Source organism: Echiichthys vipera, assembly GCF_963691815.1.
Source record: "Echiichthys vipera genome assembly, chromosome: 3".
NCBI classification, from domain to species: domain Eukaryota; kingdom Metazoa; phylum Chordata; class Actinopteri; order Perciformes; family Trachinidae; genus Echiichthys; species Echiichthys vipera.
In genome coordinates this window covers 22529315-22673493 of record NC_139828.1, presented here as the reverse complement: position 1 = coordinate 22673493, position 144179 = coordinate 22529315, and the positions used below count along the sequence as shown (strand labels likewise).

General features: G+C 41.1%; 5 protein-coding genes across 12 annotated transcripts in view; 3 read left to right on the top strand and 2 right to left on the bottom strand.

Moving 5' to 3' along the window:
• kank4 (KN motif and ankyrin repeat domains 4) overlaps window positions 1-47008 on the bottom strand; it is an 82676-nt gene extending 35668 nt beyond the window's left edge. Inside the window, exon 1 of the mRNA XM_083940486.1 lies at window positions 46934-47008. The gene's annotated coding sequence lies outside the window, so the exon portion shown is untranslated. The remainder of the gene's footprint in view (window positions 1-46933) is intronic.
• Window positions 47009-52683: 5675 nt separating this feature from the next.
• On the top strand, window positions 52684-62341 carry usp1 (ubiquitin specific peptidase 1). 2 transcript variants are annotated; one of them, XM_083939341.1, is made up of 9 exons: window positions 52684-52809; window positions 53661-53892; window positions 55557-55695; window positions 55939-56040; window positions 56296-56465; window positions 57153-57862; window positions 58174-58332; window positions 58588-58789; window positions 60203-62341. In XM_083939341.1, exons 2-9 carry the CDS (start codon window positions 53723-53725, stop codon window positions 60996-60998), a joined length of 2448 nt encoding a protein of 815 aa, XP_083795467.1. In that variant the 5' UTR covers window positions 52684-52809; window positions 53661-53722; the 3' UTR covers window positions 60999-62341. The 2 variants fall into 2 exon arrangements, with proteins under 2 accessions (XP_083795467.1, XP_083795466.1); XM_083939340.1 differs by having other exon boundaries at window positions 55554-55695.
• A 1487-nt stretch (window positions 62342-63828) lies between these two features.
• Window positions 63829-115275, bottom strand: dock7 (dedicator of cytokinesis 7). 7 transcript variants are annotated; one of them, XM_083940169.1, is made up of 50 exons: window positions 115184-115275; window positions 110630-110729; window positions 108989-109164; window positions 108288-108356; window positions 108031-108160; window positions 107731-107943; window positions 107407-107492; window positions 107243-107309; window positions 106590-106739; window positions 105984-106064; window positions 105640-105802; window positions 104950-105092; window positions 104677-104770; window positions 104283-104445; window positions 94762-94879; window positions 94416-94486; window positions 92671-92809; window positions 92443-92544; window positions 92014-92100; window positions 87633-87864; window positions 87004-87168; window positions 86263-86432; window positions 85108-85200; window positions 83424-83513; window positions 81485-81580; window positions 81240-81380; window positions 80841-80954; window positions 80207-80374; window positions 79813-79952; window positions 79298-79467; window positions 78400-78578; window positions 78093-78275; window positions 77580-77715; window positions 77178-77274; window positions 76505-76522; window positions 75332-75428; window positions 75042-75176; window positions 74800-74952; window positions 74411-74569; window positions 74131-74231; window positions 73782-73974; window positions 73538-73681; window positions 73073-73204; window positions 68387-68521; window positions 68181-68270; window positions 67660-67896; window positions 67334-67477; window positions 67058-67164; window positions 66486-66653; window positions 63829-64577 (listed from the first exon to the last, which is right to left on the bottom strand). In XM_083940169.1, exons 1-50 carry the CDS (start codon window positions 115219-115221, stop codon window positions 64535-64537), a joined length of 6420 nt encoding a protein of 2139 aa, XP_083796295.1. In that variant the 5' UTR covers window positions 115222-115275; the 3' UTR covers window positions 63829-64534. The 7 variants fall into 7 exon arrangements, with proteins under 7 accessions (XP_083796295.1, XP_083796289.1, XP_083796290.1 ...); XM_083940163.1 differs by lacking the exon at window positions 85108-85200 and adding an exon at window positions 71072-71086 and having other exon boundaries at window positions 68387-68512; XM_083940164.1 differs by lacking the exon at window positions 85108-85200.
• angptl3 (angiopoietin-like 3) lies at window positions 98732-101832 on the top strand (the record flags this gene model as incomplete). The annotated part of the gene is made up of 7 exons (XM_083940171.1): window positions 98732-99281; window positions 99612-99722; window positions 99868-99979; window positions 100112-100225; window positions 100534-100629; window positions 101245-101517; window positions 101648-101832. The coding sequence occupies exons 1-7, from the start codon at window positions 98754-98756 to the stop codon at window positions 101830-101832; spliced, it is 1419 nt and encodes a 472-aa protein (XP_083796297.1). The 5' UTR covers window positions 98732-98753.
• A 1419-nt stretch (window positions 115276-116694) lies between the features above and the next one.
• Window positions 116695-127779, top strand: atg4c (autophagy related 4C, cysteine peptidase). Its single transcript, XM_083940761.1, has 11 exons — window positions 116695-116847; window positions 117012-117133; window positions 117838-117921; window positions 118371-118604; window positions 120652-120991; window positions 122393-122463; window positions 123503-123708; window positions 123917-123995; window positions 124770-124846; window positions 125338-125457; window positions 125874-127779. The coding sequence occupies exons 2-11, from the start codon at window positions 117058-117060 to the stop codon at window positions 126039-126041; spliced, it is 1455 nt and encodes a 484-aa protein (XP_083796887.1). The 5' UTR covers window positions 116695-116847; window positions 117012-117057; the 3' UTR covers window positions 126042-127779.
• The last annotated feature ends 16400 nt before the right edge of the window (window positions 127780-144179 follow it).

Below are 144179 nucleotides of genomic sequence, written 5' to 3'. Positions count from 1 at the left end.
CACAGGTCGAACGCAATGTGATCAGCCTTCATCGATTTTGGTGGAAGCACTTTTTAATGGCTGATGGCGAGAGTGGAACTTCAGTATTAGTTTCTTACTGAATAAGATCTGTTTACATTTTTTCAAAAGATGTAAAGATGTAAAAGATGAAAGAGACACACTATAGAATTGAAGAAGAAAAAACAACAACCAAAAAAAGATGCATATGTCTCAGGAAGACGTATTAAAGGTAAGACAGGGCTAGAGTAAAAATAAAAAGAAGGAGGGAGTTGTATCACTAAGTGTGGGTGAAGCATGGCTAAGCAATAACCTGATTGTGGTCTGCTCTCTTCCACAGACAGCCTCTTCCTGTAGGGCTGAACTCTGCTGACCTGTGGGGGCAAGAGAATACAAAGACTACAGCCTGGCTCTAATATCACTTATAATTACTACTGCCAAGAAACCACAGCTAGAGAGCACAGAGGGAGTGGAACAAAGTAGAGAGATAGTGTTTATGTGCCTTCTATTTTATCTATGTTTTACTGTCTTTGTAGAGTTATGGTACATCTCGTATTTCTCTCTTTGTTGGCATATCTTGCTGTGTTTATTCCGGACCATGAATCAACCCTGAAGCCACTGGAGCCTAAACAATGACCAGAGTAGACGGCCAATGTGTCTCTCTGTAGTCTATAAAGGGAGAGTTGAAAGCAATGGAGCAATGTAGTGTATATCAAAACAGTCCTGCTGTAGATAACATCACCACATGATGATACTACAGCTGTAGCTGACTAAATATTGACGGATAATGATTAACTATCCAAAGCAGCTTAAAAGTCTTTCCAAGATTCTTTTCATCAGGTTTTGAGAAAGGGGCAGCTCTAAGCTAGAAAATGAATCTATAAAAATATATGCTTTAACAACAAATAATACTTATATGTTCAACCTATGTGCTATTCTGATTGTTTTCTTTATCCATTATGACCTACCATTTTGCTAAGTACATTGTAATGATAGTATGGTAGTTAGATCAGCCGGCAGAGTGACAGGAAATTGGTTTCACTGCTAAGCAGCTCACTGCTATATCTACATTAATTTCTACGTGTTGACTACTTTGTGTTTTTACTTTTGATCTGACTCACTCATGTTCTTAAGATTTAAATACAAGTCTTTTGTTTCCCAAATCTCTACAACAGAGATAGGATTAAGCCATATATTTGATGATATACGGTATACCATAAGACAAATTTGTCAATTTGTCACATGGACTAATATGCTGGACCAGCTATCAAAACAAACAGAGAGAGTGGGATTATAACACTTACAGAGGGAGAGTGACTTGATTTTCTGCTCAGGAAGTAATTTTTCCAATGTATCTTTACATAGAAAATATTTGTTTGCTGCTATATTAACATTCTGAATGTCAAGTATGAAACCTTACCAATACCTATACCCTTAAAGTGATACAAATACCAATAGAGTACCTTTCTTTCTACTTCATTCTTTACCTATCATGTGAATGGAAGCATCTCAGCCCGCTGAACTGCCAACTCAAATACACCATGCTTGACTTCACTTTAGACTGTATGGGTGGTGTGATAGATGGCAAATCACACCTTGCTTTAAATAGAAGAACACTTGCTGTCATGGCCTTCGAGCAAAACCATACATACAGTATTTGTTTTTTAGATCTGGGTTAAAAAAACATTGACTACAGATATCATTCTACTACATAAGTTTCAATACTATGGTGCTGAGTTATACCTTAAAGGTATTGAGTACCAATACCCAGCCCTCTGTGGTAGCTATCCATATAATATCTGTGGGTGTGTTTGGCAGTTGTGAACCATGTTGTTGATCAATGAGCAGGACATATTTACTTTATGGCATTACTGAATTTGTATATGATTTTCAGTGGCTGGTGATGATCAATGGGATGAAGTTTGTTTTGTCCGGTATTCCATTTGCTTAATGATCTTAAAAAACAAAAACAAAGCAAAAAAAAGTCTGTTTATTTCACCTATAATAGTTTCTTAATTGAACTATCTCACAGTATATTGATATATTATTATATTATAATATTGATATCACAATATAAAATTACAGATACAATAATAAGGATTTTATCCATTTTCCTCACTCCTAAACAGAAGTGATGTAATAGTGGATCAAAAGAACACCCAAGAAATTCACTTTCAAATCATTAAAACAAGGGCAACAAAAACAAAGCTGCTGGAATGATCTCGGATGGGATGTAAAGAATATTCCTACTGATTTCTTTAAATGTGTCCAACTATCTCCAGGCACATCTGAGCTTACTCTGTGCCACACTGTACATGTGGAAAACAGAGGTGTTTGCCAGGAGGCTGCTTCAGCTCGCTCAGCACAGGCAGTTTGTTGAGTCTGACGGAAAGCTACATGGGGTTGCAACCTTGTCTGAGCAATTCCCAGGAATCTCTCCTTACATAAGTGAAAATGGGAGGGGGAGTGGTGTGTTGTGGGTCAGAGGTGTGTGGATGCTAAAAGAGTTAAATCTATTCGGTTTGTCTTCATGCTTTGAGAGTAATGTATTACATGTGGAAAGATTTGAAACATACTACAACAAAATGCTCTAAATGCCAGAAAAGGCCTCACAGAAATGAGATGTGAGGTTTAAAGATAAACATCATTTTATACAACATATACTAATCTCACTCCTACTCTGGACCACTGAGCATTCCTCACACAAAAGCAGAGCCATCGTTATCTGCCCTAAGGGAGTCCTTTGTGTAAGTGTAATGTTTTCCTTTGAGTTAAAATGGGAAAAACCACAAGATAGCATGAACATGAATCTTTATAATTCAAACAGAATGCTGTGAATTTTTAAAAACTGGCTTAGGGATTTGCATAATTGCTGATAACAATGCAAATAATTTATTTGAGTAAATAAACTGCCTTTTGAGGGAATTTGTTCCTGGTCTGTATCCAGTTGCAAGCAAACTAAAAAGACTCAGGCGTTATACTCCTACTCAGTGATTTTTATAATCGAGAGCAGAGGAGACATTTTCAGGAAAGATGAGGAAAACATGAAGGAGGCAGCACTGGTGACTCAGCTGGCTGAGCTTCTACCATGTGCTTGTGAAATCAAGGGTTCAAGTCTAGCTCACAGCCCTTTTCGCATGTCACACCCGCTCTCTTATCTTTCCTGACACTCTCCATGGTTCCCTATCTTAAAAAGCTGGAGTGTCAAACTAATCTGGAAGACGAAGTGCAACCAAAGGGGAGAGGTTTGTTTATTGGCATTGTAGAGCAACAGCTGCCTGCGGCTACAAAGATGAGAGTCGGGGCTGAACCCTTTCATTTCTTCAACCTCCTTCTCTCGCCACCTGTATTTTCTTTCTGTGCTTTTCTTCTCTTTTTCCATTATCTGTCTCGCTACACAAGGAAGCGCACTAAATACAGCAGAGCGCTGCAGGCAAAAGGACTACACAAAGAGCAGCAGCGGGGTATTGGACAGTTGTGAGGAACGGGGCCCCGCTGGGTTTAACACCATAGATGTGACGATGTAGATGTAGACTGGCTGTTCTTTATATAGGGGGATATTCCAGTGGTGCAAATAGAGAAATGGGTGAGGCTGAAGGAGCATCAGAGGTAAGAAAGATGATAAATAGAGTGAGAGGATGATAGGAGGTAAGAGCAATTAGGAAACTTCAATGAGAGAATCCAGTAACATCAAACAGCTGAAATACAGAGAGGAAATGGGAAACACAATGGGCTAACCAAGTAGTAACCTTCAGGGCTTAAAGATGAAACAAATGCACAATTGCCAAGAACTGCAGTTCCTTGAATGACCACTTGAGGCTGTCTCCAACAGCGAGTGAATCTCCATAGACCCCCATGTTAAAATGGCCAACTTTAAAGCAGAAATAAACACGGCTAGAAAACGGCTTCAGCCTTTATAGCTAATTTCCCCATTCATGATTCAACTGTACGAGGGGTGAATTTTTATATGACTCAATTATTAATATTATATTAAGGCTTAAAGTGCTGCATGATTAAGCATGTACAGCTTTAAGCGACAGGTGGGTGCCGTCACAGGTGGCTAGCATAGACTGTAGACTGAATCGGCTCGCCTTTGCTCCATCCATGCTCCACCTGTTTGCTGCCCACTTAATTTTGTTTTTTCCAGAAACCTATTGGTGACGTCACAGGCACCATGTCCGTATTTGATACTGTCTATGGGGCTGTCCGTACAGGAATGGAGAGCTGAAGAGTCCAAAATGGAGAGCTATCACAGCTTATTAACTTGGCAAAAAGAACAACTGCAGTGTCAATAAATCACAGGCAATATGGCTAATGGCTAATGTAACAGAATCCATCCACAAAGAAGCTATTTAGGCTTGCAGTCATCCAAGAATAATAAATAAACACAAGTCGGAATAACAAGTTTATTTTTCCTGTTCTTCCTATTCTGACAGTATTGTGTGGATGAAGCACAAGTATCCCTTTCATCACCAAAACTCTAGCACTGCCTATTTCACAAAGATGTGGAGATGGACTTTGCTGTGCCACTTTACTGATGTAAATGTGTCTTTAATCATAATGAGGGGCAAGCCATTAGGATTTTCTGAGGGAAGAGAATTAAGGGATATCAGTCAGATGAAATAGGAAAACAAGCTTGAAGAAAATTAAAATAAATCCAAGCAAAGAGAGGAGATAAAACCACATAATAAACAAGGACAGGAAATAGAAAATACAGGCAAACAAGATGCTGATGAGGGGGTGTTGATTATTGGACATGACTTCAGTACACAGCTTGGACTCATTTTGACAACAAGGCTTTTAATTTCCCTTCCCTCTTTCTGCCAGACAGGATAAATCATTGCTGGGGTGTCAGCATGGTATTTTTTGTATGTTCTCAAGAAATTTAAGGGGGACTCATTTTTGTGAGGATAGTGCTGCTTCCCCGCACTTTTTCTGTCTTTCATCATGTCCCTGCAACCGTTTTAATTAACCAAAGTTTATTTTAAGTGCTTTTGATCTTGCACTGTAAGCACTTTCATTTGGGTCCTGCTCAATTCTGGCCCAGTCCTGCTGCAAAATGTAGCTATATGTTTTCATATTGTCAGCACTGCAGTTTATTTACCCCAGAGAGATGCTACGACTGCTGCGCATCCATCCGTCTGTCTATCAGCTGCCGTACAAGTGGGTGGATGCAGTCAGAAATGCACACCATGCACAAAGACAAACAAGTAGACACAAATAGCACATACTGTATAACCCACATTTACTGAAGCTTGAAACCAAATGAGCTCACAGATGTTGAGGATCTGGGACATGCTTAGTTGAACAATGGGGACATCATTTCAACCTGCCCGTCTCCCTTTTATGCTGTAGCTGAATCCCAAAATCTTATCAACCCTAAATCTATCAAAACAATGTCTTTTGGGGTGGGGGCTATCTTACCCTGTGTAGTTAAACTCCCACTCAGCTCACCTCATTCTGTCTCACGCTGTCTAAAAGAAGCTATCTCTGCAGTAACCATGGGGTGAGCTGGGAATAAGCCAGTAACTCCAAATTGCTACCAGAGAACAGACCAAAGGCTCTAGACCTTCTTAAGAACAGAGAGAGAGAGAAGGTTGAGACAATTGTTCAATGAACCTCTGCAAGTTCATGTGGAAAACTCCCAGGACTCCCAGTTTCTTAATGCCAAAGAAAATATTTTACAGCAGAGACAAGGGTCGGAGACAATGGCTCAACATTTGTGTACCCATGAACATGCCAGGCTATCTTTTCCAAGCATGCTTGATATGCATATCCTGTTAGATAAAGGTTGAGGGCATACTGAGTGGAATGCTGCTGATAAGACATCTTATGCATTGCAATATGTGATATGATAAAAATCCCATGGATTTACATAATTTCATATATATTTATAATGGATGGAAATGACAGCTGTGGGGTAGTTGAGTCATTGCAGTAGAATAAGAAAGCAAACACTGCTGGTTCCTGGTATTTTTCTTTTAATGATATTCTCAGCATTTCGTAGACAGAGGACTATCCCGGATCATTTCAAGTCCCATATTGTAAAAAGCGAGCAAATTCTCTTTTATTATAAAGCAGGTCAAGGTGCAATATGAGTACTGTAAAGAATCAAAACAATTAAATGAGCAGTCAGAACTTCTCTACTGTTTTGATCTCACAACTATACTGTATATTGGTATAAAGTGCTGTTACAGTCATTATCTGGCTGCAATGACGGTGCAGTGACGCCAAGAGCGCAAATGCGGAAGACCTGGAAATGCTGACCGATCAGAAAAGACTTGGATTTTGGCTAAAATGGAGTGTTTCAGACAGAGGGTGAATACAGACACACAATTAACGAAAAACATAACTGGTGCATAAAAACATCATTATTAAAAGTAATTCATTGTTCCTGAAAAGTTGATAAAGTTGTGCATTTAATAATTGAACTTCAAATTTTTCAAGTGTACGCATGAATTGTTTACATAAAACATTTTTTAATAAAGAATCACGCAACTACCTTACCTCACCTGTAAAAACAGAGATTATATTAATCATCTGGTAGAAAGCTTCAGAAAACAAGGTTATTTGTGGATTTTGGAATATATAAATTCTGACTCTACAGAGACACTCAGCCAATTAGTATTCTCATTTTAGGGGAATTCCATCATTATCTGTTTCTGATATTTTGTAAGCGGTGCTGATCTAATGCTGGGTTGTTTTGCTAATTGCTTGACATTGAGCTCTCCATATACTGACTTAATGGGGCCTGAATGAAATTCATTTAGGGGATTAATTGTATATGTCCACTGAGAGATATGTGTTTGAATATAATTTTGGAAAATGTCAACAGATTTCAGACCAACACCCCTTTTATTATTTAACATCCAGGTAGAAACCCTTACTCTAGTGAAAAGCCCCAAGTGTTAATCCACTCCCCTTATCACTCTCTCTCTTTCCTAATTAGCAGGAAAAAAAAGAAAAACTCTTGCCCAACTCTGTGCCACCAGGCTGTGGCTTTGAAGTACTATTTTCCCCCCTCATTAACCAACTCTCACTTTTTTTAATCATCAGCCCTTTTCTTCTTTGCTGTGAGCGGAATCGAAAATCTGAAAATAAAACATCTCAGTCTGTGTCATGTAGCGTGAAATATGATAATGTATAAAAGAGAAACGTTTTCTCAGGGGAAAATTGATTTTCCACTCGCGCAACTGTGGCGTAATCCATCACTTTTGCATCTTGCTGAACTGAGATGAAGAAAGTGTTGGTCAGAGGATTGTAGCTACATTAGTTGCACCTTGTACTTACTGATAAAATTATTATTTGGCAACTTTATAGACACGCTGGTGCGATTAAATACCTTTTCCCCATAAAAATATATAGTCTATAAAAAGAGATGTGTTCAGTCATCTGTTAGCAATACCTTCTGTCATATACACAGATTTTGGACAATAGGTGATGATGGATGGACAGCAAATGTGTAACTACATTCCCTCATTGCTGAACATAGCCTAAGGGCCAATTGTTAGTGGCAACCTGGAAAAACAACTATTAAACATAGAGCCAATGCCAGAAAGATTTCCATATTACAAGAACAGAGGCAGGATTCAATTCAGGATGATTTATGAGGTTATCAAAACACGGAGGTGGAAACTATCAAACAAGGCTGTAAAGGTGGCTAAACATCAATCCAAATGTGGGTTTGTGAGTCTGTGTGCATCTATGTAAGGCAGATGGTGCCACCACTTTTAGTTGAATAAAAACACAAATGAGTGCAACTTTTTAGAGGTTTCATTGGGATGGACTGTCTCTTAGTCGTTATCCTTTCCGGTACCACATCTCTAGTCAAGTATGGAAGTCAAAATACATACATGCATGCATATATGCATACATACATACATACATACATACTATGTGTTAAATACAAGTATCTCACTTACTGATGGTTGATTAATCAATACTGTATCTTAAAACTGTATAAAATACGCATGGAGTCTCTGTGACGTCACCCATATGTTTCTGGGGAGCTTAAATGAAGCTCAATGTTGGGCAGCTGCCGTTAGCGCCAGCTACTGCCATCTTGGCAGTGTCGTCACTCCACCTGGATAATCCAAAAATGGGAAAAGAGGTGGAGAGCGGTGGAGCAGGCTAAATTAAGTTCCAAGCTAGCGAAGGCTAACAAGCTAGGCTAAGAGGGACAGAGTTACTTAATGGCTATATCAATTACAATTCAGTAGGGGTGGAACGGTTTATTGAAAAAATCTGTCCCGTTCGGTACGCTTGTCACGATTCGGTACACGTGTACCGTTCCGTTTATGAGGTGCAACGTCACGTAAGGCTTTATGACCGCTGTCCTCTCTCGTATCCATCTCGGCGCTACGTCTCAGCGCGTCAAATCCAGGCGCGCTGGTAGACTTGCTCCACACGCTCCCTGTAAGCACACAACCACAACGCTGCGCGTGCTCCGGCTACGCACGCTCTCGCTACACTCCAGCTACGCTCTTCTTCGTGGGTTTCTGAATCCTCTTGGCAACAGCTCGCTAAGCTCCACCCAGTTTGTTCTTTTCTGTTTGGGTAAATCCGTGGTTAAATCACCACATCAATGTCTCTTTTTACTCTGAAAAAAAGAAAGGCTGACACAGAAAACCGCCAAGTAACCAGAGAATGGACAGAGAAGTTTTTGTTTCTGTCACTGTGAAGCCTGTGTTTACTCTGCAGCCATATCTGAGTGTAAAGAGGATAAGTTGAGAAGGCATTTTCAGAAAAATCATGCATTTATGTATTTATTTATGTTCATTTTTGCCTTTACAGTTTTTGATGAATAAACTAATGTTTCATATGTGCTTGTCAGCCTGGTAAAGTAACTAGTTACTGAAGTAATCAGATAAATGTAGTGGAGTAAAAAGTAGAATATTTCCACGGATTTGTAGTAAAGTAAAAGTAAAGTAAAAGAGCCTCAAACTTTTACTTTAGTCCAATAATAAAGTGAAACCTCTGGTTCACAGGTTTGTTCATTTAACAAGGATTGTTTTTTGACAAGCTTGTTGCACTTTGAGGTCATGACTAATATTTACATTGATAAAATAAAGACAATATACTGTATGTACTCCTATGTCGCTGCATTGTTTTACAATATCCATTATTGTGATGGTCATATTTTTACGGCCCCTCATTTTGGATCATTTTCGTCAACCGGCCTCAATTCCAAATGAATTGAATAACCCTGATGTAGCCTATTTCAGTCAGTTCAGTGATTGCTGTTTGTGCGTATTTTAGTGAAAGAAAACCTATTTTCTTCATTTTTTAAAAGATTTGATCATGTATAGTAAGTGTTTATATTCTTACCTAGAAGGCAAACAATTGTTTACCTTTTTGCCAAATAAATATATAAACGCGTAAATGCAGCAATGTCTCAAAATCTCACTTCACTTTCATTTAAGATTGTTACAGTAATCCAAAAACAAGCTGCCTCATTATTTTAGTTTTTGCGTGATTGCATGACATGTCCTTAAGAATATCTGATTAATAATTATTTTTTAATTATGAGGCTACAGATGGTTTTTTTTAGAATCTAAAGGAAATAGAAAAAAAACAAACAACCGAACTGAAAAACCGTGACCCGAAAACCTTGATATGAACCGAACAGTGGATTTTGTGAACCGTTCCACCCCTACAATTCAGGCAGTGCAAACTGCATCACCAGGGATCACAGATGGCTGGAGGCCAACAGCAGGGTCTAGTAACCTGAATCGAGGCAGTCTGGGATGCTGAGTCCGACCTTGGTGCTACTGCGGCTGACTAAAAGGTCTCCCCACGTCAGATGCCACCACAGACAGAATGTAATTCTGTGAGAGACACTGCTCTTAATACATACAGTATCTAACTAGCAACTTGAAGAAAATCAATTGAATTGAATTACATTGATGCATCCACAATGAAAGAATAACATTAATGATAAGAAGCTTAATATTTATGACACTGATATAAAATATGCAAGGACTGAAATTTATTTGCAACATTATTAGTTGGATAGCCAGATGAATAACTCCCCAAAAGGCATCGAGTCAGTTTAGTATCCATGCACCAACATCACAAACACAGCCGAGAGCTGAGGTGTTATGACGGTAGTAGAGCAGACAGGCAGCTAGCAGCTAATGTTAGCCATCTATGAGCATGGCTGATGGCAGCCACCTGCAACTTAAAGCCTTATATAATTTAAATGGGAAAATTACAAAAAAAAATCACCCCCATACAGTTGTCATAAATAGTGAAATTATCTAAAGAGACCAAGACCTTTTTTTTGTACCAGGCTGTGCATTTAATTTCTGCTGTAAAGTTGGGCATTTTAACATAGGACTCATAGGGATTTTCTCTGTTTTGGAACCAGCCTCAAGTGGCCAATCGATGAACTGCAGTTTTTGGCAATTCTGCACTGACTACAATTCTCAGACCTAGAGGTTTTACACACAGCACCCACACGTGTTTTCACTTATTCTTCCTGATTTGGTTGTGCTTGTTTGACATTTTCCCCCTAACTATTAGTTTTGCTGGACCTGATTATGCCTTTATCGTTTTTCATTAGTGCAGTCAGTCAGTCCAGATTGCGCCAGGCTAAATTCACTGGCATAGTGTGGCTTTAAGTAGACGGACAGGGAACAGCGTGGTTAGGGTTGTAGAAATAAACTGTGGGCTGAAGCAGTGATAGCAGGCTCAATAAATTGTGACTTATTCAGTGTCTTGACCATCATTATCTCTGTCACTGTCCTTGCACTTGCTCACATCAATGTGTAATGCAGTTATAGAACCAAGATTATAAACAAGCAATATCTGTCTAACTTCCAGTCTTAATAGAAATGAATGGAGAGCAAAATGTGTGTTTTATTGCAGATTGCAAATGTAAACAATGTATTTTTTTGTGGCAGTTTTCAAGCCTTTTATTAGATAGGACAGACAGGAAATGGGGCGCAAAAGAGGGGGAGACATGCAGCAAAGGGCCACAGGTCGGAGCCGAACCGCGGCCGCTGCCCCGAGGACCCTCAACCTACCCACATGGGGAGACCACTCCAACCACTGAGCCACCGCCATGCAATTGTAAAATATGTATTCTGCCACCTAACTACAGTAACAGAGTGGGTAGATTCATGAAAGCACTTGAATACTGATTGGTAAAAAGAGAAAAAAAAGAAAATAAGTACACCCTTTCTCTTAATCCCATCTCCATAGTAAAGAATAACCCATCAACAACCTTCTGAGTACTTTGGATCCTTGACCTATATTCAGTGGTGCTTTTAACTCCATTCCAGTCCTGCTTCATGAACTGTATCTCTTAGTGTCTCCCTTTCTGAATTATATTTACTACAGTGCACAATAATGTGTTCAACTTCCCTGGGATTTACACCAATGAAAAAGATTTGCAGGACCATTTCCCCATTAAATGTTGAATTAAAACGTAACTGCAGAACGCTTAGCTGAGTAAAGGCTGTATTTTCTCTTCAATAACGATACCCTGCTTTATATTAACTAGACTGTATTGTATAGTCTCACATTATTGTCTGAATCCCATTCCTCTTCCGGACTGCACCTTTAACGCCTTTAAACTTTTTAATTTAGCAATGGTGTTTGGTGACCACACATACCAGTCTTCATCTGCAGTCTCAACCTGAGCAGAGGTCTAATTAGCCAGAATAAATGAAAACACCTGCGTAGGTCTGCAGGGCCTTTAAATGGGTCACACTCATTGGCACAGGTGGTGCTTGTTGGGCTATGTGCTGGTTTAGACTACAAACGCATGAGTGAAGAAAGGGACAAAACAGCAGAATATCTTCTTTTTTTTTTACTCACACTGCAAAACTATTGGCTTCATCTGTAACGCTTGTTCTCTTTTATTTTTATCATGACTCCTCATCTCTTCTTAGGCCTTGATAATGCTCACTGTCTGGTACAGCGTGTCTTTCTTTCTATACATCCACAGCATGGATGAACTGCTCACATCACTCACTTAAAGGTATAATATGTAATTTTACTGCATTGAAATGAGCAGACTTATGTATTCAGCTGAGTTGTGTTCTTACATTATCCTACTGTAGGTTTCTAACAATGTTCAAATTAGGGCTGCAGGGCTGCTGCTGTTGAAGTTAGTTTTAAGTTGGATATTCAACAGACCCACTACGGTCCCAGTCTATCCAAATATCCAACTTCAAACTAACTTCACCCCGGTCTGCTGCTGCAGTTTCTTTACCGTTTTTCATATTGTTTGGCTTTAATAACTTCAGGCACAGCCGAAACAAAAGAATCACAGAATGCAACGTCTGTGTTAAGCTCAGCTACATAAACTATCAACGTTAGCTTTCTAATAATGTTAGCTTGGTGAAAGATTCATTTTTAGATTGGCGTTCATTAAATTACATATTTTTGTGTTTTCTTGCCGGTGCTGCTTCCATTTGCTGGATGGTTTAACGTGGTTAAACGGGATAAATACTCATTAATGATTAATGTCTGCTAAAGGCAAGTTTATGTTACAGGTTTATTGTTGACCACGTAGCATTAATATTACTGCGTTATTAGCTTTACCCATTACACTGCGTTTGAGAGGCTAGAGGATTTTTTGTTTTGTTTCACAGAAAAAGCTCACTGACATTAAACATCTCTTTTTTCAGAGTGCCCTGAGACAGACAGCAGCGCGACTAACGTTTCTGACAAAAATAATATGCAGCCAATACTTTACATTACTATAATACAATAAAATATATCAAATAACAAGTAAAAAAGCAAATATACATCAAAATAATATATGACCATAATCATGAATATATATTATACAGAATATCTACTGCCAGGTGTGTCTGCCTCATAGTTATTTAAATTATCTTTAAAATCCTCCAATGAGTGCAGGACCTGGAGTTTCAGGTGTATCTGTAATTAGTTCCAGGTAAAGGGAGCGGCATACATTCTTTATTTACACTAGATTAATAGCTGTCATTAGTTGGGACTTTGTGTAATTATACAATACGTTTGCACTTCAACTCTATTTTATTATTTATTAAAACCATAAGAGACTTGATTAGGACTTGCTGCTTCCCTCAGAGACTTGACTCGTACTTCCCCTCAGAGACTTGAGACTTGACTTGGACTAGAAAAAATAGAGATTTACCCTCATGGCTGATGTCATCCCATCGCAAGATGGTCGCTATTTTGTTGTTGTTTTTTTAAAGAAAAAGAAAAAATTGTGTTAACTTATAAAAATAATTGTCTGGGTATTTCTCACTCATTTGATGGTACAGAGGTACACAGAAACAGAAGCACATGGTGTTGTCACAGTATACCACTGAGGAGCCTGATCTAGGCTGGCTTAACTTCTAGCCAATTTATCTCCTTGTCACAAGTACAAGAAGAGAGGGGAAAATATTGATCAGTGCTTTCTTAACACCAGTGAATGAGGCAGGCGATAGAAGTTCAGTCATATGTAGATTCTATTAGTATCAAGAAGTTTAGAAGTTGTTGAAAGTCTCCTTGAAACATTTCTGTTAACAAGGAGACTACACAAGTGGAAAGCAGCTCTTAACAGCCTAGAGGGCATTAGGGTTTGTTTTACTTGTATACATCATCATTTGCTGCACTAATCTCATCTTGATTCTGATTTAAGGTTTCCCAGAGGTCAGACAGTCCCATAAAATCCATCCATGATCCCTCAGCAGATCATGTGTAAATTCCATGTTAATGGAGACGAAGATCCAAGTCATTATTTCCAAGGGCAGCTTTTATTCTGCTGTAAACCTAAGACACAGATAGCCGTACTGAGAGGGGAAGGAGGGTGTATTCCCTGAGCAGGGGGGCGATATCAAATGAAATTGTCTCCCACTCCTCTCCTTACCGCCTCCTACTCTTTCCTTCAAGGAGAAATAAGACAGGGGAAAAGAAAGGAATGCCAAGGTCACTTTCGTTCTCCCTTTCTCTCTCCAATACTCATTCACATACGCAACTACAAACACATAAATGAATTCTCAGAGGACAGAGGATAGACATCATTTCCCCTGATAATAGGAGTCCTGCTTAATTAGTCACTGCAGTGGTCATGTGACTTATCTCTGAGTTGCTGCACTCACAGGCATCCTGAAGATGCCCATGAGGATACTATGTTGCTTCAAACAGAGCAACATGAAGGATTTAAAACATTGGTCATGTCAGTGCAAATTAAAATGGATTTATTTCCTGACACTTATTTCCCCATATCACTCTGTATGTATCACAAATTAAGAAAATATATGTGATGGTAGGCTACATATAAAATAATTAAAATAAACTAAATAAAATTACTCTTGTTCAGCAGCAGTTGGTTTCAGTTGAACAACATGAATGATTACGCATTCATCAATCACAAAAACTACCACTCGATAAATGTACTGGTGATTTGTGATGCTAAGCTATCGCTTTTAAACGTGGTGGCCAGGGGGACCAAACAATTCTTTTATATTTCAAAACAGCTCGGCTCCAGCCCCCCACGACCCCGACAGGGACAAGCGGTTGAAGATGAATGAATGAATGAATGAATGTGTTGGAGCGCAGCTGCAGGAAAGCGCACTGCAGAGCCAAAGTCATCTCCTCGGTAAGTGGCTACCCTCGATGAATTGCATTAAAATAAACAAGGTATCAGATGATTAACATCTTGGTATGGTTCTTCTAGGTGACAAAGGTTATCCTCTAACGGAATACCTAATAACCCCACTGGCAAACCCTGCTACAGAGCAGGAGCGCAGGTTCAACAGTGCTCACACACGCACACGGATCACAGTGGAGCGCTGCTTCGGGTTGACTGCCTCTGTTATTCTTTTCCATACAGCGTTTTTATGGGCCCCTTTTATTCCACTCTTAAGACTGCCAAAAAGCACATCTTTATTTTGCTCCATCTCAGATGTCAGGATGCCGATCTGTGTGTCGGAAAAGTTTCTTTTCGTACCAGCGTTTCTCCTCTCCATGTTTGACCTCAGTGGGCGAGACCTCTGAACCAGGAATATTTAAGGGCGTAACATGTTAATGACGATCAAATTCAGCCGGCGCATTTATCAAGGCCCGCTCATTCGTACGCCGAGATTGGTCAGATACGAATGTTTCATAAATCACACGTGTGTCCTGTCATACGACCAATTCTGCGCTCAGATCTGCGCCTGTTTTCAGGCAAGATTGATAAATGAGGGCCAGTGTGTTCGCCAGTTTGTAGTGGTGTACGAATTCTCTGTGGTTAATTTCATTCACTATATAGTCCGCTATAAAATACCCGCAATGCACAGCTAAGTTCAGCTAGTTATCTATCTAGCCTGCTTATTCCACCATACTTTCATGATACACTGGTTACAGAAAATTAGCTGAAGAGCAGGCTGGGGGCCAGCGCCAGTGGTGACTCTAACAGTACCTCCGACTCACTCCACGCTGCTGAGTGAACGGCAGCTACACTTGGCTGGCTGGCTGGCTGGAGTCTGTACGAGATTCAGCATTTCTATAGAAAAAAGCATCTATCTATTTCTATTTTATGCCCATTTCATATCTAAGGTATGTACCTTAAGATATGTAGTTCTTGGGGGAGCTCCCCAGTGTGCAGTTCCTCTCAGGGAGTCCCCAGAACTGTTTGGTCCAAAAACACCTATTGTTACTGGTTGTTTTATCTTCTACCCAAATGTCCTTGTGGAGCGATTTCTGTAGGCACACTGTTATATGATTGTTGATTTGGGATTTAGTATACTTAAGATTCCCTGTTATCAGTTTAGCTAACCAAGCTAGCCATTATGCTAGCTGTCTGGGTTTAATGCATTGATAATTACATGAGGACAAAGGTAAAAGGTTAATGCAAAGGTGGGTGAATATGATGGACCCATAATATAAACTTTATGCACACTCACACATATATTTTAAATGTTTTTAAATGTTGTATTGCATTTGTTACTGCCTTTTTTTAGAGCATCCTAATAATAAAAAAAGCCTTACATTGCTACCGTGGAGCTTCAAGTGTATTAATCTCACAGTGTTCCTCATACACTAATTCTTTCTCCATCTAAGACAGAAGCCTAAATCCTTCAGACCCTCCTCCCTCCTCTCAACTGCACAAAAATCTACATCAGCCAGAGAGAGAAAGAGAGAGAGATACATAGAGACAGAGAGAGAGGGCTGTTTTTTCAGCATTATTTTGTTTCCAAATCTTCCCAAATTACCAGTTTCTTGAAATAGACTTGAACTGCTCTCTGTTGAAATGAAATGGGAGTGCATCTGAGTTCACTGTGGGACGAAGAGGGAAGGTTCAAAAGTGAGAGAGACACACACTCTTTGTGTCTTTGTCTATGTCACACACATATTATATTGTTACACTTGGCAAGACAAAGACACACAGGTGAGCTTCTTCTCTGTCACTTTGTGCTTTGTGAGACTTCACCATATAAAAAACAATCAGTGTTTGGTTTTGCTTTAATTGCAACTTAAATAGTAGTTATGATAAGACTAAAGGCCTTTACACACAAGGGGTGTGACAAATAAATGACACCAAAATGCCAAATCCTGCGATAATTTCACATCAAAACTATACATAACCACAGCCATGCAAATAGACAGTTGATTAATAAAAGGTTTGAATATTCACGCTGGCTCATCTACCATGGTTGCTGAGTGGAGTGATGGCGAATTGGTAAGCTCCCCATTATCGACTCCAGCAGAAAGTGTGTGGATGAAGCATTCAGTTCTTCAATTTTACTCATTTAGCATCTGCTTTTATTCCAACACCTATGTGTGTGACACTATTGGTTACATGTGAGTTGTTTCAGGGAATAGATACATTCACATTCCCGTCAGATGATGGTCACTTCAAACACGAATATGAACAGTCTAGGCAGAGTGATCGGCTCTGAGGAAGAAATCAGAATAGAGCGTTATGTGAATGTAGCTTAATATTCTGCCACTTCTTACATGTTTGCAACACTCCCTCACTGCTACTGAATCCCAAGAGGGAATCCTGCAACACTGACAGTGAAAACATCGAGACAGCCCCTTTGACGTCCCTGAAGGGATGTTTTGAAGCAGGAGTTAGATTTGTCACCAACTGACATCTTGTCTGTTGTTTGGGGGACAAAAGAAATCCAAAATGGGTGAGTGTAATCGACTGGGCCATCTGTGCATCAAGCGAGATATTTCTAAATATTTATTCACTTTGTATTTCTAGAGAGAAGGTGGGTATTTTCCCTTGTGCAGTCTGAGTTTTCTTGAAGCCAGCATTTAGTTGCCATTAGAGGACCTGCAGCTCAGGGACACTTCTGTTTTAGCTTCCATGTTCAGCTGCTGTGACTCAAACTTAAGAGCATTTATGCTCTACTTAAAATATGCACACGGATATGGACGGAGCCTTCTGTCCATAATCTGCGTACATTTCGTCCGTATTTCTGCACGTATCCTGCACGCTTGCAGATGCGTACCGATACAGACCAAGCGTTTCGGTACCACCAGAAATTATGGGGGCAGGGTCGGGCACTGTACACAAAAAAAGTGCCATGAACAGCATGAGCAAGCAAGTCATGGAGGCCCAGACGGATATCCTGAAATACTGAAAGTAATTTGAAATGATTGGATTTCTCCATCCACACTCCTGGATGTATGTAGTGCTCACAAACACCACCGCCGTCTACAACGCTTCCTGCCATTTTGCATTCTTATCAATAGACGTAGGATCGTTATCTCCTCCGTCATCACCATGTTTCTTGTTGTCATAAACTTTTTTTTTTCAAACTTTATTGGAGTAACTTTTGAATATGAGTGACGCCCTATAGATGAAGTTTTGCTCAACGTCCATTTCAACGTATAGAACGCATGAAAGCACGAGGGCAGTGGCGATGAGAATGTTGATAACATAGGTCTCTGTTTACGCATGAAATGGGAGCATAAATGAGCCTTTAGTGGGGGAAAAAAAGACCTTTTGTAAGACTTACATGAAGAAGGCCACAGTCAGACCAGGATGCGGGCACTGGGTCAATTGACTGCCTATTCACGCACAATGACCCCAAGAAAATCAAAATGGAGAGAACACAATATGGGCTGGCCTGAAGGGAGCTAATCTAAAAAAGACAGACTTTGTTTGGGCAGCAGCGAGGACTCTTAAACAAAAGGCTGGCCGGCTGACTCGAGGCAGTTCAAATGTTTCTAAAACATGTACATGAAAGAAGAGGGGAATTGGATGTGAGGAAGAAATTTCATAATTTGATATCCTGGCGTTGAAGTAAACATAGAGCTTATAAAAAATAGAGGTTGAGAGAAAACATTTTGCTGATACCTGACTGTACTTCCAAATCTCAACATAGAGAGGGATACCTGATTTAACTGTGATAGAGTTAACTTCAAATGTAGCTTTTACATGCACAAGGAAACGCCAATTTGTAATTTAAATTAAAGAGTCCTAGCAACCAAGGAGAAAACAGATGAAGTTGTATAGCTTTCCAAAATGTGGCAGTAGCAGAAGGCACACAAATGGGAAAAGAACAGGCCACAGTCTGTGAAAACTTGGCTGTGTTTAAATAACCCTCTGTGCTGGCTCAAAACATTCACTTATGCACATGCCTCCTGATTTGAATGTCTTTTGCTCTGTGATGATTTGTATTACCAGAAATGATGCAACTGAGCAAAAACCCCTTAAATACCCATCGATGTTGATTTCAGTCATTGTAGCACGGATTTAATGTGACTTCATGTGTCCATGAATGCAGGAGAATATATGGAAATATTCAGAAAATCAACGTAAATATCCTAGTTTTTCCATATAGGACAGTCAAACATTCAGTGTGTGTGTGTGTGTGTGTCTGTGTGTACACCTGTGCTGCTTAGTATAACAAGTCTACCATTTTACGTAAGAAAAGTAATGCAATGTTATTTTTATGTAATCCACATATCTATTAATGTAGAAATTATGTACGGTGAAAACAATGAAATGAGGTGATGCAGTATAAAGCCCAGTTCAGACCACAGATTTCCGACGAGACGAAACCGTTTTAGAACATTGTAGATAAAAGTTGCAGCAGTGTGAACCGACCATCTCGTCTGGACTCAAACCGGTTGATGTTGTTGCCAAGCACCTCAGCTTGTCAAATCGCCAGCAGCTGGTTTTAGAACTGTTTCAACAGCAAATCAGCTCATAGCAAAGTCTGCTGGACAAGTCACTTAAAAACAGTCAGCTGGTTGAAATGGCCGTTTTGGACGGAGGCTCAATGAACGTGCAAGAGACAGAGAAACAAAAAGAGATGGAGCGAGAGAGGGTTGAGCGAGCAATACAGTAACTAAGGAGAGGGAGTGCCGTAACCCAGAACAACATCACTGCTAGAAAGGCAGCTAGGCAAGTATCTCACTATAACTATTTTATAATGTGCTCTATATTATATTTCAATATTGATGTTTATCAATTATATCCAGCTACGAAAAAAGCCTAAAAATTTTGAGGTTACATTGGAAGTATAGAGAGGCGTTTCTATGGAGAGGATACACCGTACAGAGTACAGCTCAGCATTATGTTTTAAGAATTAAGGTTTGTACACTATTTTTTACAAGTCCTTTGAACTGCATTATTAATAATGTTAATGACATTAAAAATATTTAACTAAGATTTAACTAAGACAAACATTGATATTAACCTTAATAAAAAAATGTAAACCCGCTATATTGGAGTAAGTTACATTTCTATTGTTATTTAATGTAACACAGTATGGCAGACATCTACCTTTTTTTGTTTTTTATAGTTAAGGCTTTTCCTCTACAGCCTACAATATGATCCACTTCTCACCATTACAGTTTTTTCTGTCCATTCAGCCACTGTGTAGATTATAGGAGACTATGTCCAGTGATGGGCTGACAGAGCAGGGAGAACAGGGAGAACAGCCTTAGCATTGAGTGAGCTGACATGCTGCATTTTGTATTGACTGTATGTATTTTTACATAGATACACTTGAATGTAAATTTTGCACTGAATTGATTATTTATTAAATTTTTCTGTACATATTTAAGTATTATCTTTACGTATTTTAATGTGCAATAAAAAGTTCTTATGAAGGTCTTGCCAAAAGTTTGTTGATGTTTTTTATGGTGCAGATCTGGTATGAATTATAACATTAGCAACATGTAAGGTATTGTAATCAGACAAGAACACATTGATAAAAGTTTTTGCCACAACTTGTAATCAGTTACAATGCTCTTTATACAGTATGTTAGCTGTTATCAACATTATAGAAATGTGTCTTGTGATTACCAAGCAAGGGTATTCTGTAGTTAATGTTAATACACTCAGTACTGTAAAATCACAGCAGGAAAACAGAAAATTAGGATCATCATTTATTACATTTTTCAATTACAATAACTGTGGATATGAATAAAAGTTCAAAATAGGTTGAACCATTGCTATCTACTGTTTGGTCAATGGGAAGCTTCACTGGTGCTGCTGGGAGCTAACTTAGTGGCAGTTCTTGAGGAAGGACAGAACTTTACTTATTTCCTTAACCAATCCTTCTCTCTCCACAAAAGTGTATTTTGGATGGTTGTCTGTGTGTGCTGTAAGATCATGATAATGTGGTACAGGGAACAGGATCACAAACAGGAAACTGGCAGAAAAAGGGATTCTGGGAGTTGGTCACCTCAGTGGGATTCCCCTGCTCTTCAAAGGACCATAACTGTACTGCTCTCTTCAGCAGATGGAATAAATCCATGTTCGTTTTTTGCCATCTTATTTTAGCTCTTGAGCTGAGGACACACTTGCTTTTTTTCTGTAACCTGTCTCTACTTTATGCCTTTGCTCTCTTTTACCTGCTGCTCCTCTCACTCACTACTGTGACAACTTAATATTCCCCCTCTCTCGTTCGCCTTTGGCACTGGACGACTTACATGGATTGGCTGTCAATCTGCTAGAGTTGTAAAAGCCACTTTGAAATTACAGCTATGCAAGCTAGTAAAAGTAAGAACACTATCTACAGCAAGGAGAGCTGGACATAATGCTGAGAGCCTTTTCTGGCCCTTAACACTTCAAACGTCAAATCAAGATGAAGAGTATAAGTGAAGGGAACATGGGAGTCAACAGAAACATGAGGGCTAGCAATAAAAAAACAACAACATTTAAATAAGAAAAAAGGATGAAGATGTAAAATAATCCACTTTCAATTACAACCAAAAATAGCTCATCGTTAATACAAGCTCACAGTGAGACTAGATTTACCAAATATTAATCAAGCTACACAGCAAGGAATTAATTGATTAATCGTTATGCTTCTAAAATGTCATACAATGAAAAGTGCCCATCACAGCTCCCTATAGCCCAGAGTGATGTCTTCCAATTATTCTGTGCAACCATGAAACACCCTAGAGGCGTTTCATTCGCAATATAAGATAATAAGAAGCAGGCAAATCTTAAAAAGTTTGAGAAGCTATGACAAGAAAATGTTCAGCATTTTTACTGTTGAGAACTTACATTGATCTGTAGAACTATTCCACAAGTGAAAGTTAACAACATGCCACCCCCATAAAATGATGGAGAATTGCAAATGAATAGTACTGTAAGCGTGACCTTTCTATTTAATGTTGTGGAACGGACGCAGCAAAGGCAACACAACTACTTGGTGAGGTCACAGACTCACGTCCATAACAAAGTTAGTTAACTTAAAAGTCAATGTTGACTTTAGATTTCACATAGGATACAAGCAGTGGCCTCCGAGTGAAAATCCTGTATTTGTTTGACACGTACACCACCTCGACCTCCCCCCTATATGTGACAGAATTATCCATTTATCTATAGATGGAAGGATCATGCTGTTTAAGGTATTGATGGGAGTGAGGAGAGGACACTCTGGACAAGTTGCCAGTCTATCACAGGGTTGACATTATTTCCCAAAATCAATCAAAATCATGTCTGCAGTGGCCTATATGTTGAATGTAACACAGGATGCAACGGATAAGCATGTTCCAAGAACCTGCACTGTACTTTATTAAAAAATAATTTGAGGGAGGTACCCTTCAAATCCAACTATCCCCTTCGTAACCATCTGTTACTTTATAGTCTGTAACTACCACACTGTGAGTGATGTGGGGGAAAAAAACTATGTCAAAAAGCTTAATCTATGCGCCTCTCCGTTGAAAGCACCATGTAACATTTTGACCACTGTCAAGAGGTTGAGAGAGCAGATGGTCATAGACATACAGTCCAGATGGCTAAAGATGAACTCTATGTGTGAATTTCTATGTGTGAGGCCAGTGTGTCCAAAAGAGGGACAAGGAGAGATTCGGAAACGGATTCAGAGACAGGGAGAAGTCAATTGCAATTATGTAGAAAGTGTCATAGAGGTAGATTTTATGATGATGCACAAAGAAAGAAGAAGCAAACAGCTTCACAGGCCTACTTTATTTTCCTGTATTCATCAAGAATATAACATGTGGGTACATAGTGTCACCAGTAGATTTGCTGACTAGCCTCCATACAGTCTGCTACAATACAAAATATGCCCCAAAAGGGCCAATAGTGGCAGAATCAGGGTCATACCAACATGCATCTTCTCATTACTTGGCTCTATATTATCCTCTCAATATTGATGTCATTGCTGTCACCTGCTTTGTCTGCCAGGATAAGATGTCACCATTAATTACTATGTATATAATGAAATTATTAAGCAAAAGTAATGCAGAACCTGGCCAGGTAAGATGACAAGGGGTGATTGTGTGATTGTTGTGTTAAGCTGAAATAAATAGCCAGAGTGTTGTATTTTGTATTTCCGTATTGCTTCTCTTCTCCTAATTGCCAGTTTGTACTGTACTACAAGTCTTTGTTCTTTGTTATTCTCTCGCTATCCACTTTATTACAATTTCTTCTTTTGCCTCTTTCTTCTACAGCCCACAGTATAAATTCCAGAATAAACAGTTTGGAGAATATGAATAAAAGACCTTATGCTATAGGCTGCTAACTGTGTTCCCATACTGAAAGTTAAACCACACAGTAACCGCAAATCCCAGCGTAATCACTTTTTAATCTCCCTTAGAACATGACGAATACATTACTGAATTTATCCAGACCATGGATGTGGTATATGAATCGAAAATAAATATATTTCTTTCTCTTGGCCTTCAGGCAAGTTCCCATACTCCAGGCTATCTCAAAGACGGAGCTAAGAGCTTTTTTTCCCCATCATAATAATGCCTGAGTAACTACTGGTAGTTGACCTCAGTTCCGCACTGTCAGTGCCCCTCATGCACAATGTTCCCATGAGTCACACATCTGGGAACGAAGCATGGAAAACTGGAAACAATTCTGTTCATGGTTGTTAATATACACCACCTCTGAATAGAGCCATACAATACAGCAAGACTGCTAAAATTAGGCATACTATTGGTCATTTATTGGCATCTAAGGCTGAAACTAAGGATTCTTCTTTATTATCAGTTGATCTCTTGATTTGTTTTTTCAATTTATTTATTGATCATTGAGTCTACAAAAGTTTATAAAATACTGAAAAATGCTCATTAAATTTCCCAAAGGGCTGAATAACTTTGGGTTACTTAACGTAACCTCGGTTCTTTTTCTAACAGAGTGAGGTGTTTCACTATGGGAATCGCCTTCGTGTGACCAACTATGGAAGCTCGAATGACACAGCTGTCTGTGACAGACAGGTCAAACTGTGCAGGGGTCACGCCCTCTCATACTACCACAGATGACCGGCCCTTCCTAAATCATTCAACACTGGTTTCTTTCCGTGTCTATGCAAGGAGTCAAATGATGGTGAAACACCTCACTCTGTTATCAAAGAACCGAGGTTACGTTAAGTAACCCAAAGTTCTTTTTCTAACTTCGTTCGGTGTTTCACTATGGGAGATATAGACGCCTCCCGGATTGCATCCAATCTCCCAAAGCCATAATAAAGCAGAGCTGGAAAGTTACTATCACAGGGACCCTGGTGTGTTAGCCCTTAGCACCGCCTGAACCAAAGAAGGTCCAGTGACATCCAGCCTGTAAAACTTCACAAAAGTGTGAGGCGTAGCCCTGCTTGCCGCAGCACAAATGTCCCCTACAGACACTCCCCTGAATCAGGCCCAGGAAGTGGCCACACCTCCGTTCTCCTGAACCCAGCTGACCTGTTCACATACACATGTAGGGCCCGGACCGGGCATAATGTGTTAAGCCTCTCCTCCTCCCCTGAGGAAAAGGATGAAAAGCCAAAAGCTCTACTGTGGAACATGTGTAGGCAGACTCCACCAACTTAGGCACAAACCCTGGATTGGGCCGCATGCAGGCCCTGGTGAGTCCTGGTGCGAACTGCAGGCAGGACGGGCGGATGGAAAAAGCCTGCAAATCACTCACACGCTTTGCTGTGGTCAAAGCTAAGAGCAACACTGTTTTGAGAGAAACAAACTTCATCTCCACCGTCTCTATGGGCTCAAACACAACTCAACTGACAGGTCCCACAAAGGAACCAGGGGCCTGGAAACTGGAAGCTTGCGGCGCGCACCCTTCATGAAGCGACCAACTAAAGGATGCTGCCCCACCGGCTTATCTCCGAAGCCCACATGACAAGCGGAGATGGCCGCTAGGTATTCTTTAATTGTAGAGAAGGCCTTCTCTTTATTTACTAATTCCTGCAGGAAACATAACAGATCAACCACTGAGCACTGAAAATGAATGGTGTGTTTAGAGACGCACCATTCCTCAAAAAACCCGCCACTTACCACTGTAAAGAGAGCGAATGGACGGGGCCCTTGCACTCTGAATGGTGTCAATGACCTGTGCAGGCAGGCCTGCAGTTTTCAGGTTCCACCTCTCACGAGCCAAGCCCAAAGAGCTATGCGATCTGGGTGAGGGTGGTAGATCTCTCCACGTGCCTGGGACAGAAGGTCCCTGCATACGGGGAGAGGCCATGGCTCGCCCGCTAGTAGCTGAATTATTTCCGCTACCCAATGCCTGGACGACCATCGTAGTGCTATCAGGATTAGCGACAAGCCCTGCTCCCTCATCCTGGCTAGAGTAGGGGAGATCAGGCTGAGGGGGGGAATGCATAGAGCAGCCCTCTCGGCCACGGGTGGGCCAGAGCGTCCACACCCAGAGGTGCATTTAAGTCCGACAGGGAGAAAAACAGTGGACACTGAGCGTTTTCCTGCGAGGCGAAGAGATCTACGGCTGCCTGGCCGTATTTCTGCCAGAGCTGCTCTACCATCTGTGGGTGGAGAGTCCATTCTCCGTACAGGAGGGTTCCCTCGGGACAGAAGATCTGCACCCCTGTTCAAAACGCCCGGAACATGGGTTGCTCGAAGGGACAGGAACCTGGTGCTGCTCCACAGTATGATCTCCCGAGCTAACTTGTGCAGCTTCAGAGAGCGAGTGCCACCCTGACGGTTGATGTATGCCACAACCGCTGCGTTTCACCAAGACGCGGCCTTGGGCAAATTGATGAAAATGCTTCAGTGCAAAAAACACCGCCCAAAGCTCCAGGAGATTTATGTGAGCTCGAGCCAGCCTCGGGCTCCATGTGCCATCCACTGCCCTGCCCAGCATGGTCGCACCCCATCCTGACAGGGACGCGTCCGTCGTCATGGTTACTCTCGACGACACCACCCCCAGCGGAACACCGCCACACATGCCAGCGTCACTTTCACTCTGTGGCTGAGGTGACGGCGTGCGCACAGGCTGCAACCCAGCGCTGAAAATCCCTCATCATCAGAAGCCCCAAATGTACAACAGATATTGTTGAAGCCATGAGGCCGAGCAGGCACAGGCACGTCCTGAACGACACTACTTTGCCCCGCTGAAAGAGGGAGAGACACTGCGCGATAGACGCTAAACTCCCTTCTGACAGCGTGTTTATAGTGAGACCCAAATACTCGGTACATTGCATGGGTTCCACTCGGCTCTTTGCCCAGTTTATATTGAACCCCAGATCCACAAGATGATTTATCACCGTAGCGGAATCTTTGACTGCCTGCTCTTGAGAGTGAGAGCATATTAGACAGTCGTCTATGTACGAAAATATTCTGATGCCGCTGTTCTGTAACAGAGACAGAGCCGCCTCCACACATTGCTGAACACCCTCGGGGCTATTGACAGCCCGAACGGGATTGCTTGGTATTCGTAGGCTTTGACCTGATAAGCAAACCTGAGAAACTTCCTGTGTGCGGGATAAATGGCTATGTGAAAATACGCGTCCGAGAGATCGATCGTTACAAACCAGTCTCCCGGACCAATAGATCGACAAAGCACCCTGTGTGTCAACATCCTGAATGTGTATTTTCGTAGGTGTCTGTTTAACACACGGAGATCTAAAATGGGACGGAGGGATGAGCTCCCCTTCTTCGGAATGAGGAAGTAACGGGAGTGAAACCCTTGCTGAGCCTCTGCCCTCGGGACCGCTCTGATGGCTTGTTTGTGTAACAGGGACGTTATTTCGTCCTCTAGGACACGTGCTGAGTCTCCCCTGGCCACTGAAACTAACACACCGTTGAATCTGGGTGGTTTCATGGCGAACTGAGGCCTGTACCCTTGTGAAATAGTGGACAGGACCCATGGGTGAACTGCGCATGCGCGCCAGCGGTCTGCATGGACAGGAAGTGGGCCCCTGTTGTCGCACTGCAGTGACATCACTCCCGGCAGCCGGAGGGAGATGTCTCCCCCGTGAGGAGCGCGAGCTCCCCCTGCGGGGATTAAAAGGCCATGACAGTCTTTTGTTTTGGTTTTGTTTTGGGGAAAGCAATTCGCCCATAGCTGTGGGCCTGGCTGCGAAAGTGCATGTTTTATTTTGGAACACTGTTGTGCTTGGTGACACTGTGTTACTCGTTACCCCTGAGTCTCTTCCCTATGAACATGAGGGGAGAGAAAATGAGAGACCACACCTAGGGTCCGTTTCACAAAGCAGGTTTAGTGAAAGCTCTGAGTCTGTTAACCCTGAAATGAGGGAAACTCTGAGTTTTCCGTTTCACAAAGGGAGGTAACTCAAACTATTCATTCAGTCAGCGGGAGAGTTTTGGCGTAGTATAGTTCTGTCATCTGTTTTTTCAGAAAATCATTGCAAAAATCAGACATTAGAAGTTATATTAGGTGGTGAATATTTTCACTACCATGGCATGTTCTATTGATAATGATCCCGTGGATGAAGGTGCAGCATTACTGCGCAGAAAATTAAATATTCGTCGGGAGATGATTATCAAACTATTGATTATAGATGTTCTTGCATTTCCAGGCAATTATCTTTTTGAGCGGTACAGTTTCACGTCACAGTCCATCATTTACATACACAACCCCATCCGTCCTTACATTTCCAACATCAACAACCAAAGTCATGCTCTCATATCCAAGCAGATATTGTGTGTTGCGCTGCGTTTTTTTTGCATAAAAATCAGTCAGTAGGCCTACATTAGAAGTTATATTAGGTGGTGACTATTTTCACTACCATGGCATTTCCTTTTGATAACGATCCCGTGGATGAAGGTGCAGCATTACTGCACAGAGAATTAAATATTCGTCGGGAGATGATTATCAGGCCGTGCATAGACGTCCTTGCATTTCCAGCGGTACCGTAGTTGTTGTGCCGTATTCAGCACCCTTGCCCTGAAATGCACCCCCTCGCATTATAGGTGATATTCTGGATCAGAAGGCTGTTGTTTCCACCTATAGGAGTAGTTTATATATATATATATATATATATATATATCCTGGTAACCCGCAACGGCCAGAACACTGGTTACTTACAGTCTTTAAACTATTTTAAAGAGTTTAAAGTCACAAACTTGGATAATAGCGAACACAAAACAACACTTTTTGTATGTTCTGTGGAAATAAACTGCAGCCATAATTACAAAATGAATTCAATGGATCTTTTGAGCAAGTTGAATGTATTTGACTCAGCGTTTCCTAAATATAACGGCAAGTAAACTTTTTACGAAGTACTTACTCAGCAAATCCAGACTTAAGCCAAGAACTGCGTTCGACGACACTATCCTTTACGGTTCGTCTATGAACAGTTGAGCAGATATCCAAGCAAGCCCTAGATAAGCTGAGGGAGCTTACCAAGATTCTTCACAGGAAGAAAGCGAGAATGATTTAGGAAGGGCCGGTCATCTGTGGTAGTATGAGGGGGCGTGACCCCTGCACAGACAGACGTTGTGTCATTGGAGCTTCCATAGTTGGTCACACCAAGGCGATTCCCATAGTGAAACACCGAACGAAGTTAGAAAAAGAACTTGTTTTATCTGGCCAACCCCAAACCCTAAGTTTACAATGTTATAAAAAACAGATTAAACTTAGTTTCAGCACTATCATTGCATTGCTAGCATTCATTATGATTTTACTCTATTTGCTGAGTTATGGTTCTAACAGAGACAATGCTGTTAGTATTTAAGTATTTCATGTATATCAAATCTAGTCTGATAATCAGACCATATTGCCATTTTGTCTCACTATTTGAATCACTGAAAACATTCCGAGTTGAGCATCAGTTCTGACGTCTATAACCAGGCTAATGCCAGTCAGATAACTCCTGTGGACATTGTCAGATAATACAGTTTCCACTATGTCAAGTTGTATAAAGAGAGGCATAGCCTCTTGGACCAACAACTTGCACATATCCTTGCAAATATCCACCAGAGATCATGTTGAAAAGTGATTAACAGAGTAAAAACCATATTGAAAACATAGATAATGTAAGACATTGTCACTCAATATTTGCTACTTACTGCACTGCATTTAATGTAATTTAATTTCATTTGAAAATGCATTAGTTCTTCAAAGCATGTACACCACTTTCTAGTGTTTTTATATATATATATATATATATATAGTATATACGGTATAGTCCTGCAGTGCTTTGCCTTTGCCTTACCTAAATCACAGTTATGCACCTGCCAGTGATGGTGCAAAAATATTGATGATTTTTGACCATCTAGAATAAAATACTGCTACCCACTGCAGAGTAAACTATTCAGTATTCACAATGTGATTTTGAACATAGGATCTCTATGTTTGTTAGGGGGTGACTTACTCTTTTACATGGACATAAACAGGCACGAAAACAATAACATGGAGTGAGGGAGACCTATTGTTCCACTATCTGAGGAATACGCTTGACACGTTCCTTAAACCTCCTGAATAAATCTATGATGAGACACAGATGACTTGACAGCTAGAGTGTTCATTTCCCATCTTTGCCATCTCTTCTCCATTTATTTTGACCTTTCTAAGTGGCTAAAGTCAAGGAATGACATAATGAGAAATGGGAAATAAGATGGAGAGAATAGAGAGGATGTGACAGGCTGTTTGTTTGTGTTTATGTGTGTAAAATAGAAATGGGGCCTGCTGCACGAGGGTGCTGGCCACACATGTCACATCGGGAGGCATGATTATCCACCAGGATTACACTTTAATCAATCTAAAGCACTACTCCCTGTCTGCCCCCGTGCTAATCCCATCAAAAGGAGGGCTCTTTCTGCCTGTCAGTTTACGCTCTTATAATTCACCACCATATTAAACACCCCAGAAAGCTGTATGTCAAGAGTCAACCCTGGCCTCAGCACCAACAATTCATTCAATTTCAACATGCTGCAGAGAGGATTTTTTCATTTTTTTTATTTATATGATCTGTGGCACTTGGTCTAAAGTGAATGGCAAAAGTGTATTTAGGGCGTGCCCAACTCGTCGCCTCTCCGTCGGGCCCGTTCTCTCAACTTAATCCAATCGTACTCGCCTCCGGGAGCCGCCATCTTGTCAGAATTTGACTCCGCATCAATCCCTCTTACCAAAAAGGGCATTGATGTGACATTGGGGGAAGGGAGATACGTCCGTCTGGTTGACGTATATATACCTGACACATACTGAATCAGCCACATTAAGACCATCGCCCAGGAGCTAGGCTAACAGAACAGGTTACTAGATAAACGGAAGTGGGAGAAAATGTTGAGATTTTTTACTGGGACCGGGAAGGAATGGAGTCATTTTTTTTAAATTTTGTAACGGGAACAGGATTTTTTAGAGGGTAGAGACCGTGTCTCTAGTGGAGATTACACTGGCTCAAGTCAAGTACAGGCAGCCAGCATTTCTGATAAAAAATTTTACACCTTTATTTATTCAGGGGGAAAACACTGAGAGCAATGTTCTCTTTTTCAGGAACGCCCTGGTCACATTCACATCTGGAAGTTGCCCAGTACAACCGCAGTCTGCTCTGCTGGACACTGAGCAGCTCCACTGGAGCGGTTTGGGGGATATGGGTCTTGCTTAAGGGAACCTCAGTGGTGGTAATCAGGAAAAGGCTGCTTCTTCACTTCCCCACCCAGATTTAAATCATTGCTTAAACTGATATTCAAAACAGTCACATGCCCATAGACTGTAAAACACCGACCCACACAGCCCAAATCCTCCCAGTGCTCCAGATTAGCATCTAGTGTATGTGCCATCGATAGTAGGCTGTATTGCAAGTCATTGTGCATGTGCGGCTAATTAATTAGCATAACAGAGCAAACATGAATACACCAATCAGAGTGTCATCTACCATTCCATTTAAATACCTGCACCTTGCACACTGCCATATACATGGAGGATTTTGAAAATCGGGAAAAATTGAGCGTTAGTGATGTATTAATTCACCCATGTGCAATTATTCAGAATGATTATTTTATGAGCCCTGACAAGCCAGATCCATGGATTTACTGCAGTCTGCTTAATAATAAAATATCAATAATCTTACTAGCTGAATAATGCGCCCTTTAAATAGCGGGAGAGATAGGGGGTAGACACGCCGCAAAGGTCCGCAGATCGAAGTCGAACCCACCGGTGCTGCCTCGAGGACCTTCAGCCTCTTTACATGGGGTGACCGCTCTAACCACTCAGCTGCCGGCCATCCCCACAACTCATTTTACGATCAATACACCAATGGACACACAGTTGGGTGCAGGAAGACTTGATAATTACACAACGTGGACATGAGAAAATGAGAAATGCATCGATCTAAAACTAGCAATGATAGTAGTTTTGCAACATGTGCCGCGTTGCGCCGTTGCGCCGTGTGCCGCTTTGCACCGATGGAAGATAGAGCCCTGAATGTCTTTGAATTTCCGACTGTTGGCGGACAAAACAAACAATCTGAAGATACCGTTGACTCTGGGAAATTATGATAACAGTTACAGCCTATACAATGAATTCAATTTCTTCCAATGTATGTAACTCCAAGTACATTAAGTACATTAATCCTTCTATTTCCTTCTAATCCATCTATTTTCTAATCCTTTTTCTATTTCCTTCTATTTTCACCTGGAAGAGGAACATGTGCATGTCAGAGTGCAAGAAAAACACACAAGGGCACTGTGCATTCAGTTCAATACCTTACAAACACAAGCTATATTAGGAGAGCTGTGTGTGTCTGCATGTCTATGATGAAACCCCCCCTCTTTCATCTCTTCTCTCTCAGCCTCACTCTCACACAGCCTAGATGAATGGATGGATAGAAAGAGGGTGGAGGGGAGAGAAAGAGAGAGAGAGAAAGAGCTTTGAAAGGGAAAGAGAAGTCACCAAGGGACAGAGGTAGGCCACGTAAAAACATTGCTTATGAGTATTCAGGATACAAAGAACCTTAGAGCCAGGAAGAGATTTTTTTTCCCCACAGACCTCTCTCCATCCATTTGTGCATGCATGTGTGTTTGCATGGTGTTAAAGCTCAGAGGGAGGTTGAGGGAGAGAATCATGTTTTCTGCATCCACGGAGAAGAGGGATTAAAAACACGCATACTGTTCATACACTTACACCATATACCGAATATGTAGACTAACCATACATTTAATGGTAGAGTGACAGCTTGTGCAAATAGCCTACATCTTTTCACAGTAAACAAACAGATGGCCGCCTACGATGATGTGCCAACTAAGTGTCAGGACAGCAAGATGCTCAGATAAAGAGATGACAGAGCTGGACCAAACAGACACACAAAACATGACTCATCTGCTTGATCCTGGTGACAAAAATTGGGTTTGTTACGCAGGCTAATTATTTCTCTCCATGTTAAACCACAGTTGGCACAAATGTTCTAACTGAAATGGCTTAAGACAATCTGGGGCTCTGGGTTGTGGCCAAATTGCTGCATTGCATATAGAGAGCGCGGAAGCGGCTTAGTCAGCTGTAGACAATGCACATTGGTGGCATCATGACACAGAAAAACAAAGCGTCAGTGGGTCACTATTGGTTTGTGTTTGTGCCACAATACTGGCTGGCAAAGCATGTGTTGATTTTAGCTTTCTACTGGGAGAAGGCATGACCACACAGCAGCAACAAGGCCTGATATAACCGGACCTGATGGCACTCATATCCATTTGTCTTTTTTTTTTCTGTTGACATTGTGCATATGTTATCTCTATCGTTTTTTCTATTTTAAGTATTGTTTTTACTATTTAACTTGCACTATGCACATCTTATATATGTAGGCTCAGGTACTGTGTTGTGCTGCATAAATGTTGTGTTTTTGTAGTGTTATTTACAATTACATACACAGAGAAATGCACTCATTCTGACATGCATAGAGATATATGGTAAAATGACGATAAACTTGATTTCATTTGATTTGACTGGGGAAATATACATTGCAATCTGTACTCTGTAGTGTTTGGATGGTGACATTTTTAATCTTTTTGGCTCGCCAATCAATGGATACAAAAGGTAACAATAGCTGATTTGAATGGTGTTTGAGAGAAACCTCTAAAGACCTTTTTATCCACAGCCCCCTCAAATTAAAGCTAAAGTAGTGGTGGAGGGAAAAATCGTTACTTAGATGCATCATCGATTATCCAAATGTTAATTGATAAAATATTGTTCACATAACGCACCAGGTGGAACATGAAAAAGTGGAGCGCCCATACAGTCTTTGGCGTTGACCATAACAGAGACATGGCACAGAAATCGAATGAACTGTTTTTTTTTAATTCACTGGTGACAGAGAGACTAGCAGCACAACGTGGTCTCGTGGCATGATATGGATTAACGTTACTTCAGAAGGCATCGGTACAGAGCATGGTAGGGACACACTCTCGCCAAACAACAGATGATATTTTCGTAATAAAAAAAACAAAAACAGGGCATGCAGATTAAAAAACTTCCTTATATACACCAAAGCAAGGAAAATGTAACATGGCATACAGTTTAAAGATTAAAAAAGGACACACAGTTGTTAAAATAAGTATAATCAATAAAGTCACATACACATAGAGAGACATTGCAAACACACATGACAGATAGCAGCATTACGGAATAGTGCAATCTCCTGTTATGGCCCCTCTAGTGAATAAAGGCTACAAGTGGCGGTGGAGCTAAGTAACGGATGACTTTGTATATCTCAGTATACAAGTTTGTGACAATTCATCATGTAGATGTTGAGATATTTTCTCACACGTCAAAACTTTGACCTGCTGATGGCGCTAGAAGAAATGTCAGTAAGTCATTAAGATACATCCGCTGGGCTCCATGAATGTCTGTATAACATGTCATAGCAATCATTCCAGCAGCTGTTGAGATATTTCAGTCTGGACCATGATGAAGCAGCCAAGGCAAGACACAAATAAGATTTATGTCATATAGTAATGCTGACATGGAATGTAAGTTTTCAGTTCTTCCAATAAGTTTAAACATGTTATAGTAAATCAGACTTTGACTTCTGCATTGCTGTTCCCTTACTTCATTCCCTCCAGGGCTGCAATCAAACTGCTAGATATTGATTATATGTTTGAGTGCGTGTTTTGCACTGACTGCTCCTTCCTGTTGTGCTTCTATTATATACATCAGTATGCACTATGAAACTGCTAGTACGTGTGTACACTTGCCACAGAAATCTGAAACATTTATTAAACTTGACATAATTCATAGTGACAGCTGACCAAGCCAGCTAATTTGAAAAGGAAAGCCTTCTCTGTCAGTTGTAAATGTGCGGTGCAACCAGAAATCATAGCCGTGAGAAAAGTAATTTGCTCTGAGGCTTGACCTGGGCTCAGACGAGAGTTTCATTAAGACGCTAATGTTGCTAAGGAAATATGATTGCGGTGTAATGGAATCTACTCCAAAGCGTGAGCATACCAGTGCTACCGAAACCCTCATTTAAGATGCCAATTATTTCAGGGATGCAGATTGTGCTCTCTCCCTCCCTCCCCTCTCACCCATTGCTGCTGCCTCCTCCTCATCTCGCTTTTTTTCTTCCCTTTTTTATCCTCAATGTTTCTCTCTCCCTCCTTCCATTTCTCCATCTCTCTGCATCTCATGCAAAAACATAGGTCTCTATGGTTTAGGAACCCACTGCTGACTGATGGAAATATCTGATTTGGAAGCAGACATACAGGCAGAAATATAGATAACAGAGGAGACACGGCCTCTGCTGACATTCTCTCTCTCCTCATTCATTCCTTTAATGTCTCTCCACCAGGCCTCCATATAGCTGACATGAGATAGGTTCGCTGAAAGAAGTTTTCTGTCTACCTCCCGTTATCCCTTCTATAGGCCTGCTTTATTCTTTCTTCCTTATATTCTTCACCCTATGTCACAGTTATTCACTCTTACAATCAAGCACAAGATCACTCCTGACTTCCTTCTTTCTCATTATGTTCATTCCTCTGACGCTGCATACAGTAAACACAACACAGGATGCCAGCTGTCTATTAAAATGCTTTCTAGCAGCAAGATGAAAGGCATGCAGCACTGACTGGAAATTAGGGGCTATCTTTTATCTGGTTGGCTGACATGGATAGCTGTCTGTGGATTTTAGTTACTGGGGAGAACAGGGAGATAATGGCACCGTGTCAGCAACTTCTAGAGCTGCAGGGGCCAGAAGAAGATAGAAGTAGATATATGACCCATCATGTAGAGGTATGTTTTGTCACATTTTTTTGTATAGTTGAATTACAGTCTTTATTCATCGTAACCACACTCTATAGGAATAATTTTTCAAACAGTATATCCAGGATCTGCAAACATCACTGTGAGGCGTGGAAAGAAAACACTACTAATGAATGAAAATATGACCACTTACTGTATGGAAACACACACACACATATATATGTACTTTCTCTCCTAAAATGCATCAAAGGGCATCTCAGAGTCTTCCCAAAAAATGAATTGGTAAAACCAACATTATTTAGAAGGTTATGTGCTAAATATGTTGTAGGTGTCACAGAAGAAGAAAGTTACAGGAAAAAGCCACATAAGAAGCCACATGCATGAATGAGTGCATCATCTCAAGGTACATTTAAAAAAAATGGACCATAGTACACACAGATAAAACCCGTGGTCGTGAATGTCCAGCATGGACTAGTTATGTCACATAGTAGTAGTTTAAACTATTTAAATTTTCCATTAATTTCCTTATCATTCATCTGTTGTACTCAACTCATCTTATCACTCATCTCATCTTCAACCGCTTATCCAGGAATATGTCACAGGGGCAGCAACAGCTCTAACAGGGGACCCCAAACTTCCCTTTCCCGGGCCATATTAACTAGCTCACCACCTCAACTGGCTCCTTTCAATGCAAAGGAGCAGCTGCTCTACTGCGAGTTCCTCACGGATTGTGGAACTTCTCACCCTATCTCTAAGGAAGACTCCAACCACCTGAGAAAACCCAGCCGCTTGTGCCCGCGACCTTGTTCTTTTGGTCATGACCCAGCTTTTATGACCATAGGTGAGGGCTCAGCTCTCTTTTCGTCACAACGGTGCGGTAGAGCGACTGCAATACTGCCCCCGCTGCTCTGATTCTTCAGCCAAACTCACGCTCCATCGTCCCCTCACTCGTTAACAAGATCCCGAGGTACTTGAACTTCCTCAATGGGGTAAGGACTCCCTACGTAAGCAATCCAACAGTTTCCTGCTAAGAGCCATGGCCTCAGATTTAGAGGTGCTGATCCTCATCCCAGTCGTCTCACACTCTGCTGTGAACTGATCCAGTGAGTATCCCTTCCCACCACAACTATGCCTAGATATCCTGTCCATGAAAATCACAAACAGGATTGGTGACAAAGCGCAACCCAGGCCACCCCTCCGGGAACGAATCCGACTTACTGCTGAGGATCCGGACAGAGATTGGATGGCCCTCAGAAGTGACCCCCTCACCCCATACTCCCGCAGCACTTCCCACAGTATCTCCCGGGAGACCCGGTCATATGCCTTCTCCAGATCCACAAAGAAGATGTAGACCAGATAGGCATACTCCCAGGCCCCTTCCAGGATCCTTGCCAGTGAAGAGCTGGTCTGTTGTTCCACGTCCAGGACAGAATCCGCATCGTTATATATATAAATAATTTAAATACATTGATACAAATAAAAATATATATATTTAAAGGCAGTTTTACATCATTGATGTTTCAGTTCAGAAAGATTTAAAATGAAAAATGGCTTCAAACGCTGGTCAGAAGAGGCCTCCCTGATGATACAGTCTTGCTGATTGGAGTCATTCATGGTGGATGTGCCATTTAAAGGGCTGCAATCTAGTCTGATTGTGACACCTGCGCCTTCCCTCTCTCCCTCCTGTTATGCCTCCGACTCTCATTTTGGAGTCTCTGTAGTAGCCAGGAGCCTCCTCCTTCAAAATGACGCACAGTGGATTTGGGGATGCTAACAGCTGCACACTAGGAGGAGGGACAGCCTTGTCCACGCACCTTTTGATGTATTAATTCTTGAAACGCACACCTCAAAGGAAGCAGCTCCGGAATTAGGACACAGTTGTAGATTTAGCTTTTCAGTTGTTGTCAGATTGTTGTGACGAGGCAGGTCTCTACTGATTTACTTAGATACTGTTTTTTTGCCTGCATTTTACCTGTTGCCTGCCAGCTGTGTATGTTCTGCCTGCCAAGTCTGATTTGAGTTTGTTTCCCTTATTCTGACTGGCTGTCACTAAGTGTAACCCTCCATAAACTGCCTTTTTACTATTTTGCCTATTGCCTGCTGCCAGCAGAACCCAGTTGTGGGCTAATGTGCCTTTATATCGGAAAGCAGAAAAAAATCAGTATATTTCTTCACAGAAAATGCATTTATGTCACTAACTGTATTTGACAATTTTTTTAATCGATGCACCTGGTATGGAAATATTTTAATGGTCTTATTTTTTGCCAGTTTTTGCTTGTTATGCATTGTTTTTGTTACAAAGTATTGCGTAAAGTTTACCTGCATTACATTTGTTGGCCCCAACATTGGTTTGCTGACCATTCGGTCGGAACGCACTGTGAACTGTGGATATGTGTATGTACATAACGATAGAAAACAGCAGGCAAACACTATGAAATACTTAAGTGTCCCTGGTGGGAAAGGAGTGTTTTAGCAGCTTCGACAGCAATCTGTGAGAACCTGAAATGCACAAATGCAAACTCACAGGTGGAGAAGCAGACAAGGTTTGAACCTCATTAAATCCCGGTCAGGTAGCAGCCCCACTGAGGCCAAACACTCTGCAATTCACAAGACACACACACATGCACACACTTCTGAGAGCTCATAACCCAGTACCTTACAAGCAAGTGTGTGTGTGTGTGTGTGTGTGTGTGTGTGTGTGTGTGTGTGTGTGTGTGTGTGTGTGTTCCAAACTGCATACTTGTGCTGTGTGCTTTCACTCTCGCACCACAAGCACACATACACACACACAGCCGTATGCAGCGGTGAGGCATTCATCTGTTGATCTACATTCCTGAGCTTCATGCAACCCATTAGTGCAAGCCATCTCACCACAGTTAGTTGGAAAGATGGGATGGGAAGGACATCAAACAATCTTTGTGTACAGCACACACACACACACACACACACACACACACACACACACACACACACACACACACACACACACACACAAGAAAGGAAGAAAGGAAAATAGGATGTAAAGGGAGAATCAGTAGAGTAGAGGGAAGAGACTAGATGTCTGTAAGAGACTGCATCTGTGTGTGTGTGTGTGTGTGTGTGTGTGTGTGTGTGTGTGTGTGTGTGTGTGTGTGTGTGTGTGTGTGTGTGTGTGTGTGTGTGTGTGTGTGAGCAAGAGAGAGAGAGAGAGAGAGAGAGAGAGAGAATGAGAGAGAGAGAGAGAGCCATAAAGCAAATTTTCTCTTTGGCTTGCAGATGGGAGGCATAAAACTTTCATAAGAAATAAAGAGTTGTCAGATAGAGAAAGCATGTGTTGAGGTTGTCCTCAGAATGAGGTTTGGGGGTTTGCAGTGCAAGACCAAAATAAAAAAAACATCACTTAGTACAAGCAAATGCACAGAGGCTAACACACAAGCAGAATAGGATGAAACAATACACAACACAATGACTCACTTTTACCATTCATTAATAACATCTTCAACAACAAAACAGAGGGCAAGTCAAGAAGGTGCTGAAAACAATTTAAAGACTGGCACGACAAATACTTTTCACAAAATATCCAGCAGCATCAGAACAAGACATGTTTAGATGTGAAGCAGCTCATGAAAGCATCCTGTGACTAGTTTGCAGGTTCACAGGTTGAAACAGACACACTAAACAAAAACACATATACATAGACATGTTTATATCTGCAGTTCTACACTGCTGCCATTTCACAAGTCTGCCGGCACTGCAGCGCTGCAATTGGGTGATATTGGTTGTGTCTGGTTTAGGGACATAATTCTGTGTTCAGTGTGTTTTCATCAAACATACTGGAACTCATACAGCTGAGAAAAGTATGTCTTAAGACATCTTTGACTTGCTCTACCGACCTCCTTAAGGATGTCACTTGTTCCTCTCACTGGTCTACCCATGAATGCATCATAAACAATGTTCACCACTGGACACTTGTTGGCCAGTTATCTGCCACAAGAAGACATTGGAATACAACAGAAATGGGTCATATGAGAGCGCTGCAACAGTTATTTTCATAATCAATAAATCGATCAAGTTTTTGTCTGTCCAACTGTCCAACACCAAAAGATAAAAAATGATACCAAACAGGGAAAAGCAGCAAATCTTTGCCTTTGAGAGCCCATCAAATATTTGGCATTTTGCCTGAAAAATAACATAGATGATGAATCAATTATCGAATTGGATCTGAATTAATTTTCTGTTCATTGACCAATATATTAATACACTTAAATATATCCTCTACTCTTTTACTTTTAGTCAGTCTGTTGACTAAACATAAGAAACACAGTCTTAACTTTGTGACGGATCTACAGAAAAGGTAGGGGGGGCAGTTAAATCCCTCAGACTTCCCACTATTGTCCAACAGCCACAGCAACAATCACAGTCCTCTATACTCTCACGTAGTTGTGGTTTACCAACAAGCTCTCTTTGCCACTCATGCTGTCAGCAAGATCAGTAGGAGGCAACGCAGATAGTGAGCAACAGTTAGTGAATGTGTGTGTGCATTTCAGTCAGTAAATTGAAGGGCGGATCATGAGATAATGAGCCCCCGGGCACAGACATGCAAAAGGCCCCAACATCTTTTCCCACAGAGGAGCAAGACACACGTACTTAATGGGGGTTGAGCCTCTTTTTGTTGTTGTTTTGCACCTCTTTGTAGTCTTTTCATGGTTTCTTTATTGTCATTTTTTGTATCTTCAAGAGAACTTTGTGTCTCTTTGTGGACATTTAGCATCTCTCCGTGGTCTCTGTGTCTCTTCAAGTGACATTTGATGACAGATGAAGGCCAGGGGGAGCCTGGGCCCCTTGGCCTGTGCCTGTGCAAAGTCAAATGAAACAGACTTATAATGTGGATTCAGAGTATGTACAGTGTAAATATTTGGTTCGGTTCCCCATAAGTATAATAGGGATGCACTGATACCGAAACTATATCCCAGTACTTAACCCAGTCACTTCCAAACAGTGAGGCATACAGCTTATACTAGTATTGGATCAGGACTTGGTAGAGCAGCTATCGAGTCCAAAAAAATCTCATCAGTGCATCCCTAAATCATACATTAAGTGCAGCACGTGGGGAGAGAAGATATTAAACCTCTTGGGAATCCCTGTAATCACACCCTGCAGGTGGATGCTCAGAATGGGACTTTTAAAGAAATGCTGTTATAGTGACCAGCAGCAGAAGAAGGAACAAGCGTGTTTACAAACTGAGCAGTAAGACAGCATGAGAAAAGATGACAAAAAAAGAGTGTACATAAATAGACCACAGTGCAATAAAAGTGCATTAGATGTACAACATATTTCAGTGAGTAAACCACAGCCCTCAAGAAGAACATCGCACTGTAGAGCCAAAGGTTATTTCAGGTTCAAAACACACACACACACACACACACACACACACACACACACACACACACACACACACACACACACACACACACACACACACACACACACACACACACACACACACAAAAAGTCAAAAAAGTCTGACTTTTCGCAGGGAGTGATCAGTTCCAACAACACTCAGAAAGGAAGTTCCTGCCTCCTGCAGCCAGCCATTTACAACACAGCATTCAGTGATGAAGGTTCCATTAGGAAGTCCCATGTTTCCCTGTGCACTCTCAACTCCTCTCACGACAGACTCTGTTTTTTCCTGCCTGTCAATGCCAGGAACCTATTAAGGAGCAGCGGTGGGGATACAACGTGGGGAAACAATGTAAGGATGGTCTTAGCCATTGTTCCTCACCGTTGCTACTTGAGAAATGTCCGGTTGTGGTATTTTATTTCTGGTTGAGCTGCAGTGCTGCGTCTTGTCTAACATTCTACCTGAAGACATGGTTGTATGATATATGCTCCCATCTTAGCTCACTGGAAACAGCATCTGAGTCTTTCCCTTTGAGGGCCAGGGGTGTAGTTACGTTATCATCTCTTGGTAGAAGAAAACAACTTTGCTTGCTTTGGAGAATTATTGCAAGCACAGAGAAATATGCACGTTAAACAGTTAATGACTTAGACATGCAACACCACTGATACAGTCTTTTAAAAAGTGGATCATTTTGAATGTATGGTAATGTATAAAAAGTGAAAACCAGGCTGGTGCCCCCCACCCAGCCAGAAGCACAAGGGAAAGCCTTGCAGCCTGTATTGTTCTTCTGATTTCCATTAAAGTTCGCCCAGTGATGAACTGCAGCCCACCTCTGTGACCGATGTCCTGCTAAACTCCCCCACTCATGCATCCACCATGAAAACACAACAGCAACTTTTGTCAAGCTCAGTTACAATGCAGATTTATGCACAGCATAGCCCACTGTTTGCCCACTGACTGCTTTCTAAAAGGTATATGTCACAAAAACGACAGTACATGCAGACAATCTTTGAGGTGTTCAATGACTGTCTAGTTGCTCCTTTGTTTTAATAAAAGAAAAGTTGGAAACACTTTCAGATATCAGCAAGACACACTGGCATGGTTCAGAGGTGAAAGAAAAATCAGTTGTCACACAAAAAGACTGCCAGAAAGTTGCATAGTGCCTGTTACTGCTCCAGCCTTAAACAATTTCCCTCTGGGATTATTGAAGTATTTCTGATTCTGATTCGGGGAGGGGGGGGGGGGGGGGGGGGGGGATAAATGTAGTGTTAGTCCATGGAAGAAATTCTGGGCTGATTTTGATCGCCAAACATTAATGTTTATTACATAAATGGGACAATAGAAGTACAAGTTACAATAAAATCAAGGTTTTATTCACTGATAGCCCACCTGCAGTGCTCCACTGTGGCTTTTTTAAAGGGATACAACATGGTCTGTTTGATTTTGTATTCTGCTTAAAAGCTAATCGAGTGATTGAAGGGGTGATGGTGATCAATAGCAATATGTATATGTTGTCCTGTAGCCATCACAACTAAGCCTATCTAATGAAAGGCATCATGCAAAACAACAGAGATGACTCATTAACATTTAAAATATACAACAAATGTTGTACTCACTGTATGTGATGAGTTATTGACAGATCAACTGTATTGTTTTTCTTACAAATTTGGCTGCCATTTAAAAATGCCAAGTTAAGAGAGGAAACGGCCATTGTCTTTGTCAGCTACTTTTGTTTTGCTCTTTTTTTGGCAGCTAAATTAAATTAAATGATCAATCTTAACCTACACAGTAGTAGTTAAACACTGTGGACAGATAAGGGGGGATCCCTAAGTTGTGATGTCATCAGCAGTGATGGCTTAGCCTGGTACAGCACATAAAGATGTAAAAACGTTCAATATCAATGTTTCTGTGGTTTGGAGGAATGTACAATTTTTTTGGCCAACTAGGCTGCGTATCCTCTGGACAAAATAACCAACGTGCGCAAGCAATAACGTCACCCACCACTAGAGATGCACCGATCCAATATCTGCTCCGATATTGAATAATTAGCTGGATCGGATATCGGATGAATGAGGCCGATCCAGCATTCCCATTCAGTCATCGGCCGATACGCTCAGCCCAGGTATCGTATCGGTGCATCTCAGTTCATTTGAATGATACTGAACTGTATGACTAAAATAGGGTAAGAGTCAGTAGTAGGACTGTGCCATGTACAGATCTAAGCCAGCTGACATTCCTTTAAACACAAAATATGCTTTCAGGGCAAGAAATTCACCTCCCTTGGCAATGACTTCAATGCTGGCTGGCTACAGTCCAAAAAATGGGCTGGATTAACCTCAGCCACAACAAACACATGATGTCAGGGGCCAGAGTGCTGATGTCTAAAAACTCTTAATGTTGGAAAAGGTAAATTAAGTTTCACACTTACTCCTAATCCACTCATTTCTAACTGTAAGAATTAAGAGTTTATTGGTTATCTTATACTGTATTTTTTTTTTTATACCTCCCTTGTGTTTTTGTAAGCTGTTGGAAGCTCAATTTCCTTGCGGGAGTCATCCCAAAGGATCAATAAAGAGAAGTCTAAGTCTAAGTCTCTCTCTTGTATGCTTTATTTCAGACAGACATGGCACATAGAAAAGACATATCAATTTTGTACAGAAAAAGCCATGAAATAAAGTAAATTAACACTGGATACTTCAAATACGTTTGTTCTGAATGTATTCAACTGTTGAATAATCCAATGAATTTGGTTACTTAGAGAATTTCTCCTCTCACTTCTACCCACCCCTAAAAAACCACATGAAGACCACAGAGCCACTTTATCCAAACTTCTGCAAGCCCCACTGTTTCATAAAGTTGTGCAGCCTGTGGGAAGCTGTGGTTTGCAGTGCAGATGTGCTGCGGGCACAAAGCATACACACACCTTCAACACGGTGTGAACTCACCCTTCTGCTGACAGTGATAGGAAAGAACCCACCTTAGGATACCAACATGGTGAGTGAGACAGAGAGAGAGAGAACTGTGAAAGCGTGGCACAGCTGAGGATGAGTGTGTCAACACAGAATGAGATTAGTAGTGCTATCCCTAGGCGTTCACTCAGCTGGTGTGTGTGAGTGTGAGCCTGCTGACTCCTGGCTCTCATGTATCTTTGTGTGTTCTCAGCAAGGGGTTTTTGGCTTCTTTGACTGACACAGACGGAGAGTTTAGGGAGTCCCTCTCCCTCCCACAGCACATCGAGGAAGCCCTAAAGCTCCTTAGCCCAGGCTCTGCCACTTGTTTGAGAACCTCTTTTTATTTTTTTTTAACTAGAAATACAGTGGAGATAAAACGATGGAAAATCGTACCTAGTGTCGCCCAACATGGCTCAATCTCAATCACACTTGCACGTGTTTTTGAAAGCTCGCACACACCCTCACAAATTCTTTCTTTTGCTTAGCTGTGTTTTGTCTTTGTAGTGGATTATTTAGTTCAGTAAGAAACTGTAAGCCTTCATCCATTTTAGCAATCAACTCAGCACACATTTTTTGTGCACAAACACACTCCCACTGTGTGGGCTAACAAAGGCATTTACAGGTTCAAAGAAGCCTCAGGAGAAGTCAGTGGATGGGAAAGTCTGGAGAATATGAACCACGTGGGAACACCGGGCGCTCGGCCAGTCCAGACAGAGCATAGGTTGGCATCGACCAGTACCGGCCAACCTCACACACACACACACACACACACACACACACACACACACACACACACACACACACACACACACACACACACACACCATGCAAATTACTGCACATCTCGCTTAGTGAGAAAGAAAAAAAACATGCAACACACTGCTCTAGACACACACTACAATGTTTGTGTAAAGGAATCGTGTCGTGTGCCATGTGGTTTGTGTTGTTTCTTAGCTGACAGCCACAGCTGACTTTAGAATTCCTAATTACAATAATTACCATCGTGACAATCACACAACCAGAGCAGTGTGTGTAGTGACGGCGTACAGTAGCATCATGTCTGGTTGTTCAGAGTGAAGCAAGTGTTCTGTGCTTTGCTCTGTATCAGAGCAGCCATCCCAAGATGCTCACTGGAGTGGCTAAAGATTATGGGGGGGCCACGGTGTGTGTGTGTCTGTGTGTCTGTCTGTTTCCGTGCTTCAATACTTCCATCAGATTAAGCTGCTCAGCCTTTCTTAATGTTCTACCAAAGGCTTGGTGACCAAAGTGGACTACTTTACTATTCATGACAATTAGGCCCCATTTACACGTACACGCTTATTTTTAAAAACAGAGATATATTTTCTGCGTTTGTACCCTTCGTTTCCACAAAGATGGAGAATTTGCCTCTGAAAACGATTCTTTATCAAAACTCTTGCCAGAGTGGAGATTTTGAAAAACGTTGTGTGTGTTTACATTTTCATTTGGCTGTTGTTGCTATTTTCGGGACTCTGATACGATGACTATACATGCCATACACAGGTTTGGCATGCTCTTGATGGCATATATACACGGGTTAGTGTAAACAAAAACTTTTCTAAAAACAGACAGGTGTGCATGTTATTTTTGAAAAAAACGGAGACGGCGAATGGTCCCTTTATGAAAATAGCCGGCCACGTATAAACTTGGCCTTAGTTTACCCCCAGAAAATCTTTTTGGTTTTCCCGTAAAGGTAATGTGAACAGCAATGCTTTGAGCTAAAGGCTAACATCATGCTAACAACATGCTAGCATTCACACAATGACAATGCTAACAATAATATAGCAGGTATAATGTTTACAATGTTCACCAGCTTAGTTTAGCATGCTAACATTTGCTGATTAGCACTAAACACAAAGTACAACTGAGGGTGATGTCATTAGTTTCGCAGGTTTTTTATTTATTCATATGAACGGACTGGAGCGTGAGTGCAAGTGGGAGGAAACTGAATGGAGCACAGAGCAGATTTTCTTTTCTCTTTTAAAGATGGAGTGTCGCCTTTATCTCCCACTCCAGTTTTGCTCCAGTATCACTCACATCATGAGTTTGAGGAATGCCTGAGTCTCTGTCTCTTTATTATTGCAGCACGGCAGTACATGCCGATGGATAGAGCCTCTGCTTCTCATCATGGTAGGCTTCATTTATCTGATAAATACAACACAATTTTTTCTTAATGGTGAATGATTTGAGTGGAGCGGGGTGCAATCTAGTTGAGCGTCGAGCGGAACAGCTCTGAGTGAGGGAGCGGGCAACCAGCAACCCGCTCCACTCAGCTCATGAGGTCTGGTTTATAACTAATTAAAAATTTGATCTAATCATAGCGCAAGATGAAAAGGTCAGAGATCACAAGTTATTACAATTCATCTAATTTCATGGAAATGCTCCAATAGTAGTTGAGATAATTCAGCCAAAGTGGTGGACAGACTGATTGATTATTTAAAGGAGATGAACTGCATGAGATTTGAAATATCAAAACCTTTTCAGATCACCCTTGACAACCTTGAAAGGTCCAGGGTAGCAAGCTTTTTTTTTAAAGGCTGTTTTGCTTGTTTTCATTTCCTGAAAAGTTGACATTTCCTAGATACAGCAATTCATCAGTGCCTATTTGCAAATCACACATCATGGCATCGTTACAGTAAATGCATCTAACAGCCACCGGCATGTGAGCTGGTATGAGTCACCTCTCTGCACCTCCAAGGAAATCACGCTGACACAGAGATAAACACACACACACAGCGGGGGACTATACAATAATGCGGGTCAGTCACATCTCAGAGGACAGTGTTTGTTGTGTGTGTGTGTGTGTGTGTGTGTGTGTGTGTGTGTGTGTGTGTGTGTGTGTGTGTGTGTGTGTGTGTGTGTAAATAACAATGTGGCCTTTAACCTTGTCCTGGATAGAGATTTCTTAATTTCAGTGAATGCAGCATAAATTACACACTCACACACAATGTGACACCCTTTAAACATGTTAATTTCCCGTGTAAAGAATGCTTTGCCATTTTAATGTCGTGTAGCTGCAGTTAGCCAACCAACCATGGCCAATGCTCTGAGGCAGGCAAGCACAGCAGTGACCAACAATAACAGAGAATGAGAGACCATGAGAGAAAGAGAGACAGGGAGGTTTTGCATTAGAGATAGAGGTAAAAACAGGAGGATAGCAAGCGAAGCAAAGATGCAGAGTGAATGCGTGCAGATTGCTAAGAAGCAACCATGCAAAAGTTGCATATATGATAAGAACAACCATCACTCACTATTTCTTCCCAGCTCCATCCACTGCCTTCTTAACTTGCTTTCTACAGTGTGTGTACTGTAATTGTATGCATATGTGCATGTGTCACGCTCCAGCTTAAAGACATTAGTCAGGCCAGAAGGGAATTTTGTCGAAACCTGGTCCAGCTAACGAAATGCTTCAGAGAAGGGATCGACCGGAATCAGTCTGTTTGCACATAGGTGCAAAAATATGCACGGGCATGTCTCGCTTCCGGCATCTGATCAACCACACGGATGCAAGAAGATCCCAAAGCTTAGTGCGAAAAACAAACATCAGCATACAGAGAGAAAGATGATACAAGCTGGAGTCATGAATAAATGTGTGCTGTTTCAAAACAAATAAAAAAGAGACAGCAAAAAGAATGAGTGTGATAAATGAATAACTGACAGGAGGTGCTTTATGAAAATAGTGTGAGAGGAGAAGATGAGAAATAAGGCACATGAGAAAGATAAGGAAGAATGAGAGTAAGAGAAAGAAATAGTAAAAAGTGCAGACCCAATCTATCCTTCCCTTACCTCTGCTGCGTGCGGTGTCCTTTGGGACAAAAAAAATGTTGTGGGGAGAAAACTTCAGCGCCGCTACGGATCAACACTTTGTAGCTCTTTCCAAGGTAATATACATATATATATCTGTATCTATCAGCCAAACTCTTCAGTCCACTTGGACAGTATTCTGTCTACCTGCGTGGGTTTGTGTAAGTGTATCCTGGATGGAGATGAATAGTGGTGAGTGAAAGGAGAGTACTACGCTAGAGGGCAGACAGACTGGTTGAAACAGGAGAGCTGGGAGAGGAGAGCAGACTGAGTAGGATGGAAGTGTTGCTGCTTCCTAACATCAGACCGGCTGGGCTGGATACACCCACCTCATCAGCATGCATCACATGGGAGTCGCTCAGATGCTTTAAAGTATGCAGAGAGAGAGAGAGAGAGAGAGAGAGAGAGAGAGAAAGAGAGAGGGAGGGAGAAATCTTCCTGATCTGATCTGATATATGCACACATGCATATACTCAAAAAGGATCTCATTAACCCCCTTTTACTGACACACATACACAGATGTATTCTCTCGACTGAACAGAGCCTGTGTGAGATGTCTGTGGGGCTTTCGGTTAAAAAAAAAACAACTAGCTGAAAAAAGAGCGAAGCAATAAGTCTTCATGGCAAAAACTGCCTTTAATGACTTGAACTAGGGGCTAGCAGTGAGTTTAAATGCTGAAAAAGTTTATTTATCTTTTGAATTATTGGATATTGTCCCCCCTTCAGACCTTTAAAAAGCTTCTAAATTAAACCATCTGAGAAGGAAAAATCACGTCCATGTCTAAACTGAGGCTATGACCTATGATGAGGGCTCACATTTAGACATTGTCTCATCTTATTTGAATTAATTAGACAACTGACAGACACTTTCTCCACAATAACAATAATCAATTAACCATTTAAAGTTATTTATTAAGCTAAACTGTCAAGCATTTCTGGGTTCCAGCTTCTTAAATGTGAGGATTCACTGCATTTCTCCGTTTTAATTCCTTGTGACTTAAATTAGCCGTCAGTTATGGGCTCTGAGAGATTAAACAATAAAAGGGAATTTTCATTTTGTGAAATACCATATTTGCGTTCTTGTTGAGACTGACACATCTGTACATGAAGCTGACTAACTTAGCTTAGCACAAAGACTTGAAGCAGGGAGAAACAGCTAACCTGGCTCTGTCCAAAGGTAACCCAATCCACTTGAAAACACTGCTGTGTGATTAAATGGTTAATAATGTTGCTACACCCTGGAGGCCTGAAAAATAGAAAAGAAAAAAGAAAACACCCCTGTGTATATAGAGGAGTTTGTTGTTGAGAGGGAAACTGAATTAGATTTCGGGACATGCCTCTCATTCTTGGAGTGCACCATTGCCTGTCGCTCAACATGCTTTCATTTTCCCTCCAATGCTCCCCTCCTGGGAGAGAAGGTGGGTGGAGGCCGGAGGGGTTTTTCATGTCATGGGCCAGGACTTTGAGCTGCCACACCGCCAACCTCTGCTGCTCCGGCCGTGAGAGCCCTATGCCCATGGGACAAAGCCTGCCTTGATAAAGACCAACTGCATTGCTCAGTGCAAGGAGAATGGTCCCCATTACAACTAAAGGTGGGGGTTAAATTCTTGCGGGGTCGAACAATAGATGGCAATATTTCTGAAATATTTGCATTGACAGTGGGGGCAGTTTGTCCAGTTTCAGCGAGGAACAGGTGAACATTTTTTATTTTTCAATCAGTGGTTTCATGTCTCCTGAAAATAGAAAAAAGGCTCCCACAAGTAGGCTATAGGAACACACTTCCAAGGTAGGGGACATCGCTGCCACCATTTCATTCCTCAAATCGGTCCAGTGGCCTTGTTCAAAAGCCTGGCAATGTTGTCGCATCAAGTGTGTAATGTTATAGCCAATCAAAAACAAGGCCATGTTGTGTTTTCACACAGCTTAGGACATGGGTGGCAGGATCTGCCTTGTTCAGAGGAAAAATGCTCTCCTCGAGAAAATGATGTTATCAGGGAAGTGAGACAGAGTTATCCCTTTTGTTTTTATATTATGCATCTCCTGGTTGGGCTTCAGATGGGAGATGCAAGAGAACATAGCACCTCCCCAGCAGCCCTTCTTGTTAAATCTGGATAAATCGCCTGCTGGTTATTACATCTGTAATGAAATCTCTTTCATTAGGCAATTATTAAACATTATGAGGTTGAAGATCATTTCAACCCAAGTTAAATGAGGTATGGGGGTTCTGATACCCTCATTTAGTGAAGTAATGTACTGTTAAAGCCAGACCAGAACTAGAGATTGCAAAGATAACATATTCTGAAGACGGTGATGGTGATGTTATAGCTCCATCACTATCACAAGGCTGCACAGTCCCACAGGAAGTCCTGTCCTTACTCCAAACGGCTACTACTGTATAAGCATCATTACTGTAACATCACTTGATCACCAAGCTAGAAAAATAAATAGAGCGGATTTTGGAAGCTGAGCCACAGTAGCTCATGCCCATCGATACATCTGTGCTGCTGACCAAGCAGCCACTCTGCAGCAGCGGCGGCGGCGGCGGCGGCAGCAGCAGCGGCTCGTCCTGCATACATACCACATTACTGACAAACGCCTATACTGGCTGAATGCAGGGAAACGACGCACCTGTCAATTCTTGTTTTTTTTCCGCTGCATTCAATTGCTGTAAACCTTTCACATACGCCAGCATTAACACGCTGTAACCCTGTTAAAATCAACACTACAACTGATACAGATGAGCCGAGACAGAGACTAAATAGGCCACTCTCGCGTTATGCCTCTCACGCTGATTTTAATTCCTCTATTCACGCAGACAGCTGAGAAATCTTATCTTACCGTTAAAATCGTGGAAGGACAGCCTCTGCTGACTGTCAGATGAAGAGATGCTCCAGTAGAGGAGGGAACGACGCTGGACGCTTCCACCTCCATTTACATTTACAATGTTGCCCCCTGCTGGTTGAAGGTGGGCACTGCCCGCCACAACTGTTATTAACCGTTTACGGTGACTGGCTGTTTTGTTTCGTGTGTCGGCTAAAATAAATGTTTTTCTAAATTATGTTGAAGAGCAATGTTGTGACACACGTCTCATCTAAAATATCCTCAAATGTAATTTCCAGATAGAATCCCGCAAAAAGGACTGTTGTCAAGTCAGGTGAAATTCAAGTAGGTTGCACTTCCGTTTATCATCTTCAAAATAAAAGATTCAAGATAAGCTTTATTTATCCCGAGGGAAATTATTGTGCAACAGTTTCAATAAAAAGATGGGAAAGGATCAGAGTGACAATAACCTAACATAATCAAATAAAATAAAGCTAACATCAAATAAATCAAACAATAACTAAGTGTGACAGAGTGCAACAGACATTGTGGTTAAACGTAGGTGTATACAATATACAACAATACGCACTGTGCAGTTTAGCAGCATATTGAAATAAAATAAGTACACACTAAATAAGTGGTAAGGAGCGATAAGTGAAAACAGTGTTAAGAATGTCCAGTGTTAAGAAAAGCCGAAATGGTGTGTGTGTGTGTGTGTGTGCATGTGCGTGTGCGCGCGTGTGTGTGCACGCGTGTGTGCGTGTGTGTGTGTGTGTGTGTGGTTCTAATAGGCTCTAGTTTCTCTGTGAATGCATTTAACTTTTTTCAAGTGCCCAGAAATGTACAATAAAAACCCTTAAATTGTTTGTAAATCAAATTGAAAAAAGACCCTAAAGATCCAAGGGTCTAACTAAGTATTCACAAATATTAACCAAGTTTTCATTCTTCATCATATTTACATTTGATGATTGATTGATAAGTGTAGGAATTTAACACACAATACTTTAGTCAAATCAGAAGGACCTCACAGAGTATATATTGCGCAATTCAAATTCTACAGGAGGCTTCCTGGAGTCAGCAGTCGTTGGCAGTTTGGTGCGCCAGCAGGCATTTATTAGCAGAAGGACATCAGATGAAACAGACGTCTGGAGAAATGTTCTATTCTCTATCTAGAGTAACTGTGTGCAACACAGTACCCTTGATCAGAGGCAAGAAGTTCTGATATCTATTCTAACTACTCCAGCATTTATGCTTGTTACAAAGGTGTGGTTTATGTGTCCGCTTGTGCGTGCATATGTGTATTTCAGAAGTAGCCGTCCCGATTTCTCCATCTTCCACCCCCGCGCGTCGGGGTATCATCTGTTCCGCATGACTCGTCTTCTTTATCTGTGAAAGAAGCATATATTCTCATCCTCCCTACAGCTTGCCTCCTTATATGGTTGTTCCTGTCTCCTTATATGGTTATTGTTTGCGAACGGCAATTCTCTAATCTCAACTAGTTGCCAGGTGCGTTTGTGAAAGCTGGCTATTTCGTTGTCTTTGTGACCTTGACTGACTGCCAAAAGTTTGTGTGCTTTTCAGAAAGCAGAAAAGCTTGAGCCTGGTCAAATAATAGCAGAGGCACATACTATCACATTCTTAAATGATTATACTTATTGCGTCTTATTATCACACTCATTAATCATTACTAATACACACGCTTACACATTATTATGATACTTCACTCATTGATTTTAAATTCTTCAATAAGTTACTAATGTCAGGTGTGTTGTAAACTTTAATGTCAAACCCAATATTTAATAACAAAGCAGTTCCTGTAGGCCTTTTTTTTTTGCAGACAAAAAAAATCCTTGTGGAGGTGTTTCAACTATTTCACTATGTTGAGCACCATATCCAGCTTAATGATGAATATATATTAACTGGTTAATTTATTTATGCATTTAAATAGATTGAATTGATTACCATTCTGACAATATTATATTGTCAGAATACACCATTAAGTGTCAAAAGGATTATCTATAGTTTATTCAGTGTATTAGGCACATAAATAGTATAGAACAAGCAACACATCACAGTACGTAGTTGTTTTAGTGAGACCTTTGAAACTACAGACCATCATGAGATGGGATAACACCAGCTGCAACATCAAATTGGGCCTGGGGCGTAAAGAAGTAAGGCAATGGATCTTCCGCTTGGTCCCTTGCGTGGACCACAACCAACTTTGAACAAGGCCTTCATTTTAATCTCAACTACACTAACATGTTGTGAAGGTGACAAAATCTGGCAGCGTTAACATTGTTGAATTTGATGACATAGAGAATTCACAACCAGTCGACTCTACCTCAACATTGGACTTGGGTGAGGGCTGATTTAAAACAGTAGGTGGCATGTTGAGCCATCTTCAACCCATGAAGAACTGATTTTTTTATAAATCTGGTGAGAAATGTCGATACTTGCATCAAACTTGACCTTCATCACTACAGGAAACTTTTATTTACAACTCAAGCAATTTTAAGCACGCAGTTTTATTTTTTAGTTGTAGATTATTTTGACGGATTAATTAGAGACCATGTGCAGTATTCACTTTGAGCCAACTCGCTTAATGCACTTTTAATTTGAAGTGGTAGTCTGCCGCTGTCAAATATCCAATCTAACTTGACGCAGCTTGAGAAAGGACTACAAAAATGGCTCCTAGAAGTGGCAAGATGGTCCTAAATTATATAGTTGACTTAAGCTAAGCCTGGGTTCTGAAATGCAACTATTTTCTTTTTATTTGGTTTTGCAGAAGTCTAGGCACATTTACAAGCTTTGCGTAAACTCTGGAAAAACGTTGTCCGTTATTCGTTCATTTTTTTCCGGATGTTGTCATGTCGTGTTGGTTTTTCACCGGCGATGTAGCCACCAGTGGGTCTTACAACAGGAAAAAGCGCCAACTGCCGCTGCACCGTCTGAGTCGTCAAACAAAGATGCTGTAAATGGCTCTGATACTGGATATTTCGTGAAATCCATTCAACTTAAACCTGGAATGACTTATTCAGGTAAGCCTAGAAGAGCTGTAAACACTGTTTGGGGTTTTCAGAGTTAGTTGCGTTTAAGTGAGCGTGCTGCCAGTTTTCTCCTCCCACTTCTTCACCACACCGTTTTGACCCAGTTTTGTTGCAAAGTGCAGTTTATTGTGCGCTGGTTGCTAACGGTACGTTCTAGCTTATTCCAAACGTTAATCAGATAACGGTCAATAGCGTCAACGGCTCTCTTTCAAATGTTGAGCCGGTCAGTGATGACAGGAGAGGCACCAGTAAGTTAGCGTTAGCCGGCTAACATGATAACGTTATATCATTCCGTATTCAGTCGATAACCAGGTTGGACTTATTGAACCAGGGCTGTCTCCATAATTTTGAACCAAGTTAGCTAGTTTGGTTGTGGTTACGTAACTACGCAGTGTTAACTTAAGTGCAAGGCAAATGGAAGGAGGCGTAGACACACAAAAAATGTCTGAGCTTTGAGGGTACGACACATGCGCAGTTACACGTGGTCTGTATTTGCCGAGAAGCTCAACAGCTGGCGCACTAGCTTAGAACAATTAAAGGTACAGTATTATGAGGGGTTTGAGGGTTGTGACCTTGTTCTTTACTTTGTTGTTAATACAAATGAAAAAAAAAAAATGAAAGTCAGAAACGGCCCAAGCGCACCCAAAGAGCACCTGATCGAAAACATCACTGTATTTGTAGCCACATCTCCAGTCCCATTGCACATGCGCCACACCACATTGCTCAAATTTATTTTCTCCCGGCCTCCTTCCGTTAGCCTTGCTTAAGTGCGTAGCTACTCTCCATCGTCGAACTCTTGATGGCGCCCAATGACATTAAAGTGTTGTTCCTCTTCTTAACAGTAAGGGTCGCTGTTGCATCTCAGTAGAGGAAAACAATCACCTCAAGGTACCCGGAAAAAAAGATGCCAGGTCTGAAGGGGGAAAATGTTGTGGCGGCGCTGGGGAGCCCTGTCAGGAGGAACAAACTGTCTCTGAAGTTTCTCCAGAAGAAAGAAACTAAACGGGTTCTGGATTTCTCTGAACCTCAAGCAGATGAACCTCAAACTGTTGAACAAGTGGAGCCTGAGGCAAGGTGGGTCTGTGTGCTGTCAATGTGTGTTTAAACTCGGGTCATGCAAAGTTCAAAACACTGCTTCATTACCCTGCTTTCTTACACTCTGTTACTCCTTGTCATTCTCACATTTCAAACCATTAACGTTCTTTTATTGTGCTAAATGTGATAATGGATAGGTAGACATGGATACCATACATAAGATAAGATAATTAAAGATAAGATATTCCTTTATTAGTCCCACAGAGGGGACATTTCTTTTTTTTCACAGCAGCAAAGTGGATAGCACACAGAGGAAGCATCAATAAGAAACAATACATTGTAGAAAAAATATAGAAACAAAATATGAACTATTTATTTATAGTGCCAAATCATAACAGAAGTTATCTCAGGATAATAATATAAATACAATATATAATATAAACACAATATAATAATGTAATAATATAAACAAAATATAAACACAGGGAAATATATATATATATATTTATATATATATTTTTTTATATATATTAAAAAAAGAACAGGAACAATATATACAGAATTTTTAAGTTTTTTAAATTTACAAATTTATACTTAGTTGTAGTTTGATTTAAGGTATAATTCACGTCATCTTATGTGCAAGTAACATGGAAGAAAACACTCTACCTTAAATATTCAAGGTGCTGTAAAAGCGGCTCTCACAATAAAATGCGGAAATTCCTGCGGCAGGTAATATGGCCTCATACCAACACCTAACAGTTTGATGTCCTTACAGCAGAGTTGCTCCTTAATAGTGATGTGCCCAGAGTTACACCATCTATCATTCACAAACACTGCCAACCCTCCTCCTTTCCTCTTACCCCTCTCCCTCGTCCTGTCTGCCCGCAGCCGCCCAGCTCAGCGGCCGTGTCTGGGGTCGGCGTAGTCAGCCACGTCTCCGTGAACACCATGAGGCTGGCCTCCCAGTATTCCCTCTGGTGCCGGGTCAACCCCGCTAACTCATCCATCTTATTGGGGAGAGATCTCACAAAAACACCAAAATGAAACTGTCTAAGCTAATTCTAATTAGAAAATATTAGAAAATAAGGATGCATTTCTAACCAAATATTAGAATTTTGTTAGAAATGCATCCTTATTTTCTTTAATTCATCATCTCCATCCTCTTGACATAACATATACATAAAAAATGCTCTTCTCATTTACATGATAATTTGACGACTCAATTTTCTAGGAAAAGGAGAGCTACAAATATGGTCTAAAGCAGACACGGCTGAGTAACCCACGCTAATTTTTATTATGGAAGGGATGCCTCGAAGCCCATTCAAGGACTACTCGAGGTCCTGCAACCCTGCTTTTTGATCACATAAATCTGCTAAAGCTGGATATTAGAGTAATTCAAAGACTAAAGTTTAGAAAATGTTTCAATATGTTGAAATTTTGATCTATATTGTGATGAGATCATGTTATTGTTTTTACAAAACTCAACTTTCAAAGTAATTGGGGAAAAAATGGCCTATTAGTCATATGTGGATTTATACATCTGAAGAGTTTGTACATAATGTACAGACAATAATAATGGTGGATAAGGATTCCAACCATATTGCCCAGTCCTAGTGAAACTGTAAGAATCAATCTAAGTAGTAGGTGATGAAGTTTCCTTTTTCTTTAAATTTGAAGCTGTTTTCTTTTCCGATGTTCAGCAGCTGTGATCAGGTGGTCCCTGGTCCTCCATGTCCAGTCTCACCCGGCCTTCTCCTGCCCAATGAGAAGAGAGAGACCTTAGTGCCATTTGTGGGATTCAACAACTTGGGCAACACCTGCTATTTGAACAGCATCTTACAGGTTGGTCATCACCAGAGATATAGTTAGTGTGGGCGTGTGTGTGTGTTGTTGTTGTGAATTTAACTTGGTTCTCAGTGCGTGTCCTACATATAAGTGATAATGTTATGTTTCATGCTTTGACTGGTTTGGTACTATGTGACCACAAGCAGTGACATCTAGCCCAGACAGTTTCATTTAGGTGTTTTTGTAAAGAAGTCAAAGCTGAAATATGTTTTTCTTGTTGACGTGCAATTGTCCCTGCAGGTGCTCTACTACTGCCCAGGGCTCAGAGAAGGCATAAAGAAACTGTACAACCTGTCCAAAAGCAAAGACAAACCAAAGGAAGAAACTGATAAAAGTGAAGAGGTTGGTGCAATACAAATTAGGTTTTTATTTAAGGAAATTTACATTTGCAAACAATAGCTTTAGAAATGAACATTCAGTGAACACCACTAATTAAGAATTATAAGCTTTGAACATGTCATTTTGGGGCAGTTGTACAATATAGTGCATCAAACACAAGTGCTCCTGGCCTTCTAAGTTTAATATAATAGATTCAATAAATGCAATTCAAAAACCTTTTTATTTGATTCATTTTCTCTTTGTATTTTTTTTTTTCAGCAGCCTCAAGTTTTGGCTGAGGAGTTTCCAGCTCAGATAGAGCTCCTGGGGAGCTTCAACAGTCTGATAACATCAGTGGAGCAGCTGCAGTCCAGCTTCCTGTTAAACCCCTACAGCTTCAGTGAAGGAGAACTCGCCACTCCACCTCGAAAAATACTCCACACACTCAGGTGATGATTTGGATATTTTGAATGAGATATTGTGCAATGGGGACCAGTCCAAATGATGCATTCAAATAGTTAAATGAGTAGTGGACATAACGTTGCTTTTTCTGTTCTGCACAAGGTACAATGAGACATTAAGAAGCATTTTTCTTACACCACCTTCTTTTGCTATGATTGTTTTGTCTTTTATAATAAAACTATGTAAATCAAACATCCAAATGGTACTATGATAATTATAATGAAAATGACTAGTTATGAGCTTCTCAAGGAGTATGAAAACCCAGAGATAAAAATATGAGCGCATTGATTTGATAAATGCATCGTTTGTGTTTTTTTTGTATCTAAACTGTGTGTGTGTGTGTGTGTGTGTGTGTGTGTGTGTGTGTGTGTGTGTGTGTGTGTGTGTGTGTGTGTGTGTGTGTGTGTGTGTGTGTGTGTGTGTGTGTGTGTGTGTGTGTGTGTGTGTGTGTGTGTGTGTGTGTGTGTGTGTGTGTGTGTGTGTGTGTGTGTGTGTGTGTGTGTGTGTGTGTGTGTGTGTGTGTGTGTGTGTGTGTGTGTGTGTGTGTGTGTGTGTGTGTGTGTGTGTGTGTGTGTAAAATTTTGAGTAGTCCCTTGAACAATTGATAAATCATTAAAGTCGGGTTTTTTTAATCCATCAGTGAATTAATTGTGACTGCTGTTTGTGTGTTGCAGGCAGCTGAACCCCATGTATGAAGGCTATCTTCAGCATGACGCCCAGGAGGTGCTGCAGTGCATCCTGGGATATATCCAAGAGGCTTGTGACATCATCCGAAAGGAGCAGGAGTCGGAGAGGAAGGATGCAGACGAGACTGAGGTTAAACTTGAGAACGGCGTCCATCTGGGTTCCAGCGGCTCTTCAACAGAATCCAAAACACCCACAGAAGAGGACGGCCAAGTCAGCGGCAAGAGAAAGAGTGACACTGAAGTGGGAAATGCCAAAAAGAAGCCCAAATCTGTCAAGTCTAAGACATGTGATGCTGAAGATAATAAACCCCTCACTCGCTCCAAAAGGAAGTCCGCCAGCAACATCACGATGGACAGCAGCCTAGACAAAGACGAAGAAGAGGAGGCAGAGGACGAAGGGATGAAGAAACAGAGTAGGGAGGAGGAAAAGGGGAGTGACGGTGAGGGAAACGGTGAAAAGACATCTAAAGAGGCAGATGGGAAAAAAAAGAAGAGGTCTAAGCTGAGCTGGCTGAGGCCCTCTGGGAAACAACCGAGTATTTTCTCCAAGTTCCTCAGCGTGGGGAAGATCAGCTCCACGAATGTGAAGAACCAAAACAAACCAGAGCCGCAGAACGGAGTGACCGACGACCAGAGTCCAAATGACAAGACCAGATCCCCACAAAACATGGCTGAAGACAAGGCCGTAAAACTAGAAGGTATGAGATTATTGTGTAAGAGAATGGGAAACTGTATTTAGTCTCGCTGCAATATGAGCGGTCATTCAAAGATGAAAGATTGATAGGTTGATAACTAATGAAAAAAATTAGACCGAAAGTCATACTCTCCATATGTTATTTACTGCCATTCAAGAGAACATCTATTTCTTAAAACTGCTTTCAAACAACTGGAATAGAGAGTAAAGAGTAAGAGGCACAGGCAGATGGCAGATTCCTGGTCACTTAATTTAACCTCTGCCCTGTGAAATACGACTTCAGACATAAAAAGACACTCTTTCTGTAAAATCCAGAGGGCCTGGACCTGATGGAGCACTTGTTCCAGGGCAGCCTGGTTCTGAGGACTCGCTGTCTGGAGTGTGAGAGCTTCACAGAGAGGAGAGAAGACTTCCAGGACATCAGCGTCCCGGTGCTCGATGATGAACCCAGCAGCCCAGACGACTTCTCTGAGGGTGAGGACTTTTACTTTGACTACAATTTTAACAACCCCTCTGTGCATCCAGTCTAATGAGAAGTCCTGCACCATGATTCACTGAAAGCTCTAAACATGGGCATGGCACACTATTTAAGTAATGTAGGTAATCATCTAAAATGAATGCACAGAGCAAACTTAATTTTTTATTTTTTTTATTACAAAGGCATCCTCTGCCAAATAAAATTGGAAGGCAACCTTCTTATTTCTGAAGTGATATCCTCTCTCTTCCCAGTCTCTCCTGATCCAAAACCAGAGCTGAAGACTCTGAAATGGGCCATCGCCCAGTTTGCGTCAGTGGAGCGCATCGTTGGGGAGGACAAATACTTCTGTGAGACGTGTCATCATTACACAGAGGCTGAGAGAAGTCTGCTGTTTGACAAAACTCCTGAAGTGATCACCATTCACCTGAAGCGCTTCTCTGCCAACAGTTTAGAGTGAGTCAATTATTTTTTCCTAACACATCCACGTTCATTTCAGTCAGTTTTCCGGTCTTTCAATGGTCACTTTTTTATTTTACAGCCTAAATGATAATACATTTAAAAAAAATAATAATAATAAATTTCGGTGTGATTTACACAGTTTGCCATACAACATTCAAACTAGAAAAGGTGTTGGAAAAGTGACGAGTCTCTTTAGGATAACCATTATAAACATTCTCAGAAATAACCAATCACCTTGCAGAATAGACACCAAGTTAATTGGCCTCCACCTGACATCAATTATGGTGTTTTTGATTACTAAAGAATAAAATCAGCTATTCCTTGAGGATTCCACTCCTAGTAGTGTATGGTAACACAAATAATTCACCATAGTTGGAAAGATGCTTTCAAAAGAGCTCCGGGATAAAGTTGTGGATAGACACAAGTTAGGAGAAGGATATAAAAAGATTTCAGAGGCTTTAACTTTCCCTCTGAGTACCGTTCAGAGTATTGTCCAGAAATGGCTCCACCCAGACCTCGCCTAGATCGGGCCGCCCCTCCAAACTGGATGACCAAGCCAGGAAAAGAATGATCAGGAAAGCTACCAAGGGGCCCATGGTGACCTTGAAGGAGTTACAAGTCTAAATCACAGAAGTTGGTCGATCTGTGCAGGTGACAACAAGTTCTGCACGTACGGCAGGGTGGCAAGAAAGATGCCTCTTCTGAAAGGATGTCACACTGAGTCTCGTTTACTGCATGCCAAAAACCCAAATTCTTGAGGAAAACCTCAAGCCTAAATCACCCCAATCATCATTTTCTGCATTATATGTTCTGCAAAAATTTAATTTTAAATCGGACCATATACAGTGGAGATCAAAATTCGAGAACAAGGTATTAATACTTGATCCAGTCTGAAATAATTTTATTTTTTTACTGTTCAGAATTTGATAGAATATCAGCTGTGGCTGTGTTTGTTTAAATAACCAATATTATGATCCAATTTTATACCAATTTTATGATCATTTTAAATATTTATAAAAGCCATAAAAATATGCAATACATCACGTTTTTCCTCAATGTAATATTTAACATGTATCTCAATCAGTTTGCAGATACCTTTGGTACTTTGCTTTGCCCGTTGTGCATCGCAGCTCCTCCATGCTAAGACCGAGGTGACGCTCGGTTGAGAGCAGGATGCATTGACGTTAGCCAGGGTTGGATGTACACTGTTTAAGTGGTACATCATCGGGGTCATTGTCGTGTTGTGTCTATACACAGTATATACGCAGTGCTTAGAGTGAACGTCACCATCTTTTAGTTCAAAGTGGTCCAATGCTAAACTTCGTCTTGACCTCTTTGTCGTAACCTACAGTCTTTCATTAGATCAGATCAGATATTAACTCTTCTGCCTGTTTCTTCTCCTCCTAGCCTGGACCCATATGCAGGTCTGTCTAAAGTGAACACTCCCTTGCAGACTCCTTTGACCTTGTCCCTGGAGGAGTGGTGCACCCGGCCCTCGGCCACAAAGGGTCAGCACTATCAGCTGTTTGCCGTGGTCATGCACAGTGGCGTCACAATCAGCAGCGGCCATTACACTGCCTTCGTGCGCATGTCTGATCTGAAAGATGTGAAGCTGTGGCTGCGGGACAGAAAAGACACCGAGGACGACGGAGAAGAGGAGAGGGAAAGTAAAGAGGGAACAAGGGTGAAAGACGAAGTGCTGGACTATGATGATGGAGAGGTTTCTTTCAGCCTGAAAGCAATGGGACAGAGAGGTGCCAGCTTGGTTAGCAGCAAAACGGGAGGAAAGAAGCTGTCAGAGGGTGGGGTTGGACTCTTGGGGGGCCAGAGGAGTCTGTCCAGTTGTGACCTCGGGAGCAGCAGCAGCAAACACACAGAAAAAGCAGCCAGCAGCGGATCAGCAGAGGGCTCCAAAAGGAGGAAGCCCATCAAAAGCCTGAGCCAAAATACTGAAGAAGGACTTAACAAGGAGGCTAAAGTAGGAAAGGAGGCTTCAACGACTTCCTGTGGCGGGGTGGAGGCCACAGAGCAACAGGCTTTGAACAACCTTGTTGAATTTGAGAGCAAATGGCTGCTTTTTGATGACTCTGAGGTGCGTTTGTTTGAGGAGGAGGATTTCCTGCGAGCCTGCTCTCCTGAGACCTCCTCCTCATCCACACCTTACCTGCTGTTCTACAGAAGGATGTCTGAACCCAGACACTAAAGTGAACACAAGGCCGCTGTTGACTTGGGGGCTGTGCCAGATAGGCCGACATACAGTTGCACTTTGCAATACTATGAACAATGCTAAAGATACGGTGGCTTCCATACTAGCTCAAACTGTAGATATTTGTCACAGAGCCATGGCTGTTCACACATTCTTGTGGACTCTCGCCTCAGATGTTCATGAGTCCATTTAGATTCAGGCATATTTTAGAAACTCTCAGACAATAGAGATTTAATTTTCTACTTGCCAGGAGTACTATTACAACTTTTTTTAGGGAGAGCGTGTGACTCTTCCTCTGTAAACCTCTGAGTATGATGACCTGTCATTTGGCTGTCTGTACTTATTATTTCTCGTACACTGGCTTTGATACTTTTTCTTTTGTCTACATCGTCATGTTTTAACATTTTCTCAGTCATTTGTATGATTCTTCTTTTACAAATTGGAAAAGCACTATTGAACTAAAATTGCAGAATTTTGGAGAATGTCTTTTTCTAGCTAAATACTTTTCTATTATCCATTAAGTTGTATTCACGAGAGCCAAAATAAGATCCACATATCCTTTCTCTTTGTAAAGCAATGCAGACTCTGCTTCATAAGGTTAGAGAGAAAGAAATCCTGCAGATTTGTTTCTGTCATTTTTTTCAATAGTTTTACACAACTTCTCAATGTTTCTGTTTGGCACTGATCCCTGAACTTAAAGAAAAATACACCTGAAGCCTAAAATTGATGCAAGAATTAAAAGAGCATTGGAACAGATTTCTAAGACTAAAACATCTGAGCGTACTTCCAATGGTGGAAGTTCGTATAAATGACATTTGTTCCCAACAACTGGATGCAAGTATTTCTTTTAGACAAATGTTCTCATTTGTGTTCAAGTGCTCAGTCAGCCAAAACAAGCAAGGATTGTGGAATTATGGATGATTTGAAGTTCTCACAGAATCTGGATTTTGCTCTTAGAATTGTTAGTGTGAACGCTCAAATATTGACTTTCCTACAGATCAAGGGTTGAATTTTGCACTTGTTCAGTGGTTTTTGTATTTTACAATATTGCATATCTTACAGTTAGACTTATCTCAGGTTCTGCAGATGGTTTTCAGGGATTGAATTAGCCATTCTTTAGCTTGGTGAGTAAAACTCATTATGGGCCTCATTCAGTATAAATCCTATATAGATGGGAAAGGTTTCCAGAGCAAGTTTTGGGGTTTAACAAAGTGCTTACAGCTCTGGTTTAATATAATGTGACAATGGCCTCGATAAGTTTGTCTCCTTTAAACTGTACCTCATTCAGCTGTAATTGTATAAATATTGGCAGGTTCACTCTATAAGCAATAAAGTTTTTACCTTCATGTCCTCTGACAATACTCTTACTCACATCCTTCTGATTTGTCTCCAACACATTCATTTTACATTAATACATTAGAAAGCAAAACAAATTACCAACATCTCCCCAGGTGCACATTATATTTATTTAGTAAAATAATTAATATAGAAGTATGCCATTAAAAAAGTAGTAGTATGTCAAGTCAGTAAAGTATGACTTTTTACCATGGCAATTTCATCATAGTATTCCATAAAAATAGTCGAGAGTATAGTATATAGTTAAAAAAGTTGCAGTTTATTAGTTTACACTCACCGGCCACTTTATTAGGTGCACCTCTCCAACTGCTCGTCAACGCAAATTTGTAATCAGCCAATCAATCACATGGCAGCAACTCAATGCATTTAGGCATGTCGACATAGTGAAGACGATCTGCTGCAGTTCAAACCGAGCATCAGAATGGGGAAGAAAGGTGATTTAAGTGACTTTGAACTTTGGTGCCAGATGGGCTGGTGAGTATTTCAGAAACTGCTGTCCTACTGGAATTTTTCACGCACAACCCTCTCTAGGGTTTACAGAGAATGGTCTGAAAAAGAGAAAAGATCCAGTGAGCAGCAGTGCTGTGGGTGCAAATGTCTTGTTGATGCCAGAGGTCAGAGGAGAATGGTTGGAGCTGATAGAAAGGCAACAGTAACTCAAATATCCACTGGTTCGAACAGAGGAATGCTGGAGAGCATCTGTGAACACACAACATGACCTACCTTCTACAGAGGGAACAGCAGCAGAAGACCACACTGACACTTTATTAAGCACCAGGCGTAAGTCCTCTGTGACAGTACTCTCTTATAGCGTGATCACACTATCCTTTTGGCCGCGGCCAAAACCGGTTTTTCAGCTAAAGTCTAGTACCTTTAAGTAGTGTGAGCGCACCCGCTCCGCGCTCAACTGGGGCCAGCTGGCCGTCCACGGCCCGCTTGAAATAGGTGGGCTTTAGCGGAGCCGTTTGCACATGTACGAGCAAGAGCGTGCGCACGTGTACGCGCACGAGCACGAGCCCTACGCCAGTAGCGTTATGTCCGCCTGTTCGGACATGTAAATAGAAGGACGGACCATGCGCGGATATTTAACAACAACAATGGTGGTGAAAGGTTCACGTTGTGTTTACTGCAGATTTGGTCGGATGAAAATATTCAAAAACAGTCGACAAGACGCACAAAAACTCCGAGGTCTATGGAAAGATTTGTAAACAAAGCCACACGCGATCAATGCGTGTGACGTGTTACGGCTTGAAGGCGTATGGACAGCAAGAAGCATTGGCGAGGCCCAGGCAGTGTGAGTACAAACGGGGCTGGGGCGCGGGGGGGAGAGGGAGGGGGGTCAAGTACCCTAAAGTCCGGGTCTCGGTCCGGGAGGATAGTGTGAGCGCGCCCTTATTCACATCCTACTTTTACATTAACACAATAGGAAGCAAGATAATTACCAGCATACACCCAAGTGAACATTAAAATATTTATTTAGTAAAATATTTAAAATAAAACAAAACTACATAAAATTATACAAGATGTTTAAAGTTCCAAACTTTAAAACATTCATTCAACTAAAATGATAATAAAGCATCATGATAAATAATGGTACCATTTTTTGCATGTTTTCATGTTTTGAATGACATAAACTTTCAAGTTGTAAAACGCATTGCTACACCGTAATAGAAAAGTGCACACATGAAATTGAATACAGATTTTTGACACAGTACATAATTAAATAGACACCTTGACTTTTAAAACCGTACCTTTTCTGCAGACACAAATTGTGCTGAAGAAAAATGTTTTTGGCACTTTAACCAATAAAGGGATCTTAGAGCATTCTATGTATTCAGTGGCTTGATAGGTTTTTTTTAGTGGTAGCATAGGGACAAATATAAACATGTGTTCCCTTGTGTGATAAATGGCTAGCAAAGAAAAATTCTAAATGCCAAGGTATCTCTTTAATCTTTAAGATCCACTTGTTCGTCCCTCTGATTGTGTAACAGTTTGTCTGTAAACAAATTAAGACACTGGAATGACCTACCAAGCTGCAACACTTTTAGCCTTTCTTTTAGCACGCCCTCCGAAACACTGACCAACCTTCAAGACACTTCTATTTACAGTCGAGAATAAATTAATATTGCAATTTTAGTTGTGTGTGTGTGTGTGTGTGCCTGTATTCTCCTTTATCTTCAAAGGTCAAGCTTGCGAAGACTCATTCTGCTGAAGGAATCTCTGGAAATAAAAACAGAATACACATTTAGATTTAAGCAGATGATCATCTTAAAATCATCGTTTTTTTTTCATTGAACAAGAAAAAGTTATTTGGGGGAATAACTTGACTGCAAGCCCATTTTTGGGCTCAATAACAAGACTGTAAGGCACATACAAAACAGGAAATAGAGGCTCTAAACAGCATCACAAAATGAAGTCTGAAAGTCCCAAACTACCTTGTCAAGCTGTCCGTTTGCTGCATGATTTTTACAGAAGCAAAAACAAAAAAATTATTTATTTCACATCCAAAACATTGCAGGATTTATGCAGTGCTGCTACATTTTACAGGGTTCCTACACATTTTCCACTTAAAAATTCCATACTTTTCCAGACCTCTGAGATTTTTCTATCAATATTAAACATCTGAATACCAATTGTTTGATGCTTATGTAAATAAATGGTTTTAAAATCCAACTTTTAACACGTATGTTAAATTCTGACTATGTATGCCATTATGTTGCCAAGTAGTTACAGGACATTTTGACATAGGTATTGTAGCTCATATAAGCTCATATTATATAATGAACTCCAAACTGAGACATTTTCAACGCACAGCATTTTATTAAAGCTAAATGCTTAAAGAGCGCAATTAATAACCGGCCCTGAGACCCCTACAGACAGTAACATAGGGATGAACAACTAACCAGGGAACTACAAAAGGAATAGATGGCTAGATGGATTGTATATAAATAAAATAATGATTAATAAAAATAAGTCTTAAATAAAATGTAAACGACACGTGTGGAAAAAATTCAATTAATGAGAATCGCAGTCCCACGGCGAATGGTAACACCATTCTTCAGTGAGCCTGATTAGTTTCAGATCATCTATAGGTCCGCTATGTTGCTTTAGTAAACTTGTTTTGATTTGTATATATTAATTATTTTATTTTAGAAAGTGACATTTTTTCATACTCTTCCCTTTTTCCAAACTTATCCAGACTTGGAAATTACTCAAATTAAAATACATACTTTTTCAGAATGCGTAGGAACCCTGTGAATAAAGTCAAGAAAAGTCATAGAAAAGTGTGTCCAAAAAATAAGCCAAAAAAAAAGAAGTCATAGTATAGTATGTCGAAAGAAATAAAAAAAAAAAGTCAAAATAGAATAAGTCCAAAAAAATGCTTAGATCCGTCATAGGATAGCCTGTCTAAAGCAGTCATTGCAGAATTTCTTGAATTAAGTCAGGAAAAGTCATAGAAACGTGAGGCCAAAAAAAAAGAACGTATATGTAGCACTATAGATGGGCTTATTTGAAGCTACCGCACTTAATACCTAGCTCTTATTGGAAGTCGCTTTGGACAAATGCGTCAGCTAAATGAATTGTAATAGTAAAAAGTCATAGTATGGTAAGTAATAAAAAAATAGTATAGTATGTAATAAAAAAATCATAGTATAGTATGTCATAAAAATGTTATAAAAGAGTTATAGTATAAAAAAAATGTCATTGTACAAAGCCATAAAAAGGCACAGAATGTGATAGTATTGTAGGTCAGAAAAGTTTATAGTTTCACATCTGGACGTAAAGTTCACATAAAGTTATCGAGCAGCAGCAGTCAGCTGGTGTGCCAGTTAGTGTGTTAACGTTTGTTCTTTTCACATGACCTAAATCCATCAGGATTGCATAAATAAACTACACAGAATCCGCCTATGCACCGACGCAATGATTCAATTCTTGCAAACTTTAGCTTACAACCTCTTTGGACATTCATTGGAAACTTGCTAAAATATTATATATATATAGAATACCTCTACTTTCTAAGGGCCTTCATTGTTGCTAAATCATCAACTTTTAATACTATTTAAGACCCTGTGAACTATTGTATGATCCACAGCTACATAGAGAAACAGTGTCCTTGTTCAGTCTTACCTGTGTGAGTTGACCTGCAGTACAGGTTTATAAAGCTGTGGGATCTTTCTGTTGATGAGGGGCTGCAGTGCCTCCTTCAGTCGGTGATAGTTCCTCTCCAGCTCCCTCTGGTACTCTTTCTGGTCTGGACCAATCAGGCTCTTATTCTTACGCAGGGCATCTTCACACCTTTGGCAGAAAATAATGGCATATAGATTGTGTACAACACTTTTCTTTTTTGATAGGGGCTCATTGGTCTCTAGAAAGGCTTACGACATCTGATCATGTTCAAGTTCCCATTTACTGTAAAGGAATAGTTTAACGTTCACTTTTCCGCTAACTGTTAAAACAGCCCTCAAAGTAGCCAGTAGAAGAAGTGTTTGGTTTTGCACAGAATATGAAGCCGTGAAATGTTCTAATATCAACAGCAGCTTCACATAACGTTGTTAATCAAGATATAATTTTGTTGTGATCACAAGATCATTTTCTCTTTTTTCTCATCATGTAATAGTGAGATTGTTTACTCATGAGTCATTTGCTCCCATATGAAATCTTGTGTTCCTCAGACAAAATGTATCACCCACAGTCCATACCTCTTTGTGAAGTCCTTGAAGCAGAGTCGTAGCTTATTGTGGTGTCTGTACAGCTTTGGGTCACTGGGGATCTCTGACAGGAATACCTGAGCCACCTCCAGAGGACCCTGAGGAACACAGATAATATTATTTATCATCTACAACTATACTTTTCCTGAGAAATAATGCATAGTTTTAAGCCAAACTCAATATGGAACCATCTTACTAACAACTAACTTGTATGAACTTAGAGTTATATTTGCTCTCAAATATATACCAGACATGTTAATACTTTACCTGGTTGACAGTTGTGCCCACTGATCCTTGTAGGACCATCTGCAGCATCTTTGCATCAGCAGGGTCCTGGTGTGTGGCAAAGGCCAGCTCCTGAGTCTTCTTCTGCATGTCCTCTATTGCCACCTCGATGGGTGTGGATATAATCTGGAGAGTGACAGAGATAAGTTGTTTTAGTAATCAGGAAAAGTTGGATAAAGTAGCTCTCTTTTATAACCGCCTAATCTCAAAAACATCATCCTTCCACAGGTGGAGAAAAGTTATTGTATGTTGTTTTACACTAATAATACATTTTCATTTGCAGTTAAGTAGTTGTAGTGTTCACCCACCTCCTCTTTGTGGATGATGTTGATGCGTGTCTTGATGTAAGGGAAAGCGTGGGAGGTGGTGAGGATGGTCTTGCGTTTAAATTGTTCGTGCAGGTCCCCGTGGGCCCGCCCATCCAGAGTGAAGGGCGTGCAGTAGACGAAACGCCGCAAGTTGTAGTTCTTGTCAAAGTAAGTGATGCGGTCCTTCATCTCGTACGTGTCGAAGTACGGCTCCACATAGGTGATCTGAACGAATGCCTGAGGAAACAAAGAGAATCAGATTTTTGATTGATTAAAGAGATACTTTGAATTATACCGTTTTAATTCATCTGTGTCACAGCAATGTGGGCATTGTGTTCAGATGAACGGTTTTTGCCTGTCTCCGTAGCGGAGTTCCTGAGTTATGGAGCACAGGAGATGTGCCGAGTGGTCCTTCTGTTAAAGCCCAATGCTCGGATAAAAGCTTGAATAAAATCCCTTCAAACTATATTGTCAATTTCCATCCACTTATCCAATGATGTGGGAATGTGCCCAACACTGACCTTATTTGGGTCCAACTTGCACTTGTCCACTGGGTTGGAGTCCTTAATAACTTCTACTTGGTCCTCTCCAAATCGCTCCCCATAGAAACCCTGAGGAGAAACGCAGCACACAGCCTCCTTAGTTCTCAGCAGAAGAATACTAAAAGCACACATGGCAAAGAGATTTAATACCTGGTATCAAGGTATTACTTCACGGTGGTATTTACCTCTAGCCTGTGAGAGATTTCTGCCAGCTTTGTGATGGCAGGCTCTTTGTACACAAACTCCTGCTCGTCTAAGTCGCCAAATTTTGAACCGTAAAATCCGACTCTGAAGTACGTACCAAACATCCTCTTTCCATCCTGTGAGCAGAGGGAGATACATGTTAGCACTGAGCAAAAATAGGAATTCATAGAAGGACGTGTTTAGTTTACTCCAGTCAGAAAAACAAACAATATTTTGATTTTGTAAAAACAGCATCATCCAAATCAGACAGATGAGAAGCACTGCAAACCCCAAAAACTTTTTTTTTGCTTTATATCCATCCAACAATGCCAGACTTCAGCTCCAGTTGTGACTGTGCGATTCACACTTGTAAAGGTTGTAGTTAATTCAGAGAAATGACAGCTAAAATACTTGCATCGTCTGCATATCAACATATCACTAACATAGATACAACTTTATGTAGTCGCAATTTTATGTAATAAGTGAAATAACTTCTTATGCTGTCCACTGTGTTGCAGTCTATGCAAGTGGTTTTTCTATTGATGCCAGTGTCAGACAGAAAGCAGCAAAGAGGTACCCTGCAAATCCAGTTGCACCGCTAGCAAATCTCAATTTTCTTTGCAGCTGCCTATGGGCACGCACCGTTGAAGCTCATTAACTATGTCAGAAAATCCTAACACACCAATCAAATCTTACTCTGATATGGGCGGGCACAACCGGGTGACAACTGTGCTGTTTCGTCGAAGTCTTGATAGAAACAAACTCTGGCGCTGACTCATTTCCGTCGCTCTAGATCGGCACCTTGTTCTGATTGGTCGTAGTGATATCCAATTGTGTCCAGTGGTATTTTGAAATGCATGCGTTGGTGCCGCCCCTTGAGTTAGGAAGGTCTATCGCTCATTGCAACCTCCAGATTATCATACACACATTTAGTCAATGGCAACCATGGTGCCACAGCAACAAGAAGACACGACACATTTGCGTCCAGTGTAGAAGACCCAGTTTTTATGAGCTTGTTTTTTTCCACCTCTACGTCTGTAAAGTACACAGTGGACAGGTAGGTGCAGTGTTTCACCACAGGGAACAAAAGATCAACTAGAAACATCAACCTCTTAAATTAAAAATTATATTCACAAGTATACTATTCATTAAACTGAAATCAATGTTAACATAAAACTTCCCTCTTCGTGCCCAGCCCAGGTTTACTAAAAATAAGCCTTAGAGCCACACGAGTCATGAGCAGAGACAGAGAACGAAAGAAACCCTGAGATCAGAGTCTCTGCAGAAAAAGAATGACCAGAACTACTTCAAACTGAAGCCCAAACCCAACCAAAAGTCAGAAAGCACAGCACGTTTATGTGTGTGTGCCTGAACAAATGTGGATGTGTGTGTATAACACGGGAAAGGTGCTGTGAATACGTTGCGCAGGTTGGCATTTGACTTCCAGTAAAAGAAAGATCATTAAATAAACCCTCTTGGTAACTGCAAGCCGGAGCAAACCTTAAAAAAATCCATCTTGTATTTGTACTGCAACTACTCGTTCAAAAAGAAATCTAAGCAGAAATAGAAGGCCCTGAAAACTAAGGAACTTACCACAAGACACAATTAAGTAAAGTGGGAAGGAAGGGTCGGCAACCAGGGAAATCAAAAAGGAGAAAACAGAACAAAATTGAATGAGTATTGGGTTCCTCCAGAGAATTTAAAAACAACACAAACTAACACACAACAGCAAAAATATCTCCATTAATTTTTGGATCCAGACCATGCAAAAGGTAGACAGTTATGAAGAAAAACAGAAAAACAAAGTGAGATCCACAACCTTCGGAAACACAACATGCACTCTCAGGGCATATCCAAAAGGAACACAGAGTGCGGTGTCCATTTCATGCAACAAACCATTAGAACTCAGAGGTTAATACTGTTAACAAAAGAACAGAATGGATGAAAAAAATAAATAAATCAGGGGTCGATTTAGTTTGAACTATTAAAATAAAGGGCAAGAATAAGAACTAATCAAAATCAGAAGGGATAAATCAAGTAATCCTGAGATTACTCTAAATTGAACCCTCATGGAAAAAAAACTGACTGCCTCAGGAATTTGGTTCCAGCTTCGACCCAGTCTGCAACACCTTGTGTTTTAAAAGGCTCATTTTATGGTGCGTGGAAAGAATGACCAAAGGCTAGAGCAGGACAAATAACAGATACCCTTCGCGTAAAAACAGTGCACTGAAATCGAGCCCTGTGGTTGGAGATGAGATGAGATGAAGTGTGACAGCAGACGGTGTCAGTCAATGAGTGTGTTCTGACTGACGCACCAGCAGACAGACAGAAGATGAAGACAGAGAGAGTGCGGATTGTGCAGGTGATGCATTCACTGAGACTTGAGTCACACACTGTGGCTCCCATGCACAGCCTGCCAACACTGTCACATTATAAAAACAAAGCTCCTCTTGCACATGAAGAGGAGGGAGGGGAGAGGAAAACAATGAGGGTGACGCTGCTTGTACAGCAAGTGTCCCCAGCGGGGGGCAGACAGTTGACATTGTCTGCAGATGTTAATGGATTGGCTGTATGTAATAAAGCAAAGAGAGCAATAGAATGCCCATGGCTGGCAAATAAAAAGATGACAGTAAATACAAATAACAACAACATGAGCAGGGCCAAGCAGGAACCGTTTAGCCACCTACCTCCCAGCCAGTACTCTGTGTGACAAAGAGAATACAGGACAAGTGAACGACAACACACAAACACCCCCCACACACAGTGTGGCATTCGCACACACAGTGATGTTACAGCAAGTAGAATGGACTCTTTGAAACTAATCCAGGTTACTAGTTGGTTACAGAGCAACTGACATCTGACTTTCTTTTTTTAAGTAGCCTTATAAAATGAACCAGGGATAATTTTCTGTCATGAAAAAGTGTTGGCTTTGTGAGATCAGCTGCTCTGCAAACCAAATGACTATAACCTTGCCCACACTGTCACTTGACATCATCATTATGGGTCACACAACTGGCCCTGAAGAAAAACTACTACAACAGGAGTCTTTTCCCACACCTAATGCATCCGGTTTCATACTTCATTAATATAATGAAGCATGCAAAGTATACAGTATATATATATATATATATATATATATATATAATAGGGAAGGGCGTGAGTGATCGATTCCTTGAGTAGTCCTCATTTCAAATTAAAGTTTTTTTTTTTGTGCACATTCGCAGCACTTTTTGATGCTCTTGACTCGAGACACAAATACCATAGTTTTTGGAACCACCTCACCATTCGAGAGAAGTTGTATGACCTACATGACGGGGTTACTGTGCAAGGCCCATACAATATGGAGGGGTAAAGCAGTGACGCTCGGAGGCGCAACATCGAGGCACTGGGCACCCTCTTCATGGAGGACTAGTTCAAAAATATGGATGTCGGGGCAGCCGGTGGCACAGCGGTTAGAGCAGTCGCCCCATGTAAAGAGGCTGAAGGTCCTTGAGGCAGTGGCCGTGGGTTCGACTCAGACCTGCAGCCCTTTGCTGCATGTCTCCTCCTCTATCGCCCCATTTCCTGAAAAGGCTTGGAAAACTGCCAAGAAAATATCTTTTTAAAAAAACACGGATGTCAATGAGCTAGGAGCTTGTTTAAGTGAGCCATGCATTCATCATCAGAAAAAACAACTGTGTGGGGGTAGTCCAACAGGCACCGGTACAAAAAACTGAGCGTTCTGGCGAAGCAGCACCTGCTGATACCTGCGACCTCTGTGCCAGTGGAGCACCTGTTCCCCAGAGGGACTGAGCATTAACAGAATGTGAACATGAATTTAGATATGTTTTTGAAAGGAAACAATGTTTTGAAGTTGTGGTTGTGAAAAATAAACCCTTAAAGGGTAACTGTGGCTGTTTAGATTGAGAATAAGCATTAGTGTTGGGTAGGCTGTACTGAAGTGTCATTATTCCTGCAGGGAGATGCGTTGTGTTCTAAAAATAGATTTGGAAAGACAAGATCTTGATTGACCCTATAGGAATTGTTGCGATCCCTTGATCTTAGAATCAACTACTCGTGCCCATCCCTAATATATATATATCTACTGTATATATATATATATATATGTGTAAATAAACAGACTATTTAATAAAATACCAAATAACAAAACCATGCAAAGCCGTGTCTGTGTGAAGGCTAAGAAACGTGACTACAAAGAATTTGCTCCTTATGGTCCTACCTAGGTTTTAATCTGTTTCTCTATTATACAATCCTACTGGAAAAAGCGTAACCCTTCTACACTCCCACACAAATGCGAGACAGAACTGTGCCTGTGCAGAACAGTCAAGTCACCATGTCACTCAGGTTTAGAGGTGCTCATACTGAGTGATCATCTTTGAACATGCGGTTCTTTTTTATCACTTGATCCATATCGCTGAATTTACACAGGAAGGAATGAAAAATATATAGCATATCTATAGATTTATGTAACCCAGATGTGATATTTTCATAGTATGTAAATAAACGATCAAATAAGAGAAATCAAATCTGTGTCACACTGAGATGGAAAAAAAATGCTCATTTGGTTCTTGTGTAAATCCAGTGTCAGCTCCACACCTCAAGCTGCTGAAACCTAGTGTGGAAGAGGAGATCTACATTGTGTGTGTGTGTGTGTGTGTGTGTGTGTGTGTGTGTGTGTGTGTGTTTACCTGATGTACAATTTTGCCAAAGGCTTCCTGTAGTTTACCATGAATGGTGGCTAGCTTCTTTGCATCCCTGTTGGATTCGTGGATAGGGATCAGTACCTTATACACTTCGTTTACCGCCTCATACATGCCCGCCTGGAAGGGACATTGGGACAAATGTTAGTATGTAACAATCAGTCGTTCAAAAACACCCACCCCTCAGCCTAGAGTTTCAGAGACTTAAACATCTGAATTGGGATACCTGGAGAAGTTACACGGACATCTGACTACTTTGTATTGTAGATTGCACTGAAGTTATGGGTGAATACACTGCTGAATACTATGACATATTTAAGAAAGTATTTTAATATCTGATCGGTACTGATATTGTAATATTCTCATTTGTTTGCAGAGAGAAAGAGAAAGTCACTTGCATGCTTGTCAACATTTATTCATCTAATCCCCCATCTATCCCTCTCCACTTCTCACCATGGAAAAGGAGGCAGCAGCCTGCTCCAGGAGTCCCACGAGGCCGATCTCTGTGAAATATTTCCCTGAGCAAATGCCCTCCTCATCTGGTGACACCACATCATCAGAGACTGCAGACTCCTCCAGCACGTTAGAGGAAATATTCTGGGAGCACACATGTGCACATACAAATGAACACACACATCATTAGTTATTTCTATTGCCAGGAATGTGCACGCACATATGTGTCCAGTGCTTTCCTTACCTGGAAGGTGACACAACCTACAGGCAGATATTTGCGGTCCTCCAGCATGCTCAGGTATTCTGCAACCAGAGCGGCGCTGTGCACCAGACACTGAGCAGCCTCAGCGTGGTTGTTCCTCTCTGAGTGTTTTCCAGCCATGTTCTGAAGCCACGTCAGCCGCAGGTCTGGTGACGTCTGGTAACCCTTTGCAATCCTAGAGTGAGGACCCGAGAGCAAAGACCACAATTCATGGTAAACTACAGGAAGCCTTTGGCAGAAATCAGGTACGCACACACGCACACGATGATCACAGTGCAGAAATACATTTGTAAGTGATTAAAAAGTTTCCTCGTATGCATGTATCTTGTACCTGTACATGAGATCTATCAGCATCTCAGGATCTTCTTGGTGCTCCTTCATCTTCACTGTGTCTGACAGGATCATGTGTAGGTTAAATACAAGGTCCTGGACCTGGAAAAAAAAACGAAGAATGGAGACTATAAGTCACTGCTTTCTCAATCTTTTATCTTACAGAGATCAAGGTGTAGTGGAGTACATGTGGAGAAATTAGTCAATTTATTAAATTAATCATAAATAATAAGTTGTCAGTCAGTCACGACAACTAAACAATTTGATGGATAAATCAGTACCTGGTCTGGGAATGTGGTCTCTCTCAGCTCCAGGTCCTCCTCTGCATAGGTGAGGATGGTCTTTAGAGAGCGACGCAGAAACTCCTCATTAAAATTCTGAGATGTTCCCACCAGCGAAGACAGGGACATGGTCACTTGCATCTTAACTCTTGCAAAGTTCTGGAATTATAATCACAAAGAAGAAAGGTTTAAATAAATGATATTTTGGCATGTGTGGTACAGGTGATGTCTTTCACTAGTAACATGTCATAGTAGCTCAATGAAAGCTACACTCCAGGGGGTCATTTAACATTTACAACCCATCATCCCAGGTTCATGAACAAAGGCTGTAATCGATCTGATAACCCAACATTTGGGTTGTAAATCTTTAGTTCTTCAGTTGTACTCACGTTGCCGATCTCAAAGTTTTGCCTCATAAGGAGGTAGAGGGAAGCGCTGGCGTGGGCCCTGATGGTACTTATGCTGCTACCGCAGCTCCGCAGCAATCGCAAACACAGGTCAGCACACTGCTCCGTTTCCTCCTCGAACAGCAGTTCAGGAAACTACATAGGCGAAGAAAAATACATCCAAATTGACACAACAGAATTTTAAATTTGTCCTGAGCACTTTCTTAAAGGTCCAGTAGTATAACCTTAGACACCAGCGCCCTCTGTGTGGCAAAACAATGCTGGAGGTAGAGGGCGCTCTGGTTGCAGGCCATGCTGTGGAGCAACACCTTCAGCACCCCACCCAGGATACTCTCCTTGGACTCCGTCACTGAAACCGTCTGAAGGGAGAGTGGCACAGATGCAGCTGTTACAGGAGCATGTCTGGGTTTATGTATGCTCAAATATTAGATAACATATTAAGTATTTTTGAGCACAACCATTCATGTAAGCATTCTGCATGGGTAAATGTAGAAAGTTCCGTTCTCTTGCATACCTGTACAATGATCTCTAAAGTATCGAGAATAATTATGTTGGCCTCCGTCGCGAGATTACCATCTATAAGAGCTTCATGTTCCAGCTCTGCTCTGGTCCTACAATAAAGAAATCAGAAAACACTGTCACAAAGGTAACAACTCCCAGATTGTGATGGTTGATAATGTTCACCCTTGAATGTTACATGAGCTCCCAGTCACCACATTCAAGCCAAAGTTCGTAATCATAAACAAAAACAATGTAGCAATCTTTCCGTGAAAGAAAAATGATTGTGCAGAGTAGAACTGCAGCCCATTTTCTTGTATTCATAAGCTTTGATGGAATATGAAATCTTCATACAACAATATTAATAAAGCTGGTTGTACAGTATATCCATATTTTAATTATGTTTTAAACCATAAGATGTATCTTAACCTGCATGGTAGAGGCCTCAAACTATTCAAATGACCCACAGAAAATGTGTGCTGATTCACATGTAGACAGCTTGTTCAAACCTATAACTTCCCTCACCAGAGGGTTAAGAGGTTTGAAACCTAAATCCATTCCTGGTCTACAGGTTGAATACTAAGACTAACATGCACTATATGTTTAGGTAGATGAAACTATAACAGTACTGGCTTTTAGTAGTAATGCATCTGACTTTTGTACTTTTCAAAAGAATAAAGACTTCATGACAAAAAACAGGTATTGCTACATTTGTCTTGCTCTTTGCTGCAGCAACAACCAGGGAGACGCACAATTCAGAAACCCAAAACAAGAAGCACACTGGTTAAAAAGCAAAACAGACTCACTGCAACCACTACCAACCCTGAGACAGACATTGTTACAGAGACAGAGGGAATGATGAGACTGGTATCAGGGAGGCACTGTTGGTGCATTCATGTGCATGTGCTTGAACTTACTGTAAGAAGTCAAAATGGAAAAGAAATGAATAATATAACATGGATGCATGAGTGGCTGGAATAATTAATATGGCTCATCCAAAAGTAAATTAATTAGGAAATAATGCCTGAAGCCACATTAATCAGGAGGAAATCTAATATAAACTAATGCAATCATTTTGTGTCCATTGCCACCATCTAACTACCCACAAGCATGTGAATACACCATAAATGGGGAGCTAAAGCAGGGCAGAATTCAAAGGAGCACACAGCAAATGTGGACCATACAATACCTGACTGATCTGTGACTCCTACATAAACACAAAGCAACGTGAGAAAACAAATGGAAATTAACAGAAAACAAAAGGCTGGAGCTGAATTTACAAAAGAACAGAGAGAAAAAGAAAAAAAAGCATTGCACAGTATCTTTTGTCACCATTTGCCAAAATAGGTGACACAAGATACAAACTGTAGCTTTTTGCTTTAAAGAGTGCATGCAACACAGATATCTGCAGTTGCTGAGCAAACATCTAACATTTGGTAATCGTATTTTTTAAAGTCTGATTCTGTTCCTATGTAAAGCCATATGAAAAACATAAAACATATGGAAACATATGGAAAATAACAACGAACATTGAACGGCCTTTTTTGACGATTTGTATTTATTACAAGATGGACTTTAGTAGTGATATCCTGATAAGAGGATTCAATGATGACCATTTTCACACTTATTTCGGTTTATGCTTCTAAATTATAATTCTACTTGTGAAAATGGGGGAACAAAGCTGATGAAGTGGGATGGACTTCATTTACATAAGAATTTATGGATTAAACATCCTTTGTGTACTTTGGACACAGAAAACAGTTCAGGGAATAATCAACTCTGTGTATCTTGGGAGTATCTTTTAGATTTATCTGTGACATAAAGTCATTTGGGAAGTTGATGAAGTGTTAGAAAGAGCGTACTTGTCCATCTTTTCGCTGTTTTGTCTCCAGTGGGTCATGTCTTTCCTCCATCGAAGGTTCTCCTGACTGCCAAAAGCACTGCCAGATGGACTCCGCTCTAAATGGTGGAAAAGGGATGTTTACTTTTTTATTGGTGGTGAAAGAAGGTATGTGTACACATAAAACATAACCGACTTTGACTGAATGGCTCAACTTGGATCTACAGATCTATTAAAGTGCACCTTGTGCTGGGTAAAAAGCATGATACATTGATTAAATGTGTGTCTAAGTTACACCATCTCCCCCTTGTTTAGTACTTCTCGTTTTAGCCGTACATTGTTTAAGTGTGGCTCAATATGCCTCTGTGTGTGCTCTCAAAATATATGTGTGTGAGTGCAGGGGTGAGCATGTTTGTAACCCCACCTAGCTGTCCGCGGCTGCGTCGCACCATCTCCTGTCTGGCCCCAATGCTGCCCAGTATGGCCTCCTCCAGCTTGGCCTTCATGTCTTTGGACTTCTTAAAGGTCAGGCTGTTCATCCGTTCAAATGCCTTCTTCCCCTGCATGGTGAACACAACATGGGCCTTGTATCCATGAGGTAGAGGATGAGTGGACGTACAGAGAACAAGGCGGGGAAGTTATTTGCAGCACAGCACTCAGCAAGCAAAGCAGGTTAGAAGCATAAAAGCAAATGTGCAAGCACAGAAAAGAAAAGAGCAACCAGATAGCATAAAAGCAGAAAGTGAAATAAACAAAAAATGAGTAAAGCATAAAAAGCTGCAAGCTGTCTGCTTGACTATTTTATCACAGCAATCAGTAGCCACGACTGCAGAGAAGCTAACGTTAGGTTAGTACATCTGAAGAGACGGGCCTTCTCCTCTGTGTGCCCTAGACAACTATATAGTCATTTAGTGAGTGCATTCACGGTTGATGTTACCTTGTACTCAAAGCAGGAGACACAGAGGTAGAGGAGATCCAGGAGGCGGTTGAGCTGGGACACAGACAGGTCTGTGAACCACTTCTGTAACACCAGCTCGTCAGCATTCTTCAACACCCACAGCAGACAGATGAGCAGGCTGCGACTTGACTCCGCCGAGAAACTCCCGTGCTGACGACTCGCCTGGAAAGATGCAGCAGGCGGAATCAACAGGGAGCACGCACGCACGCACGCACGCACGCACACACACAGGGATAGGATAAAAAAACGACTGCCTCATATTTGTTAAAGAGAAACAGAGAGTTACCTGCGAGTTGAGCAAGAAGCTGCTTGGTCGGGACATTGGGGTGGGTGTAGAGGTGCCTGCTATCGCCATGGCGACAGTCTGGCTGATCATGCTGTTACCCTCTCCCTCTGCCTCTTCTACACCGCTGCCCATTGCTGCCCCCTGGGGCCCTCCTGGTCGACCCCATGGGTTATGTGACTCTAGAGACACAAATAGGAGAGGAAAGAAAAGTTACCAATTAACTGGAATTAGAAAAAATACCAGAGTAACAACACCTCATGGACTGATCCTGCCACATATAGAAACATGGTAGTGGTTGCTGTTTATGTACCCTCTCTGTACCCTGAATGAGCACTATAAGCAAGGTTACCTTTATATAAATGTAGTTGTAATTCTAATTGGGATATTGTGAATCTAACTGGACCTACTGCTGATATTCAGACAATTAAGAACTTATTACTTAAAAACAAGCTCCATGTCTGGGGTTAAAGGAGTGGAAAACAAATGTAAAAGAAAAAGAAAAGGAAAATGGATGAACAGAGGTTTAAAATCAGTTGGTACATTATGTTTTTGCAACATCCTTTGCAGGTCAAATGATAACCTTTTGAGTTTTAAAAGATATGCTACGGCATTTCGTAACTTTTCAGTCACATTTGTTTGAACAACTCAAGTAATTTGGCATTGTGCCACATTATGTCTCAAGAGAGAGAACCTGAGCCTGGCAAAATACTAATCTGAGCCACGATGCTGTATGCCTCATTCTCAACTCTTGCAATTAAGGCAAACCTGATAAGAGTGTTGCTTACTGGACAGTGGGACGAATAGACAATAGAAATTCAACGGCTGCAAGTGAAACAAGATAAAGCTGACAAACAAAATACTGGTAAACCGTGCATTCAAAGAAGCTCCTAATCTTTACCTGTAAAGTCATGGAGCTGTGGTAGTGTTTCCATGACGATGCCGATGAGAGGCAGGTAAAGCATGGCGACTCGGGCCTTGACCTCAGGATCAGCATACCGTGGGTCAGAGTCATGGCTGGACAGGAGGTTATGAACGACGCTCACCACTTTCTTATGTAGGCCAAACATCCTAGAATGAAACAGTAGAATCAACAAAAGGAAAAACAAGATGAAAGGAACAAAAGAGAGACAGTATTTCATTTCAAGTGTGAAAGGCACAATGGGTGAGAGAACAAGAGAACCTTCTCACATTAAGATAAAACTGCTAACTGTAAGTCACCCACATGAATGCATGTGGGTGATGCATACGGGCTTATCTCTCAACAACAGATACAGAGGCTCTAACCTTTAAATATTACTTTCTTTTCTCTACAATACAGACAGACTGACAAATTTGCCCCTTGAACCCGCCCTCACTCGGTCCTAATCTCTTTCTGTATAAAACAACATAAGTGTGCATCCAAAGTATACTGACCCTTCATTGTCTGGGTCAAGTATGACAGACAGTTCAGACAGTACCAGTCCTGCCAGAAAGTGTTGCTCTCTGAAGGGAACAGACAGCTCGAACATGTTGGCTATCTTTTGGTCCTGGACATGTGTGGAGAACCCAGAGCTCTGTGGGAGAAAATTAAGAACATGAGAGAACATCCAGACCATAAATATCTTACCTGATTAGCTTTTATCAGCTACAATCTACAAGTGGTTTGATTGGACTTGCTAAGTTTGCAGAAATCACAGCTAGCACCCATGATCAGTTAGGAAATGACTGTACAATTTGTTTTGTTAGTGTAGGACTATATCACAACAGGGTGAATGTTTATTTGCATGCACATGTTTCAGTTTCCCTCCAGCTTTTTTTCTTGTCTGACCTGTGAAGTTGCTGAAGACACAGAGGGGGAAGGTGAGGCGGGCGGGGTGAGAAGACTGCAGGGTAGGTTGAGGGTGACGTAGTGTTCGTGGCTGCAAACGATTCTAAGGAAATCGAGCCTCAAAGACTCCAGGGTTGGGTTCTGCAGAGCGTAAAGCTTTGTGGACACCTGGAGAATGAAAACAGTACACATTAATTCATATTCTTTAAGAAAATACTTTGAAATAACTACACAGAGAAAGAATGCGAGTCTGTACTGTCAAAATTACTACAATCCTGAAATAAATAATGAGTTCTTAATATATTCTTAGTGCTGTGAAGAACCATGAATTGCTTTATACATCTTAAACTGAAGAGCATAAATGGTATGCATCACAGCAGTAAATATATGGACCAATAGGGCAATATCTGGTAGTGGCTTCCAATAAATACCCATAATAAAAAGGACATCTTAATTTTAATTATTATATACATACTTCACATACTATAACGTTGCTCAGTCATCTAGGTCTGCTTTCTCTTCACTCATACTAATCCTGGTAAAATTACATAATTCTTTTTCATGACAAAAATACAGTGATACAAGAAATATTTAAAACATAAAACATATTCATGAAACATAAGAAGGCATTTACCTGTTTCCAGTAGGCTCTGATTAGGGTGAAGACAAAGCCTCGGTCCATGACTGACAGCAAATCATTGAGGAAGAAGGCCAGACTGGTGTTTAGCCTCTCCACCAACTCTAGGTCCTTATTGAATAAGATAGACATCTTAAATTTCAAGAGTTGGCCGTTTGAACATTATTGTTGCTTTGCTACAGTTTGTGCCACATTATGGAAGTCAAAGGCATAAATAGAATATCAAATGTAGTACAATCTGTTTTATTATACTGTAATTTTGAAAAGTCTAATTTGAAAAATTCATGTCCAACGATACCTGCATGCACTTCGTTGCTAAACCGCCATGATATTCCACAAATTGCATTCTCATTGGGATGTTGTAATAGCACGTAACCCTTACAGGACATAACTTACTTTCTGGAAGCGAGATACAATGTCACCAGCGATGGTGCTGACCAACGCTGTGATGTCATCCATGAAGCGTTCTGGAAAACGGTTTTTCCTTGGTGACTCTAAGCGATCAGTGAAGTACAGGTGGTGGATAATGCTCTTCACCTGTGGTAAAGGTCAGGGTAATTTGTCATGGGAAAAGTCCTGCACTGTGATGACTCAGAATAAGTATTGACGGTGTATCCATCCAAGCTGTTTTTATTTCCTACCATGAGTTCAAAGAAAAACCAGGCCTGTTGTAGAGCGCCCTCCCTGACGCTCCCACTGCTCACCACCCACTGGAGGGCCAACTCCTCATGGAAGAGCTGAGCAGAACAGGGAAGTAGAAAAACAGGGAAAAAGAAGTGGAGATGGAGGGAAAGAGAGGGAGAGGCAAAAAAGCCAGACAGAGAGAATGTAAGGCACCGGGAGAAGAATTTACTGTCCAACTTTATTAAAATATACCTAGATTTACATGTTGTGAACAGATCATTTAGTAAATATACTGTTAACTAAATTCCAGTGTATTTACTTAATGAGACATACATGACATGGAATTAAAGTTAAGCAGGTTTAGTTAATGATTATCAATTCTAACATTCTCTATATGATATAAAAACAATCCAGTAAAGCTCCTGCGCCCCCAACACTGAAAATTAACTTGATTAAAGACAAGGTACAGTAAGGTTAAACCAAAATACCAAACTTTACATAAACAATCATTATAGTAAGGGTTAACAACTTAAACACTCTAAACAAATTAAATAAAAGTAAAAAAAATATATAATTTACAGTTTTAGTGAAATGATGAAAAATGCAATCTTATCACCATGCAAACTGTTTCGCATCGTAACTTCCTGATAATGATACTAATGGCTAAAGTGTTAAAAAAAATATTTTCCTGTGTGCATGGAGAGAAGAATTTATTCTTCATTACTGTTAAAGCTATAGTGCAAAACTTCGAGGGTTTCGGCTTTATTACTACGATACGACCGGCGCCTCAATATGACGTATGGTCCGGTATAACCGCATCCCGCCCCTCCCTGCCACCACCTTACGTGATTCAACAACATCTTTATGCTTTTCTTTGGGTTCCTCGCCATGTTGCTTCTAGCAGCGCTCTCGGTCCTCCCCCCTTCCCTCTCGTTGTCAGGTAAAACTGAGTAGAACGCACCATTTCCTGTGCGCCAGCGTGGGAACGTCGCACAAGCACACCAAATACAAAAAGAGCAAATACTGAAAAATACCGCGAGGTGTTAGAGGAGCTGACCGGCTTAATCAGCATTGTATCATCTCCTCTTGTAGTGGCTTGGCTGAAGGAGATATTTACAGACACGTAGTAGTACAAGTTAAGCACTATAGCTTTAAGAATTAGGCATCAACAGCGTGCCTTTATTTAGGTGCGTGTTTTTATGCAAAACCAACATCTAACACAGTCTGGCTAACACACCAACTCGTGTCCAGTGTCTGGCAAGTCTTCCTTAATTGTGTTGACATTATAAAGATTAGGAAGAGGCAGGATTGATATTCAACTCTTGAATCGGATGAACATTATCCATATAAGAGGTGTCTACAGAAATGACACATTTGTTGTTTATCTATTTTTACTAGTAGTCTTAGTAGTTTTGACTTCTTTACAGTAGTCAGTATTGACTGTGTATTGCTCAGTGTAAACAACTGAGCAAACTCCATCTGCTGAGTAAGGCTGTGAATAACAAATGAAAGCTCTTTGGGAAATAGCTAGTAAATACACCTTGTGTTAAGACCTTTTCGTGGAAATTACTTTACAGCCAAGTGTATCCTGCTACCTAACTAAGCACTTGTTTGTATGCCTCTTGTTAGGTCATAGTAAACTGATTGGAAGTGGCACTTTCTTAAAAGAAAATCAAAAACATGTGCACTCAATGCCTGAGGGAATGCTAGTGCACAATGAAAGGAGACTTCCCAGACTAAGTTAGCCAGACTACAACCAACATTCATGTGACACAAAAACTTCTTGACACTTTCAGAACAAGAGGCAGATCAATGACATTCAGCATTCAACAAACTCCACAACCACCAAATACGACATCAACCAATCCACAGGCACACATCCACAAACAAGACAGGTGAGGAGGCGGATAAAGAGGTGGGCAGGGTTGGCTCCTCCCCCAGTGCAAGTGGCTCTACCTTTTTTGTGGGCAACCGTCCTGTTAAAGTTTGCAAGAAACTGGCGCTCTCAGTGTGCGAAGACATGCGATTGCCACAGCGCTCCATGGCCTACGGGTGGAATGAATGGAACGGTGACAACAAGGTTAGTGGAGGAGCAACTGGAGTGTGGGGTTGCACCTTTTTCCTCAGCACACAACGGGAATGTGTCTCACACACAGACGCACGCACAGACACACACACATACTTTTGTGATCTCTTGCACACACTTGTCACTGACATGAAGACACAAAACAGTTAGACACAGGACAGGGCCACAAAATTAAAATCATTCTACCCATAATAATCCCATTTTTTTTGTAATGTAAACATGGAGAGTGAACGGCAATTTGAGAGGGTGTGCCCTGAAACTTTCTGAGTGACCACATTTTACTCTAATGGAAACACGCCTAATGGAAGTGCTCCGTCAATGTTGACACAATTAATTAATTAGGTGTGGTTTTATGATTACAACATGCAGAATTAATTTCATCTTGGGTTTCTTGACATTAATAGTACTGGATGTGTAAATTTAGTGACAAACAAATACAGAATGTTGTGGCAACTTAAAATGACAGAGGACATGACGTCACATGAAGATGGAAAACAACCTCACGCATGTAGACAGACACACATTCACAGATATACCAAGCTCCGGTGACAAAGTGGATGCAATGTAGGGTAAGTAAAAAGTCATGCAGGGATACTGGCTGAGAGTCGAGACGATGAGGTTAAAGCAGAGAGAGTGAATAACTGTGTTAGAAGCAAAAAAGAGCAAAGGAGATAACAGATGAAATAAAATTATGAAAACCTAAATCTATTCTGCGGATGAAGATGTTATCTAACACTAATCTTTTTCTCTACAACTCCAACAATCCTCTGTGAAATGTATACACAGAAAAGGATCACAGTATGTTTTGGTTTGGGGTTTTAGCTATAACTGACTGCTGTAAACCCAAATCAGTAGTAAAGCTTGACATAGAAAGCAAGGGAGGCCAACAATATCTAAGAAATTGCTGCCATGAATAACTATGGTTAACTGGCACAGAACAACTTGTATTTAGACTGTCTTTTCATGAAATTACTGAGAAAAAGGGAGGTGTTAGACATGATGAGTAAAGAGAGATGGCACCTGAGACTCTAGCATGTGAGATACAGGGTCATGGAGGCGGCTGTGACTCCCATGAATGGGATCATGGGAGGGTTGTGATTTAAAGCTTACCAGAATACTGTAATATTCAGAAATCTTGGTATTTTATGTTTTTGGGTTACACTTTGTGTCACGTTGCATATGGCTTGCAAATATCGTTTGGAGAAAGTTAGCAAAAAATGGTTGGCAATCATAGTAATTAGATTAGTAAGATAGTAATTAGACTTAAATTAACTAAATTAAAAGTAACTTAAAACTTCAGGGAATAGCTTCATGGTTGAGTCTGTAGATTTACGATGTGATCGTAACAACACATAGAAGAGGACGTAAAAAATGTAAACCTTAAAGTTTTAATTAAGGACAGGGATTGCCGGAACTCTCACGTTTCTTTCAGTAACTCTGGCCAAATGTTCAAATAAACCAAAACTCCAAATATTCCAGTATCCCTTCAAGATGAATAAGGTGAATTGTTTTTATAGTGAGGCAAAGTGGAGGACGGGGCATTCATAAAACCACCTGCATGGTTTCTGGAGCAGACCCAGGGCTGGATCCCCAGGGGGCACTCTTACAGCCCATGGTGTGCACCCACGAGTTGGAGCGGTCTAAGCCCTAGGCGTGCCAAGGTCAAAGGACACAAGGCAGGCAGGAAGCAAGGGAATGAGCGAGCAGCACGGGGGAAGGAGGAGGGAAGGAATAATGACAGGTTAAAGAGGTTCAGAGGTCATGCCTGCTGGAAGATGCCAAGGACCCAAAACAGGTTAGCTGTAGGTAAATTAAAAATCAAAATCTTCACCACAGAGGAGCAAAGCACATAGGTTCTCTCTCTCCCTTTCTCTCTCTGTGTATAAATAATTCCCCCCCTTCCTCAGAGACAAGAGAAGAAAGGTTTAGTAAAGTGTTAGCAGCAAAAGGAACATTCATCAAACATGGGGCTGCATTCGATTACTGCTAAGATACTTTTAGGTTAAATAAAACATGTTCGAAGAAGCAGAAACAAATTAAAACAAGACAAATTAACGACAGCAGATACATCAAATGAAATAAAAAGAAACAAAACCTGTAGAGATTGACATGGTTAAGCTATTCTTTATGGTGATTGAAACAATGTGTTGCTGTATCTTCTTGACAACATCTGCTTTTTATGTCAGTAAACTAAACATCTTTTATGCCTTATACAACTTACACACACTGAGCACTGTGTGTGCATGTGTGTGGTTGTGTGTGTGTGTGTGTGAGAGTCAGATTGCTGTTACAGCAGTTAGAGAGATAAGATGTCCCATCTTATGTTTACACATTGGCTATACAGTTTACATGTGATAAAATAACCCCCTGGGTCCTTGTGCACAAGGTGCAAGTTAAGAACTTTAGAGTTCAGTACAATCACCCTACATGTGCGTGTCTAAAATACATCACAAATCAATGAGAGCTGCTGGAGTACACCAATGCTAACTATTTAACTGTGATATCTGATAAGCACGTGCAGTGGAGACAAGCCAAATATTGCAATAGGGGTAAGTGCCAAAAGTAATAACCAATCCTCCTCGTTATGTCTACATTGGAGCCACGTTTAACATTTTGAGTTTGAGCAGAAAATCAAAAGAACAATAAAAGTCTAAGAAAAACTAAGTTATAGGAGCACTTATAACTCAAGACATCGTTTGATCACCTTACCTTGCTGCCAATGATGGAGCGGACCTCGTCGTCAGGAGAGGTGGGCGTACCAGAGATGTCAGGATTACTGTTGCTAAGGCTACGGGAGCGATTGAGGTTGAGGCTGGCTGGTCGCACAGCTGAGCGAGCCATGGTGGCATAGTGAACTGAACCTCCCAACCCACCCGGGCCTGGGGAAACACAAAGAGGAAGGAAAATAGGACAATTGTGGTGTGAGGAGAACAACTACTTCTACCAAGCTGTTGTGGGCCCACTAACATGATGGATGCACTCTCAACTCTGCTCACAATTCCCAAATTTAAGAAGCTCATAACCTAGTTATTCATAAGTGATTATGGTCAAATGGAGCATCCAATGTGTCTTTGCAGTGGATGTTAAGTTAGCTAATAAGGGACTGATTGCAGGTAATCATGCAACACACCAATTACTAAAATAAATAAAAGAACTGAATATAATTTTAATTTTTAAGGGAATAATAAGTGCACACATATTAAGATATACAGTGGTGGGCCATATCTACCTGTTAAGGATGAGTTGGGGTCTGTGTTGGGCAGGCAGAAGACAAAATGGATGAGGGAGGTAAAACAAAAGATAAAAGGAAATGGAAAAAGAAAAATTATGGCAGGTAGACACCCAGTGAAGGTGAGTTGGAGGTTGGATAAAGTTAACTTAAAAGAAGAAAACAGAAAAAGGTATAGAATAAAGAAAAATGTGAGGTTTAGTGTATTGACAGTAAAATACCTGGAGAGGGTGAGTTGGGGTCAGCGCTGGGCAAGCGGAAGACGTAGTGGATGTAAGAGGACAGCAGGCCATTGCGGCCATGCATGTCCTGGCTGGTGTCCAGGTACTTATGAAGCCGGTTCACTATGGATGCCATGACCTCAAAGGATGCCTGCCCCAGATTCACTAAACAAACATAGATAGAGACAGAAATGCAAATGCAGATATGGACAAATACACAGATACACACAGTAACAATATGTGTGCACAGCATGATCCACACACATGAAGATACAATTATCACACAGCAAGACATGTCTTAGCATAACTATTTAGACCTTTTCTTTATGTCTCTTAAATGCAGAGCTGTCTCAGAAGCTATGTGAATGTTTTTTTAAATTTAAATTAACTATGAACTTTGCATGTATTCATTTTCTAGGTGAAATACTTTTTTGGATACAGCAGCTTATTATAAAAAACATGTTCTAATGTTAATGTAAAGAATACAAATGCCAACTGGAATCCCTGTTGCCACAACCAAATTTAGGATAAACCTTTACTCATCATCTCTTGGTACAGTTGACATTGAATTCTACTTGGCAGATTTACCATCTACTATAGCTTTTTTTGTGTGTTATACAATGTCATACCTATCTGCCCAGCAATTACTGGCGGCCGCACTACAAGCAACACCAATTTGTCGAGTAGAAGGTGAAGGAATCGAACCACTGGCTCCAGCTGGGAAGAGTTGAGTGCCGCAATGCTGGACTTGAGCTCGGCTTCCAGGTTGTTTTCCATGATGCGCATGTCTCCGATCCTGACAGGGAACATGTGCTCATCAAGGGCGTGTACCAAGGCAAAGAACTTATCCAGGTACTGGTCCTAGAGAGGGTAGAATGGTAGGGGTGGGGGTGCAAAGGAGAGGAGAGAGAGAAAATTGTTTACTAAACAAATGTGGTAAAAGAAATCAAGAAAGACAGAGGTGATAAAGAAGAGAAGAAGAAGTAATAAAGATGGAGAGGAAAGAAGGAAAAAAGAAGAAGCTTTGCAGAATAACAAGTTTTAAAGGAAGAGAAATGTGAAGCAGAAAAGGTGGGGGAAGGAAGTTGCCAAACAAAAGTTAGCTTGGATCTTCTCGTCTGTAAGTTGGCTTACCAAGTGGAAACCACAAAATGAGCGTTACTACAAGAACACAGCAGAATCCAGCAATTCAAATCTGCGCCAGGAGCAGTGATTTATGAGCACATTAGTCCCAGTTAGGCTCCTAGGGACCACAGTCAAGTCCTCCACACCCCAGCCGACACAGAGATGGAGTAGACCTCAGTAAATTACGGCCGAGCAAGCTTCACCCACTAATGAACTGGTGCTGTGGAAGAAGTACTGTCTAAATGTGAAAACATTGTGTGTGTTTATCTTTACTGAAACTGAAATTACAGCTGATAACCTGTATGATTCTTATGATAATGATTCTACACCAACTGATATTATATTAAACTGCTCTTTTTCATCCTGAAAATCTGATTCTATTGGTAATATGAGGTTTGAATTTTCCAGCAACAGGGAAGATGATCCTCTCCGGGAACCATCACCTTATCGTGGTGGAGAGGTTTGTGTGTCCCTGTGAACCTGAGGGCTGTGTTGTATGGAGCTTAATGCTCCTGGTAGGGTCTCCCATGGCAAAGTGGTCTCAGGCGAGGGGCCGGACTAAGAATGGTTCACAAAGACTCAATGGACAAACAACAAAGAGGAAGAGAGACCCTGCCCGGAGGAAGCCCGGGGCCCCCGTCTGGAGCCAGGCTCAGACGGAGGGCTCGCCGGCGAGCGCCTGGTGGCCGGGTTTGCCACGGAGCCCGGCCGGGCACAGCCCGAAAAAGTGACGTGGCACCTCCCTCCTCTCCATCCTGTGGGCCCACCACTCGCAGGAGGAACCACTTGGGTCAGGTGCGCTGCTGCACGGGTGGCAGTGAAGGTGAGGGGCCTCGACGGACCAGACACGGGCAGCAAAAGCTGGCTCTTGGGACGTGGAATGTCACCTCTCTGTCGGGGAAGGAGCCGGAGCTTGTGCTGGAGGTGGAGCGCTACCAGTTAGATCTGGTGGGGCTTACCTCCACACACAGTCTCGGTTCTGGAACCGTTCTCCTGGATAGGGGTTGGACACTATTCTTCTCTGGAGTTGCCCAGGGTGTGAGGCGCCGGGCGGGTGTGGGGATACTCACAAACCCCCGGCTGAGCGCCGCGGTGTTGGAGTTTACCCCGGTGGACGAGAGGGTCGCCTCCTTACGCCTGCGGGTGGTAGGGGGGAAAACTCTGACTGTTGTTTGTGCATATGCACCAAACAGCAGTTCAGAGTATTCGGCCTTCTTGGAGACCCTGAATGGAGTCCTGCATGGGGCTCCAGTAAGGGACTCAATAGTTCTGCTGGGAGACTTCAACGCCCACGTGGGCAATGATGGAGACACCTGGAGAGGCGTGACTGGGAGGAACGGCCTCCCTGATCTAAATCCGAGTGGTCGTCAGTTATTAGACTTCTGTGCTAGTCACGGATTATCTATAACTAACACCATGTTCGAACATAAGGATGCTCATAAGTGTACGTGGTACCAGAGCACCCTAGGCCAAAGGTCGATGATCGATTTTGTGATCGTATCATTTGATCTGAGGCCGCATGTTTTGGACACTCGGGTGAAGAGAGGGGCAGAGCTGTCAACTGATCACCATCTGGTGATGAGTTGGATCAGAGGATGGGGGAAGATTCTGGACAGACCAGGTAAACCCAAACGAGTAGTGCGGGTGAACTGGGAACGTCTGGAGGAGGCCCCTGTCCGAGAGATCTTCAACTCACACCTCCGGCGGAGCTTTTCTGGCATCCCTGTGGAGGTTGGGGGCATTGAACCGGAGTGGGCAATGTTCAAAGCTTCCATTGCTGAAGCTGCAGCGGTGAGCTGTGGCCTCAAGGTCTTAGGTGCCTCAAGGGGCGGTAACCCTCGAACACCGTGGTGGACACCGGTGGTCAGGGAAGCTGTCCGACTGAAGAAGGAGGCCTTCCGGGATATGCTATCCCAGAAGACTCCGGAGGCAGTTGCAAGGTACCGACAGGCCAAAAGGGCTGCAGCCTCTGCTGTGTCGGAGGCAAAGCAGCGGGTGTGGGAGGAGTTCGGAGAAGCCATGGAGAAGGACTTTCGGGCGGCACCAAGGTGCTTCTGGAAAACCATTCGACATCTCAGGAGGGGGAAACGGGGAACCGTCCAAGCTGTATACAGTAAAGACGGGACGCTGGTGACCTCAGCCGATGAGGTGATCGGGCGGTGGAAGGAGCACTTTGAGGAACTCCTTAATCCGACTAACACGCCCTCTTTTGTAGAGGCAGAGCTGGAGGCTGATGGGGAATCATTGTCAATATCCCTGGCGGAAGTCACTGAGGTAGTCAAACAACTCCACAGTGGCAAAGCCCCAGGGGATGATGAGATTCGTCCAGAAATGCAAAAAACTTTGGGTTGGGAGGGGCTGTCTTGGTTGACACGCCTCTTCAACATTGCGTGGAAGTCTGGGACAGTGCCAAGGGAGTGGCAGACCGGGGTGGTGGTTCCTCTTTTTAAAAAGGGGGACCAGAGGGTGTGTGCCAATTACAGGGGTATCACACTACTCAGCCTCCCTGGTAAAGTCTACTCCAAGGTGCTGGAAAGGAGGGTTCGTCCTATAGTCGAACCTCAGATTGAAGAGGAACAATGTGGATTCCGTCCTGGACGTGGAACAACGGACCAGCTCTTCATTCTCGCAAGGATCCTGGAGGGGGCCTGGGAGTATGCTCATCCAGTCTACATGTGTTTTGTGGATTTGGAGAAGGCATATGACCGGGTTCCTAGGGAGATACTGTGGGAGGTGCTGCGGGAGTATGGGGTGAGGGGGTCACTTCTGTGGGCCATCCAATCTCTGTACACCCAAAGTGAGAGCTGTGTCCGGATCCTCGGGAGTAAGTCGGATTCGTTTCAGGTGGGGGTTGGCCTCCGCCAGGGGTGCGCTTTGTCACCAATCCTGTTCGTGATTTTCATGGACAGGATTTCAAGGCGTAGTCGTGGTGGGGAGGGGTTGCAGTTCGGTGGGCTGAGGATCTCGTCTCTGCTTTACGCAGATGATGTGGTCCTGATGGCATCGTCGGTCAGTGACCTTCAGCACTCACTGGATCGGTTCGCAGCCGAGTGTGAAACGGCTGGGATGAGGATCAGCATCTCTAAATCTGAGGCCATGGCTCTTAGCAGGAAACCTGTGGATTGCTTACTCCAGGTAGGGAATGAGTCCCTACCCCAAGTGAAGGAGTTCAAGTACCTCGGGATCATGTTCACGAGTGAGGGGACGATGGAGCGTGAGTTTGGCCGGAGAATCGGAGCAGCGGGGGCGGTGTTGCAGTCGCTCTTCCGCACCGTTGTGACGAAAAGAGAGCTGAGCCGGAAGGCAAAGCTCTCGATCTACCGGTCAATCTTCGTTCCTACCCTCACCTATGGTCATGAAAGTTGGGTCATCGTCGTCGAAAGAACGAGGTCGCGAGTACAAGCGGCCGAAATGGGTTTTCTCAGGAGGGTGGCTGGAGACTCCCTTAGAGATAGGGTGAGAAGTTCAGCCATCCGTGAGGAACTCGGAGTAGAGCCGCTGCTCCTTAGCGTTGAAAGGAGCCAGTTGAGGTGGTTCGGGCATCTAGTAAGGATGCCCCCTGGGCGCCTCCCTAGGGAGGTGTTCCAGGCACGTCCAGCTGGGAGGAGGCCTCGGGGGAGACCCAGGACTAGGTGGAGAGATTATATCTCCACACTGGCCTGGGAACGCCTCGGGATCCCCCAGTTAGAGCTGGTTAATGTGGCCCGGGAAAGGGAAGTTTGGGGTCCCCTGCTAAAGCTGCTGCCCCCGCGACCCGACCCCGGATAAGCGGATGAAGATGAGATGAGATGAGATGAGGGAAGATGATGCAGGGTAAAGAGGATGAGCAGTGATGAATGTGAATCCCCCAAAATACTGTAAAACTACCGTATACAGTAGTGTTACCTGCGTGTGGATCGTTGAGACAGTCACCACTTCCACATTAAATACACCGCGATGGTTGTCCACCCACTTCATCCCTGGGAGAGGAACCTGAAGACACAAGAATACCTGATTAAATCTATGCTGCATTGCAATTTTACACTGTGGCCAAAAGGCTGAGAATTTGCTTGGCTGTTCTGAAACCTTTCTGTCTCCAACAAAAGTTAAACAAAGAGGTTAGTAAGTGTTGACACTGAACCAGAGTTGTCCACAGCACCCTAATTCTTTACAATAAATTAAACATTACTGAGCATCTGGTAAAGCAAAAGCTGTAAACTCTGAAAAACAAAACTATGGATGCAGCTTTCAAATACATCATACTTTTTTCATACTTTACTCAATTTCTTCATGAAGTAAAAACAACTGCATTCTTAAGAAAAAAAAATGTCTTACATCTGGTGAGAGAACAGAGTAGGATTGTGGTGGTTTTTCCAGAGACACAGGCAGACAGAAATGTCCTGTTCGCAGACGCCCATTCTGCAGCATGGGGATCCACTACAGAGAGAGTGAGAAACCATAAATCAAAAGAGAACACATGGAAAAAAAACACACATATATATATTTTCTTATTAGCACAGTTTTTATTATGCAATTGTAGCTGTACCAGTGACTGTTATCTACCGTGTATCCCACAGGGGTCTCCAGCGGTGTGTTCTGCTTCTGCTGGCAGCTGACGTGGTAAAAGGTGAAGAGAATGTGGTGGTGGTCCGACAGGGAGGCAGGCAGCTTGATCTTGACCTCATCATGAAAGTCAGGGGATCTGTTGACAGCAGTTAGCAACAATGATATAAAACTATTTGAATTCAAAAAATTGATATATTAGAAAAGACAACCACCCAAATAGATTTGTTCCCGAACTACGCAGCAAGGTTTGGCCATATGGTTCAGGCTGTCATCTCAATGGCACAACACACTCTATGACCTAAACAATGACTCACTTTAGACAAAGCTTCTGCAAATAGTTACATATTCAATTATTCCCCATAACATTGTTGTTTTTTTCATCAAGGCTACAAGGGTGCAGTTGCTTTTCTCTAACGTTGCCTGCTTTGTGTTCATTTACTCCTTGATGCTAGAGTTGGTAAATATCTATCTATATCTATCTCATTCTGGAAACTATTGGAATGGTTTGCCCCATGATTTAAGAGTGTGGCTAGAAAGGCTTACATAGCTATCCACTTACATTAGTATATTTTCTTCCATGCATGTACACATAGGCAATTCAATTGAAATCTCTTTGTATTCTTTTTTCTAGCTGATTCCATTTATAACTTGGGACTCAGTGTCTCGAGACTGAGCAGGGGTTCATCGTGGAAGTCAAGTGATCTAAGCTGAAAGAATCATAACTCACTTCAGCTGTATTCTTTTCAGTCCCACAGGACGAAACTTTGTCTGCAGGTCAATGCCGAGAAACAAACAACCTTCAACTACAGCAGGCCCATCATCAAACCCACTAGGATTGCCTCAAGGCTGGACATTACCAGCACTGCAAAAGGTCAGAGAAGGGCCTTCATTTCTCATGGGAACAAACATTTTGGTAATGGACCAGAAAAAGAAAAAATCCTCAAGGAGTAACAGTAAAAGGAGTAACTTGTATGGCTTATAAGCAATATAGCAGATACACTAAGGTGGAAGCTTTCAAGATTACAAAACCTTTCTTAAAATAGATCTCCTTTTTTCCCCTTGTCATTCTGTATTCTTCATATGTTCCTTTGAGAGTTTTGACAAAATATTGTGCCACCTCTGGGTGAAATACAGACTGTAATTGACCATTAGCTATAAGCACTTCTACGGGCTGGATTAAGTCCTAATGCATAATTGTCCTGGTCACAATGGTGCACTATTCACAGGTTGATTAATTTTAGCCTTGAAGGTGTGACCCCTGTGTGACAAATGACAAACCGCTGGATGTCGTAAAAACACCTGATAGTGGTGATAAAATATTAGAGACCCCCTCAGCTCTTATGTAGAAATGAAAGAAACATGTGCCAAGGACATCGCTTGACAATATCTAGAAGGTTGACTCCTTTAATGAATGCTATCAAAGGCTGGTAGGGTAATGGACGTGTAATAGTAGATGTTACGGTGATGTTAAATTAAAGAAGATTCTTGAACTTAATTTTCGATCGACCAATCTCACGGCAATCAGAGACCAAGGCTAACCTAAGCACGTCATATTCTCATACCTCATCATTGCCAAGAGAGGTCGTCACATAAACAATATTTAAATGATGTCAACTACTGGACCAAATGCAAACATGTCATTGCTATGGAGCTTTAGGTCAAAAGTGTAGTTTTAGGTACGTTTGTCACCATCCCAATCACAGGTTCCCTACAGCACTCTGTTCTAAAAACTAAGAACTTACCGGTTATGGTACACCACAGTAGTATAGGCTTCTTTAGCAAAATCAGCACAGCTGGACTTCCCAAATATCACCTGCGGGATAAAAAAAATACTGACATTCAGATGGTCATGAAGCCATGTTACAATTCATTTTGACCATTTCTCAACATGCATTAACCCAAAGCATATTTGGTACCATGCACACAGCTGTGGAATACTGCAGTACTGTTTCAACACTTTACAATCAAATGGAAAAACATGCTTAGTTGTCAACAGTGCAACACATATAACTAAGATGAAGGACGAAACCAAGACAAAAAAAAAAGAATGGTTTTCTCTTTATCTTATAACATCTCATCATGGCATACCGGCATTGCATTGTTTGGATCCTCTCCATTCATAAATTGCACTTTGACTGTGATGTTGCGGGCAGAGCCCTGGCGGTTGGCAAAGTTAAGACTCTGAGGGTTCACATACAGCAGATTCCTACAAGACAGACACGTTCAAAGACAGAGAAAACAAGGCACATCATAAATTAAGTAGTTTAATTAACTCCGCCTAAGAAATATGTCAATCTCTAAAACTCTTGAGTTAATGGTTAACATACACAAAAAAAGGATATCTGAAGTAAAACACCATCATTTTTCAACATATGACATTATATAGCATGTAAAATATATGATAGAACATAGCAATAGCTTGATGGCACAAGAGGTTGACATTTGGTCATCAAGAGAGTAACAATCTTGTTAATAATTCAAATGAAATATAGAAATCTTCTCCAGGCATAAATTGTATGGTAGTCCTTGACTGACTCTGCATCACAACTTGACAGCTAAAACATATTAACTTGAATTGTAATTTTGTTTTTTTAAATTAAAGAATAAAATACTGAAAGTGTTTGATGAATTTTACAATTCTGATTATTGCTCTCTACATTGTCAGCAAAGTAATGGTACAGTATAAAACACTGATTCGAGTGATGGGAAGTGGAAGGAGGTCCTACAATAGGAAGTGCAAAGTAACCCAGGACCAGCTGACAAACCACAATGACGTAGTCGAGTCTACGGGGTACGGTCCCATAGAGACCACAGCTGGAACCACAACTGACAAGGAAGCGTGGGAATCTCTTTAGTCTAATCATTACAATCATTCCCATCTTCTGTTATCCTCCATCCACCATGTCCTAACAATAACAATGGCGGCTTAAAAGTGGATGCAACTGAAATAGCCCCCGAGATGACTTTACTGTGGAAAATCTGAAATCCCCATATAAGCAAAGTAAGGAAGTATCACTGATCGGTCAGTTTATCTCATGAGACTCAGCTTTGGTTAATCAGTACACATGAATATTGTGAAAGCAAACTCTGTAGGTCTCCCCATACACTCCCCAGCTGTACGATGACAGCTAGCCACCTTCCCATTTAAAGTTCAGAGGTTACATTAGGAGACTAAGTCATTGTTTGCTGACTCTATACATAGATCAGGATAAAGTTTCTTGCCAGGAGGCCTCGTGACAAAGTAAATCTCTAGTAATCCAGAGCATGCAGGGAAGAAACAGTAAATAAACAGCAATTCTGCCATGTTAATAGGACAACACAATGTTGGTGAAGGTGCAGAGAAGAGTGTAAATTATATTCAAAACTGCCTATTCCCACTTAATTAAATAAAAAACTCACTACAAAGCAGATAGATATATCAAGTATTAGAACTTTGCTCATGTTTAGTAATGTCTATGAAAATTTTACTCATGGTCCAACTTGCTATGACTGATTTTCACAAATACTGTATATCAGCCCACATTTTATGGACAGTTCATTTTGCATTTTTCATCCTGGAGAAATGAATGGATTTGTATGTTAGATCCATAATTGTAGATGCTTTAGTTGTACAGTCATAAGTGCCACTTGATTTTGACTAAGCAGCAGTGGACTGCATCCTACCAGCACCAGACTAATAGAATAGGCAACTTTGATTCTAATTCACACTGATTTTGCACATATTCTTCCAAATCAATATGGTGAATTTAGGTATAAGAGGAAACAGGATTGAAAATAATCTTGGATCAACAAATCTTTTCAACCATTTTTTCCCTTAAGTGTCTGTTTTTAAAAGTACAAAATGTGAAAAACTGTTAGAGATCTGTTTAAACAGAATGAATATAAACAGGCAGATGACAGACTGAACAACTCAGCCAATTAGGTGCTACAGTAGTGAATGGACGTAACTTTTATTGTCACCTTGTGGCCAACAAAGGATGGTGTGGTGGAAGGTATCCACACTATCCAACAACAGAACAAAGGACTGACACACAGCACATTATCAGAGGGGTCCTGTCACCATGAGGTCAATAAATGAGGTGATCAATGCATGCAAACAAAAATATCTCAGGCATAACTGATAGTGTGCATGAAAAAAGCAGCAGCAAACAAAGAAGTGGACAGAAGATATCCTTGTGATTTAAAACAGACTGCCGAGGTGATTTAATGCCAATTAATCAAGTGGAAATTCCAAATTTAAACATGGGCAGAACATGCCAGATCAACAGAGAAAGGCTGGTTTAACCCCCTTGCTGCTAAGCCACAATGCTAACCACTGTGCAGGCATGATGGATACTGAATATCATTACCAGCTTTATGCTGATCAAGCAAATTCCTGGCACATTCACTCAGTCTGAGGCCATTTTTCCCTTTTCCATAGCGCCTTTTCTTTGTGCTCTGCCCATATGAAAAAACGTAGCAGTCTCATTATTGAGAACCGAGGTAATCTATCCTTGTCACCGCAAATTACTAGAGAAAGCTCATTAAGATGACTGTATGGTATTTTAAGGTGCACTATAACAGACAGACTGCCAAAAATGTCTGCAGTTTACAAAAAGATAAAGGTTCCAGTATTTTCTGCTATTTCTAACACATCATTTTCATTATATAATAATAATTTCCTTCGCCATAAAAAGTAACTGATCAGCTGACTGATAAAAATATTACAAATGAGCCAAAAAATAAATTATCCAAAAAAGGCATGACATGGCAATTATTCTGTCTGCGTGGCCTTTTCACACCACATAACTGGACATGCTTACTATAGAAGTTGAGAACCACACAGCATGGACTGCCAAACGCATAAATATTTATATTCTAATTAAATGCTACACAGAGTAATTTTGCTGATTACTTCCTCCTCCTCTCTGGCTGAAGGTGGACATATTTCACCAACATTGCAGGTCTGCCTCTAACAACTTACGAAGAATTTGCCATAAAGACTGTTTTTTACGACAGGACTCAGAGCAACGGGAAGATCCTTCAAAAGCTGCAAGCTAATCAGTAAACTATATATTCACCATCTCATGCCTGGTAGCATTAAAAATATCACACCAGGCATGACAAACTTGAAAAAAATGACAAGGCTGTGCAATAAAACCAAGATGATGAGTACACACTGTCTAAACTCTCTAACATCATTCATGCCCAGAAGCTCAACCCTGGCACTGATGACAGGCTCACTCCCCTTCCCACACAGAGAGAGAGAGAGGGAGAGAGAGAGAGAGAGAGAGAGAGAGAGAGAGAGAGAGAGAGAGAGAGAGAGAGAGAGAGAGAGGAGAGAGAGAGAGAGAGAGAGAGAGAGAGAGAGAGAGAGAGAGAGAGAGAGAGAGAGAGACAGAGAGAGAAGAGAGAGAGACAGAGAGAGACAGAGAGAGAGAGAGAGACAGAGAGAGAGAGAGAGAGAGAGAGAGAGAGAGACAGAGAGAGACAGAGAGACAGAGAGACAGAGAGAGAATGGTGCTGGGCTGATTCAGCGCGATGCTAAATCAAACCCGAGAGCATTAATTACACAAAGCATTATCAATCAGAGCAAAGTGTGTGCAGGGTTATAAGGTTTGAGATTGATCAGAATGACTATCAATCAAAAACCAGTGATGGCCATTGTTGGCTTTCTGCTGATCAGCCAGAGCTCTGCACCACAGATGGAGAACAGGGTAGGGTGTGGTATGGAGAGGGGATTGGGGTTAAATGGGCAGTAAAGGGGGGGGGGGGGCTGAGCTGCATATGTCATTTGCTCACTGCTTGGATTTGTTTGTTCAGGAGAGGGAGGGGGATTTGGGAGGAGGTGGGGTAAAGAGTAAAATATAGTAGGGTTTAATGATCAGCTAATCCCCCCCACCCCACCCCGCTCTACCGAGAGGGGCAGTATATAACACAGGGCAGCCTGCTGCTCACATCATTTAAACAGCAAAGGAAGTGTGTGTTATAGGCAAAGGGAGAGAAAAGAGTGTTGATTAGAGCACAAAATAGAGAGCAAGAGCAGTGCAGCACTGTGTTAGTAAATATTTCACAATCTCGTATTGGACAAGAAAGTCACGATGAAGCTGTTTTGCCTGTTTCTGCTGCTAGCTAGTTCCACAGCTGCCGTCCCTCTGGAGACCTCAGGTAGAGAAGAGAACCCCACTCTGCCCTCCCAAGCCCTTACCACAGTGCCAAGCCCAACCGAGGCAAAATCTCGTTTTGCCATGCTGGATGATGTTCGTCTACTCGCAAATGGCCTCCTTCAGCTCGGCCAGAGTTTACGGGAGTTTGTCCACAAGACCAAGGGCCAAATCAACGACATCTTCCAAAAGTTAAACATTTTCGATCGCTCTTTCTACCAGCTCTCAGTGGTCACGTCTGAGATTAAGGAGGAAGAGGAGGAGCTGAAGAAGACCACAAATTTCTTGAAGACCAACAATGAGGAGATTAGGAACCTATCACTGGAAATCAACTCCAAGATCAACGGCATCCTGCAGGAGCGTACACAACTGCAGAGCAAGGTGGGGAACCTCGAGGAGCGGCTGAAGGGACTGTCAGACAGCATTATCCCTGCTGATCAGCTTAGTGAAATCACAACGCTCAAGGTAAGCAGCTAATATGCGCTAAAGCAATTACTCTTGAGTGCCTTACTCAAGTTTGCATCAGTTAGTGGAAGATATGTGCACACAGATGTAAGTGAAAAGTGAGCAAAACTAAGACTACTAAGACATTGTCAAAACACCATGTGTGTGTTCTGTTCTTACTGATAAAGTTTAACTAAATTTTACTAGTTACTAAGAAAAAGTTATATTCATAAATCGATTGTAGTTATCAATTTGTTTGATTCGTGCGACTCAACAGGTGCTCTTTAAAACACTGTAAAACATAATATATGTTGTATTCGAAAAATAATGTGTTTATTATGGTATTTTCAGGAAGTGATTGAGTCTCAAGAAAAAACAATCACCAATCTGCTGAAAGCTGTGAAGGAGCAGCATGATCAGCTTGACAACCAGAAAACCAAGATTAAAAACCTGGAGGAAAAGGTAGACAACTGCTCAACAGAGTATCATCGAATTTGGCACTTCTGTGCAAATGATGCTGTATGTGGGAATGGAATATGAATATGGGGGCTATTCTGGGGCTTACAACTTAATTTAACATTGCAGATAAATTTGCATTCTCTTGCAGCTAAGCTATGACAGCTTCCAAGATACAGTTGACAGGCCAATGGATTTAGCCCCTGCAGCTCCTGATATGTTTGAATATCTGACAGGAAACTCAACTGACCTGGACACAAATGGTAACATTTTTTTTTTAAGTATTATCAGTTATTATAACATGTTGGCATACATGTGAAATATCTTTAAATAAAAAAGAGAGTGTTAAGGTTTGGGAAATGTGGATGCATTCATTTTTCTTAACTGTGTTTCAGACTTCCCCGTTGATTGCAGTGAGTTGTTTAACAAAGGAGAGTCAAACAGTGGAAACTATGTTATCAAGCCAAACCAATCGGAGCCATTCATGGTTTACTGCGAAATGAGTTCAGGTGGGTTAGACTACAGAAATGTGAGCACTAAATGAGAGAATCAAAATATTGTTTCTGTATTCAGAAGCATTTACATTGATTAGATGAAGTACTGGTATTTATCAAAAATCTTAATCAACAAGCAAGGAACATAAAACTGAAGGTTATCAAAATAGATAACTTAAGGAAGAGGTTACCGAAAAGGGCATATAACAGGGCGGCTATATTGTTCACCTTGTCTAAAATACATTCATGATACTTGCGTAAACTTTCGAGTGTCTATTACAAAAGTAACCTGACTTGAAATGTATTTCTAATTCATTCTATAGATGGGGGTTCAACTGTCATCCAACGCAGGGTCGATGATTCAGTGGATTTTGACCAGACATGGGACAAGTATGAGACAGGCTTTGGCAATCTGGATAGTGAGTAATTTTTTTAACCTTGCTTTAAATTCAAAATATTTGCCAAAACTATACACATTTTGATTTTGAAAAGCATCTGGAAATAGCGCAAGAGCACTTGAGCTGGATACTTCCTTACTCTCACAGACTTTTTTGGTGAGACGGATTCATGTTTATCCTGCAGGCCTGGTTATAGGAAATGGTAATTGTTACATATCAGTCTTGAACTGACAAATTTACTTCCTGTTTGGTCTGAGGACACAGCAAGGTTTGGCAGCTTTCCCTGCATAAGGCTAATCATAGGTGCATCCCTGCCACAATTAAAAGTAATCCAATGCAGCCTTAAGAAAACAAGTGTATGGACATGCATGGATGCTGATTAAAGAAGGGTGTCTCTTAGCTTACTGCGCTAGAAGCAGAAACGGATTAATTACTGACTAAAACACTGGGAGACAAACTATCAATACTTGAATGTAAATGGTACAAAATAGACATAATACACATAAAGTTATCAGTTCTTCCTTTCCATATATATCAGTCTATAACCTTTGAAGATCCCTTGCTAACAAACAAAAAAAAGAAACTATTTTCACATAAGAGATATCCTAACAAGATAAAAACTGATGTCTTACACAGAGGACTTCTGGTTGGGTTTAAAGAAGATCCACAGCATTACACACCAGGGGGTTTACATCCTGCGTATTGATTTGGAGGACTGGAAGGAGGGGAAGCACTGGGCTGAATACCACTTCTCAATGGAGGGACCCTCCAAGGGCTACCCCCTTCATGTCAGTCACTTCTCTGGTAACCTTCCTGATGCCATGGCCAACAGCACCGGCATGAGATTCTCCACAAAAGACAGAAATAAGGACAACCACAGAAACTCCAACTGCGCTCGCAATTACACAGGTAAACAGTTTTATAAGGGTTATCAGCAATGATTGTTTGGTAGCATAAAAAAACAAAAACTTGGTGAACAAAGTCATTTTTTAAGACCAACTTGTTTGTATAACCTATCCTTGTCCTGACCCTTTGGCAGGTGGTTGGTGGTTCAATGCTTGTGGAGAGACCAACCTTAATGAAAGATATATGTGGTTGAGGGCAAAGGGACGCTCTATGAGAAGGAAGGGCATTCACTGGAAGCCTGGCACAGGACCCTCATATTCCCTCAAGATGACTAAGATCACCGTACGACCAGCCACTACTGCTGAAAGCTTCAACTGAACCCCACAAGTTAAACCTTTTCTTACAACACTACTGGCATTTTTCACAAACATTATAAACTTATCTAATGCTCAGCCGAAAAAAATTTAAAGAAGGGGAAACTGAAGTATAACAGATTCTTATTGTATATACACCATTAAGCCTATTGCTTCCTAACAGCATTTTGTCAGAGATTGGTTGTTCTGACCAACCAGATAACAGACCAAAAATGTCACAAGCCAGAAAATGCTGAACTGTCGCAATGATGCAACCATGCAGGTCATTAACCTATTGGGTGCTATCCAGCAAGGACAGTAGAATTATCATTATGCAACATCTGCAATCACTTGCAAAATGGACATATTGATCCACATCAGCAACATGATCTAGTGCTGTCGGCAAAGAGCTTCAGTATTGCAGTTAGAAAAGGAAAAATATTAAGAGATATTACAAAGCAACTGAGATTGCTTGGCTATCTATTCAGTAAACTTAAATGTATTGGACAGCTTCCCTGTTGGCAGAGCTATTTAAAATGTATATGATGTAAAACTACCAGGGGTCACCAAACCAACAGATATTTACATAAGGCATGCACATTATAAAAGTTTAGGACAAAACACTGCGTCCTCAACATCTCAACAATACTGGTGTTTTTCTTTCCCAATGAGGGTCTTTATGTTCTGGTATTTTACACAGCTCCATCTCTATTTCATAGAAACAATCTACAAAGTTCGGGCAACGTCAACAGACAAATACAGTAAAAATGGTGGAGTTACAAAGCTTTGGCAGCACACCGATGAGGTTTTTTCCCTTTGTTTGTTCTATGTATTTTTTTACTCTGTAAAGTATTTAAACCATGCTCATGCTATGATAAGAGTTACAATGGCATTGTTAGAAAAACATAATTTTGGCATATTTCCTATTTTATTAAGTCATATTGACTTTTGTCCATTATCATAATCTAACTAACTGTACTGTAAATGTGTCTACTATACTAACATGTCGCCCTGTAAAGTAGCTTTGTGCTCTAACAAATCATATTTATGAAGACAGAATAAAAACTTTGACTAAATGACTATCATGACTACATTTTATAGTGTGTTGATCTATAACTTTGTGTTGAACCAAATACAATATTAGAGGAAGAAACAAAAGCCAAGAAATGGCCTGGATGTAACCTTACATGTTCATGAAGTACTGTCATCATGAAGTAAAAATGTATACTCATTCACAAAGTTAAAATAACTGCTAAAATAATCTATTAATTCAAAATGTGGGTGTTTCAGTTTGCATGCTTCCCTATTCCTATAATCTATACAGAAATATACAGTATGTGGAAGTTCAAAGTATAAATGTGTTACATCTTCCAGTTTAGAGCCTATATCCTCCTGAGTACAGCTTCTAAAACAGGGTTGTTTGATAAAGTTTTGTAACCTTGTGGCATTGTTCAAGCTCATTGACCTCATAGACTAGAGTTGAAATACATGTATTAGTCTACTTTAAAGGAAAAGTATGTCAGAAAATCAGGCTTAGGTGAATATTTGTGATCCCAGACATTTTTCGTTTGGCAAATCAAAGATTTAAAAAATAAACATTCACAATAAAAAGGCAACATTATGATTTCCTTTAACCCAGTTCTGCTCGCTCTCAACTGGGTCTGGCATTGGTTAATCTACAATAGGAAGGCTCCTGGTTATTTGCAGACAAACAAAGCCTGGAATAGCAAGGCCATGTCAGCAGCAACATCTGGTACTAAGACCATCACTTAGAGTGACCTTGACAGAAATGGCACTTGTTCAGATGAATCAATGAAGTATCTATCCATCTATGTAACATGAGGTGAACACATTAACAAGACACAGTGGCAGTCGTCACTGTGAAAATCTTGAATTGACGTGTACTGATTTCTGCAGGTTGATTGAGGTTGTTCCTCACTGACTAAATGAATGAAAATAGGTTTGTCATGGAGCATTTGGCATTTTGTCTATTTCAGGGGTTAAAGCAAGAAACGATTTGTGAGCCTGAAAAGTTGTTTAGGAGGAAATGTGTGTACAATGTACTGAACTTGAAGTTTTATATGAATTTAAAAGTGATCTATGCTTGATATCAGGCATGGTGCCTGAGAGTTTTAAGCCCTGCTATTTTCACATATTTTCTAACAGGCAATCAATATAGATCTAAAACAAATACTATTGAAATGTAATTTTGCACAAATGATACACAAGTAAGCCAATGGACCTATGCTTGAGTGACAGGCATGAAAGGGCTATGTGTAAATGTATAAAAACATTTCAAAATCGATTAATTCAATAGTCAATTTAAAATCAAAACAGGTAAAAACAACTTGTATTTTTGCAGCCTATTGACAAGAAAGATTAACCTATACAATACGAATATACAATATTTACTAAACTAAAAGGTAAGAAACAAAAGCAGTTTTCCACACTAAAAATGTTTTTTTTCATCTGTACCTGTATGTGGTGTTTGGCACATAGACGTCCCTGGCAGGGAACTCCAGGATCTCCCTGGTGGGGCGTACCCTGCTGTCTGGGTAAGGTTTGACCTGCAGAAGGTCAGGGGTCAAGCAATAGTGGGGGTTCTCTGGAGCTGGAGAAATGTCCAACTTCAGCTGGGCTGTGGTGACAGTCACAGAGGACAGAATGGGAAGGGAGTGGATGTACAGGGAGACAAAGAAAGAGAAAAAGGGATATATTCATTTCAAGCCAAGTGGTTCACTTCAAATTTCTAAGTAATTCATGAGCATCAGGTTAACAACAACTAAGGGCGCACTCACACTGTCCGTCCGTACCGTGCCCCGTCCTTTAGGGTAAAAAAACAAAGAGGACTCAATTCACATGCTTATACCTGTTATGGGTCTGAGTCTCCTAAGCACTGACGAAGGCCTTCTCATATCTGCTAGGAACTTATATAAGTCCTCATCACTCAGTCTGTCCCCCTCCTAAAACACACAAGTGCAGCATATAAAAACTCAATAAATATAGAAAGCAGAACACTGTGTGATAAGTTATATCCTCCGTTGTCTGTCTGTATGCAAGTGCATAATATATATATATATATATATATATATATATAGTTCAGACTTGTGTTTGTGTGTGTTGTATATTTGGTTGTGAAGACCTGTTTGAAGAAGTTGGTGATGGTAAGTGTTGCAGGTCTAAAGCCAGTCAGGCTGCATGACTCGTCTCCACTGGTGGTCCTCTCTAGGGAACGCCTTCCCATGATGCTCGAGTTCCTCCGTTCTGACCATGAGCCTTTTCTCTCTGCATGCAGGAGACCAACAACAGTATTTAAAAAAAAAAAAAAATGTTCCTTTAAAAGGTATGCTACAGCAGGTTTAAGATTAATGCCATATTTCTGTCCCATTTGACATAGCATATACATTTCTCTGATCTACCTAGCAACAAAAAGGCAGCCAACATAGTCAGCATCAAAGATACCTTGTGAGGTTAAAGGTTGGATAAACACAAAAGGTCAAACTCAAAATAACCCACCAACGATCAATATGGCTCGATGTTTTGTTTAGATGTATTGCTCTCTGTTTGAATTTGCCTTTCTCACTATTTGTAGTTACAAAGTTGTTTTGAGATATAGATGTTATGTATTGACACACCCATGAGCCTCATGCGTGGCTCACAGGTCTCTTTTACAGTCTCTGTCCCCAGATAAACTATTTGTGACATTGTGACTGTGAGTGGGTAAAGCGTAAAAAATTTCACCAAGGTTTTTTGTGCCTCCACGCTGTGACTGTTAAATACTTGATGATGAGATAATCAATCCAAAGAGTTGAGTTAAAAAGGAATGTCAAACCTGAGAGGCTCATCTCCAGCTCCGTATCTCTCTCAAGACTGCCTGCACTGTTCACAATGTTCATCAGGTGGATAGCGGTCCAGGCGAAGGGCATGCGGTAGCGGCCAAGACGTTGGCAGAACTGCTCTGACTGGCCACGAAGCTTCTCCAGCTTCTCTTTATTCTACAGGAAAAATACATGTTCACTAAAATGAGACTATACACAGTGCATCATTTAGCTGATACAATGGGCAGCATTGCCAGGAACATGTGGATAACATAATGGTTAAAAGACAACATACATATTATCTGTACCCTCAAAACTTTTTATGTACCATTCAACATCCAATTCACACTGATCATACCTTGGCAGCATCTGACTCTTTGAAGACCATGTAGGGCTCAGCACACTCTCCAATATCACCTTGCTGCAGTACCTTTTCCAGCTGGGAACAAAGCACACACTTTCAGTCACCATCCTCGCACACGGCAACAAAGCGATCGAGCAGGACAAAGACTGACTATCAAAACAAAAGTTGTATTTAGATCACAGTAATGGCTGAGTTTCTTCTGGAATTTTCGTTTTGAATGGAGGGAGTACCAGTGTAACACCGGCTCCTATAGAGAATATGGTATTATGAGTCGTTTGCAGCCTTGATGTTATTAGGCTACCCAGTTTCTTCTATTCCATCAGTAGTGTGTCAGGGTTAAACCGACACGATTTTCTAGTAGTTTATGCAACACGTTTTGCTACCATAAGCAAATAATGATGAGTCTCCCGACGTCACACAGAACAGATCATCTGTTACTGTCACTTTTAAAAAGAGAAAAGGATTCACGGACTCTCCTCGCCTTGGTGGGATCATCTTATAATCATGGTCATCTACATTTGAGGCAGGTATAATTAATTATTTACGTAATTATTTGCAAGCAACACTTGACAAGACAGAGGAAATGACATCATAACTGACCTTGATGACAAGGAAGACATCCTGGGAGGGGTACGTAATGGAGAATATGGCAGAGCGTGCCAGCGTGGAGATGGCGGCTGTCTGAATGTGTGGACGCAGCATCCCCTTCGTCTGCTCAGAGTTTAGGTCGAAGAAAAAGTTCTCTGATATCTGAGGGACGCATCCAAACAGACACAAAGGTGATTATAACATAATCATAACATACATGCTAAATGTAATCCTATGACCACACCTCGACAACCATTTGTATTCAATCATAATTTTTGAGTGAATGGCTGTGTCACTGCAACCTGATTTCTTGCTCATGTTGGCAAACATGATAACATTTCGGTGACAAATTACCCCCTAGTAAAAGTAACAGAGCTCATGTTTAAAGCAATATATGAGATCTACTTATCAAGGCAACTGCTACCCTCTAGTGTTTGGCAGCTAAAGGGAAGTGCAGAGAATCAGCAGGGGATGGTCTTTTCAGATAGATACATGGTTCCAGTGTATGATTTAACTGCATTCCTACAAGCATAACAGGGCCACAACATAAAATTTTATAGTCCACTCATCAAATTCGTTTTGCCCTCCCAACAATTTTAATGCTTTGCAGAAGTGCTCCAACAACTCAGGGCTGAGGAGGCACCCAGGAAAGCATAACAGCTTACCTTTTTCTTTTCCTTGACATCGTATAAGGCCAAACTAGCAAATATCGGTTCAATTTCGATCTCAAACCTTCAAAGGGAGACAAAAAGGAGTGGGTCAGCAGAAAGCAGCAGTTAAATAAAAGCACTAAAAGGATTTTTTCTGAAAAAGGCTGTCCACCACTTACTTCAAGGACAAGCACTTGACGAGTAGCCTCTGGCCAAAGTGTTCTTTGGGTACTTCAGGCACACAGTGGCGCTCAATGGGCTCCTCCTACACATTCACAGAGAATATTACAAACAAAAAAACAACAAAACAGAAAAGAAATCAATGTGAATATCCATGTGATGATGAAAACAACTTTATTCATTAAAAAGAAAATTACTGACATCATGGCACTGGCTTACTTGGCCTGAATAACCCACAAAAAATTAACAAAAAATTGCAACATTTACATACAAATATAATGGTGACTAGAAGGATTCAAGCTAGATAAAGGGGTGAACTCTACCTCATCAAGGGCGGGGTGCAGAGCAAACAGTTCGCGATGGCGGTTGGACTTGCGATGCTCTTCGTTGTGCCTGTCAATCTCCTCATTGGGCGCACGGTCGAGGAGATGAGGGAGGAGGGCATCGGGGAGGGAGTTCTTCAAATCAAAGATGCTGCAGGCCCAGCTGCCGCGTGGGGTATCATCTATAGACATCGACCGCCGCTTTAGGTCATCCTACAGGACATACAACATCAAACAAATGAGTGTCACAGGCACACCAGCTCACATGCACAGCATTTTTACCACTTAATAATTTGCTACCTGGTCATCCTGGTAGCTGCTGCTTTCTGGCATCTCATCAGCCTCAAACACTTGTTTGGGCAGACCTTTCTGACGCTCCTTCTGCTTGTCGAGAGTGTTGGGGTTAAAGCCTGTACCAAGCTTGTGGTATCTGAGGAACAAAGCAGTCATTTACTTAATATTAATGGCCATAATATTTTACAGATATAATCCTAAAAGAGTTAACGTGAGAAATTGGGTGATAAAAAACGAATGGTTTCCACACAGTGAAGCCTTACTTTCTGTTGACGATGGCCCAGTCTTCTGTGTAGGATCGGACACAGTCTCTGACATGAGCATCAGTGTCCCTGCAACCAGACAGACTCAATTAACCAAGCTTGATTATGAAAACAACCAAGCTTTATTTAAAAAAAAAGAGTCGGACTTTAATGCACTAGTCTCAGTGAATAAAGATGATAGGCTACCAGGCTAATATAATTTAATATTAATACTGATATTGGGCTGGTACTGACTCAAATAACTTGACCGGGTATGGCTGACAATGATGCAGGTAGATTCAACTAAATTGTGTATTAGTATATATTAATTATCATTTTCCCTACAAACTTAGGAAAGCAATGTTTAAGTCAAACTTGATATTGCCTTACACATAAATATCCAAATTTTAAAACACAGTGCTCAGAAACTAATTTGATAATTCAATGTTTATTTAGTTTTTATTTTTTATTTTAACTGTATATATCTAATTAAAAATCTATATACATTTGGTCATTTGGTGATTTAATACATGGATAGATGTATTCAGAAACATTTTAATTTGTCCAGTTAATAGAATAATTCACTTTAAAACACTTACTCATTTCTCTAGGTCGTACACAATCCTCAAATGCTCTTATATGAAAAAATACGTTGCCACACTGTACTTAACTTCAAGCCTGCTACCACCACCTTCAGTATTTCAACCCCACAGCCCTCTTACCCTTCCTCAGGGACTGCTTGCGCCACTGTGCGACATTCCCTGGGTGTGTGGATAACTTCAATATCATCTGGGGGAAACTCAATCAGATCTCTCAGGGGACCCGACTCAACTATGGGAGGGTGAGTGATGAGGTACTCCTCAAAATCCACTGGCTCCACCGCCTCTGTGAGGGGAACCTGGTGGACGATGAGAGGGAGAGAACCAAGGGATGGAAAAAGTTAAGCAGCTGTGAAGACAATGTCAGCTATTCAGTCCTCCTGTCTGTGGCTCTTCTTATTTGTAATGTACATAAAAGTCTTGGTAATGTCGTAAAGTCTCTATTTTAAGGCTTTAAAAGGACTGATTTCCATAAAACCTCTGAGAAAAGTTGCAGAGTTATGGATCATTAGTCATGCTACAAATATGCACCACATACAGCACCAACAGTTCCAAAATATGAGGTAATTTATGTTATTTTTGTTGAGTGCACAGTTCTAGCTTATGGATCATCTTTAGTTCCAAATAAGAAAATCAGTTCTAAAAAGCCGATGTGAGATGTGTGATTTAAGCAAATGCTTTCAAATGGCCTCAAGCTGATACAAGTAACTAGATTAGCAGATGTGCTACCTTCAAGCTTAGACTAATGCTTTCATGGGTCTTACTCTGCTTCTAAATTGATGAACTCACGGGGAATCTTTGTTTCAGCAGGTTCCAGATTAAGTATGAATGTATGTGTGTGTGTGTGTGTGTGTGTGTGTGTGTGTGTGTGTGTGTGTGTGTGTGTGTGTGTGTGTGTGTGTGTGTGTGTGTGTGTGTGTGTGTGTGTGTGTGTGTGTGTGTGTGTGTGTGTGTGTGTGTGTGTGTCGCTCTCTCCCACCGGAGGAATTTGAACACAAATACCTTTTCACAGTTTAATTAAAAGCCAACTGTAGCCTAATTAAGGAGGAGAGGGAGAGTATTTGCTGGTGTTGTGGCTCAGGGCTGTTGAGAGTCAATTGGCATTACCCCTTTAACAAACATACTGTCTGACCTCATTCATTTGCAACCCTACAAACACTGCAGCAGAGACTGGGTGTAGTGAAGAGGCCTATCAATGGCTATCCCTCATGGCATTTAGCAAGGCATAAACAACAGCTTTTCAGCCATTCAAATAACCATAAAATGACATCCTTGTCTTAGGTTATAATTTTGTGGTGCACTTAAACACTGATGTCAGCAGGTATCCCTACTGTCAAAATACTGCACTTGCTTTAATGTTGGTCAAGATTGTACAAAAGGAACCAAGTAGCTGAGTTCATAGATTAATAGTTTGTGATACATGACAACAGAATCTGAACTCTGTTAAATGTCAAAGTAAAAAAAAAAAAAACTACACTCAGCAGAAACAGCAGTGAGGAGAAATCATTAAGCCGAGCACAGCACATTGTTTTCGAAACAGCCCTATGAAATATCTTAAACCAAAACACATAAAGGCATGTGAGCAGACAGTTCATCAGCTCAAATGTGAAAAATCAACAGTAACTGTTCAGAGCTAAGACACTGTCATTGTAATTCAGCCTGAAGTTTTCAGACAGTGCAGTAGCAGCAGCTGTCTCTCTCGTATGATGATCCAGGATGTCAACATTAGGCTCTCGCCTTTCAATGTTCTTTGAGACTACTCACTGTGTTGCTTGTTGCGGCCCCAACATTGAGGTTTTTGAAGAGTTGTGGGGAGCCCCCATACTGGCCAGCTATCTGCTTTCTGACCTCTGCTGCCACAGTCCTGAAAACACAAGAGAGTGAGTTAGCATCTTAAAAGACTGTGTAATTATCTACTCACTAGACAGTTGCTTGCTTGTATTAATAAGGGCTGAGAAATACAGAGAAGTAACAATACAGTACTTTAATATAATAACAGGCTTAAGTTTCAGAATACTGAAAGGCCTTTAGCTATAAACCATCGTCTTTATCAAGTGTAACTAGCACTAAAGCAACATGAGCCTATCCGATCTTTAAGTTGTGATGTAACGCCCTTTCAAAGTACTATTTCCGGGTCCAGCTGTTAAAAACCTTGTATTTCTACAATACTGGAATGCTGTGTTCCCAGTTGTTCGAACAGATCTGAGATTTTTTTTAAACGATCATTTTACAATTAGGCTACAAGATGTCCCTGTAGCCTAATAGGTAAAGAGCATACCTAGGGGGCGGCCAGTGGGGAAGTGGTTAGAGTTAGAGGAGTGACTTCGACCTGAAGCCCTTTGTTGCATGTCTCCCCCTGCCTCTCTCACCCCATTTCATATCTGTCCTACTGAATAAAAGCTTGAAAAAATGCTCAAGAAAACAAAACAAAACAAAAAAAAGTATACCTAGGGCGATATGACGATGTTTGATCGTGAAGGATCAGAATGTGTCATTTTTTTCCTCAGCCAAATCCAATTTAGCCTCATACCCTCCGCCTCATACCCGCCCTAAAGACATGCTGATCAATTAATCCTAGTGAACTGCAGACAGTGTTGAGGTTTTCTCATTTGCCATCCTGTTTGATTCAGAGATTAGCGGGATGTCATGGCTGAAAATGTCCAAACAGCATGCGAGCATCAGGCTTCTCATCGACACTGTCTGTCCACACTTATTCATAGAATGTGTGCAACAAGCTGTATAATATGCGCCTAAAAAAATGTGTCCCGTGCAACCACAGACTCCTAATGTGTTTAACAATAAGGCAGCGCCGTCACTTCACAGAGGCCGCCTTTCTGCCCAAAGCTGCCATACACAATCACACAAGGTTCGCACATCGGATGGTGAAACAACAAACCTTTTCAACCACCTAAAGAGACAGCATCTTAAACAGTATGCTGAGGAGACCAGTCACACCTCAGCCAGCAGAGGCAAGAGGTAGCTTTTCGTCAAATGTCCATTGTACTTGGCAAAAGTTGGCAAAATTGCACAAATTGATTAAAAAATGTTCACGGTTATTTGGCCTAAATGCTCTGTAGTTCTCTTTTCTCTTTTAGGGGTATGTTTTCACATAGGGAAATACTTTGGTTGCACTGTTCACTAACTTGCAAAATAATTAAAAATCAATGTAAAAAAACTTGATAATTGTGATCGTGATTTTACTGTAAAACAAAATTGTGATATAATATTTTGCAATATCAACCACCCCTAAGCATACCACATAAATGCAACATCCAGCCAGGCATGTTGTTCCTCTTTCTAACCTTGTTTCCCGTCTCTCTCTCTACACTGGCAAGTGCAGGGTAAAATGCCAAAATGTTTCATAAAATAATCTACGTATCAAGAAAAAATGAACAAAGATCGCAGCTCTGTCCCACTGTTTCAACAGTGTCATAAGATACACTACAGTATCAGCTGTGGTAATTGTCCCACCCCTATGGCTGAGAATAAACAGAAAACTAAACTTCAATTTAACCTCATAGTCCAATGAATTACTTTTAAGCCCAAATAACATGTGACATTAAATCTTTTATCTGTGAAAATGAAATTAAAAAAGCCATAAATTACAATATTAATTTCGGTATCAAACTTTTATTCCCAGAGAGCATAAGGAATTGCAATGTTATCACAAAGCAGCTTATATTATTCAAGGATATTGTATTGTCCTGTACTTTTAGGATTTTCTCCTTGTGTCTCATAGTCTAACTGTGTTGCCTGACAGAGCATCATATATTACACCCAGACAGAGTGGAAAGAAACATAAAAACCTCTGGTCCCCAGTGGTCAGCACAAAGCTCTTGGTGTTCAACTGCTGTTCCCACACACAGGTCCTTTCGATCACAGCAACCACCAAATCCACTCAGAACTTTGCCTTGAACAAAACAACAACGCAGCAAATATCCCAAAGTGACACAAACAAATAACAAATTAGAGCCAAGGATAAAGGCTAGACACTGAAGACTCAAGGTGATGTTTGTAACGCCAAGGCTAAGGAGCCAACAATTATGAGTAACTACTTTTACATTACACTTTTCTTCATAACCAAGAATTTGTCTCATTTTCCTGTCTGTCTTTGCTCACTATCCCAAAATCAATATCACAATAACTAGTTTGAAGGTAAATAAACTCATGATTACTATAGTTATGAGCAAGGATTAGGTGGGATCCAGTCAGCAAGGGTGCACCACTGCAAATGTCTAAACCGAGCCTGGTTTCTCTAAAGCCACTATAGTGCTGAGTTCATCAGTGCTGCATCACAAAAAATACAAGGTTGCAAAATAGATGGGAATTAAGCTTATCATCCTCAACAGAAAGGTACAATGACAGCTAACTGGTCCAACTTGCCAGCATTAGACATAATAATGTACCATAGTAGATATTCAGTGGCCTCTGCAGTGCAGCACTGTCACTGGAGGAAGGCAAACGCACTGAACCAACAAATACATTCCTCAGTCCTCCCCAATGTCTCTCGCCAGATCTTAACTTAGCACTGGTCACTGCACAGAGCAATAACTTGATTAAACAAATAGCGCTTGTGGCTATCTCTTTAAGATGGTAACAACAATAACTCCCAGGAACAAAATATGAACTGCTGGCAATTTAAGATTATAAAACCTTAAATATAAGCAAACCATTCAACAGAGCCATGTGATTTAAGCTTTTATTTGCCTCAGTATGTGGCAGACGGTAACTAATGACCATTACTAAAAGTCAGCTTGCTAAAACAGGTACAATAGAGGACTTTTCCCCCACTGCTATGTGAAGAACACAAGCAAGGTAACCTGAGTCCACTAATCCAAGAGTCTGAAAACGGCAAAAAGTTTATCTTTATTTAGGTAAGATTTACAAAGATACCAACTGCACACATTCATACAGTGGATACAATATCACATGCACAATGCAATCTGATACAAGGTGAAAGTAATAATGCTCATTTTCAGTTGAAACTGTGTCAGAAAGTTGTTGCTCTATGGTGAATTTTATAGGCCATCATTTGAGAGATATTGTGGTAGTGGACGGCAGTACATTGTAAAGTGTAGCCTTCATGGTATCAGTGTTCACATTCATCCGTAACTTTGTCAGCTAACCATACTGTCAGGCATCTCATCTTGTGTGAAAAAACCTGCCATGAGGTAGGGCATGTTTAATCCCCATAAATCAATATGAAATACTCAATAATTGGATGTGGTTTTGATTAATGGTAACTGGATTCAGGCGGTAATAGAAATGCATAACACTCCCATCCTGACACCAACAAAGAAATATAAATCCTGTATTATCCTAGCAGCTAGGCCAACAACTTTTTGATGTATAGGCCTTGTTAATAAACTTGGCTCAACTAGATTAACAATATGGAAAATGAAAATAACACTGATCATATACAACGCCTTTTGTTAATAATCTAAACTTAAAAAACTCATCATTTTAATCTCTCTAGCAGGGTGTAGAATCTTATTTTATCCAGTAAAGATGTCCAAAATGGGTTCAGAAAGAAACTGAACCAAGAAGCACACCAATGTCATGTTTCAGCTCAATAATAATACCTAGGATGACTTGACTAAAGTAAGCGATCAGCAATGACTTAAAGATGCAAAGTGATTAAAACATGTTTATGTTGATAGATGTGGGAGACACTGTGGTCCATCTCTATCTATCTGTCTATCTGTCAGGCTGGGATGATGGTGTTTGACAGCCAGCACAAAGCCCTTTGTTAAAGAGATTACTTTGATCTGTCTGAGGGGCGGGGAACAGATTAATACATCGCTATTTGAAAGCTGTTGAGGGCGGCTTTTGTTTCCAGTCTTACTGTATTATAATTATCTGCTCTCTCTTGTCAATGGGCTCTTGATTAACACATAACTCAGCAAAGTTCAGTCTCATCTCCACCAGCACTAGCTTTCCCATCGTTAGCTACTGTAGGTAAGATAGCTAACTGTCCAAAAATTAACGGTTTTTAATTCACAGTAAGTCCCTTTCGGTGCGGATAATTACTGTAAACAGAATTTTCCCATTATATATTTATTACGACGTTATCACATCTTGCTCCTTTGTTAGCATTCAGAGAGGAAAGAAGAGACTAGCAGCTAGCGGTGTGTCGCTGTGTGTCTGGGTGGGTCTGAGCATCTTTATATGGCTAACAAGCGGCTAGCTGGGAGCAGCCGGGCCGGGCCTCCTTCACTGGGCTCATTCAGCGGTGGTCTGCGGGCGACCCACATAAATGCAACAAAAGTGCTCCAGTGTGCTTTTAACGAGCTCGTTTCGGGGTCTAAAGTCTTTTACCTGCTGATTTTTTGGGCGAAGGCGCGGCGTTCAGCCATGGCAGTGGCCGCTGGTGTGCTAAAATTCCCAGGCAGGAAGCAAGCAGGCTCCGCTTTCCACTCCCTCACTACAACCACAGCAGGAAAACTGGAACACCGGAGAATGGGATCACTACCGTAATGACTGTAATGGTGTGCAACAGAACACACCCAAAGAAAAGCCCCTGCGCTCTGTACTACGAGCAATAAAATTGGATAGCTGTATTCAAAGAGGTTACGGTACATCATACTCACCCTAATGAATAATGATAAACATAAGATAGTCCTTTATTGTCTCACAAGTGAGAAATGTAGATTGTTGCAGTAGCAAGAGGAAATAGACAAAAAAAATTTTTATATATATATACATATAAATATTACACCAATGTATACAAATAACACCGATATGTATATAACAGTAAACAATTTACAACAAGTTGTAACAGTGCAGAGGGTAGTTTGTGTGTGTGTGTGTGTGTGTGTGTGTGTGTGTATGTGCGTGCGTGCGTGCGTGCGTGTGGATGTGTGTGTGTGTGTGTGTGTGTGTGTGTGTTTAATGAGAACAGTGCTGATTGTAAAGTCTGTATGTCAATGTCATCTAGTTTTATTTATGTTTTTCATTCTTATCGACTGATATTTCGCCTATGCAATCTGTTCACGGTAGACATAATTGAAATGTCAATATTATTTCCGACCTTATGATTTTTCCTGGGAAATGTGACATAAATATGACATAATATAGTATAATATTACAAGACCAAATATTAGAGTATATTTAAACATTGTATGCAATACAAACATAAATACAAAATAAAGTCCAAAGTCCGTTTAAATATTTCAATATTTTCAAACTGAATTTAACCATTTTTTCCCATTCTCAAAATGTTCTTTTTGCTCATTCAGATTTGTTCAGGAATGTCGTTATGTGTTGTTAATGGCTTTTGTTATGTCATGTTCCATCTTTTCTATTCTGCAATAAAATAAAGTATAGCCTACACCGGATGTATTACACGGATGTATCCATTAGTTACGTTGACGAATCCAAATATCTTTAGGCTACATTTTATTTAAACGTCTCGTATATCTGTCATACAGTGCATTAGAGTATATTTTAAAGCGCTATACAAATAGGGTGTTATTATTAATAAAGTAACAGACGATGATAAAAACAAAGACCGTCATCATTGACACAGCATTGTTATAACATAACTGTAACGGAACAAATTAGAGTTGAAGTGATGAATGATTTATGCGCCTCTGGCTTTTAATTTCTCGCCGTGCCTTTATAAAACAGTGTACGCATGTTTTGTTACAAGGAACAACCCAAACAAGCGGAGTATTCATTCTGGACACTTGAAACGTCGGCAAACTGTTTAAACGCCGCCCGCTTGAGCTACCTTAACATATACATTGAGCGTCTCCTTGGTCCCGGCGGAAGTACCGCGATATCACGTGATTTGACTGCTCCACTTCCTCAAAGTGTAAACATTGGAAACCGCAGGGCAGTGTTAAGTTACACAGCAAGTCCCAGTCGATACACTGTGTTAAACTATCGGACAATAATATACAACGTTGCAAAGTTTGTACTGAGCTACAAAGCGGTTGTAAGTGTAACAAAAAAAAAAACTGGACCGAAGAATCTCCGAGGTAACGAAGTGCTGCAGGCTGTTTTTAACGTAATCTTTCTTCTGTAACACTGCAGTCAACTCTCCCCACTGTGTGTGTGTGTGTGTTTGTGTGCCTGTGCGTGTGCGTGTGCGTGTGTGTGTGTTTGTGCGTGTGCGTGTGTGTGTGTGTGTGTGTCACACCAGGGTTTGTGTGCTGTGTGGGAATGGGTTACATTCCTTGCTGGTCCAAATGGAGAATAAAGGGAGCGACGAGGTGGAAACATTGAAGACAAAGTTCTTGTCTGTGTGGCACAATGTGAAGTACAGTAAGTAATTTGCCTAAAGCCAATACACAGACACACACACACACACACACACACACAAACACACACACACACACACACACACACACACACACACACACACACACACACACACACACACTCTCTCTCTCTCTACCCTGACACCCCTGTGTCCACTTTATTTCTAATGCTTTTGTGTATCACTGCTGTGCTGTTTCGTCCCATCCATATAGTCTTCACAGTCTAAATTGGTATTTGTACAAGTGAAATAAGTATTTTTGTCGCTCTCATTTTACTAACAGTTCAAAAAACAATTTTCAGTAAGCTAGAAATAAACATACAGCAGAGATCAACAACCTGTACTGCAGACATAAGAGACTGCTTAAATAAAAACACAAGCATCAGAACCCATTGAGACAAGGACTTGCTGCCGTTGAGTCAGCCCTTAAAATAGTTCTTTGTCATTCTGTCCACTCTGTTTTGTGTGCGTTTTCTTTCAGCTCACTTAGACTAAAGTTTCTCTTTATCTAAAAAATACAATGTTCAATCAATGTCTTTTATGTAACAGGAGCCGGAAGAAAAACAATACAGTAGTAGGCAGGAATATTGGGGCGGACCCAGAACACTATTTCAAAGGTGTTGTAGTTGCAACTGAGTAAATAGGATGTTGAGTTTTGTTTTTGAATCAGCTAGTCCATGCCATATTGTCTTTTTATTGTGTATCTTAGGTTGGGCTCTGAAATCAAAGACCTCATTTAGCAGAAATTCCCCGGTGCTTCTCCTCGGAAAATGTTACCATTTTAAGGCTGAAGGTACAGTATGGTGCACGTGCATATGCACAAACACAAGCTCATACAATTTTAATAAAAATGAACACTTACACACTGACTGCATTTCCTGTACCAACATCCCCATGAATACATAACCCAAGGCTTGACATACATACATACATATCGATTAATACTGTAAAAGCAATACAGAGTTTGGTAAGGAATAAGTGAAACATTTACAGAATACTTTACTGTATTAATCATATGTAATTGCAAGGACCAAAAATGATGATAAAGCCCTGTAACAATAATATTAACGCATAGCCATTAACTAAGACATCGTTCTCTCAGTCGTTAGGAGTAAGCATCTTTCACAGATATTTGGGTAGTAAAAGAAGGATTAACTTGAGCTGGTAGATTTATCATCGCCACAGGACATTAGATGAATAAGTATAAAATCCTGAATGGATCTTGTCATTTGTGTGCCTCAGACAACGACCACAGTGCTGCAGAAGCCTGCTACGAAGCCTCTGATGAGGACCTCGTCATGGGGAACGTGGAGGCTTTCCGCAAGGATTTTGCGTCCCGTGTGTGGCTCACCTACAGGGAGGAGTTCCCTCCTCTGCCCGGCTCCAGCCTGACCTCTGATTGCGGCTGGGGCTGCATGCTGAGAGCCGGGCAGATGATGCTGGCTCAGGCACTTACTCTGCACTTCTTGGGCAGAGGTGAGTGAAATAGAACAATCAAACAAGATGTGTGAAAAGTGCAGACAAAATAATAATTCTTCTCAGGTCAAAGTCACACTGGAGCATGCAGAAGTCTAAAGTAGGTTACCCAACCTGGAGGTCAGGATAAATCTGGAGGAATGACAAGATGATCAATGTGATAGGAGAGAATACAAAATCTATTTATTCTGCAAACAATTGTTCATTTCTTCTTGCTTTACTCAATCTCAGATTTCTTTTGAAATACTAGACAATTTTAACAGTTAAGGCTTCTAAATTCTTCTTATTTATTTAACAATTTAAAAAGGGGAAATAACTTTGCTTGAATGGCTCATGACTTTGAGGTATATTACACAATTAGAGAGGGGTCACATGCAGTCATTGCACAAGGCGTAAAGTGTGGGAAGCCCTGCTCTAAAGGTTAGAGAAGGGGGCTTGTGGCTGTAAAGTCTGATTTGAATCCCTGGAATAGCTGGGAAATTTTGTTCATGAAGAGGGGAAGCTGCCAATATGACAGATATTTGGAGACTGCTTACACCCTGCAGCTGCCACTGTATATGAATGTGGAGATGGGCATTGATATAATCAGCAAGAGTCTTCACTTAAAGGTCCAGTAGGAGTACTATGACTATAACGCAAAAAATCCGAATGGCACTATCGAGAGAGACAGTATTTGTCCATTCTGAGCTATTGTAGAAACATGGCAGTGCAACTAAGCAGACTCTGTGGAGAACTCTAAATGAACAGTGCTTATTTTCAGGAGATTATACACTACACCCTTTCTGCCAATAGAGCCCCCCAAATCCTACACACTGGACCTTTTAATGATACAGAGATCTAGATGTGTAAATGTATCCAGCATGTTAACTACAGTGACTGAAGATTTGGAAAACACAAACATATGGTATGTCCTAGTTATAAAGACTCAGTGACTGTAAATTAGACCACAGATCATTTTTGATTAAGTCAGAAACTGTAGGTCGTTTGGTAATGCACTGCAACTGTATCTCCACTTCAGTGTCTTTTTCTAAGCGGGCAGCCAGACTCAACCTTCTCAACCTGAAAGTGAAAGTTTAATTTAGTTGATGCGACACATTTAAAATGAGTGAATTCCTCATATCTTTGTCAGATATATTGTCTCTGAAGTGTCCTAGACTTTACGGGTCCACATAATGAGATGACTGCCGGTTTAATGCAGTCATTTAGAAAACAATATTTAAAACTTGTTCTTCTGTCAAATCTAAAATATGTCACTAATGAAATATTTCTCTATAAAATGACTAATGGCCACTTAAGGATATTTATTGATCAATTTCACTGTGATTCACTTTGGATCAAGGTCATTTTGTTAATGCCTTAAGACTCCACTCTGGCCCATTTTACAGCCTGGGCCACTCCCTTGCTCTCCGCCTTCAGCTCCCACCCTGTTTGTAAGGCTAAGGCACCGTTAAAGTGAAATAGTGGGACACTCAAACTTATAATTGAACAGAATGACACCTATTCTGTTACTGAAGCACACCAGCGTCTGTCTGTTTAAAGCAAAAATCTTAAATATCACAAGTTCTGAAAGACTTTTTGTTCTCAGTGGTGATGCTCTAAATTGAACTTTGAGGGGTTGATAGAGCAGGTTCATTAACATCTGGTCAGATATATATATATATATATATATATATACATATATATATATATATATATTTATTTTTACCTTTGGAAGTATTGGAGTTTTGTCAAAGGTGTTTTTGAGAAAATGGCAGCCACTACTTGTGAGCAACTTTTAAATGATGATTTGTCTTCTGTAATTATCTCAAACTTATAAGAAACTCTATCATATTGATTGGTGATTTGTCGCTTGATGCCTTCATTAAGCAGATATATATTCTAAGCTGTCCTAAAATTAGTTTCCGCAGAAATAGATATTTGTCTTCCCATCTACCATCTGTGGTTTAAGAAATATGCTGTTCCAAGGCCTTATAATAGCTTTGTAACTTTACTTTGCCTATGGTCTTTTATGTTCATTGTAGCTGATACATGATTTATTCCTCCGCAGACTGGACCTGGTCGGAGGCGATGAGGCTCCAGCCTTTAGATGCAGAGACGTGGACTACCACTGCAGCCAAGCGTCTGGTGGCCTCCCTGGAGGCCTCTCTGCAAGGTTCCCCAGGGCCCTCCGATCATGGATCAACACCCATGCACCAAGCCCAGGCCCAGGGATCTGCAGAGGAGGCAGATATACATTTGAAAGAGATGTACCACCGCACTCTAGTGTCCTGGTTTGGGGACAGCCCCTCTGCTCAGTTAGGCCTCCACAGACTGATCCGCATGGGCCTGACAATGGGGAAACAGGCAGGAGACTGGTATGGACCTGCTGTGGTGGCACACATTCTAAAGTGAGTAAATAACATATTGTTTAAGGCACAACAATAACAGCTATTTTTGTTCATTTGTTCATCAACAGATTAGTTTTTTTTGGCAATCATATGGATTTTGAGCTCTAATTTAGAATATAAAATTTTACAAAACAAAAACAAAGTATTAGATTTCAGTCAGTATCAATTTTCAAGTTGTAAAATATGCTAACATTTAAATGTATATATCATATTGCTCAAGTTGTATTTACATCTTGCAGATAAATACAATTATATGACACGGTGTTCATAACTTTCCAGCATCTCATTCAGTCAAATATACTGTTGTAAAATCATCTTTGAAAAGACGTACTGATCTGACACTAGTTATTTCCCCCAGCATATTGCAAGCCTGGTGGCCCACTTAAGTTGACCCCTCACTGGGCCTGAGCATTGGGGCTTTTATTTTTAAAAAAAAGTTTTTAAGATGGCTTGGTTGGAAACTTAGACATAATCATGTTTGAAATCTCTAGTCAGCTTTTAGCGCTAAATCTGTGTTATATCTTTTTTAAGATCTCAATTTTGCGATTCCTTCCATAATTCTGTTATTACAGCACTCACACTGTCCTTCCGCACCGGGCCAAAACAGGTTTTTCGGCTAAAGCCTAGTGCGTTTGACCAGTGTGAGTGCACCCGCTCCGCGCATAGCTGCGGCCAGCTGGCCGTCCACGGCCTGTGTGAGAGAGGTGGGCTTTTGTAGAGCGCGTTTTGCACATGTACGAGCACGAGCGGCCAAGGCCCAGGCAGTGTGAGTACAAACGGGCTGGCAAGTGGGGGGAGAGGGAGGGGGGACAAGTACCCTAAACCCCGGGGCGCGGTGTGGAAGGACAGTGTGAGTGCGCCAGACGGGCCGTGGACGACTAGCTGGCCGCAGTTATGCGCGGAGCGGTTGCACTCACACTGGTCAAACGCACTAGGCTTGACCCGAAAAACCTGTTTTGGCCCGGTGCGGAAGGACAGTGTGAGTGCGCCCTAAAGAGCCCTAAATTAATGCTGCCATCAGTCTGAAGAAGACGCTTGCAACCAGACTTCTTGAGGGGAAACCCTAATTAAATCAGTAATCTCACTGTTTTACAGTTCATGGTAATATATAATGTATACCCCTGATGTTTACTTAGCATAATCTCTGAATGAAATGAAAATCTCTCTCTCTCTCTCCCCCTCTCTCTCTCTCTCTCTCTCTCTCTCTCTCTCTCTCTCTCTCTCTCTCTCTCTCTCTCTCTCTCTCTCTCTCTCTCTCTCTCTCTCTCTCTCTCTCTCTCTCTCTCTCTCTCTCTCTCTCTCTCTCTCTCTCTCTCTCTCTCTCTCTCTCTCTCTCTCTCTCTCTCTCTTTCTTTCTCTCATTCATTCAACTCATTCTCCCTTTCCCTTTCCTTTTCCTAGGAAAGCTGTCGAGGAGGCGATCGACCCTGGCTTGGCGGGTATAACTGCTTATGTCTCACAGGACTGCACAGGTATGAAAGATGAGACTGCTGTTGATAAAAACCGAATACTGGGCACAACGCCCAAACTGACCCTTCTTTTTCCACCATCTCTCTGCTGCTGGGAGACTATGTGGCTGCACAGAAGGATGACAGGAGACTAACTGTGTCTATTCCCCAACAAGTACATCCGCTCTAAATCTATAACGTCCCAGTCCAACCTCTTCTTAACCCCAATAACTTGGGTTTTGATTCATGTTTTTCTTCTCAGTAGCCGGAGCAGAAGCGAGCTGGTGTGAGAGCGTAATATGAGTTGGATATTCAAGAGTTACAATGAGGAAACAGGAGTGAATTTAACTCACTCCTGACACCATGGCTGTCTGTATATAATGGAATAAATCAATTGTCAATCAAATCAAAGTCCACTATTTTGATAATCAATTATCAATATTTTATATATTAGCAAATATGTTAAAAATGCACTTCCTGTGTCTCAAAATGTAAGGATTTGCTGTTTTTTCTCTTTTATAGCACTGTTAATTGAATGACTCTGGGTAAGTCAGACAAAACAAGCAATTTGGAGACTTGGGCTCTACGCAATTGTGATGGACATTTTACACTCTTTTCTGATGCTTTATATTAAGCCATTATATGATGAATTGTAAATGTAATTATACAAAAAAAAATAATTTCAGAAGCATAGATTATACCAAAAAGTCAATCAAAAGAAAGAAGCATATTTGCCAGAACCACATTTTGAATACACTTGTGATAGGGTAACAAGGGAGTGTTTGCTGTTCCTGTTCATTCAATTTCAAGATGAAGTGACATGTTTTATACCTGTTACAAACACTTATTTGCATATGGATATATGACGCATATATTCGGACATCTTTTTTGCAGACAATAATGAGGAAGAAGGGATGAAAAAGAAAACACCACCCTCATATTTCAAAAACAAGGAGTAACTACTGAAACACAGGACTAAGGACCTGATGAACTTACAGAATGGCTGATAGATAGACAGACATGGAAACAGACAAATGACCTTTGTGTTATTGATCCTTCATAGTATACAGCGCTGATGTCATCGATAGTCACAGCAGGGCAACAAAAGAAGGCCAGGCCTCTGCTGAGAGATCAGATGCCCCTCCTGCTCCACAGAGCGACCAACCAGTGTCTACCTCCAACCTGTCAGAGAGCCGAGCTGTCATCATCCTCATCCCCGTGCGGCTGGGGGGGGAGAAGACAAACCCTGACTATTTTAACTTTGCAAAGGTGAGAGATACATGTAGGTCAGTGGTAGTTTGCAGAACCCTCTTTCAGTGTTTTACATGTAAATATACTGTGAATAGGAAGTAGACAGTGTGGGGAATGGTAAGATTAAAATATCTGTTTAACTGTCATTGAAATCATACAGAATTAAAGTATTAAGGCTCCCATTTAGATGTACATTGTATTTCTCTGTCCCTCTCTGTGGTTTTAGAGCATACTGAGTCTGGAGTACTGCATAGGCATCATCGGAGGGAAGCCCAAACAGGCCTGCTACTTTGTAGGATTTCAAGGTTAGTGTTAGCGCAATGCAAAACAGAGAAAGACACACAGAGAGGTTGGTGTGAATAACAGATTATTTTGCATAATATACCCTTCTTATGTGAAGAGACAAAGTAAGTTAATGTATTCATGTTTGCGTGAGGAAAACGGAGAGGAGTGGAGAAGGAAGCGAGTGAAGCAGGGCTTACTTTATTCTCTCTGACCCATCAAAGCCTCACCCATTTATCACAAGTAAACCTCCCAAGTTGTGAGCTGTAATTGATTTCCATAGGAGGCATGCATTAAATTTCATCCGGGCCCCAAAGTGAGCCACTCTTCATCACCTTCAGGAGCCAGGAGGAACCTTCAGTTGTACATCTTGGCAGTCAATATTTACACATTTACATTTTACCAATTTGAAATACAGTGGTGGATGATGTCTAAATGACAAGCAATACATTCTCCCTGCCAAGGCGCGGCTCAGCACAGCATTTATCATATGCAAATGATCGAATATAATTGCGTGTTTGTAAAAGTAATTCCCCCACACAAAAATTAAATGACAACCGCTTTTTTGTGGGTGTAAAGAATGTGCTTGTACAAACGCATTTGATTATACAGAATTTAATCCACCCTGGTGGATATTAAAAAGCAACAACCTTCTGGGAGGCATATTTGACGCACACAAGCCTAACAGTAGGCCAAGCGGGTGACTTTGAGCTACTCTGCATAGAAATTGGAGAGAAGCGCGTTTTTGTAATAATCCGATGTTTTTGAATAACTTGTCTTTTGTTTTGTCCTTGCAGATGACAGCTTGATTTACATGGACCCTCATTACTGTCAGTCTTTTGTGGATGTCAGCACCAGCGATTTCCCTCTCCAGGTAATATGAAATTACACAGACGAGCTGACTGGGGCCCCAGTAATGTGAATTTAATAGTTTCTGTTAGTACTTAAGGGTATGAATCTTAAAGCAGCCCTCAGCCCAATTACAGAGTCTCTATCTGCTGATTTATTTGCTGCTCAGATGTGTGAAGCTGCCACTTAAGAGAAATACGGCAAATGCCGGATCAGGTGCTGTGAGCCTGAATATTTCAGGACCCATACATAAAAATAAGCACACAGCACTGTATAGCAACTTTGTTTTATGCTTTTATATGCAGTGGTATACAATGTGACAACACACTAGAGTTGTAAATTTATGAATGCTGTGACAGCGGATAAATAGGATTTCATTCATCAAATGATGCAGAATACATCTTATTTGCTGTTGACGCCGCCATGGACTGTATTTATGCCCCACAGTGGTTGCACATGTTCTGGCCCTTTAGCTTGATGAATATTTTCTGATGTATTTTGTCTCTTTTTTTCTAGTCATATCATTGCCCCTCACCAAAGAAGATGCCTTTCAGCAAGATGGACCCAAGCTGCACCATAGGTTTCTACTCTAGAAGTGCTCAAGACTATGAGAGAATCAGCCAAGAGCTGTCTAAGGTACGGAATAGTACTGCCTTAACATAATCACTTTACCACTGCATTTAACTATTATTATTATTGTTGTTATATGATGCTATATTAATTCTATGTTGTGCCCTGCAAATGTGTTGTCAGGGTGATAAAGGTTGACCAGCAGGTGGCACTATTTAGCCATGAATCTGACTGAGTTCGGACTGTTTCCCCAACCAGTCCACATGTTGGGTAGAATTTGTAAACCAGAGTCTTCCCTATCATGCTTCTGCTTATAAGGCTCTATAGAAATTATATTAACTATATGTAATTTCTAAAAGAGAACAACCAAGGTACAAGGTGCACTCCTCGTTAAGTTAAGGGATTAAATTTAAAGCCAACTGCTTTTAAGTGTACAGTATGGTGTAAAACTAGCACTCCTCTGAAACCCTGATCTGTTCTAGGTGCTGCAGCCATCAGCGAGGGAGAAATACCCTGCGTTCACTTTCCTGCAAGGTCATGGCAGAGATTATGACCTGTCTGCAGGCCTGACCCCGGAGAAGAGAGAATGGCCTTTTATCCGTGACCCGCAGAGGACGGTCACCACTACCGGGGACTTTGTGCTGCTTTGACAGCGCTGTTTAAAAGACTACTGACAGGGGAACTTCTTTTTATTAATCAGACTGCTCGATACCCGAAGCCTCGTGTTGAGTCTGTTCTGACTCTGAAGGTTGTGGAAATTTTTATTTTAAACTACACTAACTCGGTTAACTCAGTTATTACATCCTGGAAACTGTCGCTGAGCAACATTTTCCAAAACTTTTATTAACTGCTTGGACTTGTATTTGTTGCCTGGAAATGTGTGCTTGCTGGATATTTTGCCAGGAAGCTTTTGGTGCTCTGCTTAATTTAATGAACTAAAATGTCTTATATAATCATCAGAGAAGGGGAACATCTATTCATTTTGCACCATTGTTGGTGATTTTATGGACTTGAGAAGTTTGACGTAGATTTTTGGAGATTTGGTGTAGGATTTTTTTTTTTTGTACCTTACATCATGTTGAAGAAGTTGAACGGCGGCATAGTGTCACAGTAACCAACTACCATCAGTATTGGCCTAATTTAAAATCCTTTTACAGGGTTACACCTACAGTATTTAGACAGTGTAAATCTTTTCTTAAGTGTGGCTAGCGTTGTGCTAAGAGGAATATTGTAAAAGCCTTAATTCATTTGGGCCAAGGGCTTTTTGGAGATGAAGCCAAGAAACGTCTCGCAAACTTCACTGCCAAAAACATTTCTTTGTACACTTTTATATGTATGCAAAATAGACACACAGGTAATGAAACAAACCGACAAACAGTAACAATTATAACAAATAAATACAGACTAATATAACACATAACACAACAACAACACATTACATAAGTATATTAATTCATTTCATTATCATAAGTTGTGTTTGACCTTGCAGTGCTTAAAAATATCCTCACATGGGGCTGATTTCCAAATTCGGTCCCAATTCACTGCAGAATTGTATTCCGTTTTATTAAAGGTATCGGCAGTTTGTTCCCTACCAATAAGATTAAAACATGTACATAATCATGTTTCTATTGAGAAAAACTTTGGTTTATGGATGTTCCAATTGTGATTCTGCAGAAGTGATTGAAACCCCTATGTCTTGCTCCTGTTGCCAAAAACATGTTATCAAACCAGATGGATCAGCAACCCATTGACAACAGAAGCATATGGGACAAGTGCTTTGAAGGACACTTTCTTTCTCTGAGCAATAATATATAATGATGCTGTGTGGTGATATGATTTGTTTGCTTGCCTTGTGTGTTTTTGAGTGATATTAATGTTGACCGAGTTATCCATCACAGTGCAAGTGACCAGTGGTGACAGCCGAGTTTGGCATGTACCATATCTCACGCTATGAACTACCCTTAACAAAAGCATTTGTTAGACATAAAACTATTTATGGTATAAAAACACTCCTAATTCAGATTCAGGGAATTACAATGTACAGTATAGCATTCAGAGTATCTACTACACATAAAGAAATCAGAGTGACATATCAATCTTCCAAATCACTATTTGTATATGCTGTGTGCAATTAACAATTTTGGACAATTATTTCAAAGGATTTTAATTTGTCCCTTTCGTATTGCAATAAGCACAGTGTTTACACATTAACAAACGAGAAGTTCAGAAGTACGTTAGAATAAGTTAGGTTGCAAAACTTAATTTGATGCACTTTTATTTATACTTTGAAAACACACAAAAGTAATTTGACTATTGTATTTTTTTTAATTTGCTACATTACAACAATGTTTGTTTGCATTAATGTATAGTAATATGTGAAATGTTTTAACCCTGCCAGGCAAAAGAGTAAATAAATAATGTGACTTCCTTAATCAGATTGCTTCTTTTGGGTCCGTTGAAGAATTTGGAATGACTCTAGAAGAATAAAAATATGTTTTCCTCACTTTCAGAGCTAGATACAAACCTCAGTGGTGTGCGGAAATGTATTCAATCCCTTTCTCTCCCGGTCAAATGTAGTAGATTAAAACTAATCGTACGTGCTAAACATCTCTACAGCCCATTAACCAGGGACCGGAAAAAATGTGACCCGGTGACACTGGAGACAATTGTGTTCCTCTGTGGAGGAAAAGAAAATATCCTTGTGTGCAAAGCTCTGTTACCATGGATAATCTGTGTGTTGCCCCCTTAGTTTGAGCTATGCCAGACTGTTTTCCTGTACAATACAAATTCTTGTATTATGATGAGCCTTGCTTTTTAAAAGGAGGGAACTGTCCTTTCTTTGAGGGAGCCGGGGCAAGGGTGAGGATGGATGGACAGAAAGGAAGAAGAATTCCTCATCTGTTTTCTTCTCTACCATGGAGAAGCAATGGCAAAACACATAAAGGCATCATTTAGATCCCCTGTCTGATCTATGTGTTCGTCCATGTCTTTTTTCTTTTCTTTTTTTTAATGGACAGCAGATCGGCTGTGTGGACAGAACGGGAACATCAAGTATGCAGAAGCAAAGGCCCAGCGACATTCTCTAACTGGAAGATGGGAGGGTTGAATGGACAGGAGGGAGGCGGAGGGGAGGGGGGAAACATTTGGGGATTTTTGTCAGAAACATGAAAGAGCATTTGTGCTGGGGGGCACACGGCGCTCTGAGGGTTGACTGTGTTCTCCGTGTATTTACAGGGGATGTATGAATATTTGATTAATGAGACACAGGCTCAAGGGAAATGCAATAAGCGAGCAATGGCTTTACAAAGCAAGCCGATCACGCACACACATAGATGGACACATACGCCATGCGCCCCCCGTTTAACACAGCCGCCTAAAGTGTCATTGACATTGCAGATTCCTGAAAATCTAATCTGCAGCCGAGCAAATTCCTCACAAAGAGGGAGTCCATGAGAGTCATTCCTCTGTTCCACAGATGGATAGATGTGTGAATGGGGGGGGGGCAATAAAGATTTTATTTTGGTGTCATCCACAGGAGGAAATGGCTTGTGGGCTGTAGCCCTTAGAGGGATCAACAAGAAAGGAGCCTTCTAAAATCTTAAGATCATACCTATATTAGGGAGAAACCCTTGATTAGGGTTAGTTCTTCAGATTTCACTGGGACAAGGAGACCTTTTGGGCCACAAACTAAAGTTGTGAATTTGATCTGAGAGCAGCTGGGTGATTTTTGATACTGGATAAGCTGTTAAATGTTGAGTTCTTAGATGTTATCTTTAAAAAAAAATGGGAGAGGTAGCTGGGTACAAAATAACATTTCTATCATATTTACTAGTTTGTCAACAACCTCAAAGTCTTGACAAACTGTGAAAAGAAGCTTCTGGATATAACCTGGGGGGGAAAATAACAACACACATCCCTCAATATGAGTGCATTCAATACATAATTACATGTAACATGTAATGCAAGAAGGTGCATCTTAATGTGTTACCTCCTTTGTGTAACTTCAATTTTGAGTCTCATGCACACAAGGTCAACACATAAAACGATTCTCTTTTCCATGATAACATTATCAAATTTAGGTAATTTAGCTTTACTGAAGAAGGCGATTGTAATACACCACAAAATGTCGTTTCTATTCCATCTAACCCCGTGGCTCAGGATCTCCTCCAGCCAAGAACAGACCAGATGATGGTTGATGCTGAGAACATCGAGGAGAATTAGATTTAACAAAAAGGAAACAACACAGGGGAAAAGTGTAAACTGCAGAGTGTGTGTGTGTGTGTGTGTGTGTGTGTGTGTGTGTGTGTGTGTGTGTGTGTGTGTGTGTGTGTGTGTGTGTGAAAGAGCTAAAAACGTGATGTGTTCGGCTTTTTTCTATTCATGAGTAGTGTGTAAATTTATATGGATGAGTGTGTAGTTTACACATGTACGTCTTGTGTGTAAGTCATTCTAAATCTTAGGTGTCACACTCCCTCCCTGTCTTCACACCAGGTGCAGGGGTGCTAGATTTATACCCAGTAGCCTTTGCCCACCCTTGTGGAATGCCATGCATCTTCAAACAGGTACTTCACTTTGAAATCTCATCTCGGCGTGATATCTCTAGGCGGCTAAATATATCCGGCTCCCGGATCCCACAGCCGTCGGAGCGTAAATACCACCTTCGCTGCATTAGGCTGCATTCAGAGTCCCAAGTCTGTCCACGCAACTGTCCACTTGTCTCCAACCGTCTCCTTCTACCAACTCATCCGCCCATCTATCCTTTTCACAGGAGCTCCTGGAGAAGTGCTGAGGCATGGCATGCCTCACACATCTCTTCTGGGCTGAAGCCAGACAGATGTCATGATGCTGTGATTAATCAGCAGCACACAGGACAGGAGCTTTAAGGGTGCACCATCACATGAACATGACCCACAGCACATATTAGGTCAAAGGTTCTTCAACTTTTTCCCCCAGGAATTAAAACAGGAGAAACATATTTTTAGCTCTTTTTGTAACAAATCACTGGTGTATAAATGTTTGTACGTTGAAACGTCCGTACTCTATTCCCATTAAACATGGCAGCAAGATGTCTGTGATCTTCTAATGAACCATAGAGTCATCATAGGATTTCGAAATAATTAAATATTAATTGACTTTTGATGGATATACATTGTGAGAATGTGGTTGGTTAAATGACTTTGTTTTGCAGAATATTTATTTTTAATGATTTTAAACAAAGGGAAATTTCACAAATAACCCATTATAGTTTAGAAATTAAAAAAAGATGGCAAGCTACTGTGAAAGAGCAACTTTAGAACTTGTCACTGGGAGGATATTACTTTTGTGTAATAATCCATACCAATTCATTTTGACATCAGTCCTATAAGTCAGAGCACCTAATAGTTTAAGCAATCATTATTTGAATTGGAATGATGTGAACTTGTACTGTGTGGCATTATACACCTGTATGAAAAATACTGCATCAAAATGCACACATTTGCCTTTTACTGTGATTGGTTTGGATCTGAGTCCTCCTACTGAGAAGGAGTGCACCATGGCAGAGGCCCAAAGCAAAGCTCCTTACCTTGTGTTGGCTAACCTCGCCCGGCTGTGACAACAAGAAGGGCACTGGAGTTAACATTTAGATAACGGATGTGTAGGCTGCTTTTGATTTCCATTTCTGGTGACAGGGAATCTTAGGAGCACATCACTGGGTGTGTGTGTGTGTGTGTGTGTGTGTGTGTGTGTGTGTGTGTGTGTGTGTGTGTGTGTGTTGGGGGCGGGGGGCCACTCCTGTGTTTCCTGCATCTCAGGAGTGATGTTGAGGAACGCTGAAAATTCCTCATTCTGCTGCCCTCTGAGGCATGGCCGGCCCTCTGTCAGCTTTTACTAACCAGATGCATCCGAAACAGGCGCCGAAGCTGAAGGCAGGGGATATTGCCTGCTGTGTAGCTGTCGACTTGTTTCTTATTGCATGCCTGTGTTGAGCAGGGTGGCAAGTGTGTTGTGTGTATGTGTGAATGGGAGGGTGGAGGTTAGGCGGGTGTCAGCTTGTCTGTATGTGTAAATGTGTGTGGCAGGACATGCTATGAATTTAGGAGTGTGTATCATCCAACACGCACACACTCAAGTCTTCACCCTGCTTGACTCATGGATTGTACCTAGCATCAGTCTCTGCGATGCTGTGGCCTGTAAGTTTCATCCAATGACTGCCTAATGACAATGAGTGTGTGTGTGTGTGTGTGTGTGTGTGTGTGTGTGTGTGTGTGTGTGTGTGTGTGTGTGTGTGTGTGTGTGTGTGTGTGTGTGTGTGTGTGTGTGTGTGTGTGTGTGTGTGTGTGTGTGCGTGCGTGTATGTGTGTGTGTGTGTGTGAGAGAGAGAGCGATACATCAACAGAGAAAAACTGAGAGAAACCCTTTTTTCTTTAAGGCATTTTTAATCTTTTGTGTGTGTGTGTGTGTGTGTGTGTGTGTGTGCGTGTGTGTGTGTCAGTGTTGAAAGGTATCTTCCATCCTGCAGATTTGTGTCTATGTGTGATACTTTGCAATCTCATCTCCATCTAAAACTCCTGCAGGCCCTGTGCACCATTATCACGCAGTTGCAATAAAACCCACAGTAATTAAAGGGGATCTGGCTATAATTGCCTCAGTGAATCAACTTAATCAGCACCTGTGCTCACAGTCAACCTAATGGTGCAATCTAACCTTTTAATACCCCAGAAATTAGAATTGTAAAAAATTATACACCTGATAATCATTCTGTATTTTGAAACTCTCGAGTGGACAATGAGTGGACTACACGTGTGCGCGTGTGTGTGTGAGGGAGAGAGAGAGAGAGAGAGAGGGAGAGAGAGAGAAAAATGACATGCCCCAACTAAGTGCTCACATTGAAACTGAAACATTTAGCCAACTAATCAATCAGTCGATCAACCAAAACTTAATTGGCAAACATTTTGATTATTGATACATTGTTCAAATATTTTTTAAGATTTACTTGTTCTACTAGTCTTATGATAATAAACTAAATATATTTGGGTTTTGGGCTGTTGATCAGACAAGATACACAGTTTAAATAAGTCCAAAAGGGGCTTTAGGAAATTGAGATGGACATGTTTTACTATTTTCTGGTGTTTTATGGACCAAGTAATGATATAAAAGAATATGATAATAAAAACGATCGTTAGTTCATATGCTGATAGTCAACGCCAAAAGTTGCATTTAGGGAGCGGGAATTAGAGGCTTGGCCAATTATTGGACACATCTTGTGTGTAAGTTCAAGGCCTTGTCACATGAACTTTTACGCCAGCAAATTTACAGACTGCAATCAGTCAATTCAACCTATGATTGATTAACTTTTAAAAGAACATTTTTACTGTGGCAAATTGCAAAGTGCTGATGTCCAAGGGAATGGAGAGAACTGGAGAGTGTTTTTTAACCCATTGTCATTGCCATCTCAACACATACGGACGCTTGGTCAGGACAACTTGGTGTCACGTTTTAACATGCTGGGTAGCCCAATGTGTAGTCACTGCTGTGAAACGGCAGGAGTATGGTCTGGCTACAACGCTATTATTCTCGGACAGGGGAAAATTACACTCTGGCTTGTTTGCATTTCTTCAAACCAATCAGTAGCGTCTTGGGAGACGCTTAACTCTGGATGTAGCAATGGTTACCTTGCAAAACAAATTGCAGAGATAGCAGAAGGGGAGGAGAATACCTGACAAAAAACGAACGGTTTGGGTAGGGTTAAGTAGTCTACATAAACAAATGACACAAACTATGGTCTACTGGGTGGAAGTCATGTTTGTTTGACCCATTCACCCGGAGCAAACTTTAATGCTCTTTATGCTGCGTCACCCGACTTCCGGAGTAGTGTCTCTGAGCATCTAATATTGCCGTGGATGGGTTTACACTGGATTCACTTTCACGGACACTAAAGGGTGCCCTGTGTGTTAGTATCAGACGCAGAGGGCCGTGACAAAGCATCAGTATTTAACTACCTGGAAATGAGAGCAGTTTGGAAAATCAAAAAGGGAGGAACTAACATATTAACTTTGTCACAGCATTTGATTTTATGCAACACTCCTCTGTTTGGCTATAAACTGCTCCGCATAACAGGTGTGGCAGGGTTTTGCAGTCACAAAAGGATTTAATCATGGTACAAATGCATCATCACAACATCATTAAACTTCAGCTCCACTTTTTTCACAAGGATGCAAGAATGAATTTCACAGTGCCAGTTCTTGGATTGACCAGAAGCGTCTTCTTTTTCTCTGGGGTTAGGGTTAGGATTAGGGTTAGTTTTTCCCAGCAGACATTTTAACTTTTCTCACAGGTGGAGCTGATAACATTGATGAAGGCTTTGTTTCATTTAGGTGTATCAGCAAGCCATGGAAACAAGCTAGCATGCATAATAGCAAGACACAGAACCCTGAACTGCAGTAACTTTAATGCTACTAAAAATGTTAGGAATTAGAGCAATGCCTCTTGCTCAGAAATGGTAAAATATCTGCTATGAAAAAGGTACACTGAGCTCTATTATCTTCAGGCAACTTTCTGATATTGTTGGCCATCATGTATAGGAATAATAAATGTTGAAATGGCATTACACCAGCCATAGCTTTTTATACTCAGACAGTGAGGTAGCTTAATCCAGTATTTGACTATTGACACAAAATTGCCATGCCCCCTCATTTGATTTTGGCCAGGGAACCTTGTTGCATGTTGTACTCCTCTCTGATTTTCCATGTTTTCTAAATTGTCACTGTAGAAGGCGATAAACGATGTATACAAAACATAAGAAAAAGTTCCCAAATTGGAGTGTAGTGATTCAGCTGATATAAAATTGGTCTATAGACTTAAGTCTGTGTGGCACAACCTTTAAGGAGCGTCACCTACAGTACATAGAGTCTGTAAAGTATGGTAGCTGCAGTTGAGTGCAAAGTGAGAGTGTTGTGTATTTTACAAGAAGCACGCATGCAGATTATTTTCTCCTCGTCCTTATTTAAACTCAGTAAGAGATGGAAGTGGGTGTGAAAGACGTCTTCCACAACAACAGATGTAGATTTAAATGCACACAGTATACACTATTAAACAATACAATATAACAACCACAAGAAAAAACACAGATAACGACACAGCTAAAATCATGAATAAATTAGTACGCCCATTACTCTCGCACCACTGGGCCCATGGCCTCATTGAAATATAGGTCTTTTCAACACATATACCTAATATACTAAAAAAGAACATTTAAAATGATTCAGTGGCTTGTGTGAACACATTAATTTTCAGTACTAAAAATATATTTTTAAGCAGGTCTTGGGCCCTACTTCTTTCTTGTGTGGAATGCATAATGGATTCCTATGTAATTCATTATGGCTGCTGAGGGAGCGAGAGATAAAGAGTCTCCAGCAGCAGCAGCCACCCGGGGTTGTTCTTCTTTAAATGAAGTTTTAATAAAGAACGACGGAGAGGCTGTACAAGGTCAATTATCAGACTCTGCTCACCCTCTGATACTGTTCTCAGATCTCTGTGCTTAGTTAACCATAATAGCTGCCAGTCATAGCCTGCTGATCTACACGTAAAAACGTCAGAAGCCCAGACGAAGGCTGAACCTATCTATCCAACACCTCTGTCAGTGTACGTTTACTGTTGACTATTTTTCGTTCCGACTGGCACATAAGGTCGCCTCTGTCACAGACAGGCAAATCAGGAGAGCTGACTGTGGTCGGCGCTCATTTGTCAGTGCCCTCGTTGAGGAGGATATCTCTTTATGCATCAAGAATACGTTAAAAATCACTGGGGGGGAGAGGTGGAGATATTAATTTCATCTGTCCGGGTGCTCGCTCAGCGTTGAAAGTTGAAAGCCCCCCCCAAACCCATCTCAAAGAGTGAGGTGGATTTAATGTACAGGGTGCTTATGAATACACTTATGTATTCATTTGAGCAATAAACGGGCTGGGTCCTACACAGAAAAACAAACTGCCTAGCTTCCGGCAGCCATTTTAATTAAATGCCATGGATTGTCAAATTTATCGATCGCCCCTCCCCTGACAGAAGCCTGAAGGATGTCCTGTGCCATTTCCATATCTTTAGCGGCTTCTCCTGCTAATGTGAGTTGAGGGATGGAGGTCTGCTTGGCTAAATTGGGCCTGGCTCTCACAGGGAGGGAGCGGGATGTAAATGGATGTAGATAGGCTAAAGGGGGGGTAGCACATGTCCTGAAGCGGTAGCCTCGGTGCCATAGTGAGGCCTCACTCTGGCCCTCCCTCTCTCAGAGCAGATCTGTGTACAGATGGGTGTCTGACAGGCTTACAGCTGTTCTCCTAATTGTTCATTAAGTGTTCTATTGATTCCCTTATTTCGAGTACATGTGTCTTTCAGCCGCTGCTCTCCATGTGAAGTGGCAGACACACATGCCACACACATATACACACACACACCTACACACACAACCTGGCTGGGCTGTAATGACAGGGCCGGCTGATGCTGAAAATGCGAGCTGCCACTTTTAATCCAGGTCTCCTCGTTCTGCGGGGTCTGGCAGGAGCTGGAAAGCAGTGCCGTGCTTGACGCACTAGGCTTTTATTTTCCAAACTTTTAGCATCAATCAATTAAAGTGCTGGCAGCCGCATGGAAAAATGTTTAATTCCTTGTTAAGTGGCAGCAGCCTCAGATTGCACCTGGCTGATAAGGGAGCTTGTGTGAGTCTATTAGATCCTGATACTCTTGCCTGATTACTCGGGGAGCGTGCACGCTTTATTTAGGCAGAGAATTGTCAAGGGGAGAGGAGATACAGAAAGTCAGAGAGGGACAAAGTTGAAGAAAGGGGTTGAGTCTCAACGGCACCATCATCTTGAAGCAGATTTTTAGCATCTTCTATTGTGCATTATGACATTCAGTGGGAGCAGGTCTCACCCTGATCCACATTTAATCTGCAAGCACGGTTGATAAAAGGCCCGTGCTCTGACATAAATCCTCTTTGTAAAAAATAGGGTAAGATAAAAAGTTATTTAAATTCCCATAAGGAATAGATTTATACATGCAGCACCTTGCTCTCTGTAGCCTACCTTTGACAAAGTCATCCAGAGCCATCTTACAATATCCACCTGACGCAATAAAAGAACCTAATATGAGGTGGAAAAACGGGACACAACCTGACGTTATAGTGGTGTCTTTGTGTCAAGTGAGAGCATGCAGAGCACTTACAGAAGAAGGCCATTTGTTTCAGTGGTTTTATAAATTTATAGAAAATGCAGAAAATAGAAAGTGTAGTATTGTGTGGACTGGTCAGGGCTAAAGGGAGAAAAATCACCAGACAAACTGGAACCATTTCTCTTTTTCCCCCTTTGTTCTAAGCCTCACAATTTGGCTTTCAAATTGGACTTAGCGCTTCAGTGAGTCAAGTCATATACTCCCAGCCCGGGTGGTCGTCTCCATTTCTTGGGCACGGAAATTCTGTCGGCCCTCCTGCGTTGAGTGGAGTGATAATGTTCTCTGTAAAACACAATCAGTCACCTCCCTCCTTGCCTTTGTATAAGCCTCGAGGACCCCCAATCAATACTGGCTGGCTGGGTGACTTATCATCGCAGGCTGGCCGCAGAGCTCAACTGAGCTGAGCCGAGCGGGGCAGCAGACAGTGGGCTGCATCCTGATGCAGACGTGAGATGAGGGCTGTTGCTGACCTGCCCGCCAGGCAGCGACCAATTTGTTATGAGTCAACATGGGAAAAGATGGGGACAAATCTCTTGGAGAGGGCATACACACTGGGTATTGCACCATTTCAGCCCAGAATCCAAGAGAATGTATAAATCTAGTCAATGTGATGCCATTTCTTTGCCTAATTGATTGGATTTTTGTCCAATGTCCTATGTCCAAGGACATTAATGTTTGGTTTTTGGGAAACAAAAACTTCTCCTTGAGAAGGTTTTACAGAAGAATACTCATACAAAGAGTTTAGAGTGGAGAAATGTAAGGTATACAAAAGCAGTTGAACACCTTTTATAGAACTCTTGGCCCTGTATCAAAGCAGACTGCAAAATATGGTATTGTTTGACATTATAGCTCACAAATAACAATGTAATTATGGGAATATTCCAGGAGACTTTTGAAATAATATAAAATTTGTGATAATATAGATATTTAGGAGAAACTTGAATTGAAATTAATGAATTAAATTAGTTATGGTAAGCTTACTTTTTTAATTAAACATTACTGAATAATTAGGCAATATTATGAAGTAGTTTCTGAGAAACAAAACCAGAAACATGTTAACAGTTGGGAGTTGGGGGAACAATAATATGATTAAAATAGGGCAAAAACTAAAATTAAATATTAAAATTATGTGCAGCAGCCCACTGAAGTAGTGTTTTTGTCCGTAAACTCTGATGTATTTTCTTGCGGATTTGGTCCAACATATGTTTAATATACATGACCTTCCAATCCAAAAACATTATTTAACTTGAGCATGTCTGTTTATTCAGTTTCAGTTTAATTGGAAGCACACAATGGCAACAACAAATAAAAGTTGATTATAACATCTTTCACAGACAGATACAAATGAACACCTAGCAAAATACCCTAAACTGCCAACCCAGTTTTACACTGACGTATTTGCCACAAAGAGACACAACATTAGACAAAGAAAACAACCAACTTAGATCTGCATTATGACTCATACCACAATATAAAGGCACTGTACTAAATATACTGTATATAAATGATACAAATATTTTCTATGTAAAGATATAATTTAGTAATTGTACCCTGAGCAGGGAATGAAGTTTCTCTATTGTTAGTCGTAAAAAAGTGAAAAAAGGTAATCGTTTCATGTATTGGAGCGAGTGTCATGTTGAGGCACTTTGATTTTGAGCAGAGCACCTTTAAGTGCATGGCCAGCCCTTTGTATAATGTTGATAAACTCACACATTCTGTTGACATCTTGAGTGTTTTTCTTGAGCAAAAGAACTTTAATCTGGCCAGTACACGGCTAACGGTTCTTGAAGGCCGTAAAGAATGATGTGTGGTCCTGAACAGCTGACTCTTGGCCTTGCTTGCCTCTGCAGTTTTGTGACTGCTTTCAATGCCTTTACCTAACACTAGCACTCTTGTCTTTCAGTTTTCATACGCTAGCCAAGGGCTAAATGTTCCAGATATTGTGAAAGTATAAGCACAGTATATGCTCACACTTGTGTTATGTGTATATGTGTGTTGCGTGTTGATGCATCATTCAAATTCCATAGTGGTAATTGTCAGGTAAGTTCATTTGGATGCATTTTTGTTACATAATAACTTTTCAGTGTTTATCTTAAAACTCTGTTCATTATCTTACTAATTTGCTAGCATATGCAGAACTGCCAGCTGTCTAAAGATTGTTCAATTGAGTAAATCGTTTGAACCAGCTAATTGAAAAAAAAGTTAATAGGCCAAATCTAAATAGGCATTTGAATTCATAAAATGTTGCCAAGCATGCGAAGCACATGAATGAATGAATGAATGCTAAGCACATATTGGAATCAATGATCTGCAAATGCCTGCCTACCTTTTTTGTCTTCACCACACCGTGCATTACGATTTTAATGTGTTATTTTATCTATAATCTCTGAAGGAATGTTTTGCCTGCATACAAGTCAATGTAATTAATTTAACTTCTTGTGAAACAATGAGAATTGACAATACTACCAGGAAGACTCCAGTAAATTACAGAGAGTTAATACAGCCGAAGGAATTTACCTCTACGGCTGATACACCGTCAGACTGAAGATGAACCTGCAGAAGTCTAAGCTGGCCGACTGTTTACTAACATTTCAGTTTCTATGGCCCATCTATTACAACAGTGGAAAAGGGGGTCGGATGGATGCTGTCTGGAATTGTCTTTAACTTTGATGATGTTTGCAGCTGAGCAGGCCTGTTAATGGCCTCTAATTAGCTTAGTGAAGAGAACATGTTGACATTTGCTATGTGTTCACACTCCAGGGCCTTGCTTTAGCCATTATGCTAATTCAACCATTATATATCTGGGGGTATTAATGGGACTGACACAAGTGATGTTACAGGTAAAGGGCTGTGAAATGGTCTGTAAACAGAGGGAATTGATTCCAAGGCTGAAGCGATTGTCACCAGCCGGCACTGAGCTGAACAGCTACCTTCCTCCTCCTCCTTTTGCATCCCTCAATTCCTCCTCCTCCTCCCTGTCTCCAACCTCCTCTCACCCTTGTCCAGCCTGTCAAATAGTCTCTGACAGTGTTCAGCAGAGGCTGTCAGGGGCCATCAAAAAGGTACCCAAACACAGCGTGAAATGCCGTCTGCTTACAAAAATGAGACTAGATCGGGATCAATACAGTTTACCCCTCTTTCCCAACACCAGAGCACATCCATCCACCAACACCATCCCAGACAAGCCTCAGAATCAGCTGCAACACGAGGCCTGACTCTCTGGCTAGCCAGCTCCCTGTCATACAGAGGCTGGGCTTATTTTACAAAGGCATTACTTTTGAGAGACTGGGATGAGACTCAAAGCTGATTCAAAGATTTATAGTGAGTTGGGCTGCAGACAGTGCTGGCTTCTGTGGATGGATATCTTTGACTAAGAAATATTTATTTAGTTTGAAGTGACTAGACAGCTATCAACTTTAGAAAAGCCCAATCAGTTTGGACACTATTGTTCCTAAGTGTATTCATAGCGATGCATTTTGGTACTGTAGTAGTGACTGATTTCATTATAGAAAACAATCAATATTATACAGCAATATTATGCTTTATAGCCTTATGTCGAGCAATACATAGACATGTTTCCTAAAACCCAATGTGAAATCCCCAATAGCTTGTTTTATCCAACAAACAGTCCAAAACCCAAATATATTCAATTTACAGTCATAAAAGACAAAGAAAAGCAGAAATTCTTTACAAGTGAGAAGAGGGTACGAGGAAATCTTTGGCATTTTATCATGAAAAAGTATTTTAAATGATTATTAAAATAGTGCCGATTAAACTTCTTTCAAAGGACTGATCAACTGAATGTTGCAGCACTAATTGTTACATATAAGATGATAAGATTTTTTTATTGTTATTTTACTGCAGTTTGAAGGAGCTTACTCAAAATTTTGATAAAACAGTGGGCTGGGATTGCCCCCACAAGGCTCTCATCCCAATATGTGATATAACGACATTGTATATCTTTCCATAGAAATATTTGTTTGCTGCTATATTAATGTTCTTAATGTCGAGTACGGCCCCTTTAAGACAATACAATTGTGATGGCCCTCACTAATATTTTGAATTTTATGATGCCATTTATCATATTATATTTAGGATGATGGAGTAAACGTGTAGCAAATGATTGAACATTTAAATTTCTATATCTTGTTGAAGGTATTTATTGAATTCCTGACCTGCTCTTGTAAAAAAAAAAAAAAATCTGGACTACATATTTCCAAATTTTAAGAGGAAGTATAATGAGAGAGTGAATATTGGCGCTGAAGTCTGCATTAGCTGATATTTGCTCATAGATTATTAAAAAATGAAATCCTTTGACCAAATTAAAATATTGTTTTATGCCTCATAAATACTCTAGGAACCCACGGCCTGGTTCATATCATTACTGAGGCCGCCTAACAGCTATCTTGTAACAACAGGGGGAGATGACCATTGCCTATCATGTTCATTTAGCTGTGGATGTGCTCACAGTGCAGACAGCGGGCTATAAAACTGGGCCTGCACTGCCACACAGTAATTGAATTACTCTACCGTCGAGCCTTGTATTCATTTATTGTTCTGAAATCTGCGAGTAATAGTATAATGAGATGTTTTTGATTCCTGTGCCCTCGCTCAGTTCACCGAAAAAAAAGTCTTGCAGAGTATATTTCTTTTAAAATAATCGTTTGTGTGGTTATATCTGTCAATCTAGGTGCGTCAGATAACATGGATATCAAATAACAGCCTGCTAACCAGATCTGTCAAAAACATGAGGCGAATAATTACATGCCTCTATATGGGGGGTCGGGGAGGAGGCGCTGCATAATAAATCTGCTGTATTCATCTAGAGAAAATTCAGCTTCTTCACTTTTTTTTCTTGATAGGGTTTGAATACGAAGCCCGGGCTAATAAAAGATTGGCCTGTCATAATGAATCAAGAGGGCCAGTGTCAGGTAGGTAGTGTGAGTCTATCCTCTCACATATCCATCTCTGGAACAAGCCCCGGTGTGTCTACATGGCTGGAGAAAAGAGACCAGTCGACACCCTATTTGGCTCCCTCCACTGAAATTAACTTTAGGCCCAGGAGAGAAAGAGAGACAGTGTTTGGAGCAGCATGGCTTCATTTTCTCCCGCAGTGAGCACCGAGGCCCCAGAGGGACACCAAGACAGATTTGCATGCCACTCGCTATTCTCCGCTACCTGCCGCAAATTTATTATTGTGGCAAGTCAGCTTCCCCAACAGCAACTTGGAGGACTTTTCAAACCTAAATGGTATCTGCGGGCGGTCAGGAGACACATAGAAATCACACACTCACTCGCTGTTTCTCTCTCTCTCTCTCACACACACACACAAGGAGGAGGGGAAAAGCTACATCAAAAAGTAATCATGGAGATCACAAGGCAGCTGTCAACAGTGCCACACAAAAAGTGATGCCTCTGATGAAGTGTTGGACTGCTTCAGAAACGGTTATCAACTTTTCAAGCAAAGTTTGCTGGGTCTGATAAAGCTACGGTGGGGTCATCGTTGTGACTCAGCAGGCTAAGACCTGTTACATACAGAATTTGTAATATTATGTTTCGCCTCAACCTGTGTCATACCTTATTCTCCTCTTTCCACCAGTTTTAATGTCCCTTCATATTGGTCAAAATCAGCCATTCAAATGGATAGAAATGTAGTAGCTATACTCAAGTGGGTTGCCTTTAGGTCCGTATTGAAATGCACAATTATAATTAAAAAGACTAATTTAAGGCTGCAATGGTTATTTGGATTAATTTGACGATTTGATCTATAAAAGTGCCCAGTACAGGTTTCAAAAGCCAAAGATGACATCTTCAAGCTTTTTTTAAATTGATGAACAGTCCAAATCCAAAAAGATATATTCAGTTTACTCTCGTATAGACAACAGCAGAATATCCTCACAATGAAATAGATGCAACCAGAGAATATTCTGCATCTTTGCTTGAAAAAATATTTAAATTATTACAATGAACTGATTATCAAAAAGAAAAGTAGCTTATTAACTTTCTCTCAATTAACTAATTGATTCTTTGGCCAATCGTGTCTGCTCTAAACTAATCTATATTTTGTAGATTTCAGCACAGTGTTGAAATATTACATACCCTTGCTGAAAAGCACAAGTTACGACCTGAAACTAAATTCCCTGGCTGGACATAATATCTGACATGTGGCTGTCAATCACTGTGGCCTTACACTGGGACGTGCTCAAGGTCAAATACTTGTTAGAGGGTCATGAAAGACTGGGATAGAGAGATATGGTGGAGTCAGGGTCAGTGATGCCCATTACCTTTCCTTTGTCCCCTATACATGAGTATCATTCACCTGATTATCTATTATCATGTTATTGGATGTAAATTTAACAAGCTGTTGAGAGTGCTGGAAAATCAATACCTTTAAATGCTGTTTATGTGTGATTAACGGTTAATATCCTCACAAATTATTTAATATAATAAGGTCATTTGTCTTTCACATGAGCCTGGTACCCTGCAAAGAATAATAGAATAATAAATGAGGACACTAGTGAAGAGGAGATTTCTGATGCTTTCCCCGGCTCCGTTTTATTACCCATATCCTCTTTACAGCTACAAAGCTGCACTATGGTTATTTTATGCAAGTCATAAAATTAGGCTGAGATGGAATTAGCAGACTCGGGGCTCTTTATAGGTCAAGCCGGTAGTTTATGAGCCCACGACTCCCTGGCACTATTGTCAGGAGGCTAGTTAGAGGGGTCTTTAAGCATGATTTAATATGTCCATGCCTTGGAAAATAGTTAAATAGCTAATTAAATGGAGGAGTTAATTTACATATTAATTGACCTTCCAGTAATATTTATATTGATACCTACATGAGGAGCCCTTGTCTTCATTGCCTTTCATCATAGTTAGTCTGAGCAAATATGGTGTAACTTTTTTTGTTTAAACTCAAGTTTCTTTTTATTGTCGCTGGAGAGGGGCTGTGTATTCCCCACCATGTCAGGCACACAGCTGGCTGGGGTTCTGTGTGTTGAGGCTCCTTTTGTTGTCGGATAATGGAGGAAGCACCATAAACAGAGATGGGAAGTGGCCTGGGGGGCTTTGCGGGTTGGGTGGCTGGGGCAGTTGGAGTGTGTGTCTGTGTGTAGTAGTAGAAGGGGGGGGGTTGACAAAGGAGCTTGAGGAGGTGGAGGACAGCGCCTGTGTCAAAGCTGCTCTTAATTATATCTCTAATCACCAATCAGCTTGCCAACAGAATGGGACCCGGGAGCTCGACATTAGCCCAACCTGTACAGAATTAACAAAACATTTCACCTGCAAAGCTTTCCAACACACACACGCTCACACAAACACACACACACACACACACACACACACACACACACATATGCAAACTGTGCTCAGCCCGGTTGCCTCCTCTGAAAGAGCATGACATAAATCTGTTTGTTTGTTACCATCCGCACCGCCTATAATGCTCCATAAGAGATTTGTGCCACATTCTCTATGATAATAATCTATCGTACTAAATGCAGCTCCAGCATGTTGCATTGTCATGTTGATGTCCGCGCGGCCATCGAGGGGTAATGATGACATGGATCAACGATGATAGATTGGAAGCACAT

Bases quoted from the DNA above. Each gene is read 5' to 3' on its own strand.
- atg4c (XM_083940761.1), top strand. From the start codon at position 117,058: ATGGAGAATAAAGGGAGCGACGAGGTGGAAACATTGAAGACAAAGTTC. The intron at 122,464-123,502 runs GTATGAAAGATG...GATCCTTCATAG, and splicing joins TGTCTCACAGGACTGCACAG to TATACAGCGCTGATGTCATC. The intron at 125,458-125,873 runs GTACGGAATAGT...GATCTGTTCTAG, and splicing joins TCAGCCAAGAGCTGTCTAAG to GTGCTGCAGCCATCAGCGAG.
- usp1 (XM_083939340.1), top strand. From the start codon at position 53,723: ATGCCAGGTCTGAAGGGGGAAAATGTTGTGGCGGCGCTGGGGAGCCCT. The intron at 58,333-58,587 runs GTGAGGACTTTT...CTCTCTTCCCAG, and splicing joins CCCAGACGACTTCTCTGAGG to TCTCTCCTGATCCAAAACCA. The intron at 58,790-60,202 runs GTGAGTCAATTA...TTCTCCTCCTAG, and splicing joins TTCTCTGCCAACAGTTTAGA to CCTGGACCCATATGCAGGTC.
- dock7 (XM_083940169.1), bottom strand. From the start codon at position 115,221: ATGGCTGAACGCCGCGCCTTCGCCCAAAAAATCAGCAG. The intron at 85,201-86,262 runs GTAAGGTGATCA...TGGCACGCCTAG, and splicing joins GCTCCATCATTGGCAGCAAG to GGCTTAGACCGCTCCAACTC. The intron at 79,468-79,812 runs GTCAGTATACTT...GTTTCATTCTAG, and splicing joins CTTGACCCAGACAATGAAGG to GATGTTTGGCCTACATAAGA.